The 128,483-nt window shown below is 50.3% G+C and overlaps 6 protein-coding genes and 1 pseudogene across 7 annotated transcripts; 3 read left to right on the top strand and 4 right to left on the bottom strand.

The window, feature by feature from the left end:
* Window positions 1-1,552: 1,552 nt before the first annotated feature.
* Window positions 1,553-2,476, top strand: LOC311198760 (olfactory receptor 14A16-like; the record flags this gene model as incomplete). Its single annotated transcript, XM_084272764.1, has 1 exon — window positions 1,553-2,476. One exon carries the CDS (start codon window positions 1,553-1,555, stop codon window positions 2,474-2,476), a length of 924 nt encoding a protein of 307 aa, XP_084128890.1.
* A 10,141-nt stretch (window positions 2,477-12,617) lies between these two features.
* Window positions 12,618-71,360, bottom strand: LOC311198574 (olfactory receptor 14A16-like; annotated as a pseudogene). The gene is made up of 2 exons: window positions 71,032-71,360; window positions 12,618-13,216 (listed from the first exon to the last, which is right to left on the bottom strand). The product of its transcript is annotated as an olfactory receptor 14A16-like (transcript).
* On the bottom strand, window positions 30,432-31,355 carry LOC311198704 (olfactory receptor 14J1-like; the record flags this gene model as incomplete). The annotated part of the gene is made up of 1 exon (XM_084272708.1): window positions 30,432-31,355. The coding sequence occupies one exon, from the start codon at window positions 31,353-31,355 to the stop codon at window positions 30,432-30,434; it is 924 nt and encodes a 307-aa protein (XP_084128834.1).
* On the top strand, window positions 40,058-40,981 carry LOC311198703 (olfactory receptor 14A16-like; the record flags this gene model as incomplete). Its single annotated transcript, XM_084272707.1, has 1 exon — window positions 40,058-40,981. The coding sequence occupies one exon, from the start codon at window positions 40,058-40,060 to the stop codon at window positions 40,979-40,981; it is 924 nt and encodes a 307-aa protein (XP_084128833.1).
* A 14,782-nt stretch (window positions 71,361-86,142) lies between the features above and the next one.
* On the bottom strand, window positions 86,143-87,123 carry LOC311198759 (olfactory receptor 14A16-like; the record flags this gene model as incomplete). The annotated part of the gene is made up of 1 exon (XM_084272763.1): window positions 86,143-87,123. One exon carries the CDS (start codon window positions 87,121-87,123, stop codon window positions 86,143-86,145), a length of 981 nt encoding a protein of 326 aa, XP_084128889.1.
* A 24,637-nt stretch (window positions 87,124-111,760) lies between these two features.
* LOC311198758 (olfactory receptor 14A16-like) lies at window positions 111,761-112,720 on the top strand (the record flags this gene model as incomplete). The annotated part of the gene is made up of 1 exon (XM_084272762.1): window positions 111,761-112,720. The coding sequence occupies one exon, from the start codon at window positions 111,761-111,763 to the stop codon at window positions 112,718-112,720; it is 960 nt and encodes a 319-aa protein (XP_084128888.1).
* A 7,284-nt stretch (window positions 112,721-120,004) lies between these two features.
* Window positions 120,005-120,928, bottom strand: LOC311198439 (olfactory receptor 14A16-like; the record flags this gene model as incomplete). The annotated part of the gene is made up of 1 exon (XM_084272388.1): window positions 120,005-120,928. The coding sequence occupies one exon, from the start codon at window positions 120,926-120,928 to the stop codon at window positions 120,005-120,007; it is 924 nt and encodes a 307-aa protein (XP_084128514.1).
* Window positions 120,929-128,483: the final 7,555 nt, after the last annotated feature.

Raw genomic sequence — 128,483 nt, 5'->3', positions numbered from 1 at the left:
GGAGGCACTGAGGGGAGACCTGTGAGGCTGAGAGAGCTGATGGATGCTGAGAGATCACTGGAGGAGAAATCTCTACCTGGTATGTCTGTAGGTGCAGGGCAATGCAGGTTGTATTCCTGGAGGGTCCCCTAAAGCTGGGACATGGGGCAGTGTGTGGGGTCTGTCAGGAGGACAGGTTCTCTGTAGGACCAGGAAGTGCTGCCTGGAAGGGATGCCTTTCTGCCCCATCAGAGGGACAGGGCAGGTCAGCTCTCTTCTCCTGGGCATGGTTGCAGAGATGTGAAGCAGAGTGTGCACCCAGGGGTGCCCAGGGCTGTCCTTGCAAGCAGGGTCAGCACTCAACCTGGCTAGTGTGTTTTCCAGAGAATTACAGACAGCACCTGTGGGTTGGAGGAGTGACATGGAAGGGCAGCATAAGGTCCTTCTGCTGTACGAATGCGCTGTAAGGGTCAGCTTTGCTCCCAGCTCCAGCTGATTCTTGGGTAATTCCAAAGGGACTTGGTAGAATAACATCAAGGAAGCTTTTTCCTGATGCTTTCCTGATTTTCCTGAGTCTTTGCTTTTACTTTTACTCTCTTTTGGGCTGTGCTGACTGTGGTAGATGAGAACTTCGCCCCTCAAAAATGTGCAATGAAAACTCGATTTTCATTAAGACTTTGGGGTGTCTCCTGAGCCCTGCACACACAGAGGTTACCAGGGCAGAGCGCTGACACCAGGAGGGGTCTGCAGAGCAGAGCTGAGTGCAGGGCAGGTTGGATGAGATATGTTAGCTCAGAGCAGGAGATGACATGGGCAGAGAGAAGCAGCTGCAGGGACAGTTCCAAGCAGCAGAGACATTGTTAGGGAGGGAGAAGAAGCTGCTCCCAGAAATGCCCTGGCAGTGGGGATTTGGTACCTCCCTGACATCCCCCACGGTGCTGACACTTTCCCACAGTGACACCCTGGTTTCTGCCACACAGCAGAGCCTACACTATGAGTTCCAGGGTTTCATGATGAGTCTTCTCCATGGCAGCCCAACTCCCAGTGAGGAGAAACCCCTGAGTGCCTGTCTGTCTCTCCTGTCCTTCCAGGCTTGTCTGGAGCATTTCTCACTGTTTCCCCTCCTATCCTTGCTGCCTTTGTTCCACTGTTACCTGGGGCTTTGGACACACCCATAGGTGAAGCTGTCACTGAGCTGACCCTCACTTCAGGACCCCCACCTGTAGGGATGGGGGTCCTGAAGAAAGCTCTGTACAGCCCTTGGGTGAAATTGGAGTGACAGTGCTGAAAAGCTCATTCCTATCCACAGAGGATTTAGTCTGAGATCACACCATCCTTCTATTTACTGACTGCTGCCAGGCAGGACTGAGTTCTGGAAATTCAACAGCTGACCCACTCAAGCCAGCACAAAGCAGAGCTCCCAAAAGAGACCTGCAAAAGCCATACTCAATACAGAGAGCCAATCTGAGGGTATTCCATGAGAATTGGAAGAGATTTTCCTCAAAGAAGAGCTCCCTAAATTCTCACTGTACCTTTTCCTCCTTGGACAGGTCTCCACACTTGATGGCAGCAGATGTCCAACAGCAGCTCCATCAGCCACTTCCTCCTCCTGCCCTTTGCAGACACACGGGAGCTACAGCTCCTGCACTTCTGCCTCTTCCTGGGCATCTACCTGGCTGCTCTCCTGGGCAATGGCCTCATCATCACAACCATAGCCTGTGACCACCACCTCCACACTCCCATGTACTTCTTCCTCCTCAACCTCTCTCTTACTGACCTTGGCTGCATCTCCACCACTGTTCCCAAATCCATGGCCAATTCCCTGTGGGACACCAGGGCCATTTCCTACACAGGATGTCTGGCTCAACTCTTTTTCTTTGTATTTTTGTTCTCAACAGAGTACTTTATTCTCACTGTCATGGCCTATGACCGCTACGTTGCCATCTGCCACCCCCTGCACTACGGGACCCTCCTGGGCAGCAGAGCTTGTGTCCACATGGCAGCAGCTGCCTGGGCCAGTGGGTTTCTCTATTCTCTGCTGCACACAGTCAATACATTTTTACCCCATCTCTGCCATGGCAATGCTGTTGACCAGTTCTTCTGTGAAATCCCCCAGATCCTCAAGCTCTCCTGCTCAGATGCCTACCTCAGGGAAATTGGACTCATTGTGGTCAGTGCCTGCTTATTTTTTGATTGTTTTGTGTTCATTGTGGTGTCCTATGTGCAGATCTTCAGGGCTGTGCTGAGGATTCCCTCGGAGCAGGGACGGCACAAAGCCTTTTCCACCTGCCTCCCTCACCTGGCCGTGGTCTCCTTGTTCCTCAGCACTGCCACATTTGCCTACCTGAAGCCTCCATCCATTTCCTCCCTTTTTTTGGACTTGGTAGTGGCATTTCTTTACTTGGTGTTTCCACCAGCAGCGAACCCCCTCATCTACAGCATGAGGAACCTGGAGCTCAAGGACGCTGTATGGAAACTGTTGACAGGAGCTTTCTAAGCAGCAATAAACTGCTCATCTTCTGCCTATCACTGGCCATGTAACACATTTTAGGACCATTCTGATTTAGTAGGGATTTTAGTTGTTGGTTTCTTTTTCATTACGTTCTGTCTAAGCTATAGTAACATTATCCACATTCATCCCATTCCAAATTGAATGTCTCCTGGTCTTGTGTGACACTGACACTGTGTAATGATGAGCTGTGCTCTCACATCTTCCAGGAAAGGGTTTTTTATTTTTTTTTTACTACAAGTCTGCCAGAGCACTGGAGAATTTTCAGATTGCATCTGCTGAATCACTTGACTATTTGGGAATGTCCAGGATTGGTACTGATAGTAGCAGAAGAAATACTCTCCTTCCCCTGTACCATTTTTGATGTTAGTCTGCCTCCTTCATCTGCCTCATCATTAAGGGATTTCCACTTCTCCTGATGATACGGCCATGACTAAGAACATCTTTTCCACAGATGAAATAGGTGTATACACTTTGGTCACTGGTTTCCATCTCTTTGGTCTTTCTAGATCCGCATCAACTCTCCAGTTTCTTCTATGTGCTACAGAGTGTTGGAAAACATCCCATCTTTCAGAAGTCTAATGAACTGTTCTGTCAGAAGGTCAGTGTGTTGAGAATTGACCTTTCTATGTATCTGATTCAAACTGTTCTGGGAGAGAATCTCCTCTGAAAGCTGACCCCTTCACATGCTGCTTGGCTGTAGCAGGCAGCTGAGGGAAGAGATTTCATGGGTATTAAACTGTGTCATGTGTAACTGCTGTTTGTTGTCAGAGAAATCTCTCCATGCCTGTGAGCACAGGTGATGCCAGGAAAAGTGTTGGGAGTCACAGGAGGCCAGTGAGGGAACTGCTGGGCTTGGGGAAGAGCAAGGTTCTCCATGCAGGGTTGGATCTCCAGAGACTGCTTTTCCTGCCTGTCCACATCTCCTTAGGAGACCGATACCCATCCCAGAATGCTGCTGTCACTTATTCTATCAACTGAGCCATGACAGAAAATACCCATGAGTGAAAAAAGGTCCTTCAGGGAAATTCCTTTGAAATCTTCATCACTAAGGACCTAACTGAAATCCCAGTACTTGTAGAAGTCTTGAGTTCTTTAATGAAAGTGACTTGAAGAGCCATGGTTGTAAGGGCTTTGTGGATGTTAATGAGCCCCATGGTGTCTTTTCTTCTGAGTCCACAGACCTCAGATACCAAGAGGAGAGTGATGAAACCTCTCAAGAAGTTTAGTCAGGAGTAATGCCCAAAGCACCCTGAAGCATTAACAGGCCCAACTGAGAGCCATTACTGACAAAGCCTCACCATGGACTCGTTACAGCAGATAACTGGAGGCCATGAGGACAAACACAGGCAAAGAGCAGGCAGCTCTGAGGCTGAGGAGACCTTGGCTTTGTCTGATGAATCAGAAATCACAGAATCACAGAATTGTAAAGGGTTGGAAGGGACCTCGAGAGGTCATCAGGTCCAACCCCTCTGCTAGAGCAGCTCCCCAGCTCATATTGCACAGTTAGGTGTCCAGACACGTCTATCTCCAGGGATAAAGAGTCTACCACCCCCCTGGGCAGCCTGTCCCAGGGCTCTGTCATCCTCACTGTGAAAAAGTCCAGGTGTCTGGATGGCAGCGCAGTGTTTCTGCCTGTCAGCCACTCCTCCCAGCTTTGTATCATCGGGTACTTTCTGAGGGTGGATGCTGTTCCCTCATCAAGGTTGTCAATGAAGATATTAAACAGGACTGGTCCCAACACCAAGCCCTGGGGAACTAGTCACAGGTCTCCAGTCAGACTCTGCTCCACTGATCACCACCCTCTGGGCTCGGTCCGACAGCCAGTTCTCACCCCACCTCACTGTCCACTCATCTATCCCATGCTCTTTCAGCTTTGTTATCAGGATGTCATTGGAGACAGTATCAAAGGCCCTGCTGAAGTCAAGGTAGATGACATCCACTGCTCTCCCTCCATCTACCCAGCCTGTTATGAGATCATAGAAGGCTATGAGACTGGTCAAGCACGATCTCCCCTTGGTGAATCCATGCTGACTACTCCTCATGACCTTCTTCTCTTCCAGTTGCTTGGAGATGGCATCCAGAACAAGCTGTTCCATCACCTTTCTGGGGACAGAGGTGAGGCTTGACTGGCCTATAGTTGCCAGTCAGCAAGGATCCTCCTTCTTGCCCTTTTTAAAGACCAGAGCGACATTGGTTATCCTCCAGTCTTCAGGCACTTCTCCTGTTCTCAAAGACCTATCAAAGATGATAGAGAGCGGCTCAGCAATCACTTCTGCCAGCTCCCTCAGGACACGTGGATGCATCCCATCCAGGCCCATGGATTTGTGTACATTAGTCCCTTTGAGATGCTCCTGGACCGCCCCTCCCTCAACCAGAGGGAAATTCTTCATTTCCCAAACACTCCAACTTTCATCCAGTGTCTGTGGTTCCTGGGGGGCCTTTGAAGTGAAGACCAAAGCGAAGGCAGCGTTCAGTATCTCCACCTTCTCAGCATCCCCCGTTACCAGGACACCCTCCTCATTCAGCAAGGGACCCACATTATCCCTGGTCATCCTCTTACTATTCACATATCTAAAAAAAACCCCTTTTTATTATCCTTTACGTCCCTTGCCAGTTTCAATTCCAAGTGGGCTTTAGCCTTCCTAGTCGCATCCCTACAGGCCCTGACAACATCCCTATATTCTTCCCTTTTTCCAGAGCTCATAGACCTTCTGCTTCCCTTTGAGTTTACTCATCAGTTCCCTACTCATCCACGCAGGTCTTCTGCCTCTCTTTCCTGATTTCTTGCTCAAAGGGATGCACGTATCCTGTGCTAAGAAGAAGTGCTGTTTGAATGCTAGCCAGCTCACACAGGCTCCCTCACCTTCTAACAATGTAGCCCATGGGACTGCTCCTATTAGGTTGCAGAGGAGATCAAAGTTAGCTCTTCCAAAATTCAGGGTTGCTATCATACTTTTTGGCTTGCTTCTTTCACTCAGGATCTTCAACTCAACCATTTCATGATCACTTTGTCCCAAGCTGCCCCCGACCTTCACTTCCCAAACGAGTCCCTCCTTGTTGGTAAAAACAAGGTCCAGTACCCACTCTCCCCTTGTAGGTTCCTGCACCATCTGTAGCAGGAAACTGTCTTCTACACACTGCAGAAATTATCTGGACTGCATAAGACTGGCTGTGTTGCTTGCCCAGCAAATATCTGGGTAATTGAAGTCCCCCATAAGGACCAGCGCCTGGGATCTCGAGGCTACTTCTAACTGCTTATAGAATGCGCTATCAACCTGCTCCTCTTGATCAGGGGGCCTGTAGTACATACCCACAACAGTGTCACTCATACTAGCCTGCCCCTTGATTCTTACCCACAAGCAATCAACTGATGGATCATCCTTCCCCAGGTGGAGCTCAATACATTCCAGCTGCTCTCTCACATAAAGAGCAACTCCTCTGCCTCGCCACTCTAGCCTGTCTTTCCTAAGAAGCACACAGCCATCCATGAGAGCTTGCCAGTCACCCAGGCTGCCCCATCACGTCTCTCTGATTGCCATTAATGAGATTGTGGCCCTGTGACCGCACAAAGATCTCTGACTCTTCCTGTTTATGACCCGTGCTACGCGCATTCGTATAGAGGCACTTTAGGGGGGCAGCAGATGCAGGTATCCTCAACAGGTCACAGGGAGATTTCCGACAGGGGATGGGCAATGGTGGCTCCACTGAGGAGTCCTCAGGGCAATCCACAAAATTTTCCCTACTGTCACCAACACAATTCTGTTAATATCATTGCTGTTCTCCAGAAGCCTTCTGGATGGGTTGAGCCCTCCTATGTTGACCCTCAGGCAGCTACCAGAGTGGTTCTGTTCCAAGATGAGGAGGAGCAGGCTGTGAGGAAATGAGGCTTCTTCCAGTGGTCTACTCCAACATAATTTAGAAAGTATTTCTTCATTTTATTTCTTATTTCACACGTGCTTTAACACCTATTGCTATCATTTTGTTAGAGGCACCTCAAGTTAGGAGAGCTATCAGCCAACACATGTGAACCAGTAATAAAATGGAGCTTCCCCTAAAACAGAAGTTGAGAAACTCTGGGATTTGATGAACAGAAAGATCAGGAGGGTTTCCAACCAGAAGACATCTTCTCCTCCTGACCTTATTTTGGATGGGGTGGAATTAATTTTCCTGTCGGTGTCCCCTGTAGTTCAGTGGTTTGGATTTGTAAGCAAAAACATCTAACTAAACATGTTTGTTCCTTGCTGAGAATTGCTTGCACAGCATCAAGGCCTTTTGTCTAACTCTGCCCCAGAAATGATTGAACTGTGTGTGAACAAGTAGCTGGAAGGGGACAGAACAGGCCCAGCTGACCATAACTGACCTACAGGAATACCCATATTGTATAAATACAGGAGTGAGCCCACTGTTGTGTTGCACTTGTTGTCTGCAAAGGTGGCCTGGTTTCAGCCAGGATAGAGTGAATTTTATTTTCTGGCTCTACCAGCATCCACCTTCAAAAATGCTAAACATCCAGCAATATATCCCAAACAAAAGCTGTGAGGGATGAAAGATGTTCCTGGCCTGAAACCTCCACAGAAAAAGGTGGCAGCCCCATTTCTTCCAAGGAAACGGTTCTAATTGTACCAAGGATAATTTTCCGGATCTAAAAGCATCCAACTTTGGAAATGGTAAATGTCCAGTAACAGCTCTAAACCAAACATGTAAGGGCTGAAAACAGGATGCAAAGTGAGCACAGCTCATCATTATGCAGTGTCTGGGTCACAAAAGACCTAGAGATATTTCATTAGGAATGGAATAATTGTTGACCATGTTACCATAGCTTACATAAATTGGAAGGAAAAGAAAGCCAACAACCAAAAAGCTACTAAATAGAGATTGGATCTAATGTGACTTCCATGGCCAGTGATTTGCAAACAATAAGCAGTTTATTGCTGCATAGAAACTACCAGTCATTAGTTTCCACACGGCATCCTTGAGCTCCTGGTTCCTCATGCTGTAGATGAGGGGGTTCACTGCTGGTGGAAACACAGAATAAAGGAATGACACTGCAATGTCCAAAAATAGGGAGGAGATGGAGGGGAGCTTCAGGTGGTCAAACAAACCAGTGCTGACAAACAGGAAGTCCACGGCCAGGTGAGGGAGGCAGGTGGAAAAGGCTTTGTGCCGTCCCTGCTGCGAGGGGATCCTCAGCACAGCCCGGAAGATCTGCACATAGGACACCACGATGAACAGAAAACACCCAAAAACTAAACAGGAAATGACCACAATTAGTCCAATTTCCCTGAGGTAGGCATCTGAGCAGGAGAGCTTGAGGATCTGGGGGATTTCACAGAAGAACCGGTCAACAGCATTGCCATGGCAGAGGGCAAGTGAAAATGTATTGGCCATGTGCAGTACAGAATAGAGAAACGGCTCTCAGCAGAGGAGCAGGTGAAGTCCCCTCTGGGCTGCACCCTGGAGCTCCAGGGAACCTAATTGGAAAGACACTGAAGTTCTCACTGATGTTTCCTGCCTTGGCTGGGGAGAAATCCTTCTGTCCAGCAGAGTCTGTTCTCCTGATCAAACCAGAGCTGGGCTGGACAATCACCTTTCCTTGTCTCTGTATGAGACAGGAGCCCCAGGCAGGGACAGTCAGGGGTCTCTGACCCCCTGCAGAGGTTAAGGGCTATGGCTGCCTGGGAGCTGCCAGTCCCAGTGCCAATGGGAATTACTGAGGGTGGAGGCGAGGAAAGAGTTACTCACACACCAACCCCTGTTGTCACCTGAAGGGCCAGTGGTGAATCCTTGCCAAATCAAAACTCCCAGAGACTCTAGAGGGGGATAAAGTCCCTGTAGTGTGCATTAAATACAGCTGGCAAAACTTGACCAGGTTATTCCTGCTACAGGCAAAGACAAACCTATTTGTGGGATTGCTTGAACTCAGAGACCTGGGTGCACTTGGTAGGTGATCAGAAAGGATGGGGAAGTCCAGTGTGCACACTGAGGGGTTTTAGTTCTAGGTGAGGATAGCCCCTAAATTTTTGGTGTATAACAAAATCGGTCCAAGGCAGATGGTCTAAATAATGGATAAATGATGTTATGAATGTTCTTAATACTCTGAAAAAGTGAGATCCAGGCACGATGTAGATGGTGTGGAAACAGAGGTGGATAATATCCTGGTTATGGCCAGGCCAGAGCTCACCTCCCCAAGAAGCCAGCACAGGTGAGCTGAGTTTGCCTGGGCTGTTTTCCACACCACCTGACATCACTTCCGCATCAAAGGAAATTCGGCTGGTCGGGGAGGCGTGCTCGTGGCGTGATGCAGCACTCTGTTATTGTTGGGTTTGTAAGGTACTCTGTGCTGTCACTGGGTGGGAGTGCAATTGGGGCTCTTATTGGTCCCCTTTTATGGTGCTTTTGTCAGTAAACTGTCCTTATCCCAGCCCACAGAGGCTCTGTCTGTTTCTCCTCTGGGAGTAAGCGAGCAGCATGTGCTGCTCAGCCATTGCTTGGGGCTGAACCACCACAGTTTCCAAGGCACAAGCAGTGAGCTTCTCTAGGAGAAGGTGGTGGGAAACTGTGTCCAAGGCCTTGTTAAAGTCAATGTAGACAACATGCACATCCCTTCCCTTGTCCAAGAAGCAGGTCACCCTGTCATAGAGGGAGATCCTGTTGATCAAACCCGACCTGCCCTTATGAATCCAAGCTGACTGGGCCTGATCACCTGGGGTTTTTTCATGAACTGCATAATGCTACTCAGGATGATCTGCTCCATCACCTTCTCTGGGACTGAAGTCAAACTATCAGACCTGTAATTTCCCTGATCATCCTTCTGTCCTTTCTTATATAGGGGATTACACTGACTGATCCAGTCAGCCAGGACTGATGGGAAGTGGCTTGGTGAACCCTCTTTGCCAGCTCTTTCAGCACCCTTGGCTGCATCCCTTTCAGGCACACAGATCTTTGCAGCAGGACCATGTCTTCCTGGATAGAGGGGAGGTCATTCCGCTCCCTGTCCCTGTCTCCTAGCTCAGGGAATTGGATTCTCTCTGTACAACTTCTCCTATTACTAAAGACAGTGACAAACATTTCATTAAGTACCTCAGCCTTGTCCTCATCTTTCCACAATGTTTCCTCCTGAATCTGATAGGGGATGGAGGATCTCCCTGGTCTTTCTTTTGTTTAAATGGAGGACAGATGAATTTCTAGTTGGGCTTTGGACCGACAACGAGGAGAAACTTTCATCCTGTTGTTCTTCCCTCAGCATTACACACCCCATCCTGTCCCAGGAAGAGCCTGAGCAATGCCTGAGGGACAGGACCTGTCTTCCCTGGGCCTGGGGGTCAGGGCTTGGCCTTTCTGCTTCATCAAACCAACCCAGGGCTTGCTCAGGTCTGTCTCTTTGTCATCTGGGAGTGAGCCAGTGGTGTGTGGTGCTGAGACAGTTTGGGGCTGAACCACCACAAGCATTTAAATTACTCTCTCCTCTTTTTATTTATTTTCTATCATGTCCTTTAATGCCTCTTGCTGAGGCACCACAAGTCACCTGAGGCTTCTAAGCGCACGCATTAACCACTGACACATTGGAGCTTCACTTCCAGCAGACCCTGGCAAAAACCTCTGTGGTTTTACAAAGAGAAACTTCAAGAACTTTTCCAACCAGAGCTGATCTGCTCCTTCTGATCTTGTGATGTTCTGCATCAGGGGATAACAACAACAGGGGGTAGAACCAACACATCGTCCTCTTTTGTGACCAATCCAGCACTGGTGACACATGATAATTTATTCATTGCTGCCCAGTGCTTGCACAGCATCAAGGCCCTTCCTGATTCACATGCTGCTCCACCAGAAAGTAAGCTCAGGGAGCACTGGTTGTTGTGAGGGAGGACTGCCAGGGCAGCCGACGCCAGCTGCCCAAAAGAATCTCCCATGCATGATGACATCATCAGTGAGCAGGGTTAAACTTCAACACCCGCACATCAAGGGAATTCAGACATGACTGGTGGAGCAGCAGTGTCAAGGAGGAGGCTTTGGGCATTCTGAGGGATGCCATGGCAGCCAGGGCTGCTACACAGGAATCTGGCCATGAGCACATTGGGCAGCACTGGGAGCAGTACGGCCACCCAGGCAAAGGCACTCACTGTCAGTTTGACTCAGCACTGGTGGACACCAGCAGAGAGTCCAGGAGTAGGCGGTCCCCAGTCAGGACGAATGTGGAGGAACTGTTACGAGGTTGAGAGAAATTCTGCCAAGATAGGGTTAGGGGTCTTGTGTGGAGAGGCTGTGAGACCCGGGCTTCTTTAGCCTGTTGAAGGGGAGTCTGAGCAGAGTATAGGGGTAGCTCCAGAGAGCTTGAAATTTCCTTTTCAAATGAATGGCAATTAAAAATAGAGGTGCAGATGGGTTATGAGCATAAAGAAATGCCATTCTGAGGGTAGTGCTGTGGTGCTTGGAGTTACTTAGTAGAAGTGTGGATGAGCTGGTGGCTTTGTGTTTCTGGGAACAGCTGGTGAGGAGGAAGAGACAGCAGTACAGGCAGGGACATCGTGGGGTGAGAAAAAGTTTAGGAAGGTCATTGGGTGCCTGCAGCCATCAGGGAAACAGGCCCAGTTGTGGGACAGTGTGGGATGGCCTGTGGTGCAGATGGCCAAGGGTGCTGGCCAGGCTAAAAGGCCCTCATAGAAAAGAGGTCTTTGCCCCCTTGGCTATGGCTGATGTCCCTGCAGAGGCCTCAGAGGAGACACATTGTCCTCACGGCCATGGAACATCATTGCCTCCTTGAACTCAACCTAGGGAGGCATCCATGTGTCCCACCCCTATCCTACCCTTGGAATCACACTCCCCACATCCCATGTAAGAGCCCTGAGACACAGGTGAGGCTCAGGATCTCCCTGCCCAGGGGCTGGGGTTTAGTGCTTGGCATTTCTGCTTCATCAGACCAAGCCAGGGTGTCCTCAGCATCAGAGCTGCCTGCGCTTTGCCTGTGTTTGTCCTCATGGCCTCCACTTGTGAGGTGTAAGATGTCCATGGGGGGCTTTGTCAGTATTGGTTCACAGTAGGGCCCATGAATGCTTCCAGGTACTTTGGGCATTAGGTCTGACTTTGACATTTTGAGAGGTTTCTTCACTCTCCTCTTGGTATCTGAGGTCTGTGGACTCAGAAGCAAATATACTGTGGGGCTCATGAAAATACAAAAAGCCTTAAAAAGCACATCTCTTTAAGTGCTTTTCAAAAAAAATCCAGACCTCTACCAATAACTGGATTACAGTAAGGTATTTAATGATGAACAGTTCAAAGAAATATTACAACAGAGGATATTTTCCCTTCACCAGTATTTCCTGCCATGGCTCAGTTTACAGAAGGAGTGACAGCAGCATTCTGCGATTGATATCGGTCTCCTAAGGAGATCTGGACAGGCAGGAAGAGCAGTCTCTTGAGATCCAACCCGGTCTGGAAAATTTTGCTATTCCCCAAGAGAAGCAGTTCCCTCACTGACCTCCTGGGACTCCCAACACTTTTCCTGGTATCATCTCTGCTCACAGGCACAGACAGATTTCTCTGACAACAAACAGCAGTTAAATATGACACAGTTTAATAACCATGAAATCTCCCTCCTCAGCTGCCTGTTACGGCCAAGCAGCGTGTGAAGGGGGTCAGCTTTCAGAGGAGATTCTCTTCCAGAACAGTTTTAACCAGATACATAGAAAGGTCACTTATCAACTCTCTGGAGCTCAAAGCAGAAACCAGAGAGATGAGCGGCATTTGAATGACCAAAGAGCAAGTGAAGGTGGAATCCTGTGATCAAAGTAAAGTGCAGACATCCAGCCAGTCTGCTGAAAAGATGTCCTTAGGCATGGCTGTGACATCAGGAGAGGTGGAAACACCTGAATGATGAGGGAGATGAAAGAGACACACTGGTGGTGATGGAAGTACAGGGGAAGGGGAGTGTTTCTTCTGCTGCCATGTCTGAATCAATCAAGACCAGGAGATACTGCATGAGGAATGGGATGAACGTGTTATTACATCAGAGACAAAATAGAAGGAGAAAGCCCCACAGCACCTAAAAGTCCCTACTAAATACTGACTGGTCCTAATGTGAGTTACATGACCAGCGATATACAGAAGAAGATGAACAGTTTGTTGCTGCTTAGAAACATCCAGTCATCAGTTTCCACATGGCATCTTTGAGCTCCTGGTTCCTCATGCTGTAGATGAGGGGGTTCACTGCCGATGGAACCACTGTGTAAAGTAAAGCCAATACCAGGTCCAAAAAAAGGGAGGAGATGGAGGGGGGCTTCACATAGGCAAACACGGCAGTGCTGACAAACAGGGAGACCACGGCCAGGTGAGGGAGGCAGGTGGAAAAGGCTTTGTGCCGACCCTGCTCCGAGGGGATCCTCAGCACAGCCCTGAAGATCTGCACATAGGACACCACAATGAACACAAAACACCCAATACCTAAAAAGACAATGACCACAATGGCTCCAATTTCCTTGAGGTAGGCATGTGAGCAGGAGAGCTTGAGGATCTGGGGGATTTCACAGAAGAACTGGTCAACAGCATTGCCATGGCAGAGGGGAAGGGAAAATGTATTGGCTGTGTGCAGCACAGCATTGAGAAACCCACTGCCCCAGGCAGCTGCTGCCATGTGGACACAAGCTCTGCTGCCCAGGAGGGTCCCGTAGTGCAGGGGGTGGCAGATGGCAACGTAGCGGTCATAGGCCATGACAGTGAGAAGACAGTACTCTGCAACGATCAAAAATGAAAAGAAAAAGAGTTGAGCCACACATCCTGTGTAGGAAATGGCCCTGGTGTCCCACAAGGAATTGTCCATGGATTTGGGAACAGTGGTGGAGATGCAGCCAAGGTCAAGAACAGAGAGGTTGAGGAGGAAGAAGTACATGGGGGTGTGGAGATGGTGGTCACAGGCTATGGTGATGATGATGAGGCCATTGCCCAGGAGAGCAGCCAGGTAGATGCCCAGGAAGAGCCAGAAGTGGACAAGCTGCAGCTCCCGTGTGTCTGCAAAGGGCAGGAGGAGGAAGTGGCTGATGGAGCTGCTGTTGGACATCTGCTGCCATCAAGTGTATTGACCTGTCCAAGGAGGAAAAGGCACTCTTCTTTGAGGAAAACCTCTTCCAATTCACATTGACTCTCTCTATTGAGGAAGACTTTTGGGAGGTCCCTTTTGGGAGATCTGCTTTGTGCTGACTTGAGTGTGTCACTGCTGGGAGGAGGGTCAGCTGTGAGCTACTGAGTAAGTCCTGCCTGGCAGCAGTCAGTAAATAGAAGGATGGTGTGATCTCAGACTAAATCCCCTGTGGATAGGAATGAGCTTTTCAGCACTGTCACTCCAATTTCACCCAAGGCCAGAGCAGAGCTTTGAAGCTTTGGTTTTCTCCTGCCTGTACCTGAGACAGTTTGTTCTGTCAGAACTGCCTGACATTGCTGCTGCAGTGCCAGTGAAACCTTCCCCTGAGTGCAGAGTGGGGAGAGCTGCTCTGTCCATCAGCCCTGGTCTCAGCTGCCCTGTGCTGGACGCTCTGTGATCACACCCTGATGTTCCTGTAGAATATCAGTGTCTGCACTGCAGTGGATATCAGGGATGTCCCAAATCCCCACTGCCAGGGCATTTCTGGGACTAGCTCCTTCTTTCTCTTTCCTAGCCAACGTCTCCGCTGCCTGGTGCTGTCCCTGGAGCTGCTTCTCTTTGCCCATGTCACCTCCTGCTCTGTGCTCACAGACCACATCCAACCTGTGCTGTGCTCAGCTCTGCTCTGCAGACCCCTCCTGGCATCAGGGCACTGCCCTGGGAACCTCTGTGTGTGCAGGGATCAGGAAATCCTCTGATGTGGACATTCTTGAGGGGAGAAATTAGTTCTAATAAACATCACTCAGCAGAGCCCACAGGAGAGGAAAATTCAAAGCAAAGATTCTGCCTGTCAGGAAATAGTTTCCTTGATGTTGTTCTTCAAATTCCTTTTTTAATATCTCAAGGATCATCTCGAGCTGGGAGCAAAGCTGACCCAGACAGCACTGTCTTACTGCAGAAGGACCTTACGCTGCTCTTCTCTGGGTCACTCCTTCAACCCAGAGGTCCTTCTCTATCCCTGTGGAAAGCTCCCCAGGCAGGCTGAGTGCTGACCCTGGCAGCAGCAGAGTCCCTGCCCCAGCACACAGCCCCTGGTGTGCAGGGACCCTGCTCACAAGGACAGCCTTGGGCACGTCTGGGTGCACACGATGCTTCACATTTCTGCAACCATGCCCAGGAGAAGACAGCTGTCCTGCCCTGTCCCTCTGATGGGGCAGAAGGGCATCCCTTCCAGGCAACACTGTCTTGTCCTGTAGAGAACCTGTCCTCCTGACAGACCCCACACACTGTCCCCATGTCCCAGCTTGAGGAGATCCCTCCAGGAACAGAACCTGCATTGCCCTGCACCCACAGACATACCAGGCAGAGTGATGTGGAGATTTCTCCTCCAGTGAGCTCTCAGCATCCATCAGCTCTCTCAGCCTCACAGATCTCCCCTCGGTGCCTAAAGGCAGTGTCCCCAGCCCTGTGTGCTTGGCAGAGGAGCTGCTCCTGGGCAGAGCTGTCTCTCTGCAGCGCTGCAGTATTTCTTGAGCTCCTACTGTCCATCCCAGGAGCTCAGCCCAGATCACAGCAGAGGAGCAGGTGAAGACATCCCCTCTGGGCTCCTCCCTGGAGCTCCAGGGAACCTAATTGGAAAGACACTAAGTCTTCACTGACTTTCCCTCTCTTGGTTGGGGAGAAATCCTTCTGTCCATCAGAGTCCGTTCTCCTGATCAAACCAGAGAAGGGAAGGACAATCCCCTTTTCTTGTCTCCCCATGAGACAGGAGCCCCAGGAATGGACAGGCAGGGGTCTCTGACCCCCTGCAAAGGTTAAGGAGCATGGCTGCCTGGGAGCTGCCAGTCCCAGTGCCCATGGGAATTACTGAGGGTGAAGCCCAGGAGAGAGTTGCTCAGACACCAACTCCTTTTGTCACCTGAACGGCCAGAGGTATTCCAAGAGACATGGGTGGGGTTAAGGTCCAATAGAGCACTGCTGCCTGGGAGCAGCATTTTTGAGCCTGGTGGGGAATTCCTTTGGCCAAATAACATGACAGTGAATGATCACTGTCTGCACCAGCGCAGAGTACAGAGGTTGTGCCTAGGGTTCCCGGTTTCTTCTGTGTCCATACATTTGGACCATGGTGTCTACCAGGCGGAGACCTTCCCTCTCTAAATCTGGGGCAACCCCAATGGGGGATGTGCCTAGGGACGCCTCGGTCCAGGTCACTGGCTGCAGGGAATGTCTGAGTCTCTTGCTGCCAGGGGAAAGAGGCAAGGGCCTCACCTGTGTGAGGTGTGAGCAGGTGGATGACCTCCTCTGCTTAGTTGCCAATCTAGGGGAAGAGCTCAAAAGGCTGAAAGCCACCCGGGAAAGGGAGCGGGAAGAGCTCGTAAGGCTGAAAGCCACCCGGGAAAGGGAGCGGGAAGAGCTCGAAAGGCTGAAAGCCACCCGGGAAAGGGAGCGGGAAGAGCTCGAAAGGCTGAAAGCCACCCGGGAAAAGGAGCGGGAAGAGCTCGAAAGGCTGAAAGCCATTCGGGAATGCGAGATGGAGATTGATTGGTGGTGTAGCTCCCTGGCATCCAAGAGGGAAGAGTGCCAGGTAGATTCCACACTACTGAAGGCGGTCCCCCTGCCCAGCCCTAGCCAGGTAAATGGGAGTGACCCAAACCCTTTGGAGGTCTGGAAGGCAGTCCCTACTCGCTGCTGTAGGCACTCCCCCTGCCTACCTACCCCGCTCCCCCAGGTCCCCATATGCAACAGGTTTGGAGCCCTGGAAGTTGAAGAGGAGGTATGTGAGGAGATGAATACAGTCCCTCTACCTCAGAGGAAGCGAAAGCCCAGAGCGAGGCGAGTATCTGCACGCCTTGTGACTGCCTCAGCAAAGCAAGAAGAAAGAAGGGTAGTTGTGGTTGGGGATTCCCTCCTCAGTGGGACGGAGGGCCCCATATGTAGACCAGACCCTACACGTAGGGAGGTGTGCTGCCTTCCTGGAGCCAGGGTCAGGGATATTACCAGAAGGCTCCCAGGGCTGGTGAGTCACTCTGATTATTACCCATTGTTGATAGTTCAAGCAGGCAGGGATGCAATCACAAAGTGTAGCCTGCGCACTATCAAGAGTGAATTTCGTGACCTAGGGCGCTTTGTTGGGGGGACGGGTGCCCAAATAATATTTTCTTCTATCCCCACTTGTGGGAGGTGGGGTTCAGAGTGGGTCAGGAGAACACATGAATTGAATCAGTGGTTGAAAGGCTGGTGCCTGCACAAGAAGTTTGGGTTTTTTGACCAGGGGATGGTGTACTCTGCTCCGGACATGAGTACTGCTAATGGGGCTCGCCTGTCCCATAGAGGAAAGTGGATCCTAGCTCAGGAGATGGCAGGGCTCATTGATAGGGCTTTAAACTAGTTAGGAAGGGGGAAAGGGATATTACAAAGGCCGCTGGGGTAAGGCAGGTGCTTTGGGAGTCACAGCACGAGTTGATGGAGGAAATAGATAAATGCCAACAACACAATGGCAGACTTGGGGATGTTGCTCCACATGAGAGTAGGGATAAATCTGTGGATTACCCCGTGAACTCCTCAGTGGAGCCGCTTTTGCCCATCCCCTATCGAAAAACTCGCTGTGAGCTATTGGGGATATCTGCATCTGCTGCCCCACTAAAATGCCTTTATACAAACGCACGTAGCATGGGGAACAAACAAGAAGAATTGGAGATCTTTGTGCAGTCACAGGGCCACGATCTCATTGCAATCACTGAGACGTGGTGGGACAGCCTGGATGACTGGCATGCTACCATGGATGGCTACGTGCTTTTTAGGAAAGATAGGCTAGGGAGACGAGGTGGAGGAGTTGCTCTTTATGTTAGAGAGCACCTAGAGTGTATTGACCTCCAGCTGGGTAGGGACGAACCACTTGTCGAGAGCTTGTGGGTAAGAATTAAAAGGCAGGCCAGTATGTGTGATGTAGTCGTGGGCGTGTACTACAGGCCCCCTGATCAAGAGGAGTGGGTTGACAGTGCATTTTTCAAGCAATTGGAAGTAGCCTCAAGATCGCAGGCGCTGGTCATTATGGGGGATTTCAATTACCCAGATATTTGCTGGGCAAGCAATACGGCCAGTCGTATGCAGTCCAGGCAATTTCTGCGGCATATGGAAGACAACTTCCTGATACAGATGGTGCAGGAACCTACGAGGAGAGGGCGGGTGCTGGACCTTGTTTTCACTAACAAGGATGGGCTCGTTAGGGAGGTGAAGGTCGGGGGCAGCTTAGGACAAAGTGACCATGAAATGATCGAGTTCAAGATCCTGAGTGGAAGAGGCAAGCCAAAAAGTAGGACAGCTACCCTGAATTTTGGAAGAGCTAACTTTGATCTCCTCCGAAATCAAATAGGGGCTATCCCTTGGGCTGCTCTGTTTGAAGGAATGGGAGCCTGCGAGAGCTGGCTAACATTCAAACAGCACTTCTTCCAAGCACAGTATAGGTGCATCCCTTTGAGTAAGAAATCGGGAAGGAGAGGTAGAAGACCTGCGTGGATAAGCAGGGAGCTTTTAAGTAAACTCAAAGGGAAGCAGAAGACCTATAAACTGTGGAAACAGGGTCTGGGATCATGGGATGAATATAAGGATGTTGCCAGGGCCTGCAGGGATGCAACTAGGAGGGCTAAAGCCTGCTTAGAAATTAAGCTGGCAAGGGACATAGAAGATAATAAAAAGAGTTTTTTCAGGTATGTGAATAGTAAAAGGATAACCAGGGATAATGTAGGTCCCTTGTTAAATGAGTCGGGTATCTTGGTAACGGGAGATGATGAGAAGGTGGAGATACTGAATGCCTTCTTTGCCTCGGTCTTTACTCCGAAAGCTTCTCGGGACCCACAGATACCAGACGAAAGTAGCAGTGGTTGGGGAATGAACGGCTCACCTCTAGTTGAGGTAGGGGTAGTCCAGGAGCGACTCAAAGGATTGGATGCACACAAATCCATGGGTCCAGATGGGATACACCCACGGGTGCTGAGAGAACTGGCGGAGGTGATTGCGGAGCCACTCTCTATCATCTTCAATAGGTCCTGGACTACAGGAGAAGTGCCTGAAGATTGGAGAATAGCCAATGTGACTCCAGTCTTTAAAAAAGGCAAGAAGGAGGATCCCAGTAACTACAGGCCAGTCAGCCTCACTTCTGTCCCTGGAAAGGTGATGGAACAGTTTGGTTTGGATGCCATCTCCAAACAACTGGAAGAGAAGAAGGTTATGAGGAGTAGTCAGCATGGATTCACCAAGGGGAAATTGTGCTCGACCAATCTCATAGCCTTCTATGATGTCATCACCAACTGGGTGGATGGAGGGAGAGCAGTGGATGTCGTCTACCTTGACTTTAGCAAAGCTTTCGATACTGTCTCCCACGACATCCTGATAGAGAAGCTGAGGGAACAAGGGTTAGATGAGTGGACAGTGAGGTGGGTCGAGAACTGGCTGTCGGACCGGGCTCAGAGGGTCGTGATTAGTGGAGTAGAATCTGAATGGAGGCCTGTGACTAGCGGTGTTCCCCAGGGCTCGGTGTTGGGTCCAGTCCTGTTTAATATCTTCATTGACGATCTTGATGAGGGTATAGCATCCACCCTCAGCAAGTACGCCGATGATACAAAGCTGGGAGGATTGGCTGACACGCAGGAACACTGCGCTGCCATCCAGCGAGACCTTGACAGGCTGGAGAGCTGGGCTGGGAGAAACCAGATGAGGTTCAACAAGAGCAAGTGTAAAGTCTTGCACCTGGGGAGGAACAACCGACTGTATCAGTACAGGCTGGGGGATGACCTGCTGGAAAGGAGCTCTGTGGAGAAGGACCTGGGGGTCCTGGTTGATGACAGGTTGGCTATGAGCCAGCAGTGCGCACTGGTGGCAAAGAGAGCCAATGGGATCCTGGGATGCATCAGGAAGAGTATGTCCAGCAGGTCGAAGGAAGTGATCCTCCCCCTCTACTCTGCGTTGGTCAGGCCCCACCTGGAGTACTGTGTCCAGTTCTGGGCTCCATGGTATAAAAAAGACAGGGATCTCCTGGAGAGAGTCCAGAGAAGGGCCACGAAGATGATTAGGGGCCTGGAACATCTCCCTTATGAGGAAAGGCTGAGTAAGCTGGGTCTGTTCAGCCTTGAGAAAAGAAGGCTTAGGGGAGACCTAATTAGTGTTTATAAATATCTTAGACTTGGGACGCAGGGGGATTTGGCCAGCCCCTTTTCAGTGGTCTGTGGGGACAGGACTAGGGGCAATGGCTGTAAGCTGGAGCATAGGAAGTTCCGCACCAACATGCGGAAGAACTTTTTCACAGTGAGGGTGACGGAGCAGTGGAATAGGCTGCCCAGGGAGGTGGTTGAGTCTCCTTCTCTGGAGATACTCAAGTCTCGTCTGGATGCCTATCTGTGTAATATGAGATAGGGAGCCTTCTTTGGCAGGGGGGTTGGACCCGATGATCTCTTGAGGTCCCTTCCAACCCCTAAGATTCTGTGATTCTGTGATTCTGTGATCACAGTTAGGACCATCCATACCCAGAGCACCACATGTCCAATAGCAGCTCCACCTGCTGCTTCCTCCTACTGGCCTTTGCAGACACAGGGGAGCTGCAGCTCTTGCACTATTGGCTCTTCCTGGAAATCTTCCTGGCTGCTCCTCCGGGCAACAATTTAACAATTATTGTTACAGTTGTTCCAACATTTTCCCCTCCCTCAGTAGCCAGTGCCTTGTTGGCAGGGTTTGTGGAAGGATTTTGGAAGGTCATAGGGCAGTTATCACCTCCTACAGCCTGTGACTTTATAGTTGCACAGGCAAACGACCCTGGCAAACTGACATGCCACCTGGTCGATGGGTGCCTTGACTACATCATCCCAATCCCATCCCCTCCCCATCCCAATCCCATCCCATCTGTCCTGGATATTTCCAGGGCAGAATTAACCTCCCCAGGCAGGCAGCACAGGTGAGCTGAGTTAGCCCAGGCTGTTTTCCACACCACTTGACACCACTCCCCTGTAAAAAGGGCTTGTTGGGGAGGGGCACTCCTGGTGCCTCCTGGGCAGTCCAAGTGCAGCCAAGTCATTGGGTTGGTCATCGTGTTGTGCAGCTATTGAGTCATAACTGGGTATAAGTGAAATTCACTGTGGGCTGTTTTTGTTCTCCTTTCATGGTGATTTGGTCAGTAAACTGTCCTTAGGCCAGAAGTTCTGTCTGTTTCTCCTTTAAGAGTGAGTGAGTGAGCGGCATGTGCTGCTCAGCCACTGGCTGGAGCTGAAGCACCACAGCCCTTTTTGGAGCCCAAGGTGGGGCCTGAAGGTTTGTGATAACGGTAGAGGATGAGGTGAGGGGTGCTTTCTCCTCCCATTTTCCCTTTAGGCTTCTTACAGCATTTGTTGAGAATGTTGACTATCCCTGGGATGTTCAGACCAGCATATGTGTCTTGCTCTCTCTCCTCAATGTCTGTCTAGACCTATGTGTTACCAACAACTGTTCCAAGAATATTGCCAAGAGGTTATCCCTGGGCTGAAGGGTCATGGTTAGCATGGGGTGTTGGAGGGCATGAAAAAATACCTAGACAAGAAAAACAGATCCAGAGGCACTGTGGCTGCCCAAGCCTCAGAAACCAACACCACAGCTGAGCCACAAAGAACCCTTCCAACAGGCACTGGAGCTACCCAGGCCTCAGAGACTGCAGCTCCTCCAGTCTCCCCAACAAGCACCATGGGTACTCAAACCTCAGAGGCCAACCCCAGAGCTGATCCAGACAGCCAACCAGTAGACTGTCAGTCACCTCTATACAGAAGAAGAAATACATGGAGAAATCAGTCCTCATCGTGAAAGATGATGATGAACTGGGACCATTGCAAGGACCTGAAGAGGCAGTACCAGAGGTTATAACCTGATCCCTGTCCTTGAGCTGAGAGACATGAGAAAAGACTTCAGCCGCCTTCCAGGGGAGTGTATCATCACCTGGCTACTCTGATGCTGGGACAATGGGGCACGCAGCAGGGAGAAGGCAGGGAGGCCAAGCAGCTGGGATCCCTGTCCAGAGAAGGAGGCAGTAACAAGGCAATTGGAAGGAAGTCTCAAGCTCTCAGCCTCTGGAAGTGACTTCGATCAAGTGTAAGGGCATGGTACCAGTTCATTGAAGATGTTGTGTATTGGCCAGACCAGTGGATGACCATGGAGAGAGATATCCATTATTTGAGGGGATTAGCCATGTGAGAGATGATTTAGTATGATCCTGATGATCTTCAGCTCTGTGCATCCTGTGCATAGACTTCCTCTGGAGAGGACACTTCAAAGACCCAAAAGGGTACCAGAGGGCTTTTGGAATAGCTGCCTCAGAGATAGAAGATGTTGAACAAGTGTCTCTTCTGCCTGGACTGTAATAAGACCCTGCTGTTGTGGGGTACTAAAGATTGAAGAACAGCAAGTACCATTTGCTACCATGATGGTGCACAGGCAACAGTACCACACCCAACAGAGACTCCCTGATTCCCATTCATAAACTGATCATCAACTGGAGAGTCAGGGAGTGATTGGTAGAACCTGCTCACCCTTCAACAGTGCAATCTGGCCAGTGCAAAAGTCCAATGGAGAGTGGATGCTGAGGCTGGACTATCGTGCCCTGAATGAGGTCATGCTGCCTATGAGTGCTGCAGTGCTGGACATGCTGGAACTCCTGTGTGAACTGGAGTCAGATGCAGCCTAATGCTACGCCACAATGGACATTGCAAATGCTTTTTTCTTGATTCCTTCGGTGGCAGAGTGCAGGCCAGACTTTGCTTTCACTTGGAAGGGAATCCAGTACACCTGGGATTGACTGCCCCAGGGCTGGAAACACAGCCCCGCCATCTGCCATGGACTGATCCAGTCTGCATTAGAGCTGGGTGAAGCCACAGAGCACCTACAGTATACTGATGATGTCATGGCATGGGACAACACAGCAGAGGAATTTTTTGAGAAAGGGAAGAAAATGATCCAAATTCTGCTACAAGCTGGTTTTGCCATCAAACAAAGTAAGGGCAAAAGACCTGCTCCAGAAATCCACATTTAAGGACTAAAATAGCAGGATGGGTGTCATCAGATCCTACTGGATGTTATCAATACAACAGCAGCTATGTCTCCACCAACCAACACAAAGGAGACACAAGCTTTCCTAGGCACTGTGGGTTTCTGGAGAATGCATATCCCCAGCTATAGTCTCATTGTCAGCCCTCTCTACTGTGTAACCTGGTAAGAGAACAATATCCAATGGGGCCCTGACCAGCGAGAAGCCTTTGAAGAGATCAAACAGGAGATAGTCCATGCAGTAGCCCTTGGGCCCATCCAGACTGGGCCAGACGTAAAAAATGTGTTCTACAGGTCAGCCTGGGAGAATGTTCCTACCTGGAGACTCTGGCAGAAAGCACCAGGGGAGGCTCAAGGTCAGTCTCAGGGGTTTTGGAGTCGGGACTACAGAGGATCCAGACACTCTAACAGAAAAGGAAATACTGGCAGCACAGGAAGGGGTTTGAGCCACTTAAGAAGTGATTGGGACTGAAGCCCAGCTCCTCCTGGCACCCTGATGGCTGGTGCTGGGCTGGATGTTCAAAGGGAAGGCCCCTTGTAAGCACCATGTCACTCATGCTATGTGGAACAAGTGGGTCTCACTTATCCCACAGCAGGCTTGAATAGGAAACCCCAATCACCCAGTAATCCTGGGAGTGATCACAGACTGGCCAGAAGGCAAAGATTGTGGAATATCACCAGAGGAACAGGTGACACGTGCTGAAGAGACGTCACTGTACAGTGACCTGCCAGAAAATGCCCTGTTCACCGATGGGTCCTGTTGCATTGCTGGTAAACATCAGAGGTGGAAGGCTGCTGTGTGGAGTCCCACACGCCAGTTTGCAGAAGCTGCATATGGAGAAGGCAAATCCAGCCAGTTTGCAGAGGTGAAAGCCATCCAGCTGGCTTTAAACACTGGCAAACGAGAAAAGTGGCCACATATGTAGCTCTATACTGATGCCTGGTCTTCCCCTCAAAGGGGCTGGTTGGGGAGGGGTGATCCTGGCATGGTGCAGAACTCTGTTGTTGGGGTTGTAAGGTACTCTGTGCTGTCACTGGGTGTGACTGCAATTGGGGGCTGTTATTGGTCCCCTTTTATGGTGCTTTTGTCAGTAAACTGTCCTTATCCCAGCCCACAGAGGCTCTGTCTTTTTCTCCTCCGGGAGTGAGCGAGCAGCATGTGCTGCTCAGACATTGCTTGGGGCTGAACCACCACAGTTTCCAAGCCATAAGCAGTGAGCTTCTCTAGGAGAAGATTGTGGGAAACTGTGTCCTAGGCCTGTCATAGAGGGAGATTCAGTGGGTCAAACAGGACCTGCCCTTATGAACCCAAGCTGGCTGTGCCTGATCACCTGAGGGTTCTTCATGAACTGCATAATGCTACTCAGGATGATCTGCTCCATCACCTACTCTGGGACTGAAGTCAAACTATGAGGCCTGTAATTTCCCTGGTCATCCTTCTGTCCCTTCTTATACAGGGAATATTGATTGATTTCCAATCTTCTGGTACCTCTCCAGTCAGCCAGGACTGATGGAAAGTGGCTTGGTGAACCCCCCTTGCCAGCTCTTTCAGCACCCTTGGATGCATCCCATTCAGGCCCACAGATCTCTGCACATCTCTGTGGTGCAGCAGGACCATCTCCTCCTGGATAGAGATGGGCTCATTCTGCTCCCTGTCCCTGTCTCCTAGTTCAGGGAATTGGATTCTCTCTGTATAACTGCCCCTATTACTAAAGACTGTGGCAAACATTTCATTAAGCACCTCAGCCTTGTCCTCATCTTTCAACAATGTTTCCTCCTGAATCTGATAGAGGATGGAGGGTCTCCCTGCTCTTTCTCTTTTTTTAAATGGAGAACAGATGAATTTCTAGTTGGGCTTTGGACCAACAATGAGGAGAAACTTTCATCCTGTTGTTCTTCCCTCAGCATTACACATCCCATGCTGCCCCAGGAAGAGCCTGAGCAATGCCTGAGGGGCAGGACCTGTCTTCCCTGGGCTGGGGGGTCAGGGCTTGGCCTTTCTGCTTCATCAAACCAACCCAGGGCTTTCTTCAGCATCTCAGCTGCTTGTACATTGCCTTTGCCTACCAGCCAACATGGCCTCCAATTACCTGTTCTAACGAGTCCCTGGGGAGGCTCAGCCAGCAATGGCTCTCTGTGGGACCCATTAATACTTCAGGGTACTTTGGCTTCTACTTTTGACATGGAGTTTTTTGTGTAATTTCCTCTCAGTACCTGAGCTTCAAGGACTCAGCACCAAATGCACCCCAGGGCTCATTAAAAGTAAAAAGCAAGCCCTAACGAGCTATGTCTCTTCAAGTAATTATTTTCAAGTCTTCAAGACATGTACAGATCACTGAAGCTGTTTCAAAGGGAGATCAGAGTAAAATTGATTTATTTTTAAGGGTGTAGGTTATTATTTTCACTTTAGAGGAGAGGTGATAACCTCTGACTGAGATTGATCCAGGGTGCCTCCTAAGGAGGTCTGAAAAAGTGTCCCTTGAGGCAGTGGGGACAACCTTGCTGCACATCTCCACAAGCCCACCATGACTCTCACCAGCCAACTGGGACTTGCATCCCTTGTCCTTACATCAGGTCTCTCTGCTGCACTCCACAGTGGGGCATTACAGCCCCTCTGTACCAGCTCCCCTGCTTTCCTTAGAGAACTGGCTGCACACAGGCAGCACAGAGGGAGTTATTTTCCCACCAACACAAGAAACCTGACAAGATTCATCATTAAATTCAACACTCCTCACTCTATGCCAAGTGCAATCTGCCACCCATGAGGTTCACCTACCTCAAAGCTTAACCATGTGAGAAATGTTCTAGTGAGGAAAGAGACTGTGAACTTTCAAGGACACTTTGTAGGGTCTCATTGGTCGGCAGACCCCGCCATGGGCAAAGTGCTGTCCTTTTTTGCTCCCCCCACTGAGTCTTGCATTTCCGTGGCCGTGGAACACAGAATGTACTAAGCCATGGACCAGCCTCTCACACACTGTCTCTGCCAGAATTGGAGACCCTGTTAACACCTGCACTGCAGCGGCAGCCACCTGGTGTTCAGCCTGTGTTGCTTTTAAAGTGTTAACCACCACACGCCAGGTCGGTCCGAGAGATCGGAGCAGTTTCTCTTCTTTACCTCCCGTAATAAGGGCATCCCACACATGATCCCCGATCTCTGGCCATTCGGAGACGCTAAATATTAGTGCCACCTCTGTCAAATGTCCGGAGCAACGAGCCCATTTTATCAGCTCTGCTATGCCTTTTGGAGACACTTGCTCATCTCTCTTAGAGAGAATACTAAGGAGCAGTTTCTCCGCAGCTTCCCACTCCATCGTGGATGCAGAGGACGGGGAGCGACCCCGCTTTTCCAGCTACCGCAACACTTACTCTTTCAGCGGCACCAGCCCATCTGCTGCAGCCTCTCTCTGAAGCTCCTCTTGCTCCGGCCTGGCTGCTGCAACCGGCTCCATAACCTTCTTCCCGGACCCTGGTCGTTCCCGGTCTTCGTCCGTCCGGGTCCCTTGTTCAGGCACCAATTGTTGCGAGTTCCCGCGTCCAAAATCCAGATCTTGGGAAATAATTTATATCCAGAGGCTTTGGAAGTGCTGAGAGGCACTAGGAACAGATTGCACACCAATATGGTTAGAAGAAATCAGTTCACTTTATTCAAGCTGGTAGCTGCCAAAATACATCTGAGGGTTACATAACCAGGGGCCAGGATAGAGGGGGGAAAGGCCATCAGCACCATACCAGGTTTCTCTCACCACAATGGAATTTGCAAGTACCAGGAGCTCTTGATACAATTTCATGTTCCCATGCTTCCAGCCTCTTGTTAGTGAGTTCTCAAGGCTGTTTTGCAAGCAGGACTGCGGAGATATGTAGCTGTGCCCTTGATCAGCCAGCCAGGTTCCCACACTGGGCAATTTCCTGTTCTGGGGAATCCCCTCCTAATGCTTCTGCCCTCGGGAATTTTCCCCTCTGGGCAAGAGTGGCCACCCATTGGCAACGTGACAAAACCCCAGACATAGCTCCCAAACCAAAGGAGCCAGGGCACAAAGACATACCCGACCCAATACCTCCCCACAAAGACTGCAGGAAGCCCTTCTGACCGTGGGGCTCAGGGCTTTCCTCTTATGTGGAACCCCCTCCTAATCCTACACCCGGAGGGATGCTTCCCCTCAGAACACAGGTGGGCATCCATTGGCAATGTGCCAATCACCCAGCTGTAGCTCCCAAACCAAAGGAGCCAGGGCTGAAAGACATACCCGGCCTATCGTGGTTTTGCCCCAGCTGAGAGATGAGCACCATGCAGTCACTTATTTCTTTAAAAGGAAGGGAGGGGGGAAGCTCTTGGGGGGGAAGTTAAAGGAAAAGAAAAAGACAAGCCAAGAAACCAAAACCCAGTGGTCTGGGATAAGGTTAATTTACTAGAATAGCAGAAAAATAGAGATAACAATGATAAGAGGACTTCAGAGCAAAATATATGATACTGGTGATACACAATGCAGTTTCTCACTGAACCACACAACTCAGGCCGTGCAGCCCAGAGCCGTCCTGAGAAACTGGACTGTCCCCAAAAAACGCCTGTCCTGGAGCCACCTGCTCCTCCTCCCACCAGCGCCCCTTTTATACTGAGCATGACATAATTGGCATGGAATACCCCCTTTGGCCAGTTCGGATCACCTGTCCTGGCTGCATCCCCTCCTTTCTCATTAGTAGGGAAAAATGAACATCTGAAAAACTCCTTGACTGCTTGGCAACAACTAGAAATATCAGGTGTTCTCAGCATTGCTCTCATCCTAATTCCTAAACATGGCATTCTATCCACTCCATCCTAGCTGACTCCCTAAAAAAAGGTCCTAAAAGTACTTGCTGTCATTTTCTACCTCTACCAGCGTCCAACTTCACAAATGCTAAACGTTCAGTAATAGATCCCAAGCAACAGCTGAGAGGGCTGAAAGATATTCCTGGCCTGAAAACTCCCCAGGTAGCCCAAAAGATGCCCCAGTAACACTGGGGCTCAGGGCTTTTATAGACGATGGAATGGTGATAACAATGCAAGACATCAGTATTTCGCTCTACCAGCTTCTAGTTTTGAATCATCTAATTGTCCAGCAAAAGCTCCCAAACAGAAGTTGGGAGTGCCTAGTAATCCTCCTGGCCTGAAACCTGACGAGGTAGCCCCCTAGAAGGCCCAGTGATCTTGGTGCTCAGGGCTGTCATAGACAATGGAATCATCCTAACTGTGCCTGATGTCATTTTCCGGCTCTACCAGCGAACTTGCTAAAGGTACAGGGATTCATCCAACACAAAAGGTGTGAGCAATGAAAGATGTTCATGGCCTTAAACCTCTCCAGTTATTCCATCCCCATTAATTTGGGGGTCAGGACTTTCATAGCCAAGGGAGTGTGGTGCTCGGCTCTCAAATGGGTTGAAACCATGACCACAGGTTCCATCACAACACCTGCACATCAAGGCAGCTCAGACAGGACTGGTGCAGAACCAACAGCAAGGAGAGGAACTTGGGATTTCCAGGAGATGCCGTAGCAGTCTGAGGTGCTGAACAGGAATCTGGCCATGGACACATTGGGCTGCTCTGGCAGGAGTGTGACCACACAGACAAGGGCCCTTCTGGTCCGTCTGGTAAAGGCCACCTCTGGAGCAGTCAGTCCCAGTGTGGGGTTCCCCAGTCTGATGGAATGGGGAGAAAATACTGCATGGTCAGAGAAAGTCTGAAAGATACAGTTAGGGGTCTTGTGTGGACAAGCTGAGGGACTGAGGCTTCTGTAGCCTGGGGAAGGGGAAGCTGAGGGAAGCCCTCTCTGTGCTACATTGAAAAAACTTAAGAAAGGAAGTCCACAAGAAACTGCAGTTTTGAAGGTCAAAGTGGACATGAGGATAAAGAAATGTCATTCTGAGTGTGTTGCTATGGTGTAAAATGTTATTTGCAAGAAGTGTGGATGAGCTGTTGGCTTTGTGTTTGTGGAAAGAGCTGGTGAGGAGGGAGAGGCAGCAGTACAGGCAGAGGCAATGTGGGGTGAGAACAAAGTAGGGAAGGGCATTGGGTGCCTACAGCCTGCAGGGGAACAGGCACAGGCGTGGGGCAGTGTGGCACGGGCTGTGGTGCAGATGGCCAAGGGTGCTGGCCAGGCTGAAAGGGCCTGATAGAAACAAGGTCTTTTCCCCTTGGCTATGGCTGATGTCCCTGCCAGAGACCTCAGAGAAATACATTATCCTCATGGCCATGGAGCATTGTTGCCTCCTTGCACCCACCCCAGTGTAGGACACCATGTTTCATACCCCTCTCCTTCCCTTGGCCTTACACTGCCCACATCCCATGGAAGAGCTCTGAGACACAGGTGAGGGTCAGGGTCTCCCTGCCCAGGGGCTGGGGGTCGGGTCAGTGCTTGGCATTTCTGCTTCATCAGACCAAGCCAGGGTGTCCTTAGCATCAGAGCTGCCTGTGCTTTGCCTGTGTTTGTCTTCATGGACTCCAGTTGTCTGCTCTAAGGAGCCCATGGGGAGGTTTTGTCAGCAATGGCTCCCAGGGGCCTGTTAATGCTCCAAGGTGCTTTGGGCATTGTTCCTGACTTGGACTTCTTGAGAGGTCTCTTCACTTTCCTCTTGGTATCTTGTGGTCTCTGGACTCAGAAGAGAATGTACCATGGGTCACATAAACATCCAGAAATCCCTTACAAACATGTCTCTCCACATAACTGTCTTTGAAAAAAGTAAGACTTGTTTAACTAATTGGAGAGGTTTTATTTGAGTGATGCAAATTGCAAAGGAATTTCACAATTCAGGATTTTTTCATAGGAAAAAAAGTTTCTGTCATATCTCAGATCATGGAAGAATGTTTAGCAGCATGCTGCAATGGATGTTGGTCCAGACTGGACTCAGATCTCTAAGGAGATCTGGACAGGCAGGAAAAGCAGCCAACTCTGTCAGGAGAACCTTGCTCTTCCTCTAGCCCAGCAGTTCCCTCGCGGGCGTCCTGGGACTCCCAACACTTTTCCTCACATCATCTGTGCTCACAGGCACAGACAGATTTCTCTGACAACAAACAGCAGTTAAATATGACACAGTTTAATAACCATGAAATCTCTCTTCTCAGCTGCCTGCTATGGGCAAGCAGCGTGTGAAGGGGGTCAGCTTTCAGAGGAGATTCTCTCCAGGAAAGGTGACTTATCAACACAGTGACCTTCTAACAGAACAGTTCATTAGACATCTGAAGCTCAAAGGAGACACTGGAGAGCTGAGCAGCATCTGATAGACGAAAGAGCAAGCTGAGGTGGAATCCTGTGAGGATACATCCATCTACTCTGCTGAAAAGATGTCCTTAGGCATGGCCATATCATCAGGAGAGGTGGAAACACCTGAATGATGAGGGAGAAGAAAGAGACAGACTGGCGGTAATGCAGATACAGGAGAAGGTGAGTATTTATTCTGCTGCCATGGTACCTACCCTGGAAATTCCCATTCTGTCACAGTGAGAAAGCATTGCCATTTCAGACAAGTAGTCGAGTGATTGAGCTGAGGAAAATGTGCTTGGAAATTATTTAAATATATACATTAAAAAAAAAAAGTGGCTATTTTTAGGCAGACCTGAAGGAAAGACAGCACAGCTCATCGTTACGCAGTGTCTCAGTCACACAAGACCAGGAGATACTGCATTAGCAATGGGATGAACATAACCCATGTTATTATACTTTAGGTAAAACAGAAAAAAAAAACCCAAAACAAAAGAAAACAACTATGAAAACTATTAAATACAGACTGGTCCTAGCATGAGTGACAGGGACAATGATATGCAGAAGATGAGCAGTTTATTGCAGCTTACAAACATCTACTTCTCAGTCTCCACACAGCATCCTTGAGCTCCTGGTTCCTCATGCTGTAGATGAGGGGGTTCATTGCTGGTGGAACCAGCGTGTAAAGACATGCCACTACCAGGTCCAGAAATAGGGAGGAGATGGAGGGGGGCTTCACGTTGGCAAAAACAGCACTGATGAGAAACAGGGAGACCACAGCCAGGTGAGGGAGGCAGGTGGAAAAGGCTTTGTGCCGTCCCTGCTGCGAGGGGATCCTCAGCACAGCTCTGAAGATCTGCACATAGGACACCACAATGAACACAAAACACCCAAAAGCTAAAGAGTCACTGAACATAATGACTCCAGTTTCCCTGAGGTAGGTATCTGAGCAGGAGAGCTTGAGGATCTGGGGGATTTCACAGAAGAACTGGTCAACAGCATTGCCATGGCAGAGGGGAAGGGAAAATGTGTTGGCTGTGTGCAGCAGAGAATTGAGAAACCCACTGCCCCAGGCAGCTGCTGCCATGTGGACACAAGCTCTGCTGCCCAGGAGGGTCCCGTAGTGCAGGGGGTGGCAGATGGCAACGTAGTGGTCATAGGCCATGACAGTGAGAAGACAGAACTCTGTTGAGAACAAAAATGTAAAGAAAAAGAGTTGAGCCACACATCCTGTGTAGGAAATGGCCCTGGTGTCCCACATGGAATTGGCCATGGATTTGGGAACAGTGGTGGAGATGCAGCCAAAGTCAAGAACAGAGAGGTTGAGGAGGAAGAAGTACATGGGGGTGTGGAGGTGGTGGTCACAGGCTATGGTGATGATGATGAGGCCATTGCCCAGGAGGGCAGTCAGGTAGATGCCCAGGAAGATGCAGAAGTGCAGGAGCTGCAGCTCCCGTGTGTCTGCAAAGGCCAGGAGGACGAACTGGCTGAAGGAGCTGCTGTTGGACATCTGCTGCCATCAAGTGTGGAGACCTGTCCAAGGAGGAAAAGGCACAGTTAGAAGTCAGGGTACTCGTCTTTGAGAGAAACCTCTTCCAATTCACATTGACTCTGGATTCAGGAAGACTTTTGGCAGGTCCCTTTTAGGAGGTCTGTTTTTTGCGGCTTGAGTGTGCCACTGCATTTCAGTGAGCTTTTCAGCACTGTCACTCCAGTTTCACCCGAGGGCAGAGCAGAGCTTTGGAGCTTTGGTTTTCTTCTGACTGTACCTGAGGAGTGTTTCTTCTCCCAGAACTCCCTGACATTGCTGCTGCAGTGCCAGTGAAACCTTCCCCTGAGCGCAAAGTGGGGAGAGCTGCTCTGTCCATCAGCCCTGGTCTCAGCTGCCCTGTGCTGGGTGCTCTGTGTTGTACGCTGGCTGTAGAAAATAAGTGTCTGCACTGCGGGGGATGTCAGGGAGGTACCAAATCCCCACTGCCAGGGCATTTCTAGGAGCAGCTTCTTCTCCCTCCCTGTCAATGTCTCCTGCCTGCAGCTGTCCCCTGAGCTGCTTCTCTTTGCCCATGTCACCTCCTGCTCTGTGCTTACAGACCTCATCCAACCTGTCCTGTGCTCACCTCTGCTCTGCAGACCCCTCCTGGCATCAGGGCACTTCCTCAGGGAGCCTCTGTGTGTGCAGGGCTCAGGACACACTCTGACAAGTTTTAATGACAAATGAGTTTGCACTGCCTTCATCAAAGTTATCAAGAAAAGCTCAGCTCCCTCCTCACACCCAGTGCAGAAGAAAAAAATGTGAATCAAAGTCTCTTTCCCTGAAGTGGAAAATGCATCCTTGGTGTTCTTGAAAAGACCCCGGGTAGTTTCCAGGGATCACCTGGAACTGGGAGCAAACTTGGTCTATGCAGCACATTTTGAGAGCAAAAGGACCCTATGCTCTCCTTCCTTGGGTCACAATTTCCAGCAACATTTACTGTCTTTATCCCTGTGGAAAGCACAGAAACCAGGCTGAGTGCTGACCCTGGCAGCAGCAGAGTCCCCAACCCAGCACACAGGGACCCTGCTTGCAAGGACAACTCTTGGCACCCCTGGGTGCACACACTGCTTCATATCTCCGCAACCATGCAGCTGTCCTGCCCTGTCCCTCTGATGGGGCAGAAGGGCATCCCTTCCAGGCAGCACTTTCTGGTCCTATAGAGAACCTGTCCCCCTGACAGACCCCACACACTGCCCCATGTCCCAGCTTTAGGAGATCCCTCCAGGAACAGAACCTGCATTGCCCTGCACCCACAGACATACCAGGCAGAGTGCTGTGGAGATTTCTCCTCCAGTGAGCTCTCAGCATCCATCAGCTCTCTCAGCCTCACAAGTCTCCCCTCGGTACCTACAGGCAGTGTCCCCAGCCCTGTGTGCTTGGCAGAGGAGCTGCTCCTGGCCAGAGCTGTCTCTTTGCAGCGCTGTAACGTTTCATGAGCTCCCACTGTCCCAGGAGGCCAGCCCAGGTCACAGCAGAGGAGAAGGTGAAGGCGTCACACACTCCATCCCTTCTGGGCTCCTTTGAGGTTTCCCTGGAGGTTCAGGGAACCTACTTGGAAAGACACTGAAGTCCTCACTGATGTCCCCTCACTCGTCTGGGGAGTAATCCTTGTGTCCAGCAGAGTCCTTTCTCCTGATCAAACCAGAGCTGGGCAGGAGAATCTCCTTTCCATATCTCCCCATGAGACTGGCTGCCAAACAAATGTCCAGCAGCAGTTCCATCAGCCATCTCCCATTCTCTCTTACGACTGAGTGGCACATGGGGACAGGGAATGGGGGTTGGGGTCAATTCAGCACACATTGTCTCAGCCGCTCCTTCCTCCTCCTCAGTGGAAGGACTCCTCACAGTCTCCCCGTTCTCCGGCACTGGGTACCAGCCACAGGAGACAGTCCTCCATGAACCCCTCCAATGTGAGTCCTTCCCACATGGCTTCAGATCATCACCAACTGCTCCAGGGTGGGTCACTTTAATTTGGCACCATCCTTCAGCATCAGCGTGGGACATCTACAGCCCTGCCATGAAACCTGATCCAGCACAGGCTTCCTATGAGGTCACAGCCTCCTTCTGGTGTCTCAACCTGCCTAAAGCATGGGGACATCTAAAAGCTACAGGTAGAATCACAGCTCCACATCACCCTGCACTGGCTGTGGGGAAACAGCCTCATTCACCATGGTCTTCTCCACGGGCTGCAGAAAAATCTCTGCTACGGGGCTTCGAGGACCTTCTCCTCCTCCTTCACTGACCTTGTCTTCAAAGTTCCTTACACTTTCTCCTCCTTTTCTCTGATGGCAAAAAGCAGCTGATAAGTTTTATTTTTCTTCTTACAAATATTGTCTCAGAGTTTCTATTCACAATGCTCTGCTCCACACAACCAATACACTGTCACTGCCCCTCTGCAAAGGCAATGCCTGTGACCAGTTCTTATGTGAAACCCCCCAGACCCTCAAGCTCTCTTGCTCACTGTCCTACCTCAGTGAAATTGTGGTCTGAGCTTGTTTAGCTTTTGGGTGGTTTGTTTTCATCACAGTGTCCTATGTGCAGAGCTTCAGGGCCGTGATGAGGATCCCCTCAGAGCAGCGGTGGCAGAACGCCTATTCCACGTGCCTGGGAGTGGTCTCCTTCTTTGTCAGCACTGCCATGTTTGCCTACCTGAAGCACCCCTCAATCTCCTCACTATTTACAGACTCACAGATTCAGAGAATTGTAGGTGTAGGGACCTTGAGAGATCATTGGGTCCAACCCCCCTGCCAAAGCAGGTTCCCCAGGGCAGGTGTCAAAGGTCGGAGTCCAGACGGGTTCTGAATATCTCCAGAGAAGGAGACTCCAGAATGCCCCTGGGCAGCCTGTCCCAGTGCTCCATCACCCTTACTGTGAATAAGTCGCCCACATAATGCTGTGGAGCTTCCTGTGCTCCAACTTGAGGCCATTGGCCCTTGTCCAGTGTCCACAGAGAACTGAACCTGGTCGTGGCATTCCTTTACTTAGTTTTTCCACCAGCAGTGAAGCCCCTCACTTACAGCCTGATGAACCAGTAGCTCAAGGATGCTGTGTGGAACCTGAGGACTGGATGTTTATAAGCTGCAATAGACTGCTCATCATCTGCATGTCGCTGGCCCTGTCACTCACGTTAGGACCAGTCTGTATTTAGTGGGTTTTATAGTTGTTTGGAGGGTTTTTTTCCTTCTATTTTGTCTAAGCTGTAATAACAGAGTCCACATTCATCCCACTCCTAATGCAGTATCTTGGGTGTTCTGTGATGCAGACGCTAAATAATGACCAGCTGTGCTCTCTTTGCATCATGTCTGCCTGGAAAGTTGCACAACTTTTTCTTTCTTTTATTTTCTCCTGGCAATTTAAAAAAAAATTACAAGCATATTTTCATCAGCTGAACCATTCAACTACTTGTCTGAAATGGCAATGCTTTCCCACCATGAGAGAACAGGAATTTCCTGGAAGTGTACCATAGCATCATAGAACCACTTAGGATGGAAGAGGCCTTTAAGATCATAGAGTTCAACCACAGCCTAACCCTGTCTGCTCTAGGCCATGTTCTCCAGCACAACATCTACACACCTTTTAAATACCTCAACAGATGGTGGTTCCACCACCTGGGCAGCCAGTTCCAATACTCGATGATCCTTTCAGGAAAGAAATTCTTGATATCTAACCTAAATCTCACCTGGTGCAATTTCAAGCCATTCCCTCTCGCTTGTTATCTGAGATAAGACACCAACCTCCACCCCTCTACACCCTCCTTGCAGGTAGTTGTAGACATGCTTCAGCATCTCTACCTCTTATAGTGAGGGGCCAAAATCTGGACACACTCAAAGTGCAGCCTCACCAGAGCTGAGTATAACAGAACTGTCACTTCCCTACTCCAGCTGGTCACACTGTTTCTGATACAGGCCAGGATGCCGTTGGCCTTCTTGGCCACCTGGGCACAGTGCTGGCTCATGTTCAGCTTCCTGTCCACTAACACCCCCAGATCCTTTTCCTCCAGGGAGCTCTGCAGCCACTCTGACCCAGGCTTGTAACACTACCTGCCTTATTGTGACCAAAGTGCAGGACCAGGAACCCTTGTTGAACCCCATACAGTTGGCTTCTGCCCATCGCTCCAGCCTTCCTGCCTTCCAGAAGATAGACACTCCCACACAACATTTTGTTGCCTGCCAACTAACTTGCTGAGGGTGCAATCCATCCCCTCCTCCAGATCATTAATAAATATGGTAAAGAGGACGGGCCCCAGCACTGAGCCCTGGGGAACACCACTTGTGACCTGCTGCCAGCTCGATTTAACCCCACTCACCACAGCTTTTTGGGCCCAGCCACCCAGCCAGTTTCTAACACAGCAAAGAGTATAGCTATCTAATCCATAGGTGGCTAGTTTCTCAGCAAGATGCTGTGTGAGAGAGTGTGGAAGAGATTACTGAAGTCCAGATAGACCACAACCACAGCCTTCCCCTTGTCCACTAAGCAGGTCACCTTGTCATAGAAGGGGGTCTGGATGGCCTGTAGATCCCTGGGTCCTCCCTCTGGCCATTCTTGTAGATGGATGTCACATGTGCCAGCTTCCAGTCAGGCAGAAACACCCTGGTCAGCCAGGACTGCTGGTAAATAAGGAAAAGTGGCTTGGCAAGCACTTTTGCCAGCTGCCTCAGTACCCTCAGGAGCTATCAACTTGTGCTGATCAAAGAGGCTGAGCAGGTCAGTTACCAATTAACCTAGGATTGTGGGGGCTTCCATCTACTTCCCCTCCCCACCCTTCCACTCAGGGGTCTGGGTGTCAGGAGACATGTGGTCATATTACAAAAGACTGAGGCAAAAAAGGCATTAAGAACATCAGCCTTTTCTTCATCCTCTGTCACCATGGTTCCCCCCACATCCAATAAAGGTGGGAGATTCTCCCTGTCACTCCTTTTGTTCTTAATTCTATAAATACATTAATAACAAAAGAAGGGCCAGGGAGAATCTCCCACCTTTATTGTTGGTTGCAAACAAAAGGTGCCAGGGCGGAAAAAGCTTCCTGGCCAGAAACGTCCCCAGGTAGCCCATTGGCATCCATGGTAACCTTGGGGCAAAGGGCATTCCTAGCCCAGGGAACCCTCTTAATGACACAGACATCATTTTCAGGCTCTACCAATGTTCACATTCAAAAATGTTAAATATCCAGCAACAGCACCCAATCACAATTGGTGAGAGACAAAGGATCTTACTGTCCTGAAACCTCCCCAGGTTGTGCACTGGGAGCACCAGTAACCTTGGGGCTCGGGGCATTCCTAGCCAAAGGATTGGTCATAACATTGTCTGATGTCACTTTCAAGCTCTACTAGCACCCAGCAATAGCTCCCTAACAAAAGATGTGAGGGCTAAAAGATGTTCCTTAACAGAAAATTAAGCTGGTACCTCACAACCAGCCCCAGTATCCTTGGGGGTCAAAGATTTTAATGCAAAGGGAATGGTCCTTACACTGCCTGATGTAATTTTTAGTGTCCATCTTCAAAACTGCTAAATGTCCTGCAATAACTCCCTAAAGAAATGTGGAAGAGATAAAAGATGGTCCTGGCAAGAAACATCCCCAGGTAGCCCATGAACAGCCCTAGTAACCTTAGGATCTGGGTATTCCTAGTCATGGGAATGGTCCTAACCATGCCTGGCATCATTTTCATGCTCTACCAGTGTCCAGCAATGGAACTCTTGAATGTACACTAATATTTCCCAAACAAAAACTGGGAGATATGAAAGATATTCCTCACCTAAAACCTCCCCAGGCAGCTCAGTAGCAGCAGCAGTAACCTTGAAGCTCAGGTTTTTCCTTTCCAAGGGAACAGTCTTGCAGTGCCTGACATAATTTTCAGGTGATGCCAGCTTCCAGCTTCCAAAACAATAAACGTCCAGCAATAGTTCCAAACAAACTCTCAAGGGCTGAAAGATGTTATTGGTCTGAACCCTCACATGGTATCGCACTAGCAGACCAGGTTCCCTTTGGGCTCAGGGCATTCCTAGCCATGGAAATGTTCCTAAAATTGACTGAGAAGTGTTTCTGGCTCTACCAGCACCCACCTTCAAAACTGATAATTGCCCAGCACTAGATATAAAACACATGGGGTTCAGGGGGCCAAAAGATGTTCCCAGCCTTAAACCTCCGTAGGTATCACACAAAACACCCCAAAACTAAACAGGAACTAAGTACAAGAAGATCATTCTCCCTGGGGTATGCAACTGGGAATGAGAGGCTGAGGATCTGGGGGATTTCAGAGAAGAACTGGTCAATAGCAGTGCCCTTGCAGAGGGGTAGGGAAAATGTATTGGTTGTGTGCAGCACAGCACTCAGAAACTCACTGCAGCTCCCATGTGTCTGCAAAGGAGTGAGCTCTTCAGGGGTCAGTGTGTCCTTGCAGCAGAAAGTCTGTCTCTTTTGATATGTATGACCATTTCTGGAGTGTGGTCCCCACTTCACTGAACAGCAGAGCAGAGTTTTGTGGATTTGTTTTTCCTGATTTTGTTTTTGTGAAGCAGCAAGAAATCCCCAAATGTTCACCTAAATCCCTTCCTTTCACAGGGGGAAAGAGTCCCTTCCCTGGACTGGGGGTCCTTTCTCATGCAGAGACAAGGAATGGTGATTCTCCTTCCCAGATCTGGTTGTATCAGGAGAATTGACTCTACTGGACACAAGGATTTCTCCCCAGATGAGGGAGGGAATGTCAGAGATGAGATCATCGAGAGATCCCCATGAGGCCTGAGACACCAGGAGGGAGCCTACAAGAACTGGTCTTCTCCTGCTGAGCTTGGCCAGGCTCCTGGGATGGAGGGAGCTCATGGCCAACCAGCAGTGCTGCAGAGAGACAGCTCTGCCCAGGAGCAGCTCCTCTGCCAAGCACACAGGGCTGGGGACACTGCCTGTAGGCACCGAGGGGAGACCTGTGAGGCTGAGAGAGCTGATGGATGCTGAGAGCTCACTGGAGGAGAAATCTCCACAGCACTCTGTCTGGTATGTCTGTGGGTGCAGGGCAATGCAGGTTCTGTTCCTGGAGGGATCTATGAGACATAGGACAGTGTGTAGGGTCTGTCAGGGGGACAGGTTCTCTCTAGGACCAGAAAGTGCTGCCTGGAAGGGATGCCCTTCTGCCCCATCAGAGGGACAGGGCAGGACAGCTGTCTTCTTCTGGGCATGGCTGCAGAGGTGGGAAGCAGCATGTGCACCCAGGTTTGCACAGGGCTGTCTTTGAGACAAGGGTCCATGTTTCCTGGGGGTCTGTGTGCTGCTGCCAGGGACTCTGCTGCTACCACGGTCAGATCTCAGCCTGCCTGGTGAGTTTGCATCGTTGCCTCACTGTGGGTGGAATGTGTGACCCATGGAAGGACAGTGTAGGGTCCTTCTGCTGTAACAAAGGGTGCTGCTCAGCCCCAAATTGCTCCCAGCTCCAGCAGATCCACGTTAACTTCCAGGGACTTTTCAAGAACACCAAGGATGCATTTTCTACTCCAGGGAAATGGGGAATTTGCTTTGAATTTTCTGCTCTTGTAGACTGGGTGGTGAGTGAGAGCTGAGCTTTTCTTGATAACTTTGAGGGCAGTGCAAACTCATTGGTCATTAGGACTTGTCAGAGCATCTCCTGACCCCTTCACACACAGAACTTCCCTCGGGCAGTGCCCTGATGCCAGGAGGGGTCTGCAGAGCTGAGCTGAGCACAGGGCAGGTTGGATGAGGTCTGTGTGCACAGAGCATGAGGTGACATGGGCAAAGGGAAGCAGCTTCAGTGACAGCTCCAGGCAGCAGAGACATTGTCAGGGAAGGAGAAGGAGCTGTTCCCAGAAATGCCATGGCAGTTGGTACCTCCCTGACATCCTCAGCAGTGCAAAGAGAGACCCCCTAGTTTCTGCCACCCAGCACAGACGCTGCACCCAACAGTCCAGGGTTTCAGACTGAGTCTTCTCCTTGGCAGCCCAACCAACGTTAAGGACAAATCCCTGGGTGCCTGTCTGTCCATCCCTGTCCTTCCAGGCTTGGTTGGAGAATTTCTCCCTCTTTCCCATCCTGTCCTTGCTGCCTTTGTCCCCCCGTTAGCTGGGGTTCTGGGCATGTCAGTTGGTGGGGCTGGCACTGAGCTGACCCTCTCTTCAGGACCCCCATCTGTAGGACGGAGGAATGGATTCCTCAGCTATTTGTGGGGTCCAGTTTCTTCTATGGGGAATGCCAGGGGATGATCTCAGAGGATCCAGCACAAGGCAGCTGAGAGCAGGGCTGATGGACAGAGCAGCTCTCCCCACTCTGCACTCAGGAGAAGGTTTCACTGGCACTGCAGCAGCAATGTCAGGCAGTTCTGACAGAAGAAACACTCCTCAGGTACAGGTAGAAGAAAACCAAAGCTCTAAAGCTCTGCTCTGCCCTCAGGTGAAACTGGAGTGACAGTGCTGAAAAGCTCATTCCTATCCACAGAGGATTTAGTCTGAGATCACACCATCCTTCTATTTACTGAACTGCTGCCAGGCAGGACTGAGTTCTCCAGAACCACAGCTGACCCTCCTCCCAGCAGTGACACACTCAAGCCAGCACAAAACAGAGCTCACAAAAGGGACATAGAAAATTCTTCCAAAATACAGTTTTTCCTCAGAGAAGAGTTCCCTAAATTCTCACTGCCTTTTCCTATTTGCACAGGTCCACATGCCAGAAAAAACATATGTCCAACAGCAGCTCCATCAGCCAGTTCCTCCTCCTGCCCTTTGCAGACACACGGGAACTGCAGCTCCTGCACTTCTGCCTCTTCCTGGGCATCTACCTGGCTGCTCTCCTGGGCAATGGCCTCATCATCATCACCATAGCCTGTGACCACCACCTCCACACCCCCATGTACTTCTTCCTCCTCAACCTCTCTGTACTTGACTTCAGCTGCATCTCCACCACTGTTCCCAAATCCATGGCCAATTCCATGTGGGACACCAGAGCCATTTCCTACACAGGATGTGTGGCTCAACTCTTTTTCTTTGTATTTTTGATCTCAACAGAGTTCTGTCTTCTCACTGTCATGGCCTATGACCGCTACGTTGCCATCTGCCACCCCCTGCACTACGGGACCCTCCTGGGCAGCAGAGCTTGTGTCCACATGGCAGCAGCTGCCTGGGGCAGTGGTTTTCTCCATGCTGTGCTGCACACAGCCAATACATTTTCCCTTCCCCTCTGCCATGGCAATGCTGTTGACCAGTTCTTCTGTGAAATCCCCCAGATCCTCAAGCTCTCCTGCTCAGATGCCTACCTCAGGGAAACTGGACTCATTGTGGTCAGTATCTGCTTATTTTTTGGTTGTTTTGTGTTCATTGTGGTGTCCTATGTGCAGATCTTCAGGGCTGTGCTGAGGATCCCCTCGCAGCAGGGAAGGCACAAAGCCTTTTCCACCTGCATTCCTCACCTGGCCGTGGTGTCCCTGTTTGTCAGCACTGCCGTGTTTGCCTACCTGAAGCCACCCTCCTTCTCCTCATTATTTCTGGACCTGCTAGTGGCATTTCTTTACTCCGTGTTTCCACCAGCAGTGAACCCCCTCATCTACAGCATGAGGAACCAGGAGCTCAAGGATGCTGTGTGGAAACTGATGACTGGATATTTCTAAAAATAAACTGCTCATATCACAGATCATGTAACTGACATCACGACCACTCCCTATTTAGAAAGATTTTATAGCTGGGGGAGGGGAAGGATTTGGTTTCTTTTTTTGCCTTCGAGTCTGTCTAAGCCATAATATCATGATCCATGTTCATTTCATTCCTAATGAAGTATCTCCCGGTCCTCTGTGACCCAGACACTGTGCTCTCTTTGCATCATGTCTGCTTTCAAATGCCATTTTTCCTTTCTTTTTTATTTTTTCCTTATATTTAGAAATAAATTACAAGCACATTTTCATCAGCTGAATCACTCGACTACTTTTTTGAAATGGCAATGCTTTCCCACTGTGACAGAATGGGAATTTCCAGGATTGGTACCCATGGCAGCAGAAGAAATACTCACCTTCCCCTTTACCTGCATTACCGCTCGTCTGTGTCTTTCATCTCCCTCATCAGTCAGGTGTTTCCACCTCTCCTGATGATTTGGCCATGCCTAAGGACATCCTTTTCCGCAGACTAGATGGACGTTTGCACTCCACTTTGATCACTGGTTTTCACCTCCACCTGCTCTCTGGACTATCAGATGCCACTCAGCTCTCTGGTTTCTGCTTTGAGCTTCAGAGAGTTGGAAAATGTCCCATCTTTCAGAATTACTATGAACTGTTCTGTCAGAAGTTCAGTGTGTTGATCAGTGACCTTTCTATGTATCTGATTAAAACTGTTCTGGGAGAGAATCTCCTCTGAAAGCTGACCCCCTTCACACGCTGCTTGGCTGTAGCAGGCAGCTGAGGAGAGAGATTTCATGGTTATTAAACTGTGTCATGTTTAAACTGCTAAACTATTTAAATGGCTAAACTGTTCAAACCCAAGTAAAATCCAAGTAGTTGTGGAAGTCTTGAGTTCTTTCATTAAAATTACTTGAAGTGACATGCTTGTAATGGCTTTCTGGGTGCTAATGAGCCCCACGGTACATTTTCTTCTGAGTCCACAGACCTCACGTACCAAGAGGAGAGTGATGAAACCTCTCAAGAATTTAAGTCAGGAATAATGCCCAAAGTACCTTGAAACATTTGCAGGCTCCCCATGGGCTTGTTAGATCAGACAACTGGAGGCCATGTGGACAAACACAGCCAAAACACAGGCAGCTCTGATGCTGAGGACACCCTGGCTTTGTCTGATGAAGCAGAAATGCCAAGCACTGACTTCCAGCCCCTGGGCAGGGAGATCTTGACCCTCACATGTGTCACCCTCCTTAGGTGTGTGATGCCAAGGGAAGGACAGGGCTATGACACATGTGGCCTCCCCTGCAGTGGGTGCAAGGAGGCAATGATGCTCCATGCCTGTGAGGACAATATGGCTCCTCTGAAGCCTTTGTGTCAGGGACATCAGCCATAACCAATGGGGCAAAGACCTGATTTCTATCAGGGCATTTCAAACTGACCAGCACCCTTGGCCATCTTCACCACAGCCCATCCCACCCTGCCCCACACCTGTGCCTGTTTCCCTGCAGGCTGTAGGAACCCAATGCACTTCCCCACCTCATTCTCAGCCCACCATGTCCCTGCCTGTACTGCTGTCTCTCCCTCCTCGCCAGCTGTTCTCACAAACACAAAGCCACCAGCTCAGCCAGGCTTCCCTCAAGGGATTTGTAGCACCACAGCACTACCAGAAGGTCAGAATGACATTTCTTTATCCTCATGTCCACTCTCCGACCTCCAAAGCTGTGGTTTCACGTGGACTTCCTTTCTTATACTGTTTCTATGTAGCACAAAGTTTGCTTCCCTCAGCTCTCCACCGGCCCCTACAAAGAAAATGAACTTCATCTTGGCCAAAACCAGGCCACCTTTGCAGACAACAAGTGCAACACAACGGTGGGCTCACTCCTGCAGTCATACAGTATGCATAATCCTGTTGGTCAGTTATGGTCAGCTGGGCCTGTTCTGTCCCCTGCCAGGTACTTGTGCACTCCCAGCTGACTCATTTCTGGAGCAGAATTACAAAAAAGGCCTTGATGCTGTGCAAGCCCTGCTCAGCAAGGAACTAACATGTTTAGTTAGACTTTATGATTACAAATCCCAACCACAGAACTCCGGGGGCTGCCAGCACGAGAATTCATTCCAGTCCATCCAAAATATGGTCAGGAGGAGATCTCTCCTGGTTTAAAATATTCTTCATATTCCTGTTCATCAAATTCCCAGAGTTTGTCAAGGTCTGTTTGAAGTGAAGTGCCATTTTCTTAACAGTACACATCTCCTTGCAGATGGCTCTTCAAAGTTGTGGTGCATTAAAATAAATGACAGCAAGAGGTGTCAAAGAACCTGGGACTCTATTGCTGGATGTTTAGCATCTTCAAATGTTGATTATGGTAGAGCCTGAAAATGACATCAGGCATTGTTAGGACCACTCCCACGGCTGGGAATGCCCTGAGCTCCAAGGTTTACGGTGCTTCTAGTGTGGTAACTGGTGAGGTTTCTGGCCCAGAACACCTTTCATCCCTCCCACCTTTTGTTTGGGAAATACTGCTGGACCATTAGCATGCTTGAAGGTGGACACTGGTAGATCCCAAAAATGACGTCATGCAGTGTTAGGACAGTTCCCTTGGAAAGGACAGTCCTGATCCACAAGGTTACTGGGGCTTCTTGTCTGCTCCCTGAGGTGGTTTCAGGCCAGGAACATCTTTCATCCCTCACACCTTTTCTTTGTGTGCTATTACTCTACATTTTGCATGTTCAAAGTTGGACACTGGTAAGTCTGAAAATGACATCAGGTACTTTTAGAACTGACCCTTGGAAAGGAAAGCCATGAGGCCCAAAGTTACTGGGGCTGCCAGTGTGCTACCTGGGGAGGTTTCAGACCAGGAACATCTGTCATCCCTCTCACCTTTCACTTGGAATGTACTGCTCTATGGTTAACAGGTTGAAAGGTGGGTGCTGGTATAGCTGGAAAGTATAGCACCATATTACTCCCATAATTTTCCTCTTCCCCCACCCAGATCCCCTCATATCCGCCCCAGGAACCCTCCTTCAAAATCCCCATGTCCCCTCCCACCACCTGTGGTTGCCCACCCACCCACACCTTAAACCCTACCTCAGCCCACCCTTAACCCTCTGTGGTGGTTTGGCCCTGGCTGAAGGCCAAATGGCCACCAAGCCGCTCTGTCACTCCCCTTTTCAGCCAAAAAGGGGAGAAAATATCTATCAGGAGGCTTAGGACTTGAGATAAGGACAGAGGGATCACTTTCCAATTAGAACAACAGGCAAAAGAGACTCAACACAGAATAGAAGAAAGGAAGAAAAGTGATTTATTACTAAGTACTACAACTACACACTGAGTGAACTAGAGTCAGGTAATGAGAAGCACAGCCAGGTCTGAAAGCACCTTCCCCCTGCCCTTGCTTCTTAGCAGAGTTAAACTCCATCATGATTTTACTCCCTTCTTCCCACACCCAACATGGCGTGGGGAGGAGCAGGGAATGGGGAGTGGGGTTCTGGAGGTTCCTCACAAGCTGCTTTCCTTGCCCAGATCTTCACACTTCATCTTCCCCCACCCCCCCCCCTTCTTCACACACTTGACTTTAAGCATCAATTCACTCCCTTCTTTCCCCCATGGCAGCACAGGGAGGGGCAGGGAATGGGGAATGGGGATTTGCAGTCTGTTCCTCACAAGTTCTCTTCCATCTTAGCTCAGGGGGGCATTCCACACACCCCCTTCCCCTGCTGCACCGTGGGGTCCCTCCCACGCAAGTCATATCCACAAACTTCTGCAGTGTGAGTCCTCTTTACCAGGGAGTCATCTCCTCACCACGGGCCTCTCAGCAGGACTCCCTTCCATGGGGTGCTGACCTTCGGGCCCAGACTCCCCTGGCCTGGTCCCCCCCAGAGTCACAAGTCCCCTGGCAAACCTGCTGCAGGGTGGGTCAGTCTCTGCACAGGCTGTAGATGGTCTCTGCTCCCCGTCCTTATCCATGGGCTGTGAGGGGACACCCACTCCACCATGGTCCTTCCCACAGGCTGCAGGGGAATCTCTCTAACTGGCACCCATGGGTGGGGATAAGGACAGTTTACTGCCAAAAATCACCATGAATGTGGAACAATAATGGTTAGTTACACTCACACCCAGTGCTAACACAGAGTACCAGAGTACCTTATTGACCCAGCGATAACAGAAGGCTGCCCAACAGCAAGGACAGACCAACAGACCCACCATCCCAGCCACACTCAGACTGTCCTGGAAGCATCCAGCCAGCTCCTCCCCAACCAGCTGCTTTTATGGGGAAGGTGGTGTGGAAAACAGCCTAGGCCAACTCAGCTCACCTGGGCTAAATCAGATCAACTGTGATGCCTGATTGGGGAGGTTAACCCTGGCCTGGCCAGAACCAGGACAGTTGAACAATTAATGGGACGACACCCAGGGAAGATACAAGGATTTCCACACCTGAAGGTCCAGTCACACACACTGTGACCCACAAAACCTCCATTGCTGTCATTCCGATTCAGACAATATTCTCCCTTTTCTGGAACTGGGGTTTTCCATGGATTTGTTTCCTCATTCCAATGGAATGAATCATTACCAATGGTTATATCACTTAGATCACTCAGGAGCCAGTTAGGGGATATTGTTTCAACGTCCATGGCCAGTCTTTAAATCCTGAAGGGCTCCCACATCCCCAACCATTTGTCAGGTTAAAAGTGTTTGGCACCTGCTGGCCTAAAGTTATAAATCCATTTTGCCACCCCAGGCTGAAGAGGGGGCACAAACATTTCCCCAGATATTAAAGGTGGTGAGAATGGTCAATCAAAACAATGTTTGTGATAGTCTGCTAAACGTCCTATAAATATTAACAAAGCAGTTATTAACTAAACTATACAGACAATTAACAGCTTCATCTATTCCTTCAAGCAGGTGTCAGAGATTCCATCTGGAAAAGAGAAGAAACCCAGACTCAGTTTGTATTAAGGAACTGGTCGTAGATTGTTATTAGAAGGATGGAATAATCCACCTTGTATTGACTTTGTGTTCCTTCCCATGGGCATCTTTTGTTTTCCAAGCGTGTTTGTTGAGGGGCTCAGCCAGTACGAGGGGAATGGTCCCAATGGTCGGCATTTCTACCAAGACTGGCAGACCAGGAGAGAAAACTGGATTTCTGGGGTGCTGGGAGTGTTCAGGTTTGGGGATTAAAGTTGGGGTTGGGACAAAAGGCATTTAGTTGGGACATCCAATTATTCCCCATCAATCACTGACTCGGGGAACTGCATCCCAGAGATGTTCTGCCCAGTGTGGCTTGTGAGGTTTTAAAAACCCTTTCAAAAGCCCATTAGTTCCCCCCACTATCCCATTAGCTTGGGGGTAACATGGGGTGTGAAATCCCCTCCTGACTCCTCCTTCCTTGGCCCACTCCTGCCCCTTGGCAGCAGTGACATGACTGCCCTGGTCTGACTGAACAGACTGGGGGTGGCAGAAAGCGAAACCAGTTTGTCAGGGCCCGCCCTGGATGTTCTCCTGCTGCTCCTGGAAATGCCTGGGCTTGGACTAGGCCAGAAATGATTTCCACTCCCACTAATGATATTGTCTCCCCTCTGCCTTTCCAAGGGCTCCAGTAGAGTCGATGTGCCAGGCCTCCCAAAGGGTCTTTTTCTCTCTCAGCTGCAGGGGGGTCTCTTCCATGGGGTGCCGCTCTAGCCGCAGGCAGCATTGTTCACAGGCCCAGAGCCAGGTGGGGCAAGCTTCCCAGTGACAGGCCACCCCCTGGCATGTGCCTCCCTGTGTGAATCCTTGGATCCTGCCTGGCCACGTTTCACATGCAGCCATTCCAGGAGCCTGTCCCAATGTCCTCTGAGCTGGTCCTTTTTCTGCAGAGGGGCAATGCTGGCCAGTTCCTCTGAGCTGAGGGAGCTGGGCCTCGTTAGCTTGGAGAAGAGGAGACTGAGGGGTGGCCTTATTCAGGTTGAGAAATAAGCAAAGGGCAATGGGTGCAAGCTGGAGCAGAGTTCCATGTGAATAACAGGAGAGACTTTCTCAGTGTGAGGGTGACAGAGCACTTGGACAGGCTGCCCAGAGAGGTTGGGGAATCTCCTTCTCTGGAGACGTTCAAACCCACCTGATTGTGTTCCTGTGCGGCTTAGTCTGGGTGATCCTGCTCTGGCAGGGAATATTGGGCTAGATGATCTTTTGAGGTTGCTTCCAGCTCCTAACATTCTGTGATTCTTGGACCTTGGATCCCCCTGCCCGTCTCGGACCAACTCTGGCCCCTCAGATTTCACCAGGTGTTGGTGTTTGAACACCTCCTTCTTGGCCTCCACCCCATTAATTCCCATGGCAGCTGGGACCAGCAGCTCCCAGGAAGCAGGTGCCTGTTTTGTGCCCATTGGAATTGGGGCAAGAGTACTCCCAGCTTCAGTGAGTTTGAGGCAGCCATGGGCCAGAGCTGCATCCCTTTCCAGCCCAAGTGCTGCAAAACAAGGATGAGGTGCCTTGAGTTACTTGTCATACTCCTTCGCCTCCCCAAGGGGAAAGAGTCCCCTTCCTCTCCTTGCCTGGGTGTCCTGTCTCATGGGGAGACAAGGAAGGGTGATTCTTCTGCCCAGCTCTGGTTTGATCAGAAGAAAGGACTCTGCTGGACACAAGGATTTCTCCCCAGCCATGAGAGAAAATGGCAGGGAGGACATGTCTTTCCAAGTTGGATCCCTGGAGCTTCAGGGATAGCACAGAGGAGCCCAGGAGTATGTGACGCATTCGCCTGCTCCTCTCCAGTGAGCTGGGCTGGGCTCCTGGGACAGTGGGAGCTCATGAAACATTGCAGCTCTGCAGAGAGACAGCTCTGCCCAGGAGCAGCTCCTCTGCCAAGCACACAGAGCTGGGGACACTGCCTGTAGGCACTGAGGCTGAGAGAGCTGAAAGATGCTGAGAGCTCACTGGAGGAGGAATCTCCTCAACTTCTCCCTGGTATGTCTGTGGGTGCAGGGCAATGCAGGTTCTGTTCCTGAAAGGATCTCTGGGACATTGGGCAGTGTGTGGGTACTGTCAGGAGGACAGTTTCTCTGTAGGACAAGAAAGTGCTGCAAGAAAGGGATGCCCTTCTGCCCCATCAGAGGGAGAGGGCAGGACAGCTGTCTTCTCCTGGGCATGGCTGCAGAGGTGTGAAGCAGCGTGTGCACCCAGGGGTGCCCAGGGCTGTCCTTGTGTGCAGGGTCCCTTCGCCTCAGGGTCTGCATGCTGGGGCAGGGACTCTGCTGCTGCCAGAGTCAGTACTCAGCCTGGCTCAAGGGCTTCCGACATTAGTATACACAGCACCTCTGGGTTGAAGAAGTGACCCTGGGAAGGGCAGTGTAAGGTCTTCCAACTGTAAGAAAGTCCTGCATGAGTCAGCTTTGATCCCAGCTCCAGCTGATCTTCGAGAACATCCAGAGATTTTTTTTCCAAAGTCTGCTTTGTTTTTCCTCTCCTGTGGGCTGTGCTGACTGGGGTAGATGAGAACTTATTTCTCCCCTTGAGAATAGGCAGTGAAAACTTGATTCTCATTAAGATGTTGGAGCCTGGCCTGAGCCCTGCACAGACAGACGTTCCCCGGGGCAGTGCCCTGATGCCAGGAGGGGTCTGCAGAGCAGAGGGCAGGTTGGATGAGGTCTGTGAGCACAGAGCAGGAGGTGACATGGGCAAAGAGAAGCTGCTCCAGAGACAGCTCTAGGCAGCAGAGACATTGTCAGGGAGGAAGAAGAAGCTGCTCCCAGAAATGCCCTGGCAGTGGGGATTTGGTACCTCCCTGACATCCCCCATGGTGCAGACACTGTCCCACGGTAAACCCCTGGTTTCTACCACCCAGCACAGACTCTGCACTGAGAGTTCCAGGGTTTCAGGCTGTCTTTTCCTTGGCAGCCCAACCCCCAGTGAGGAGAAATCCCTGAGTGCGTCTCTGTCTGTCCCTGTCCTTCCAGCCTTGGCTGGAGCATTTCTTGCTGTTTCCCCTCCTGTTCTTCCTGCCTTTGTTTCACTGTTACCTGGGGCTCTGGGCATGTCTATTGGTGGGGCTGGCACTGAGATGACCCTGACTTCAGCACCCTCATCTGTTGGACTGAGGAATTCCAGGGGTCTCCTGCTGGGCTACAGGTTGCCACCCACAATGGCACCATTCTCCTAGGCACTCTGGTGACCCAGAGAGGAGCCCCATGCAGAAGAAAACTCAGCACTGAGGCCATGGCAATGCTGCTCATCACCTGTGTGTGGGCAGCTGCACTGAGCCCTGTGTGTCCCTGGCTGGGAGCGGGGAGCTGAGATCCTCCTTTTGGTAGGATGAGACTGCAGGAGGGCTTTGGAACTCTGTCCTGGGACACTGGATTCCTCAGGTTTCTGTGGGGTTCAGTTCACCAGGGTGTGATCACAGAGCATCCAGCACAGGGCAGCTGAGACCAGGGATGATGGACAGAGCAGCTCTCCCCACTCTGCATCAGGGGAAGGTTTCACTGGCACTGCAGCAGCAATGTCAGGGAGTTCTGACAGAGGAAACATTCCTCAGGTACAGTGAGGAGAAAACCAAAGCTCCAAAGCACTGAGTTCTTGAGAACGCACAGCAAATCCTCCTCCCAGCACTGGCACACAGAAGCTGAGACAAAACACACCTCCCAGAAGGGACCTGCCAAAAGTTCTCCTGAATACAGAGAGTCAATCTAAGGATATTCCCTAAGAGTTGGAAGAGGTTTTCCTGAAAGAGGAGTTCTTTAAATTCTCACTGCTTTATTCTCCTTTGACAGGTCTCCACACTTGATGGCAGCAGATGTCCAACAGCAGCTCCATCAGCCAGTTCCTCCTCCTGCCCTTTGCAGACACATGGGAGCTGCAGCTCCTGCACTTCTAGCTCTTTCTGGGCATCTACCTGGCTGCCCTCCTGGGCAATGGCCTCATCATCATCACCATAGCCCATGACCACCACCTCCACACACCCATGTACTTCTTCCTCCTCAACCTCTCTCTTACTGACCTTGGCTGCATCTCCACCACTGTTCCCAAATCCATGGCCAATTCCTTGTGGGACACCAGGGCCATTTCCTACACAGGATGTGTTGCTCAACTCTTTTTCTTTGTATTTTTGATGTCAACAGAGTACTATATTCTCACTGTCATGGCCTACGACCGCTACGTTGCCATCTGCCATCCCCTGCATTATTGGACCCTCCTGGGCAGCACAGCTTGTGTCCACATGGCAGCAGCTGCCTGGGGCAGTGGGTTTCTCAATGCTGTACTGTACTCTTCCAATACATTTTCACTTCCCCTCTGCCATGGCAATGCTGTTGACCAGTTCTTCTGTGAACTCCCCCAGATCCTCAAGCTCTCCTGCTCACATGCCTACCTCAGGGAAAATGGAGTCATTGTAGTTGGTATCTGTTTTGCTTTTGGTTGTTTTGTGTTCATTGTGGTGTCCTATGTGCAGATCTTCAGGGCTGTGCTGAGGATCCCCTCACAGCAGGGACGGCACAAAGCGTTTTCCATGTGCCTCCCTCACCTGGCTGTTGTCTCCCTGTTTGTCAGTACTGGAATGTTTGCCAACCTGAAACCACCCTCCATCTCCACCCTGTTTTTGGATTTGGTAGTGTCATTCCTTTATTCTGTGTTTCCACCAGCAGTGAACCCCCTCATCTACAGCATGAGGAACCAGGAGCTCAAGGATCCCATGTGGAAACTGAGGACTGGATGTTTCTAAGCAGCAATAAACTGCTCATATCACTAACCATGTAACTGATGTTATGAGCACTCCCTAATCTGTACGTTTTTTAGTTTGGGGTTTGGGGGTTTTTCCTTCTAGTTTCTCTAAGCTATAAGAACTCACTCCATGTTCATCTCTTTTCTAACGCAATGTCTCCAGTTCTTGTGTGACCCAGACACTGGATAATGACGAGCTGTGCTCTCTTTGCATTAGGTCTACTTTCCAAGACCATTTTTTTCTTTCTTTTTGCTTTTTTCCTTACATTTCTAAAAAAATTTAAAAGCCCATTTTTATCATATGAATCTCTTGACTACTTGTCTGAAATGGCAATGATTTCCCACCATGATAGGATGGGAATTTTCACGTTTGGTACTGACGGCAGCTCACTAGGAATAAACAGAGTGCTGCTGTGGCAAACAACTCTGTGGTGCATCAGCATGGGGGTCACCAGCAGACACAAAGTGTCACTATCCCACTTTAGCAGCACTTGTCAGGCCACGCCTGGAATACTGGGTGCAGTTTTGGTCACTGCTCTAGAAAAAAAAGTTATGTCCAGTCTGGAGAAGGTCCAGAGAAGGGCCACAGGGGCCTGGGAAGCCTGTCATATGAAGAAAGGATTAGGGAGCTGGTTTTGTTCAGCCTTCAGAATAAAAGGCTTAGGAAATATACCACCAACAGGTCCCAGTACTGAAAGACTGTCTACAAAGAAGGGAGAGACTCCTGTTTCTAGGAGGAATCACACGGAAGAGCTGAGGAATAATGGGTGCAAGTTCCTCCTGGAGACATTCTCAGCTGTTTATAAGATTCAGTGGGATAGGGTGTGGGGACAGCTGCTCTATGTGGTGCTTTTCTTGAGACTGCACACTTGTCGAAAATGATTGGACCAAAGAATCCTTGAGTTCCTTTCAACCATGTAGTCCATGACTGTATGAGTCTTTTAATATTATTGCTGTCCTCCAAAAGCATTCTTGATGAGTTGAGCCATCCTATATTGACCCTCAGGCATCTACAAGAGTGGTTCTGTTCCAAGACAATGGGGAGCAGGCTGTGAGAAGATGAGGTTTCTTCCAGTGGCCCAGTGCAATGTCATTTAGAAAGGATCTCTTGTTTTATTTCTCATTTCTCACCTTCTTTAACACCTATTGCTGTCATTTTGTTAGAAGCACCACAAGTTGGAGAGCCATCAGCAAACACACATGAACTGTTAACATAATGGAGCTTCCCTTCAAACAGACCTTGAGAAACTCTGGGATTTGATGCACAGGAACATCAAGAAGGTTTCCAACCAGAAGAGATCTTCTCTTCCTGACTCTATTTTGGCAGGGCTGGAATTAATTTTCACGTTGGCAGCCCCCATAGTTCTGTGGTTGGGATTTGTAAGCAAAAAAAGTTGAACTAAACACTTTTGTTCCTTGCTGAGCAGGGCTTGCACAGCATCAAGGGCTTTTGTCTAATTCTGCTCCAGAAATGAGTCAACTGGGAGTGCACAAGTACCTGGAAAGATACAGAACAGGCCCAGCTGACCATAACTGACCAAAGGGATTATCCACACTGTATGACTGCAGGAGTGAGCCCACTGTTGTGTTGCGCTTGACTACAGAAGGTGGCCTGGTTTTGGGAAGAATATAGTTGTTTTTCTTTCTAACAGGGGGAATGCCCTGTTTGGGAGTTGGGATGAGAGCAGTGCTGAGAACACAGGGATGGTTTAGTTGTGTCCAAGCAGTCAGGAACTTTTCAGTTGTTCATGTTGCTCTGCTAATGAGACAGCAGGGGGCACCCAGGGAGATGTGAGGAGACACAGCCAGGACAGGTGACCCAAACTGGCCGTAGAGCATATTCCATGCCAATTACATCATGCTAAGCAGATGATGAGAGGCTGGTGGGAGAAGGAGGGTACCACTCCAGGACACGCGGTTTTAGGCACTGTCCAGGTTCAGGACAGCTCTGAGCTGTAGGGTCTGAGCTGTGTGGGTTGGTGAGAACCTGCATTGTGCATCACCAGTTCTGTATATTTTACTACAAAGTCCTATTGTTGTTGTTTCTCTCTCTCTCCTGTCCCAGTAAACGGTCCTTATCCCAATTCAAGACGTTAGGGGGGTTTTTTTGTTTCCTTTTCCCTTCCTTCCCCCTACCACAATTTCCAACCACATCCTCAGAGAGGGAGCAGCTGTGTGGTGCTCGGCTCTGGGCTGAGGAGAAACCACAACAGGTTCCAGCACAACAGCAAATCTGCAACTTTGAAGGTCAGAGGCTGGGAGACCCAGGGCGTCTTTAGCCTGGGGAATGGAGGCTGAGGGAAAGCCCACCTTGTGCTATGTGGAAAGAACATAAGAAATTCCATGTGAAACTGTGACTTTGAAGGTCAGAGTGGACGTGAGGATGAAGAAATGTCATTCTGGGGTAGTGCTGTTCTGCTAAAAGTCACTCAGAGGAGGTGTGGATATGCTGGTGGCTTTGTGTTTCCAGGATCAGCTGGTGAGGAGGGACAGACAGCAGTACAGACAGGGACATTAGGGAGTGATATGAAAGTGGGGAACGGGGTTTGGTTGCCTGCAGTCTGTAGGGAAACTAGACAAAGCAGGGGGTAGTGTGGGATGGGCTGTGGTGCAGATGGCCATGGGTGCCGGCCAGGCTGAAAGGGCCTGATAGGAATGAGGTCTTAACCCCTGGACTATGGCTGATGTCCCTGCCACAAAGGTTTCAGAGGACACACATTGTCCTCATGGCCATGGAGCATCATTGCCTCATTGCAGCCACCCCAGGGAAAGCCTCCATGTGTCATACCCCTGTCCTTCCCTTGGCCTCACACTCCCCACATCCCAAAGAAGAGCCCTGAGACACAGCTGAGGGTCAGGATCTCCCTGCCCAGGGGCTGGGGGTCAGTGTTTGGCATTTCTGCTTCATCAGACCAAGCCAGGGTGTCCTCAGCATCAGAGCTACCTGTGCTTTGCCTGTGTTTGTCTATAGTTGTCTATTCTAATGAGCCCATGGGGAGGTTTTGTCAGCAATGGCTCCTACTGGGGCCTCTTAATGCTTCAGGGTACTTTGGGCATTACTCCTGACTTGAACTTCTGGAGACATTCCTTCACTCTCCTCTTGGTATCTGAGGTCTGTGGACTCATAAGAAAAGACACCATGGGGTTCATTAATATCCAGAAGGCCCTTACAAACATGTCTCTTCAAGTAACATTCATTATAAAACTCCACTTCTACAACTACTTGGATTTTAGTTGGGTCCTTAGTGATTCCTTGGATTTCAAAGGAATTTCCCAATGGAGGACATTTTTTCAGCCTGTCCAAGTCACCCTGCAGAGCCTTCCTGCCTTCCAGCAGATCAACACTCACACACTTTGGTGTCATCTGCAAATTTACTGAGGGTCCAAGTGATCCACTCAGCCAGATCATTAATGAAGATATTAAAGAGAACTGGCCCCAGCACTTACCCCTGGGGAACACCATGTGTTACCTGCTGCCAACTGGATTTAACTCCCTTCAGCACAACTGTTTGGGTCTGGCTGTACAGCCAGTTTCTAACCCAGCAAAGAGTATACCCATCTGATCCATGGGCAGCTAGTTTTTCCAGCAGGATGCTGTGGGAGACAGTGATGAAGGTGTCACTGAAGTCCAGGTAGATCACATCCACAGCCTTCCCCACATCCAAAGAGCAGGTCACCTTGTAACAGAAAAACATCAGTTTGGTCAAGCACGATCTGCCTTTCCTAAACCCAGTCTGACTGAGCCTGATCCCCTGGGTGCCTGCATGTGCTGCATGATGGCACTCAAGATGATTTGTTCCATCACCTTCCCCAGCACCAACGTCAGCCTGACAGGCATTTTGTTCCCTGGGAACCTCCTACTGGCCCTTCTTGTAGATGGGTGTCACATGTGCCAGCCTCCAGTCAGGCAGAACCACTCTGGTCAGCCAGGACTTCTGGTAAAGAAGGGAAAGTGGCTTGGTGAGCACTTTTGCCATCTCCCTCAGTACCCTCAGGTGTGTCCTATCCAGACCCATTGACTTGTACAGATCTAAGTGGCTGAGCAGGTCACTTACCAATTCCCCTGGGACTCTGGGAGCTTCGGTCCGATTCACATCTCCATTTCTCCACACAGGGGTCTGGGTATCAGGGCAGAACAGGTCTTACTGCTAAAGACTGAGGCAAAAAAGGCACTAAGTTCCTCAGCCTTTTCTTCACCCTCTATTACATTGGTCCCCCTGAGTCAAATAAACATTGGAGATTGTCCCTGTCACTCCTTTTGTCATGAATATATTTATATAATTATTATTAATTATCAATAGCATGAAATATTAATATTACTCTTAATATTACTTAATATTTAAAGAACTATTATTTATACCAGTAACTATGTAATGAATGTATTTATAGAAATATTAAGAAAAGGAGGGACAGGGAGAATCCAAAACCTTTACTGTAGGTCAAAAAAAAAAATAATTGCAAGGGCTGAAAAAGTCTCCTCACCAGAAACCCTCCTAGGTAGCCCACTAGCAGCCCCAGTAACCTTGGGGGTCAGGGCTTTCCTAACCACTGGAATGGTCTGAAGAGTCCCTGGTGTCATTTTGTGGCTCTACTAGTGTCCCCCTTTAAAAATTCTAAACATACAGCAATAGCTCCCAAATAAATCTATGAAGGATGAATGATGTTCCTGGGCTGGAACCTCCCCAGGTAGCCCACACGCTGCTCTGGTAGCCTTGGGGCAAAGACCATTCCTAGCCAAGACAATTGTCCTATAATATCAGACATCATTTTCTGTCTCTACCCATGTCCACAGTCAAAAATGCCAAATGTCCAGCAATAGCTCCCAAACAAAAGGGTTGAGAGCCTGAAAGTTCCCTGGGTAGCCCAAAAGCAGCCCCAGTAACTTTGGGGCTCAGAGCTTTCGTAGCTGAGGGAACAGTCCTAAGGGTCCCTGATGTAATTTTCAGGCTCTACCAGAGTCCAACTTTGAAAGTTCTAAATGTCCAGTAATAGCTCCCAAACAATATGTGTGTGGGCTGAGAGATGTTTCTGGCATGAAACCTCCCCAGGTAGCCCACTAGCAGCTCAGGTAACCTTAGGGCTCAGGGCTTTGCTAGGAGAGGGAGCAGTCCTAAGATTGCCTGACTTCATTTTCCAGCTCTACAAGCGTCCACCTTTGAAACTGAGAAATGTCCAGTAACAGCTCCCAAACAGATTGGTGACAGGGCTGAAAAAGGTTTGTGGCCTGAAACCTCCCCAGGTAGTAGAGTAGCAGTACAGCAAACCTTGAGGCTCAGGGCATTCCTAGCCAAGGCAACGGTCCTTAGAGTGCCTGATGTCATTTTTCCATCTACCAGCAATCACCTTTGAAAGTGCTAAACCTCCAGCAACAGGTCTCTAACAAGAGGAGCGAGGGCTGAAAGACTTTCCTGGCATGAACCCTCATCAGTGTTCAGATGTGAAGCACAAGGAACCTTGGTGCTCAGGCCGTTCCTTGCCAGGGGAACTCTCCTAACATTGCCTGACGCCTCCTCAGGCTCTACCAGCATCCAACTTCGAAACTTCTAACCTTTCAGCAACAGCTCCCAAACAAAAGAGGAAGAGTTTAAAGATAATATTGACCTGAATACTCCTCAGGGAGTGGACAAGCAGCCCCAGTAACCTTTAGGATCAGGGCATTCCTAGCCAAGGGAGGGGTCCTAAGATTGCCTGATGTTGTTTTTGGGTTCCACCAGCATCCACAGTTGAAACTCCTAAATGTCCAGCAATAGCTCCTAAGGAAAAGGGGTGAGGGCTGAAAGATGTTCCTGGCTTGAAATCTCCCTGGTTAGCCCACTAGCAGCCCGAGAAATCTTGGGGCTCAGGTCTCTCCTTACCAAGACAATGTTCTAACAGTGCCTGACGTCATTTTCAGGCTCTCCCAGCGTCCAACTTTGAAAGATCTGTACATCTAGAAATGGTTCCCCAAAAAAAGGGGTGAGGACAAAACACAATCCTGGCCTGAAATCTCCATAAATAACCTACTAGCACCATGAGTAACCTTAAGGCTCAGAACATTAGTACCCAAAGAAATGACCCTAAAATTGCCAGACATCATTGTACAGCTGTACAGACCTCCACATTCAAAACTGGTAAAATGCACCAGTAAATCCAAAACAAAAGGTGCGAGGGATGAGATATATTCCTGGCCTGAAACCTCCCCAGGCATCCCACAAAACACCCCAAAAACCAAACAGGTACTGAATACAAAAAGACCAGTCTCCCTGGGGTAGGCATCTGAGCATGCAAGGCTGAGGGTCTAGGGGATTTCACAGAACTGGTCAACAGCATTGCCCTTGCAGAGGGGGAGGGAACATGTCTTGGCCATGTGCAGCACAGCACTGAGAAACCCACTGCAGCTCCCGTGTGTCTGCAAAGGGCAGGAGGAGGAAGTGGGGAATGAAGCTGCCCTTGGACATTCTCTGCCTCTTTGCATGAAGCCCTGTGCAAGCAGAAAAGGGCAGTGAGTACTTGGGGCACTCTTCACTGAGCAAAACGTTCTCATTGCAGACCCAAGAACTGCCTCTCCCTGTTTTCTTAGACATTGGAAAGGTCCTTTTTGGGAGGTGCATTTCCTGCTGGCTGAGGGTACCATTGACTGTCTGGGGCTCTGAAGGGAGCTCTCCAGGTGTCAGTTTGTTCTGGCAGCAGAAGGTCTGTCTTTTTTGATCTATATGATCTTTTCTGGGTGGTGGTTTCCACTTCCCCCAACTGCAGAGCAGAGCTTTGTAGATTTGTTTTTCCTGATTTTGTTCCTGTGAAACACAGAGAAATGCCCAAATGCTCACCTAAACCCCTTCCTTTCAGAAGGGTAAAGAGTCCCCTCCCTGTCCCAGCTTTGGGGGTCCTGTCTCATGGGGAGACAAGGAAAGTTAATTCATCCTGCCCAGCTCTGGTTTGATCAGGACAAAAGACTCTGCTGGACACAAGGATTTCTCCCCAGCCGAGGGAGGGAACATCAGAGATGAGATCATAGAGCAATGCCCATGAGGCCTGAGACACCAGGAGGGAGCCTAGAAGAACTGGTCTCCTCCTGTTGAGTTGGGCCAGGCTCCTGGGAGGGAGGGAGCTCATGGCAACCCAGCAGCACTGACAAGAAACAATTCTGCCCAGGAGCAGCTCCTCTGACAAGCACACAGGGCTGGGGACGCTGCCTGTAGGCACCAAGGGGAGACCTGTGAGGCTGAGAGAGCTGATGGATGCTGAGAGCTCACTGGAAGAGAGAGGTAGAAGACAGTGCTTTGAATTTTCTGCTCTTGTGGAGTCGGAGGGAAGTGGGAGCTGAGGTTTTATTGATAATTTGAAGAAGGCAGTGCAAACTCTTGTCATTAGGACTTATCAGAGCTTCTCCTGAGCCCTGCACACACAGACGTTCCCCGGGGCAGTACCCTGATGCCAGGAGGGGTCTGCAGAGCAGAGCTGAGCACAAGGAAGATGAGCACAAGGATGAGGTCTGTGAGCAAAGAGTGTGAGGTGACATGGGCAAGAGGAGCAGCTTCATGGACAGCTGCAGGCAGCAGAGACATTGTCAGGGATGGAGAAGGAGCTGCTCCCAGAAATGTCATGATAGTGGGGATTTGGTGACTCCCTGACATCCCCTGCAGTGCAGACCATTTCCCACAGTGACCCCCTGATTTCTGCCACCCAGCACAGACTCTGACCACAGAGTTCCAGGGTTTCAGGATGAGCCCTTGCCCTTGTAGCCAGAACCCTAGTGAAGAGAACCCCCTGAGTGCCTGTCTGTCTCTCCATGTCCTATCAGCCTTGGCTGCAGCATTTTTTGCATTTTCACCTCCTGTCCTTGCTGCCTTTGTCTCACCATTACCTGGGTCTCTGGGCACAACCATTGATGGGGCTGGCACTGAGCTGACCCTCACTGCAGGGGTCCCATCTGCAGGATTGAGGACTTACCGGGGGATCCTGCTGGGCTGCAGACTGCCTCCCACAATGGGGAGCCCCATGCAGGAGTCATCTCAGCGCTGAGGCCATGGCAATGCAGCTCATCACCTGTGTGTGGGCAGCTGCAACGAGCCCTGTGTGTCCCTGGCTGGGAGTGGGGAGCTGAGATTCTCCTTGGGTAGGAGGACACCACAGAAGGGCTTTGGAGCTCTGTCCTGGGACACTCGATTCCTCAGCTCTCTGTGGGGTCCAGTTTCTTTTACAGGGAACACCAGGCTGTGATCACAGAGCATCCAACACAGGGCAGCTGAGACCAGGGCTGATGGACACAGCAGCTCTCCCCACTCTGCACTCAGGGGAAGGTTTCACTGGCACTGCAGCAGCAATGTCAGGGAGTTCTGACAGAAGAAACACTCCTCAGGAACAGGCAGGAGAAAACCAAAGCTCCAAAGCTCTGCTCTGCCCACAGGTGGAATTGGAGTGACAGTGCTGAAAAGCTCATTCCTCTACGCAGAGGATTTAGTCTGAGATCACACCATCCTTCTATTTACTGACTGCTGCCAGGCAGGACTGAGTTCTCCAGAGCCACAGCCAACCCTCCTCCCAGCAGTGGCACGCTCTAGCCAGCACAAAGCAGACCTCCCAAAAGGGACCTGCCAAAAGTCTTCCTGAATCCAGAGTGTCAATCTGACGGTATTCCCTAAGAATTGTAAAAGGTTTTACTCAAAAAGTTCCCCAACTTCTTCCTATGTTTTTTCCTCCTCTGACAGGTCTCCACACATGATGGCAGCAGATGTCCAACAGCAGCTCCATCAGCCAGTTCCTCCTCCTGCCCTTTGCAGACACACGGGAGCTGCAGCTCCTGCACTTCTGCCTCTTCCTGAGCATCTACCTGGCTGCTCTCCTGGGCAATGGCCTCATCATCATCACCATAGCCTGTGACCACCACCTCCACACCCCCATGTACTTCTTCCTCCTCAACCTCTCTGTTACTGACCTTGGCTGCATCTCTACCACTGTTCCCAAATCCATGGCCAATTCCTTGTGGGACACCAGGGCCATTTCCTACACAGGATGTGTGGCTCAAATCTTTTTCTTTGTATTTTTGTTGTCAACAGAGCTCTGTCTTCTGACTGTCATGGCCTATGACCGCTACGTTGCCATCTGCCACCCCCTGCACTACGGGACCCTCCTGGGCAGCAGAGCTTGTGTCCACATGGCAGCAGCTGCCTGGGCCAGTGGGTTTCTCAATTCTGTGCTGCACACAGCCAGTACATTTTCCCTTCCCCTCTGCCATGGCAATGCTGTTGACCAGTTCTTCTGTGAAATCCCCCAGATCCTCAAGCTCTCCTGCTCAGATGCCTACCTCAGGGAAAATGGAGTCATTGTGTTCAATGTCTGTTTAGGTTTTGGGTGTTTTGTGTTCATTGTGGTGTCCTATGTGCAGATCTTCAGGGCTGTGCTGAGGATCCCCTCATAGCAGGGACGGCACAAAGCCTTTTCCATGTGCCTCCCCCACCTGGCTGTGCTCTCCCTGCTTATCAGCACTGGCATTTTTGCCAACCTGAAACCCCCCTCCGTCTCCTCCCTATTTCTGGACCTGGTAGTGTCATTTCTTTACTCCGTGTTTCCACCAGCAGTGAACCCCCTCATCTACAGCATGAGGAACCAGGAGCTCAAGGATGCTGTGTGGAAACTTGTGAATGTTTGGTTTTAGTTTAGTCACCGACTGATCGTTTCCTTCTGTGTATCACTGGCCCTTTCATTCACATTAGCACCTGTCTGTATTTAGTAGGTGTTTTAGTTGTTGGTTGTTGGTTTTGGTTTTTTTCCTTTTATTTTTCTAAGCTATAGTAACACGTTGCACGTTCATCCCATTCCTAATGCAGTATCTCCTGCTCTTGTGAGACTGTGCAATAACGAGCTGTGGTCTTTTTCCATCAGGTCTGACTGGAATGGTGCACAATTGTTTCTTTTTTTTTTTGTTTCATCAGCTGAATTACTTGACTGTTGGTCTGAAATGGCAATGCTTCCCCACCAAGACACAATGGGAATTACCTGGAAGTGTATCACAGAATAGTAGAATAATTTTGCTTGGAAAAGACCATTAAAATCATCGAGTCCAACCACAGCCTCACCGTGCCTAGTCCACCTCTACAGCATGTCCTCAAGCACAACATCTACACACCTTTTAAATACCACCAGGGATGGTGACTCCACCACTTCCCTGGGCATCCTGTTCCAATACCTGACTACCCTTTCAGTAAAGATATTCTTCCTTATATCTAACCTAAATCTCACCTGGTGCAGTTTCAAGCCATTCCCTCTTGTCCTTTCCATTGTTATCTGAGGTAACAGACTGACCCCCATGTCTCTACATCCTCCTTGCAGGTAGGTTGTAGAGAGCGATGAGGTCTTCCCTTTAAGGCCTCCTTTTCTTAAGACTAAAAAGCCCCAGTTCCCTCAGCGACTCCTCACAGGACATGTGCTCCAAACCCTTCACCAGATTCATTGCCCTTCTCTGGACATGCTCCAATATCTCAACATCTTCTTGTAGTGAGGGGGTCAAAACTGGTTCCAGTACTCGAGGTGCTGCCTCACCAGAGCTGGGTATAATGGAACTATCACTCCCCTGCTCCTGCTGGTCACACTATTCTGGATACAGGCCAGGATGCTGTTGGCTTTTTTGGCCCCCTGGGCACGCTGCAAGCTCATGTTCAGATAGCTGTCCACTAACACCCCCAAGATCCTTTTCTTCCAGGGACTTCTCCAGCCACTCTGACCCAGGCCTGTAAGACTGCCTGGGTTTATTGTGACCAAAGTGCAGGACCAGGCACTTGGCCTTGTTGAACCCCATACAGTTGGCTTCTGCCTTTCAATCCAGCCTGTCCAGGTTGCTCTGCAGAGCCTTCCTGCTTTCCAGCAGATCCACACTCCCACACAATTTGATGTCATCTGCCAACTTACTGAGGGTGCACTCGATCCCCTTGTCCAGATCATTAATAAACATGTTAGAGAGGACGGGCCCCAGCACTGAGCCCTGGGGAACACCAGTCGTGACCTGCCACCAGTTGAAATTAAAGCACTTCACCACAAGTCTTTGGGCCTGGCCATCCAGCCAGTTCCTAACCCAGCAAAGAGTATACCCATTTAATCCATGAGCAGCTAGTTTCTCCAGCAGGATGCTGTGGGAGACAGTGTTGAAGGGATTAATGAAGTCCAGGTAAACCACATCCACAGCATTCCCCTTACCCACTGTCATGGTTTCACCCCGGCTGAGAGCCAAGATCCACGCAGCTGCCTGCTCCTTAAAGGAAAAGAGCAGGGAAAAGGGAAGGGGGGGGGGAGGGGTGTGAGAGGTAAGGGAAGGGAAAAGGAAGGGGCAAATAACCCCAGAACCAAAAAATTAAGAGGCCCGTGGGTTGGGATAAGGTTAGTTTACTAAGATAACAGAAAGATACAATATAACAATGTTAACAGGACTTTAGAGCAAAAATATATGAAGCTGTTGATACACAATACAGTTTCTCACCGAACCCACAACTCAGGCCGTGCCACCCAGAGCCATCCCAGAACCCGACCATCCCCCAAGAACCGCGCGTCCCGGAGCTGCCCTCGGCCTTCCTCCTGTCAGCCCCCAGATATCCTGGGCAGGACATAATTGGCGTGGAATACTCTCTTTGGTCAGTTGGGTCACCTGTCCTGGCTTCGCCCCTCCTTTCTCATGAAGAGCTGAGAAAGTCCTTGACTGTCTGACAGCAATTAACAACATCAGGGTGTTATCAGCACTGCTCCCATTTTAACTCCTAAACACAGCATTCCATCCGCTGCTACAAATGAAATTAACTCCATCCTGACCAAAACCAGGACAGCTCCCAAGGGTGTTTCCCCGTCAAGATTTCATACAGGGGATTCATGATTTCCGGAGGGATCAGGACAATATTGCGGAGCCATTGCAAAGATCCCACCAACTGTTGCATGTCATGGAGGGTTTTGATGTTCCTGTGGATTTTTATTAGAGGCGGGGTTATGTAAGAACTTGTTATCCCCACCTCCAAGAAACTTACACACACCCTCTCTTGATTTTTGCGCTCGTGATTTCGAACCCGTTCAATTTCAGAGTCTCAGAGACCATTATTACCAGCTGCTCCACTTGACTCCCTGTTGGCGCGGTGATCAAGATGTCATCCATATACTGAATGATGGTTGCAGTCGGGTCACTGCGTCGTACCAGTGCCAGTGCTCGATCCACTGTAATCTGGCAGATAGTGGGTGAATTGATCATTCCTTGAGGCAGCACCTTCCACTGGAAGCGTAGGTTAGGGCTTTGGCTGTTTGGGAATACAACAGAAAAAGCAAACCGCTCATTGTCTTCCTCATGTAAAGATATAGAGAAAAAACAGTCTTTAATGTCAAGAACGGCGCAAGGTTGCCCTTTTGGTATCATAGAGTTCATGGGCAACAAAATTTGGACAGGACCCATAGGTTGAATTCTCTTATTTACTTCCAGCAAGTCATGTAGGAGGCGAAACCCCTCACTGGTTCGTTTGGGTATTACAAAAACTGGGGTGTTCCATGGGCTAGTAGATGGTTCTATATGACCTCATTGTAGTTCGTGGTCAACTGTCTCAAGAAGAGCATCCATTTGAGGCTGCGACAGGGGCCACTGCTCGACCCACACTGGGTTGGACGACTTCCACGTCAGTTTAATTGGTGGAAGTGGGTATGCGGCAGTGGCCCTTACAGTAAATTTGTTACCCTGGCTTTCAATAGGGCCAAAGCATCCCTTCCTAGCAGGGGTGGGACTCCTGACATGACATATGGGAAGAGGGAGATTGTTTTCTCTGGTCCCCTTTCAGTATGGAGTGTGATTGCTATTAATTGAGCACTCTTTCGGGCTCGGGTCACTCCCCTAACTCCACCCACCATGGGGACATCTTCCAGTTTCCAATGTGGGGGCCAGCTTGTTTCAGTGATAACTGTAACATCTACTCCAGTATCAATCAAAAATGGGACACTGATAGTGGTGTCATTTAAAACATTATAAAGGGAGCAGACCCCCCACACCACTGGCGGGTCATCACACTTTACGGCCAGGGCCACCCTGGGGTGCCGTCCCCATGGGGTGGTTTTTGCTGTTCCTGAGGCAAAGTCAAGTTTGCTTGAACTGTCAGAGGCAAAGTCAGGTTTGCTTGAAGTGTCGGTTGGGCCATATAGTTGGTCACTTCTCGAGGGGGCAATGAGTTCGAGAGTGCCCTGCCCCATCTGGGGTTGATATAATTGGGCCGCTTCATATCCCAGGTGGGAGAAGGCTGTGTGCGGCCTGGGTGCCCTCTCCCCCTCCTGTTTTCCTGGGTTTTACACCTGCAATCCTTGGCAAAATGCCCCTTTTTACTGCAGGCCCAACACGGTCCCCTGGACCGGTTTTGACGCAGGGGGAATGCCGCTGATGAGTTCCCAAAGCAGGTGCAATATGCTCCTTCGTGGCCAGTCTGACCACATTTAAGACACACCACCGTGTTAGCTATTGCAGTGCGAACAGCTGTCTGGAGTGGAACTAGCTGTTCTTCCCACGCAACATGCTTAATCATGTCCGCAATGCTTGACCCTGTTGGCAATGAGCGCAGAATTTCTCTGGTTGCCGAATTACACTGCTGACATAAGCATTCTGCCATGACCGGGCCTTTTGCTTCCGGAGGCAGTGCCGAGTCAACTGCTGCTTGGAGACGATCCACAAATTGTGTGAAACTTTCACTTTCACTCTGCTTTATTGTGGCCCATGGCGATGGTCTGGCAATGGTTCTAGAGGCTGTGTGAATAGCTTCTCTGGCTGCACGAGTAGTTGCCATAACTTCAGGGGCTCTCAGGCCTTGAGCCTGTGCTTGGGGGGTGAGCATTGTCGGATCTGTACCCATTAGTCGCTGCAAGCTGGAGCTGTCTAAAGGATGATTATTCCCAGTTGCTTGCGCCAGGAACCTTGCACAGTTCTCCTCCCATTCTTGTTTAAAAACGATCATCCCTGTCCCATCAAAGATCATTCTACAAGTTTGCTTTATGTCAAATGGGAGCAGGTCATCTCCCCCAAGAACCCCATCTATTAGGGTGGAGACCATGGCAGAATTGAGCCCCTTATCAGCGATTGCCTTAACAATCGCTTGTACATACTTAGGATTTATTGGCTAGTAAACTCTGTCCCCCATCCACCACCCGGACCAGGAATGCTAGCGCAGCTGATGGCACCCAGTTGGCGCATGCACTCTGTATTTTCCTCCAATCTGTGAGAGGAAGTCCTCCCCCTCGCGGCCCCTTTTTACCTTTGATGGAAAGAATTAGGCTTTTAATTTGATCTATCCCCAGTTCCTCCTCCTCTGAGCTGGAATCAGTTGTGAGCCACTCGCCTTGGCTAGTATCTGATTCGGAGCTGGAACTCAACTGACAAGACACTTCCGGGTTCTTACTCCTTTTTGTCAGGCTTCAGCCCCGCCCACAACATTTGTGATTGGATCGTTGTTGTTTCCTTCCCCTCAACCCGACCCGCCTTCTAGTCAGCGGGTTCTGATTGGTTCTCCACCTGTCACTCCTGTTCTTTTCCCCTTCCTGTTCACATGAGCTACCTGGCTGCGGTATTTTCTCCCTGTTCCTGCAGGAGGCATCTCGGCCCCGCCCCTCTCCTTCACTCTCGGAGCCATCTTGGAATGCACACGGTAGTGGAGGCCAAACTTCCTGAGATTCTGAGGTCTCAGCAGCACCTCTTGCTTCCTCAACTAGCTCACCCAATAAAGGTCTTGCTCGCTCTTGTCCCTCCGTAAGTTGGTCGAGGTTCAGGGATTGAGGAGGCATGTTACCCTCTAATGAACCTTTAGGCTCAGTAGACCCCTTAAGGTCTGGGAGCTGCAAAGTTTGTGTGGCGGCCCTGACTCCTAATTTCGGGGTGGACAACAAACATTCCCTCACCGCTCTCCAGGTTTCTTGCTCTTGTAAGGCCTTTTGCAAAGCTCGTACAACTTTTCCCCACGACGTAAGGTTTTTCCCTGTACCTGAAGACATAGTCTCCTCTGCCAGAGCTTTAGTGCACTTATCCCACACTGCAGGGTGGAGAATATCCACCGGCTGCTCAGTAACCCCAATATGTAAAAGCCTCGCAACAGCAAGAGTAAAGTCTTTAGGCTTACAACCAATACCCCATTGCTCATGTAATTGTAATACGACCTTCACAAGGGCTTCCATCTTCCTTCTTGGTCCAGGAGCGTCCTCCCCGCCAGGCTGGTCTTGCCACTCTGGCCACCGTTCCCCGAATTCAGGCGAGTTTCCTGGGTTTCGGCAACACTTGTTGCCTTTCGAGGCATGGTAACCTGGTTCAGGAACAGCGCTGCAACCACCCCCAGGCAGCTCGGGCCATCAGCACACAGACACCAATGTGATGGACGGCAAATGGCGTTTAATGGTGACTGCAACAGCATTATATAGCTTAGATTTATGACATCACTTCCACCCGCTTACATCACAGGCTAAACACTATTGGCTACCTGGAGGGGGTCTTACCTTTCCGTACAGCATGACATTTTCCGAACGCCTGGCCTTAACTACCTACATCTGTCATCCCTCACAGCTTTTGTTAAGGATCTCTTGATTTTCGTTTAGCAGTTGAAAGGTACATTCTGGTCGAGCCCAGATGTGTCACCAAGCATTGTTAGGACCGTTCCCTTTCTCAGGAAAGCCTTGACTAGGGCTGCTAGTGAGCTACCTAGGCAGATTTAAGGCCAGGAACATCTTTCACACCTCAAGCTTTTTCTTTGGGACCTATACCTGGATTTTTACCATTTTCAAAACTAAACAGTGTTGAAGCTGGAAAAAGACATCAGGCAATTTTTAGACCATTCCGTTGTCTATGAAAGCCCTCAGCCCAAAGGTTACTGGGGCTCCTAGCAGCCTACTGGGGAGGTTTCAGGCAAGGACCATCTTTGAACACACAAACCTTTCATTTTGGAGCTGTAGCTGGGCATTTAGAAGTTTCTAAAGTGGATGCTTGTAGAGCCTGAAAATGAAGTCAGAGGCTTTTAGGATCGTTCCCTTGGGTAGGGCACCAATAACCTCCTGAATCCAGAAATTTTAGGAATGCCAAGGCCCTCCTCAGGCTCAGCCTGGAAATTTATTCTAGACATAAAGAACATAAGTAAAGGCTTTGAAAATGATGCCATGTCCTGGTTTTGGTCAGGATGGAGTTAACTTCATTTGTAGCAGTGGATGGAATGCTGTGTTTGAGAGTTAAAATGGGAGTAGTGCTGATAACACCCTGGTGTTTCTAGTTGCTGTCAGACAGTCAAGGACTTTCTCAGCTCTTCATGAGAACGGAGGGGCGAAGCCAGGACAGGTGACCGAGCTGACCAAAGAGAGTATTCCACGCCAGTTACGTCCTGCCCAGGATATCTGGGGGCTGACGGGAGGAAGGCTGAGGGCGGCTCCAGGACGCGCGGTTCTTGGGGGACGGTCGGGTTCTGGGACGGCTCTGGTTGGCACGGCCTGAGTTGTGTGGTTTGGTGAGAAACTGTATTGTGTATCAACAGCTTCATATACTTTTGCTCTAAAGTCCTGTTAGCATTGTTATATTGTATCTTTCCGTTATCTTAGTAAACTATCCTTATCCCAACCTACGGGCCTCTTAGTTTCTTGGTTTTGGGGTTATTTGCCCCTTCCTTTTCCTTTCTCTTGCCTCTCACACACACACACACACCCCTTCCCTCTTTCCCCGCTCTTTTCCTTTAAGGAGCAGGCAGCTGCGTGGATCTCGGCTCTCAGCCGAGATAGAACCACGACAGTCTTTTTGGCGCCCAATGTGGGGCACGAAAGGTTGGGATAATGGTAGATCTGACCCTGACCTGATTGTAATTAAGTCAAACTTGTGATAAGCACTTTGATTTAAGCAGTCTCTGGTCACGATGCTCTGGTATTTAGTGATATTAATGATCATGAACTTGTGCTGGTACTTGTATGAGATTTTGCTGCTCTGTCTATTCTTTGGACAGGGAGGAGTTAATAAAGGCAGCTGGTATGGTGGGAGTACAGAAAGAAATATATATGCTGCTTTCTCTTCCTTTGGGCTAAATACAACGGCTCTGGTAACAGTGTTTGAAAATTTCCAATATCCCTGGGATATTCAAAGTACCATTGTGCTGGTTTTAGGTTTGGTGCAGATGGTTCAGCTTTTGTTAAATATTAAGCAAAGGTTTATGAATACCACTCAAGAGTTTTCTGCAAGGCCAGATAATCACGAGTGGCAGGGTATGTGGCAGAGTATGGGCAACTACCTAGGCACTTTCTCACGGCCGATGTTTTGGAGTTTCACCCCTGAACAGTTACAGGACCCTAATAAAGTGACTGCATATCTGAAAAGAAATTGCTATAAGTTTCCCAGAGATGCACAGCTTACTGCACTGTGCTGGGCCCTGTCCACTATTTACCAAACACTGCTTGATAGCAGTCAGCACTGCCAGTACTGTCAGCACTGTCAGAGGGAAAGGAAGGAAAACAGACCAGCAGAGACTGCAGCTACTGTAACCACTGTGACTAGCACTGAGGCCACTGTAACTTCTGTGATTAGCACTGTGGCTACTGCAACCCCTGTGACAGGAAATGTGGCTACTGCAACCTGCCCAACCGATGCTGCAGCTACTGCCACCCCTACAGCAGATACTGCTGATAAAACAAAAAGTCAGCCCACGCCAGTGTCTGTTGCTCCCGTACGAAAGAGGAAACACACAAAGAAAGTTGTTCCTGTAGTGAAGGTGGATTAGGATGAAGATGAATCGGGGCCATCTGATGAATGTCAGGATTAGGTAAAGCCCTCTCAACCATCTCAGGATGGGGCAGAACCAGAGGTTGTTGTCACACGATCCCTGACCCTGAGTGAGCTGCATGAGATTCAAAAAGATTTCAGCCGCCACCCAAGTGAGCACATCATCACTTGGTTGCTCCAATGCTGGGATCACAGGGCCAGTAGTCTGGAATTAGATGGCAGGGGGGCCAAGCAGTTGGGATCCCTAGCTATAGAAGGAGGCATTGATAGGGCAATTGGGGAAAAGCCTAAAATCCTCAGCCTCTGGAGGCGACTACTGTCAAGTGTGAGGGAAAGGTATCCCATAAAGGAATACATCACATGTCAATCACCCAAGTGTAACAACATTGAGGCAGTTACCCAACAACTGAGAGAATTAGCTGTACAGGAGATCATTTATTATCATCTGGACAACTCACAGCTTCCCTCTGATCCTGATGAAGTCCTATGCACCCCAGATATGTGGTGTAAGGTTGTACGAAGTGCACCAGCAGGGCACACCAATTCATTGGCAACAATGGACTGGAATGATGCATATCCACCAACCATACATGAGCTGTCCTGCCAACTCTGGAAATATCAAGACAATGTTTCCCTCTCCGTCATCGCAGCGGTAGAGAAACTGGTCAAATGACTTGACAACAATGTGTCCAACTCCCAACGCATATGGAGCGATGTTGCAGCTATTGGCAGAAAGTGTCCATCGTCCCAAAAGGGAGGATACAGAAGGTACACACCTCCAGAATCCAGAAATTTTAGGAATGCCAAGGCCCTCCTCAGGCTCAGCCTGCAAATTTATTCTGGACATAAAGAACATCAGTAAAGGCTTTGACAATGATGCCATGTCCTGGTTTTGGTCAGAATGGAGTTAACTTCATTTGTAGCAGTGCATGGAATGCTGAACTTCATTTGTAGCAGCGGATGGAATGCTGTGTTTGGGAGTTAAAATGGGAGTAGTGCTGATAACACCCTGGTGTTTCTAGTTGCTGTCAGACAGTCAAGGACTTTCTCAGCTCTTCATGAGAAAGGAGGGGCGAAGCCAGGACAGGTGACCGAGCTGACCAAAGAGAGTATTCCACACCAATTAAGTCCTGCCCAGGATATTGGAGGCTGACGGGAGGAAGGCCTGGGGTGGCTCCGGGACGCGCGGTTCTTGGGGGACGGTCAGGTTCCGGGACGGCTCTGGGTGGCAATGCCTGAGTTGTGGGTTCAGTGAGAAACTGTATTGTGTATCAACAGCTTCATATATTTTTGCTCTAAAGTCCTGTCAACATTGTTATATTGTATCTTTCTGTTATCTTAGTAAACTATCCTTATCCCAACCCACGGGCCTCTTAGTTTCTTGGTTTGGGGGTTATTTGCCCATTCCTTTTCCCTTCCTCTACCTCTCACCCCCCCTTCTCTCTTCCCCTGTGCATTTCCTTTAAGAAGCAGGCAACTGCGTGGATCTCGACTCTCAGCCTGGGTAAAACCATGACAATGCTGCAATGGATGCTGGTCCAGAGGTCTCCTAAGGAGATCTGGACAGGCAGGAAGAGCAGTCTCTTGAGATCCAACCCTGCCTGGAGAACTTTGCTCTTCTCCAAGCCCAGCAGCTCCCTCACTGGACTCCTGGGACTCCCAGCACTTTTCCTGGCATCATCTGTGCTCACAGGCACTGAAAGATTTCTCTGACAACAAAAAGCATTTAAACATGATCCAGTTTAATACACATGAAATCTCTCTCCTCAGCTGCCTGCTACGGCCAAGCAGCATGTGAAGGGGGTCAGCTTTCAGAGGAGATTCTCTCTCAGAACAGTTTCAGTCAGATACATAGAAAGGTCATTTATCAACACACTGAACCTCTGACAGAGCAGTTCATTAGACTTCTGAGAGATGGGATATTTCAAACTCTCTGAAGCTCAAAGCAGAAATGGGTGAGATGAGTGGAGGTGAATAATCAAAGAGCAAGTAGAAGTGGAATCCTGTGATCAAAGTGAAGGACAGTGGTATACAGAAGAAGATGAGCAGTTGGTTGCTACTTAGAAACATCCATTCATCAGTTTCAACATGGAATCTTTGAGCTCCTGGTTCCTCATGCTGTAGATGAGGGGGTTCACTGCTGGTGGAAACACCGAGTACAGAAATGCCACTACCAGGTCCAGAAATATGGAGGAGATGGAGGGGGGCTTCAGGTAGGCAAACACGGCAGTGATGAGAAACAGGGAGACCATGGCCAGGTGAGGGAGGCAGGTGGAAAAGGCTTTGTGCCGTCCCTGCTGCGAGGGGATCCTCAGCACAGCCCTGAAGATCTGCACATAGGACACCACAATGAACACAAAACAGCCAAAAGCTAAACAGACACTGACAGCAAGGACTCCAGATTCCCTGAGGTAGGCATCTGAGCAGGAGAGCTTGAGGATCTGGGGGATTTCACAAAAGAACTGGTCAACAGCATTGCCATGACACAGGGGCAGTGAAAATGTATTGGCAGTGTGCATCACAGCATGGAGAAACCCACTGGCCCAGGCAGCTGCTGCCATGTGGACACAAGCTCTGCTGCCCAGGAGGGTCCCGTAGTGCAGGGGGTGGCAGATGGCAACGTAGCGGTCATAGGCCATGACAGTGAGAATAAAGTACTCTGTGACAATCAAAAATAGGAAGAAAAATATTTGAGCCACACATCCTGTGTAGGAAATGGCCCTGGTGTCCCACAAGGAATTGACCATGGATTTGGGAACAGTGGTGGAGATGCAGCCAAGGTCAGTAAGAGAGAGGTTGAGGAGGAAGAAGTACATGGGGGTGTGGAGGTGGTGGTCACAGGCTATGGTGATGATGATGAGGCCATTGCCCAGGAGGGCAGCCAGGTAGATGCCCAGGAAGAGGCAGAAGTGCAGGAGCTGCAGCTCCCATGTGTCTGCAAAGGCCAGGAGGAGGAACTGGCTGATGGAGCTGCTGCTGTTGGACATCTGCTGCCATCAAGTGTGGAGACCTGCCAAAGGATAAAAAGGCAGTGAGAATTTAGGGAACGATTCTTTGAGGAAAACAGTTTCCAATTCACATTGACTCCCTGTATTCTGGAAGCCCTTTGTCAGGTCCCTTTTGGGAGCTCTGCTTTGTGCTCGCTTGAGTGTGTCACTGCTGGGAGGAAGGTTGGCTGTGAGCTCTTGAGAACTCAGTCCTGCTTGGCAGCAGTCAGTAAATAGAAGGATGATGTGATCTCAGACTAAATCCCCTGTGGATATCTGTGGAGGATTCAGTGCAGACTTGGTTGTTGGAGAAGGGACACAGCTGCACAGACCTGCTCGAGATGGCATAAGTAGGGTAAAGGTTGGTTCAAAGTCAGTGTGCCCTTGGGACCAGCTGCAGGCAGTCCTGTTGTCTTAGAAAGAGGTCTTTCTCATAACAAAATGCAAAAGAATGTAAGCAAATGTGTAGTAGAATGTAAGCTAGGGCAGGACTGCAATCGATTAGCTGGACCAATGATGAGCTCAGCTTTGAAATATTCAATGAGCTAATTAACTACTATATTTAAGCTATGCTTGTGTGATTAAAGTTTGAGACAGCCTGACGAACCACTTGGTGTCTGTGTCTTCCTTCTCCGACACCCCTTTCCCTCTGATGGGGCAGAAGGGCATCCCTTCCAGGCAGCACTTTCTGCTCCTAGAGAGAACCTGTCCTCCTGACAGACCACATACACACTATCCCATGTCTCATAGATCCCTCCAGGAGCAGAACCTGCATTGCCCTGCACCCACAGACATACCAGGGAGAGTGCTGTGGAGATTTCTTCTCCAGTGAGCTCTCAGCATCCGTCAGCTCTCTCAGCCTCACAGGTCTCCCCTCGGTGCCTACAGGCAGTGTCCCCAGCCCTGTGTGCTTGGCAGAGGAGCTGCTCCTGGCCAGAGCTGTGTCTCTGCAGCACTGCAATGTTTCATGAGCTCCCAGTGTCCCAGGAGCCCAGCTCACAGGAGAGGAACAGGTGACGACATCACATACTCCATCCGTTTTGGTCTCTTTCAAGGTGTCCCAGGATCTGTGGGCAACCTACTTGGAAAGACATGTGCTCCCTGAAATTACCTCTCTTGGCTGCGGAGAAATCCTTCTGTCCAGCAGAGTTGTTTCTCCTGATCAAACCAGAACTGGGCAGCAGAATCACCTTTCCCTGTCTCCCCATGAGACAGGACCCCCAGGCAGGGACAGGGAGGCACTATTTCCCCCTGTGGAGGCGAAGGAGTATGACAAGTCACTCAAGGCACCTCATCCTTGCGTTGCAGCCCTGGGGCTGGAAAGGGAAGCAGCTCTGGCCCATGGCTACCTGAAACCCACCGAAGCTGGGATTCCTCTTGCCCCAGTTCCAGTGGGCACAAAACAGGCATCTGCTTCCTGGGAGTGTCTGGCCCCAGTTCCCACGGGAATTAGTGGGGGGAGGCCAGGAAGGAGGAGTTCAGAAATCAACACCCGGTGAAACCTGAGGGGCCAGAGGTTGTCCAAGAGACGTGCAGGGAGATTCAAGGTCACAGAATCACAGAACCACAGAATGTCAGGAGTTGGAAGGGACCTTGAAAGACCATCCTGTCCAACCCCCTGCCAGAGTGGGATCACCTAGACTAAACTGCACAGGAATGCATCCAGGTGGGTTTGAATGTCTCTGGAGAAGGAGATTCCACAAATTCTCTGGAAGTCTCTTCCAGTGACTGTCTCTTCCAGTGCTCTGTCACACTCGCAGTGAAAGAGATTCTCCTGACATTCACATGGAACTTCCTCTGCTCCAGCTTGCACCCTCTACCCCTTGTCATATCGCTGGCCATCACTGAGAATCATAGATGATTCTATGGAAAGGCTGGAAAGATGGGCCCGGGGGAACCTAATGAGGTTCAACACTGCCAAGGGTCAGGTGCTGCACTTGGGCCGGAACAATCCCAGACACAGATACAGACTGGGAGAAGAGCTCCTGGAGAGCAGCCCTGCTGAGAAGGACTTAGGGATTGTGGTAGATAAGAAATTTAACATAAGCCAGCAGTGGCTTTTGCAGCTCGCAAGGCCAGTGGTATCCTGGGCTCCATCAGCAGAGGGGTGGCAGCAGGGACAGGGAGGGGATTGTCCCTCTCTGCTCTGCCCTCATGAGGCCCCATCTGGAGTCCTGTGTCCAGAGCTGGGTCCCCCAATACAAGAAAGATGAGGAACTGTTGGAGAGGGGTCAGAGGAGCCACGAAGATGATCAGAGGTCTGGAGCAGCTCCCCTACGAAGAGCGGCTGGGGAAGCTGGGCTTGTTCAGCCTGGAGAAGAGAAGGCTGTGGGGGGACCTCATTGCAGCCTCCCAGTCCCTGAAGGGAGCTTATAAGCAGGAGGGGATTCAACTTTTTAAAAGGATAGACAATGGCAGGACCAGGGGGAATGGATTAAAACTAAAGGAAGGAAGGTTTAGATTAGATATTAGGGGGAAGTTTTTTACAGAAAGAGTGGTGATGTGCTGGAACAGGCTGCCCAGAGAGGTGGTGGATGCCCCATCCCTGGCGGTGTTCAAGGCCAGGTTGGATGGGGCCCTGGGCAACCTTGTGTAGATCCAGGACTGAGGTTGGTGTCCCTGCCTGTGGCAGGGGAGTTGGAGCTCTATGATCCTTGGGGTCCCTTCCAACCCATGCCATTCTATGATTCTATGAACCAGGCTCTTCTCAGTGATGGCCAGTAACAGAAAAAGGGGCAATGTGTGCAAGTTGGAGCATAGGACCTTCCAGGTGAATGTAAGGAGAAACATTTTCCCTGTGAAGGTGATGAAGCATTGGGACAGACTGCCCAGAGAGTTTGGAAAGTCTCCTGCTCTGGAGACATTCAAACTGGCCAGGATGCGTTCCTGTGTGGTTTAGTCTGGGTGATCCTGCTCTGGCAGTGTGGTTGGACTAGATGATCTTTTGAGATCTCATCCAACTCCTAACATTCTGTGAATATGTGATTCTGTGATACTGCTTTCTTCATCTCCTTGCAAAGTCTCCATTACCTTCAGATGTGCTATTCACATTTCTTTGCTTTATCGGGGGGGCTGGGGCTGGTGTTGGGCTAATTACAGTGAAGGACAAAGGCATTATCTCCTCATCCCCTTTCCTGTGTGTGGCTGCTATTCCAAACACACCTGCTTTATTTCTGTCCACGCCAGTACCTTCCCTGTCTGCAGATAAACAGGCTCAGGACCAACAGCTCATTCCCAGGAGCAAAACAAGTCAGTGGAAGAAGGATGAGGCAAAGCAAGGTGGCTGATATGAGACTGAACATGGCTGATCCCAGCACTGGCTTAAAACAGACCTTTCTCCTGCCAAGCACTTACTTGCATATCCCCTCAGCACCATATTTCCCCCCTTGTTACAGTGGGTTTGGAGAGGTTAATATGGTCCTGTGCAGTATAAATTGTGCTGGGGGGGGGCACATTAAGAATAATCTGGGGAGGGAGGGTAGCAGCTATGGTAGCTAATAAGGGCGGGGGTGGTGGTATAGGGGGTGCTCTGGGGGAGATATGGTGGGATTTGGAGGGTAAAGGCAGAGGTTTGGGGGAGTAATATGGGGCTTGGGTCTATAGAGGGTGCTAGGGGTTAAGGATTTTCTGAGGGGGGCTTATGTGGTGGTGGGAGAATCCATTGTTTTTGGGAGGGGTGTATGGGGGCACTGGAGGAATTTGAAGAGCTTTAGGGGTGAAAAGCAAGTGTTGGGAGTTAATAAGGGTGCTGGAGGGCACCAGTGGTGCTGAGAGGTGGCATGGGGATGTTGTAGAGGGGTGTGTGGGGTTATATTGGGGGATTTGAATGGGAAAGAAGAGGTTTAGAGGAGTAATTAGCAGCTGAGGGAGCTGGGGGTGTTCAGCCTGGAGAAGAGGAGGCTGAGGGGAGACCTTATCACTGCCCAAAACTACCTGAAGTGAGGATGTAGAGAGGTGGGTGATGATATCTTCAGCCAAGTAACAGGAGATAGGACAAGGGGAAATGGCCTCAAGCTGTGCCAGGACAGGGGCAGATTAGATATTAGAAAAAAAAAAAAATTACTGAAAGAGTTGTTGGGGCCTGGAACAGGCTGCCCAGGGACGGGGCTGAGTCACCTTCCCTGGGTGTGTTTAAAAGACAGGTAGATGAGGTACTTAGGGATATAGTTTAGCATAGGACAGGAACGGTTGGACTTGATGATCTTAAAGGTCTTTTCCAACCTTGTGGCTGTGACTGTAATATAGTGCTGTACTTTCTGGTTATACCAGTGTCCACCTTTCAACATGTTAAATGAATAGGTGGGGAAGGGTGTTGGGTGCCTGCAGCTTGAAAAGAAACAGGCACAGGCATGAGAAGTTAGGCACAACACTAACTTCTCACTGCATTTTCCTCCTTGGACAGGTCTCCACACTTGATAGCAGCAGATGTCCAACAGCAGCTCCATCAGCCAGTTCCTCCTCCTGCCCTTTGCAGACACACGGGAGCTGCAGTTCCTGCACTTCTGCCTCTTCCTGGGCATCTACCTGGCTGCTCTCCTGGGCAATGGCCTCATCATCACAACCATAGCCTGTGACCACCACCTCCACACCCCCATGTACTTCTTCCTCCTCAACCTCTCTCTTACTGACCTTGGCTGCATCTCCACCACTGTTCCCAAATCCATGGTCAATTCCTTGTGGGACACCAGGGCCATTTCCTACACAGGATGTCTGGCTCAACTCTTTTTCTTTGTATTTTTGCTCTCAACAGAGTACTTTATTCTCACTGTCATGGCCTATGACCGCTACGTTGCCATCTGCCACCCCCTGCACTACGGGACCCTCCTGGGCAGCAGAGCTTGTGTCCACATGGCAACAGCTGCCTGGGGCAGTGGGTTTCTCTATTCTCTGCTGCACACAGTCAATACATTTTTACCCCATCTCTGCCATGGCAATGCCCTTGACCAGTTCTTCTGTGAAATCCCCCAGATCCTCAAGCTCTCCTGCTCAGATGCCTACCTCAGGGAAATTGGACTCATTCTGGTCAGTGTCTGCTTATTTTTTGATTGTTTTGTGTTCATTGTGGTGTCCTATGTGCAGATCTTCAGGGCTGTGCTGAGGATCCCCTCGGAGCAGGGACGGCACAAAGCCCTTTCCACCTGCCTCCCTCACCTGGCCGTGGTCTCCTTGTTTCTCAGCACTGCTACATTTGCCTACCTGAAGCCTCCATCCATTTCCTCCCTTTTTTTGGACTTGGTAGTGGCATTTCTGTACTCGGTGTTTCCACCAGCAGTGAACCCCCTCATCTACAGCATGAGGAACCAGGAGCTCAAGGACGCCATGTGGAAACTGTTGACAGGAGCTTTCTAAGCAGCAATAAACTGCTCATCTTCTGCCTATCACTGGCCATGTAACACATTTTAGGACCATTCTGATTTAGTAGGGATTTTAGTTGTTGGTTTCTTTTTCATTACGTTCTGTCTAAGCTATAGTAACATGGTCCACATTCATCCCATTCCAAATTGAATGTCTCCTGGTCTTGTGTGACACTGACACTGTGTAATGATGAGCTGTGCTCTCACATCTTCCAGGAAAGGGTTTTTTATTTTTTTTTTACTACAAGTCTGCCAGAGCACTGGAGAATTTTCAGATTGCATCTGCTGAATCACTTGACTATTTGGGAATGTCCAGGATTGGTACTGATAGTAGCAGAAGAAATACTCTCCTTCCCCTGTACCATTTTTGATGTTAGTCTGCCTCCTTCATCTGCCTCATCATTAAGGGGTTTCCACTTCTCCTGATGATACGGCCATGACTAAGCACATCTTTTCCAGAGATGAAATAGGTGTATACACTTTGGTCACTGGTTTCCATCTCTTTGGTCTTTCTAGATCCGCATCAACTCTCCAGTTTCTTCTATGTGCTACAGACTGTTGGAAAACATCCCATCTTTCAGAAGTCTAATGAACTGTTCTGTCAGAAGGTCAGTGTGTTGAGAAGTGACCTTTCTATGTATCTGATTGAAACTGTTCTGGGAGAGAATCTCCTCTGAAAGCTGACCCCCTTCACACGCTGCTTGGCTGTAGCAGGCAGCTGAGGGAAGAGTTTTCATGGGTATTAAACTGTCATGTGTAACTGCTGTTTGTTGTCAGAGAAATCTGTCCGTGCCTGTGAGCACAGATGATGCCAGGAAAAGTGTTGGGAGTCCCAGGAGGCCAGTGAGGGAACTGCTGGTCTTGGGGAAGAGCAAGGTTCTCCATGCAGGGTTGGATCTCCAGAGACTGCTTTTCCTGCCTGTCCACATCTCCTTAGGAGACCGATACCCATCCCAGAATGCTGCTGTCACTTATTCTATCAACTGAGCCATGACAGAAAATACCCATGAGTGAAAAAAGGTCCTTCAGGGAAATTCCTTTGAAATCTTCATCACTAAGGACCTAACTGAAATCCCAGTACTTGTAGAAGTCTTGAGTTCTTTAATGAAAGTGACTTGAAGAGCCATGGTTGTAAGGGCTTTGTGGATGTTAATGAGCCCCATGGTGTCTTTTCTTCTGAGTCCACAGACCTCAGATACCAAGAGGAGAGTGATGAAACCTCTCAAGAAGTTTAGTCAGGAGTAATGCCCAAAGCACCCTGAAGCATTAACAGGCCCAACTGAGAGCCATTACTGACAAAGCCTCACCATGGACTCGTTACAGCAGATAACTGGAGGCCATGAGGACAAACACAGGCAAAAAGCAGGCAGCTCTGAGGCTGAGGAGACCTTGGCTTTGTCTGATGAATCAGAAATCACAGAATCACAGAATTGTAAAGGGTTGGAAGGGACCTCAAGAGGTCATCAGGTCCAACCTCTCTGCTAGAGCAGCTCCCCAGCTCATATTGCACAGATAGGTGTCCAGACACGTCTATCTCCAGGGATAAAGAGTCTACCACCCCCCTGGGCAGCCTGTCCCAGGGCTCTGTCATCCTCACTGTGAAAAAGTCCAGGTGTCTGGATGGCAGCGCAGTGTTTCTGCCTGTCAGCCACTCCTCCCAGCTTTGTATCATTGGGTACTTTCTGAGGGTGGATGCTGTTCCCTCATCAAGGTCGTCAATGAAGATATTAAACAGGACTGGTCCCAACACCAAGCCCTGGGGAACTAGTCACAGGTCTCCAGTCAGACTCTGCTCCACTGATCACCACCCTCTGGGCTCGGTCCAACAGCCAGTTCTCACACCACCTCCACTCATCTATCCCGTGCTCTTTCAGCTTTGTTATCAGGATGTCATTGGAGACAGTATCAAAGGCCCTGCTGAAGTCAAGGTAGATGACATCCACTGCTCTCCCTCCATCTACCCAGCCTGTTATGAGATCATAGAAGGCTATGAGATTGGTCAAGCACGATTTCCCCTTGGTGAACCCATGCTGACTACTCCTCATGACCTTCTTCTCTTCCAATTGCTTGGAGATGGCATCTAGAGCAAGCTGTTCCATTACCTTTCTGGGGACAGAGGTGAGGCTGACTGGCCTATAGTTGCCAGTCAGCAAGGATCCTCCTTCTTGCCCTTTTTAAAGACCAGAGTGACATTGGCTATCCTCCAGTCTTCAGGCACTTCTCCTGTTCTCAAAGACGTATCAAAGATGATAGAGAGTGGCTCAGCAATCACTTCCGCCAGCTCCCTCAGGACACGTGGATGCATCCCATCCAGGCCCATGGATCTGTGTACATTAGTCCCTTTGAGATGCTCCTGGACCTCCCCTCCCTCAACCAGAGGGAAATTCTTCATTTCCCAAACACTCCAACTTTCATCCAGTGTCTGTGGTTCCCGGGAGGCCTTTGAAGTGAAGACCGAAGCAAAGGCAGCATTCAGTATCTCCACCTTCTCAGCATCCCCCGTTACCAGGACACCCTCCTCATTCAGCAAGGGTCCTACATTATCCCTGGTCATCCTCTTACTATTCACATATCTAAAAAAACCCTTTTTATTATCCTTTATGTCCCTTGCCAGTTTCAATTCCAAGTGGGCTTTAGCCTTCCTAGTCACATCCCTACAGGCCCTGACAACATCCCTATATTCTTCCCAGGTGCTCAGACCCTTTTTCCACAGCTCATAGACCTTCTGCTTCCCTTTGAGTTTACTCATCAGTTCCCTACTCATCCACGCAGGTCTTCTGCCTCTCTTTCCTGATTTCTTGCTCAAAGGGATGCACCTATCTTGTGCTCAGAAGAAGCACTGTTTGAATACTAGCCAGCTCACACAGGCTCCCTCACCTTCTAACAGCGTAGCCCATGGGACAGCTCCTATTAGGTTGCAGAGGAGATCAAAGTTTTCTCTTCCAAAATTCAGGGTAGCTATCCTGCTTTTTGGCTTGCTTCTTTCACTCAGGATCTTCAACTCGACCATTTCATGATCACTTTGTCCCAAGCTGCCCCCGACCTTCACTTCCCAAACGAGTCCCTCCTTGTTGGTAAAAACAAGGTCCAGCACCCGCCCTCCCCTTGTAGGCTCCTGCACCATCTGTATCAGGAAACTGTCTTCTACACACTGCAGAAATTTTCTGGACTGCACACGACTGGCCGTGTTGCTTGCCCAGCAAATATCTGGGTAATTGAAGTCCCCCATAATGACCAGCACCTGGGATCTCGAGGCTACTTCTAACTGCTTATAGAAAGCACTCTCAGCCTCTCCTCTTGATCAGGGGGCCTGTAGTACATACCCACAACAGTGTCACTCATACTAGCCTGCCCCTTGATTCTTACCCACAAGTAATCAACTGATGGATCATCCTTCCCCAGGTGGAGCTCAATACATTCCAGCTGCTCTCTCACATAAAGAGCAACTCCCCCACCTCGCCACTCTAGCCTGTCTTTCCTAAAAAGCACACAGCCATCCATGAGAGCGTGCCAGTCACCCAGGCTGCCCCATCATGTCTCTCTGATTGCCATTAATGAGATTGTGGCCCTGTGACCGCACAAAGATCTCTGACTCTTCCTGTTTATGACCCGTGCTACGCGCATTCGTATAGAGGCACTTTAGGGGGGCAGCAGATGCAGGTATCCTCAACAGGTCACAGGGAGATTTCCGACAGGGGATGGGCAATGGTGGCTCCACTGAGGAGTCCTCAGGGCAATCCACAGAATTTTCCCTACTGTCACCAACACGATTCTGTTAATATCATTGCTGTTCTCCAGAAGCCTTCTGGATGGGTTGAGCCCTCCTGTGTTGACCCTCAGGCAGCTACCAGAGTGGTTCTGTTCCAAGATGAGGAGGAGCAGGCTGTGAGGAAATGAGGCTTCTTCCAGTGGTCTACTCCAACATAATTTAGAAAGTGTTTCTTCATTTTATTTCTTATTTCACATGTGCTTTAACACCTATTGCTATCATTTTGTTAGAGGCACCTCAAGTTAGGAGAGCTATCAGCCAACACATGTGAACCAGTAATAAAATGGAGCTTCCCCTAAAACAGAAGTTGAGAAACTCTGGGATTTGATGAACAGAAAGATCAGGAGGGTTTCCAACCAGAAGACATCTTCTCCTCCTGACCTTATTTTGGATGGGGTGGAATTAATTTTCCTGTCGGTGTCCCCTGTAGTTCAGTGGTTTGGATTTGTAAGCAAAAACATCTAACTAAACATGTTTGTTCCTTGCTGAGAATTGCTTGCACAGCATCAAGGCCTTTTGTCTAACTCTGCCCCAGAAATGATTGAACTGTGTGTGAACAAGTAGCTGGAAGGGGACAGAACAGGCCCAGCTGACCATAACTGACCTACAGGATTACCCATATTGTATAACTACAGGAGTGAGCCCACTGCTGTGTTGCACTTGTTGTCTGCAAAGGTGGCCTGGTTTCAGCCAGGATAGAGTGAATTTTATTTTCTGGCTCTACCAGCATCCACCTTCAAAAATGCTAAACATCCAGCAATATATCCCAAACAAAAGCTGTGAGGGATGAAAGATGTTCCTGGCCTGAAACCTCCACAGAAAAAGGTGGCAGCCCCATTTCTTCCAAGGAAACAGTCCTAATTGTACCAAGGATAATTTTCCGGATCTAAAAGCATCCAACTTTGGAAATGGTAAATGTCCAGTAACAGCTCTAAACCAAACATGTAAGGGCTGAAAACAGGATGCAAAGTGAGCACAGCTCATCATTATGCAGTGTCTGGGTCACAAAAGACCTAGAGATATTTCATTAGGAATGGGATAATTGTTGACCATGTTACCATAGCTTACATAAATTGGAAGGAAAAGAAAGCCAACAACCAAAAAGCTACTAAATAGAGATTGGATCTAATGTGACTTCCATGGCCAGTGATTTGCAAACGATAAGCAGTTTATTGCTGCATAGAAACTACCAGTCATTAGTTTCCACACGGCATCCTTGAGCTCCTGGTTCCTCATGCTGTAGATGAGGGGGTTCACTGCTGGTGGAAACACAGAATAAAGGAATGACACTGCAATGTCCAAAAATAGGGAGGAGATGGAGGGGGGCTTCAGGTGGTCAAAGAAACCAGTGCTGACAAACAGGAAGACCATGGCCAGGTGAGGGAGGCAGTTGGAAAAGGCTTTGTGTCGTCCCTGCTGCGAGGGGATCCTCAGCACAGCCCTGAAGATCTGCACATAGGACACCACAATGAACACAAAACACCCAAAAACTAAACAGGAAATGACCACAATTAGTCCAATTTCCCTGAGGTAGGCATCTGAGCAGGAGAGCTTGAGGATCTGGGGGATGTCACAGAAGAACTGGTCAACAGCATTGAAATGGCAGAGGGGCAGTGAAAATGTATTGGCCATGTGCAGTACAGAATAGAGAAACAGCTCTCAGCAGAGGAGCAGGTGAAGTCCCCTCTGGGCTGCACCCTGGAGCTCCAGGGAACCTAATTGGAAAGACACTGAAGTTCTCACTGATGTTTCCTGCCTTGGCTGGGGAGAAATCCTTCTGTCCAGCAGAGTCTGTTCTCCTGATCAAACCAGAGCTGGGCTGGACAATCACCTTTCCTTGTCTCTGTATGAGACAGGAGCCCCAGGCAGGGACAGGCAGGGGTCTCTGTCCCCCTGCAGAGGTTAAGGGCTATGGCTGCCTGGGAGCTGCTAGTCCCAGTGCCAATGGGAATTACTGAGGGTGGAGGCTAGGAGAGAGTTGCTCAGACACCAACCCCTGTTGTCACCTGAAGGGCCAGTGGTGAAGCCTTGCCCAATGAAAACTCCCAGAGACTCTAGAGGGTGATAAAGTCCCTGTAGTGTGCATTAAAACCAGTTGGCAAAACCTGACCAGGTTATTCCTGCTACAGGCAAAGACAAACCTATTTGTGGGATTGCTTGAACTCAGAGACCTGGGTGCACTTGCTGGGTGATGAGAAAGAATGGGGAAGTCCAGTGTGTACACTGAGGGGTTTTAGTTCTAGGTGAGGACAGCCACTAAATTGTTGGTGTATAACAAAATCGGTCCATGGCAGATGGTCTAAATAATGGATAAACGATGTTATGAACGTCCTCAATACTCTGAAAAAGTGAGATCCAGGCATGATGTAGATGGTGTGGAAACAGGGGTGGATAATGTCCTGGTTATGGCCAGGCCAGAGCTCACCTCCCCAAGCAGCCAGCACAGGTGAGCTGAGTTTGCCTGGGCTGTTTTCCACACCACCTGACATCACTTCCCCATCAAAGGAAATTTGGCTGGTCGGGGAGGAGTGCTCGTGGCATGGTGCAGCACTCTGTTATTGTTGGGTTTGTAAGGTACTCTGTGCTGTCACTGGGTGGGAGTGCAATTGGGGCTGATATTGGTCCCCTTTTATGGTGCTTTTGATAGTAAACTGTCCTTATCCCAACCCAAAGAGGCTCTGTCTGTTTCTCCTCTGGAGTGAGTGAGCAGCATGTGGTGCTCAGCCATTTTTTGGGGCCGAACCACCACAGTTTCCAAGGCACAAGCAGTGAGCTTCTCTAGGAGAAGGTGGTGGGAAACTGTGTCCAAGGCCTTGTTAAAGTCAATGTAGACAACATGCACATCCCTTCCCTTGTCCAAGAAGCAGGTCACCCTGTCATAGAGGGAGATCCTGTTAGTCAAACAGGACCTGCTCTTATGAATCCAAGCTGACTGGGCCTGATCACCTGGGGGTTCTTCATGAACTGGATAATGGTACTCAGGATGATCTGCTCCATCAGCTTCTCTTGGACTGAAGTCAAACTATCAGACCTGTAATTTCCCTGATCATCCTTCTGCCCCTTCTTATATAGGGGATTACACTGACTGATCCAGTCAGCCAGGACTGATGGGAAGTGGCTTGGTGAACCCCCTTTGCCAGCTCTTTCAGCACCTTTTTGGGTGCATCCCATTCAGACCCACAGATCTTTGCAGCAGGACCATGTCTTCCTGGATAGAGGGGAGGTCATTCTGCTCCCTGTCCCTGTCTCCTAGCTCAGGGAATTGGATTCTCTCTGGACAACTGCTCCTATTAATGAAGACAGTGGCAAACATTTCATTAAGCACCTCAGCCTTGTCCTTGTCTTTCAACGTTTCCTCTTGAATCTGATAGGGGATGGAGGGTCTCCCTGGTCTTTCTTTTGTTTAAATGGAAGACAGATGAATTTCTAGTTGGGCTTTGGACCGACAACGAGGAGAAACTTTCATCCTGTTGTTCTTCCCTCAGCATTACACACCCCATCCTGTCCCAGGAAGAGCTCTGAGCAATGCCTGAGGGACAGGACCTGTCTTCCCTGGGCCTGGGGGTCAGGGCTTGGCCTTTCTGCTTCATCAAACCAACCCAGGGCTTGCTCAGCTCTGTCTCTTTCTCATCTGGGAGTGAGCCAGTGGTGTGTGGTGCTGAGACACTGTTTGGGGCTGAACCACCACAAGCATTTAAATTACTCTCTCCTCTTATTTATTTTCTATCATGTCCTTTAATGCCTCTTGCTGAGGCACCACAAGTCACCTGAGGCTTCTACGCGCATGCATTAACCGCTGACACATTGGATCTTCACTTCCAGCAGACCCTGGCAAAAACCTCTGTGGTTTTACAAAGAGGAACCTCAAGAACTTTTCCAACCAGAGCTGATCTGCTCCTTCTGATCTTGTGATGTTCTGCATCAGGGGATAACCACAACAGGGGGTAGAGCCAAAACATCGTGCTCTTTTGTGACCAATCCAGCATTGGTGAGACATGATAATATATTCATTGCTGCCCAGTGCTTGCACAGCATCAAGGCCCTTCCTGATTCACCTACTGCTCCACCAGAAAGTACGGTCAGGGAGCACTGGTTGTTGTGAGGGAGGACTGCCAGGGCAGCTGACGCCAGCTGCCCAAAAGAATCTCCCATGCATGATGACATCATCAGTGAGCAGGGTTAAACCTCAACACCCGCACATCAAGGGAATTCAGACATGACTGGTGGAGCAGCAGTGTCAAGGAAGAGGCTTTGGGCATTCTGAGGGATGCCATGGCAGCCAGAGCTGTTACACAGGAATGTGGGCATGAGCACATTGGGCAGCACTGGGAGGAGTACGGCCACCCAGGCAAAGGCACTCACTGTCAGGTTGACTCAGCACTGGTGTGGACACCATCAGAGTGTCCAGCAGTGGGGGGTCCCCAATGAGGACGAATGTGGAGGAACTGTCACAAGGTTGAGAGAAATTCTGCCAAGATACAGTTAGGGGTTTTGTGTGGAGAGGCTGTGAGACCCAGGCTTCTTTAGCCTGGGGAAGGGGAGTCAGAGGAGAGTATAGGGGTAGCTCCAGAGAGATTGAAATTTCCTTTTCAAATAAATGGCAATTAAAAATAAAGGTGCAGATGGGTTATAAGCATGGAGAAATGCCATTCTGAGGGTAGTGCTGTGGTGTTTGGAGTTACTTGGACGAAGTGTGGATGAGCTGGTTGCTTGGTTTATCTGGGAACAGCTGGTGAGGATGGGGAGACAGCAGTACAGGCGAGGACATGGTGGGGTGAGAACAAAGTGGGGAAAGGGGTTGGGTGCCTGCAGAGAAACAGGCACAGGTGTGGAGCAGAGTGAGATGGGCTGTGGTGCAGAAGGTCAGGGGTGTTGGCCAGGCTGAAAGCAACTGATAGAAATGAGGTCTTTTCCCCCTTGGCCATTGCTGATGTCCCTGCCGAGGCCTCAGAGACACATTGTCTTCATGGACATGGAGCATCATTGCCTCCTTAAACCCATCCTGTGGAGGCCACAATGTGTCAATGTCATGGGACTAGCAGTAATGCAGGTAGAGAAAAATGCCAATATTTCCTCTGCTGCCATGGGTACCAATCCTGGAAATTGCCATTCTGTCAGGGTGGGAAAGCATTGCCAAGCAGTCAAGTGATTCAGCTGATGAAAATGTGCTGGTAATTTTTTTTAAATAAAGGGGGAATAAAATAAAGGGAAAATTGGGTATTGTTGTGTTAAGGGTAGTGATATGCCCGATTTGTCCTGATAAGTCTGGTCAAGTTCTATGCACTGAAGTATCATGATTCAGATTCACAAATAATGAATGACCCTTTCAGCTGAGTCACCTTCCTTGAACTACCACAGCCTGTTGAAAGGAGTTTGGTCATGTTCAAAGGGAACTAACATAGATGGCTCAAACAAAAAAGCATTTTATTTAAGCAACAGAAACAAATATTCTTTAGATGCTGGTGATAAATTCAGGAAGGAAAAAATTACAGGAAGACGTGATGGAAAGAGCACAGCTTGGCATTACATCTGAGTAACAAAAGATCAGGAGATACTACATTAGGAATTGGATGAATGTGGACCATGTTATTACAGCTTAGACAAAATTGAAGGAAAAAAAGAGGGCCAAACAAAAAATACTGCTAAAGGCAAACTGTTCCTAATGTGAGTTACATGGCAAGAGATGTACAGGAGAAGATGAGCAGTTTATTGCTGCATAGAAACATCCAGTCATCAGTTTCCACATGGCTTCCTTGACCTCCTGGTTCCTCATGCTGTAGATGAAGGTGTTCACTGCTGGTGGAACCACCGAGTAAAGAAATGACACTACCAAATCCAAAAATAAGGAGGAGATGGAGGGGGGCTTCAGGTGGGCAAACACACCAGTGCTGACAAACAGGGAGACCATGGCCAGGTGAGGGAGGCAGGTGGAAAAGGCTTTGTGCCTTCCCTGCTGCGAGGGGATCCTCAGCACAGCCCTGAAGATCTGCACATAGGAAACCACAATGAACACAAAACAACCAAAAAATAAGCAGATACTGACCACAATGAGTCCAGTTTCCCTGAAGTAGGCATCTGAGCAGGAGAGCTTGAGTATCGGGGGGATTTCACAGAAGAACTGGTCAACAGCATTGCCATGGCAGAGGGGCAGTGAAAATGTGTTGGCTGTGTGCAGCACAGAATAAAGAAACCCACTGGCCCAGGCAGCTGCTGCCATGTGGACACAAGCTCTGCTGCCCAGGAGGGTCCCGTAGTGCAGGGGGTGGCAGATGACAACATAGCGGTCATAGGCCATGACAGTCAGAAGACAGAACTCTGTGATGATCAAAAATACAAAGAAAAATGTTTGAGCCAGACATCCTGTGTAGGAAATGGCCCTGGTGTCCCATAAGGAATTGGCCATGGATTTGGGAACAGTGGTGGAGATGCAGCCAAGGTCAGTAAGAGAGAGGTTGAGGAGGAAGAAGTACATGGGGGTGTGGAGGTGGTGGTCACAGGCTATGGTGATGATGATGAGGCCATTTCCCAGGAGAGCAGCCAGGTAGATCCCCAGGATGAGACAGAAGTGCAGGAGCTGCATCTCCTGTGTGTCTGCAAAGGGCAGGAGGAGGAACTGGCGGATGGAGCTGCTGTTGGACATCTGCTGCCATCAAGTGTGGGGACCTGTCCTAGGAGGTAGAGGCAGTGAGATTTAAGGGAAATTTTCTTTGAGGAAAAATTCTTGATACTCTTAGGGAACACCCTGAGATTGAGTCTTTGCTTTGTGCTTTGGTCTTCTCCTCACAGTACCTGAGGAGCGTTTCTTCTGTCAGAACACCCTGACATTGCTGCTGCAGTGCCAGTGAAACCTTCCCCTGAGTGCAGAGTGGGGAGAGCTGCTCTGTCCATCAGCCCTGGTCTCAGCTGTCCTGTGCTGGACGCTCTCTGATCACAACCTGGTGTTCCCTTTTGAACATCAGTGTCTGCACTGTGGGGGATATCAGGGAGGTCCCAAATCCCGACTGCCAGGGCATTTCTGGGAGCAGCTCATTCTTTCTCTCTCCCTGCCAATGTCTCAGCTGCCTGGAGCTGTCCCTGCAGCTGCTTCTCTCTGCCCATGTCACCTCCTGCTCTGTCCTCACAGACCTCATCCAACCTGCCCTGCACTCAGCTCTGCTCTGCAGACCCCTCCTGGCATCAGAGTATTGCCCTGGGAACCTCTGTGTGTGCAGGGCTCAGGAGAAGCTCTGACAAGTCCTAATGACCAATGAGTTTGCACTGCCTGCTGCAAAGTTATCGAGAAAAGTTCAGCTCCCACTTCCCACCCAGTGCACTGGAGCAGAAAATTCGAAGCAAAGTCCCTTCACCTGGAGTGGAAAATGCATCCTTGGTGTTCTTGAAAAGTGTCTGGGAAGTTGCCAGGGATGCGCTAGAGCTGGGAGCAAACCTGTCCTACCCAGCACACTGACAGCAGAAGGACCCTACACTGTCCTTCCATGGGTCACACTTGCCACCCACAGCTTCTTTGTGCACCAACACGGATGGAAGCCCACCAGGCAGGCTGAGTGCTGACCCTGGTAGGAGCAGGGTCCCTACCCCAGCACACAGCCCTCGTGGTGCAGGGAAATCCCTGGACACCCCTGGGTGCACACGCTGCTTCACACCTCTGCAGCCATGCCCAGGAGAAGACAGCTGTCCTGCTCTGTCCCTCTGATGGGGCACAAGGGCATCCCTTCCAGGCAGCACTTTCTGGTCCTAGAGAGAACCTGTCCTCCTGACAGACCCCACACACTGCCCCATGTCCCAGCTTTAGGAGATCCCTCCAGGAACAGAACCTGCATTGCCCTGCACCCACAGACATACCAGGGAGAGGCTGTGGAGATTTCTCCTCCAGTGAGCTCTCAGCATCCATCAGCTCTCTCAGCCTCACAGGTCTCCCCTCGGTGCCTACAGGCAGTGTCCCCAGCCCTGTGTGCTTGGCAGAGGAGCTGCTCCTGGCCAGAGCTGTCTCTTGTCAGTGCTGCCAGGTTGCAGTGAGCTCCCACTGTCCCAGGAGCCCAGCCCAGCTCACAGCAGAGGAGCAGGCGAATACGTCACATACTCCATTCCCCAGAGTCTCCTGTGAGGTGTCCCTGGAGCTCCAAGGAAACTACTTGGAAAGACATTAAGTCTTTACTGACTTTCTCTTCCTTGGGTGGAGAGAAACCCTTGTGTCCAGCAGAGTCGTTTCTCCTGATCAAACCAGAGCTGGGCAGCACAATCAACTTTCCTTGTTCTCATATAAGACAGGACCCCCAGGTACTGACTCTTCCCCCCTGTGAGAGTCATTCCAGACCCCTGATCCTTGATTTGCAGCCCTGGGGCTGGAAGGAGAAACAGCTGTGACCTATGGCTGCCACAAACCCACCATGCTGGTATTCCTCTTTCCACAGTTCTAGTGGCACAAGTAGGCTCTTTCTGTCTGTGAGCTGCAGGTCCCAGCTCCCATGTGAAGTTGTCATTAGCTCTTCTCCATGAGAGTGAGCCTCATCTGATGGAAACTGTGTGTCACCCCCATTTGTCTGTACCCATAACTGAAGACCAACTGAATTCTTTGGGAGCCCATGGGAGAGGCTTCTGCTCCTCATACACACCTGGGACAAATCAAGATTGTAGTTTTCCTTGTTATAAATCTCTCCTACCTCCTGTCTTTTACTTCTGAAAACACTTTTCCATACCCAGAGTCAGCAGATGTCCAACAGCAGCTCCATCAGCCAGTTCCTCCTCCTGCCCTTTGCAGACACACGGGAGCTGCAGCTCCTGCACTTCTGCCTCTTCCTGGGCATCTACCTGGTGCTCTCCTGGGCAAGAGTTTAACGATCATTATTGTAGCCTACGACCATTGACTCCACATGCCCATGTACTTCTTCCTCTTCAAACTGTTGTTGAAGTGTGTTGACCCAGCTGCTCACCAAAGCTGCTCTATCGCTCCCCTTCCTCTGCTGCATAAGAGAAAGAAGATATAACAAAAGGTCAACATAAGGACGGGGAGAGATCACGCAGAGTTCTCTCTCCTGAATTTCTCTCAATAAATCAATATAATTCATTACCCAATCAAAGAGAGCAGAGGAATGAGAAAGAAAAACAAATTAAAACACCCACCCACATCCCTCCCTGTTTATCCCAGGGTCCCCTTCAATCTCTAATTCTCTCCTTCCTCTAACTGAGCAGCACAGGAGGATGGGGCATGGGCATTGGGGTCAGTTCATCACACATTGTCTCGGCCGCTCCTTCCCCCTCAGGGGAGGAGTCCTCACAGTCTCCCCGTGCTCCAGCATTGGGTCCCACCACAGGACACGGTCTGCAAAGTTCCTTATAGATTCTCTCTCCTTTCTCTGACAGCAAAAAGCAGCAGATAATTCCAATTTCCTTAAATATATTGTCACAGTGAATATATTTTCCCTCCCCTTCCGCCATGGCAATGCTGCTGACCAGTTCTTCTGTGAAACCACCCAGATCCTCAAGGTTTCTTGCTCATGGGCCACGCTTAGAGAAATTGTGGCCAGAGCTTGTTTACATTTTGGGTGTTTTGTGTTCATTGTGGTGTCCTATGTGCAGATCTTCAGGGCTTTGCTGAGGATCCCATCGCAGCAGGGATGGCACAAAGCCTTTTCCTTGTGCCTTCCTTATCTGGGAGTGGACTCCTTGTTTGTCAGCACTGACATGTTTGCCTACCTGAAGCCCCTCTCAATCTCCTTCCTATTTAGAGATTCACTGATTCTCAGAATTGGAGTTTGAAGGGATCTCCAGAGACCATCCAGTCCAACCCCGCTGCCAAATCTGGTTCTGCAGGACAGATCACACAGGTCAGCATCAAGACAGGTCTTTAATATCTCCGGAGAAGGAGATTCCACAACTCCACTCGTCAGCCTGTCCCAGGGCTCTGTCACCCTCACTGTGAATATTTCTTCTACATTTTGGTGTTGAACGTCCTATTCTGCAACTTGAATCCATTGCCCCTTGTCCAGTCTCCACAGAACACTTTACCTGGTAGAGGTATTTCTTGAATCAGTGGTTCCACCAGCAGTGAACCCCCTCATCTACAGCATGAGGAACCAGGAGCTCAAGGATGCCATGTGGAAACTGAGGACTGGATGTTTCTAAGCAGCAATCAACTGATGATCTTCATTGTATTGCTGGCCTTGTCGATTCAATGAAATGTAATCATGCTGAATAGATTGATGGAGATGTAGCTTAAGAGAAAATTAATACAACTTTAATATCAGAAATTTCATGTTTTTAGGAATAGATTTGTTTTGGATTTTAGTAGATGTGGTTTTGCCCCAGCTGAGAGCCGAGCACCACACAGTTGCTTGCTCTTTAAAAGAGAGTGTGGGTGGAGAAATTAAGAGGGGGGAGGGAGAGGGAAGGGAAAGGGAAAAAAGCAAAATAAAAGGAAACAAAACCCCACGGATTGGGTCAAGAAAGTTTACTAGATTAACAGAAAGAGAGATCTAACAATGATAACAGGACTTTGTAGCAAAATACATGAAACTGGTGATATACAATGCAGTTTGTCACTGAACCACACAACTCAGGCCGTGCTGTCCCGAAAACGGGACCATCCTCCAAAAACTGCACATCCTGGAGCTGCATCCTCCTCCACCAACCAGCCCCCCCTTTTATGCTGAGCATGATGTAAGTGATATGGAATAGCCCCTTTGGCCAGTTCGGGTCACCTGTCCTGGCTGTGTCCCCTTACTTCTCCTTAGTAGGGAACTAGGAACAACTGAAAAGTCCTTGGTTGCTTGGCAACAATTAGAAACATCAGGGTGTTATCAGCACTGCTTTCATCCCAACTCACAAACACAACATTTCATCTGCTATTAGAAAAGAAATTAACTCCATACCAGTGATAACCAGGACACTGACATAATTTCCCTGTCAAAGGGACTGGTTGGGGAGGGGTGGTCCTGGCATGATGTGCAGCACTCTGTTATTGCTGGGTTTGTAAGGTACTCTCTGTGCTGTCACTGGGTGCGAGTGCAATTGGGGCTGATACTGTTCCCCTTTTATGGTGCTTTTGTCAGTAAACTGTCCTTATCCCAGCCCACAGAGGCTCTGTCTCTTTCTCCTCCGGGAGTGAGCAAGCAGCATGTGCTGCTCAGCCATTGTTTGGGGCTGAACCACCACAGTTTCCAAGCCACAAGCAGCCAGCTACTCTAGGAGAAAGTTCTGGAAAACTGTATCGAAGACCTTGCTAAAGTCAAGGTAGACAACATCCAGAGCCCTTCCCTTGTCCAAGAAGCAGGTCACCCTGTCATAGAGGGAGATTCTGTGGGTCAAACAGGACCTGCCCTTATGAACCCAAGCTGACTGGGCCTGATCACTTGGGGGCTTTTCATGAACTGGATAATGCTACTCAGGTTGATCTGCTCCATAAGCTTCTCTGGGACTGAAGTCAAACTATCAGGCCTGTAATTTCCCTGATCATCCTTCTCTCCCTTCTTATACAGGGGGTTACGTTGACTGATTTCCAGTCTGCTGGTACCTCTCGAGTCAGCCAGGAATGATGGAAAGTGTCTTGGTGAACCCCCCTTGCCAGCTCTTCCAGCACCCTTGGCTGCATCCCATTCAGCCCCACAGATCTCTGCACATCTCTGTGGTGCAGCAAGACCACCTCCTCCTGGATTGAGTTGGGCTCATTCTGCTCCCTGTCTCTGTCTCCCAGCTCAGAGAATTGGATTCTCTCTGTACAACTGCTCCTATTACTAAAGACAGTGGCAAAGATTTCATTAAGCACCTCAGCCTTGTCCTCATCTCTCAACAATGTTTCCTCCTGAATCTGATAGGGGACGGAGGGTCTCCCTGCTCTTTCTTTTATTTAAATGGAGGCCAGATGAATTTCTAGCTGGGCTTTGGACCAACAATGAGGAGAAACTCTCATCCTGTTGTTCTTCCCTCAGTGTTACACACCCCACACTGCCCCAGGAAGAGTCTGAGCAATGCCTGAGTGGCAGGACCTGTCTTCCCTTGGCTGGGGGTCAGGGCTTGGCCTTTCTGCTTCATCAAACCAACCCAGGGCTTTCTTCTGCATCTCAGCTGCTTGTACATTGCCTTTGCCTACCAGCCAACATGGCCTCCAATTACCTGTGCTAACGAGTCCCTGGGGAGGCTCAGCCAGCAATGGCTCTCAGCGGGACTCATTAATACTTCAGGATACTTTGGCTTCTACTTTTGACATGGAGTTTTTTGTGTAATTTCCGCTCAGTACCTGAGCTTCAAGGACTCAGCACCAAATGCACCCCAGGGCTCATTAAAAAGAAAAAGCAAGCCATAACAAGCTATGTCTCTTGATGTAATTATCTTCAAGTCTTCAAGAGATGTACAGATCATTGAAGCTGTTTCAAAGGGAGCTCAGAGTAAAATTGATTTATTTTTAAGGGTGTAGGTTATTATTTTCACTGTAGAGGAGAGGTGACAACCTCTGACTGAGATTGATCCAGGGTGCCTCCTAAGGAGGTCTGGACTGGTCTGAAAAAGGGTCCCTTGAGGCAGTGGGGACAATCTTGCTGCACATCACAAGCCCACCATGACTCTCGCCAGCCAACTGGGACTTGCATCCCTTGCCCTTACATCAGGTCTCTCTCTGCACTCCACAGTGGGGCATTACAGCCCCTCTGTACCAGCTCCCCTGCTTTCCTTAGAGAACTGGCTGCACACAGGCAGCACAGAGGGAGTTATTTTCCCAACAACAGAAGAAACCTGACAAGATTCACCATTAAATCAAACACTCCTCACTCTGTGCCAAGTGCGATCTGCCACCAGTGAGGTTCACCTGCCGCAAAGCTTAACCCTGTGAGAAATGTTCTAGTGAGGAAGGAGACTGTGAAATCACCACAACTCAAGAGCTGGCTAAAGACAGAATGAGTCAGACAACTGCCAGAAAGGCAAGGGTTTAACTCCCTGAAACTCAGAGCAGCAGCTGGATGGTTGAGAGGTGTCTGAATGGTCCAAGGGGAAGGGAAATCTAGAAAGCAACCACAAGTGCTGGTGTGCAGATCCACTGCCAAGTGGTGATTTCAGACATGGTCATAGAATCATAGACTCTCCTGAGTTGGAAGGGACCCATAAGGATCATCAAGTCCGACTCCTGGCTCCACACAGGGCCAGCCAAGCCAGATCACGGGACTGAGCGCATCATCCAGATGCTTCTTGAACTTGGTCAAGTTCAGTGCTGTGACCCCTTCCCTGGGCAGCCTGTTCCAGGGCCTGACCACCCTCTCAGTACAGAACCTCTCCTGACTATCTAGCCTAAACCTCCCCTGTCACAGCTTCATGCTGTTCCCTCAGATTCTATCACTGGCTACCAAAGAGTGATCAGTGCCTGCCCCTTCTCTCCCCCTCCTCAGGATGCCACAGGCAGCAATGAGGTCTCTCCTCAGCCTCCTTTTCTTCAGGTTGAAGAAACCAAGGGACTTCAGCCTCTCCCCATAAGACTTCCCCTCCAGACTCTTCACCATCCTCATTGTCCTCCTCTGGACATTTTCCAATATTTTCATGTCCCACTTGTACTGTGGTGCCCGAAACTGCACCCAGCACTTAACTTGAGGCTGCACCAGCACAGTGTAGAGCGGGACAATCCCCTCCCTGGACTGGCTGGCAATGCTGTGCTTGATGCACCCCAGGATACGCTTGACCCTCCTGGCTGCCTGGGCACACTGCTGGCTCATGTTTAACTTGCTGTCGACCAAGACCCCCAAATCCCTCCAGCATCTGACCCCCCAGTCTGTATGTGCAGCCAGGGCTGCCCCTTCCCAGGTGCAGGATATGGTTCTTGCACTTGTTAAACTTCATGGTGTTGGTGACTGCCCAGCTCTCTGATCTTTCCAGGTCTCTGCAAGGCTTCTCCATGCTCAGCAGAGTCAACAGCTCCTCCCAATCTCGTGTCATATGCAAATGTACATAACACACCCTCTAGTCCAGTTGTCTGGTCATTTATGGAAACATTAAAAAGAATCAGAGAATGACAAGTTTGGAAAAGACCTTTAAGATCATCGAGTCCAACTGTTCCCATCCTAAGCTAAACAATATCCCTGAGTATCTCATCTACCCCTTTTTTTGAACACATCCATGGAAGGTGACTCAACCCCCTCCCTGGGCAGCCTATTCCAGGCCCTGACAACCCCTTCAGTAAAAAATTTCTTCCTAACATCTGATCTGACCCTTCCCTTGTGCAGCTTGTGGCCATTTCCCCTTGTCCCATCTCCTGTCCCATGGCTGAAGAGTCCATCGCCCACCTCTCTCCACCCTTCTGTCAGGGCAGTGATAAGGTCTCCCCTCAGCCTCCTTTTCTCCAGGCTGAACACCCCCAACTCCCTCAGCCGCTCCTCACAGGATTTGCCCTCCAGCCCCTTCCCCAGCCTGGTTGCCCTTCTCTGGACTCACTCCAGGACCTCAATGTCCTTCTTATGGTGAGGAGCCCAGAACTGCACACAGCACTCAAGTGCAGCCTCATCAGTGCCCAGTATATGAGCAAAATCACCTCCCCAGACCTACTGGCCACACTGTTTTTGATACAAGCCAAGATGCCATTGGCCTTTCTGGCCATGTTCAGTTGACAGTCACCAAACAGCCCCAGGCCCTTCTCTGCCTGACAGCTCTCCAGCCAGTCTCCCCCCAGTCTGTAGTGCTGCTTGGGGTTGTTGTGTCCCATGTGCAGCACTCTGCACTTGGCCTTGTTAAACCTCATCCCGTTGGTCTCAGCCCATCGGTCCAGTCTGTTCAGATCCCTCTGAAGAGCCTCCCTACCCTCAGGCAGATCAACACTTCCTCCTAGTTTAGTGTCATGTCCAAACTTACTGAGGGAACATTCAATCCCTTCATCCAGGTCATTGATCAAGATGTTGAACAAGACTGGACCCAGGACTGAGCCCTGGGGGTGCCACTCGTGACCAGCAACCAGCTGGATTTGGTTCCATTCACCACCATCCTTTGGGCCCGGCCATCCAACCAGTTTCTAACCCAGCTGAGGGTCCACCTGTCCAGGCCAGTGGCAGCCAGTTTCTCAGTCAGAAAGCTGTGAGAAACCATGTCAAAGGCTTTCCTGAAGTCCAGGTAGACACATCCACAGCCTTCCCCGCGTCCATTAAGCGGCTAAACGGATGAGGGGAAGGCTCTCTTGATCAGGCAGCCTGTAATAGACACCCACAACGGTATCACTTATGTTTGCCTGTCCTTTAATTCTCACCTACAAACTCTCAACTCGTTCCTTAGCTGCCCCTGGACAGAACTCAAGACATCCCAGTTGTTCTTTCACAGGAAGATAAACTCTCACCTCTTTTCCTTGTAGGCCGTTGGCCTGTCTTTCCTAAAAAACACTTAGCCATCAGTGGCCACACTCCAGTCATGTGAGTTGTCCCACCAAGTCTCTGTAATTGCAACTAGAACATCACCCCTTGAGCACACACAGATTTCCAGCTCCTCCTGTTTATTCCCCATAGTGCATGCATTGCTGTACAGGCGTTTCAGGGAGCAAGCCTAGAACCCTATTCCCCCTGATGATAAGCTCTTCCCACACACCCCTGTCAGGCCTGGTATGTAATAAATCAGCCATGACCAAAGAAGCCAGAACCCTGCCTGTAGCACCAGTCTCTGAGACATGTATTTACAGACATGATCCTTCTATTACATCCCATGTATTCTCCCAGAACATGAAGGAGGGAAGAGAAAATAACTTGCACCCCAGAGTCTTCCACCAACCATCCCAAGGCCTTGAAGTCTCTTTTCAATCCCTTCAGGCTACAGGATGCAGCTTCCTTCCCCCCTGCCTGGAAGACGAGCAGCGGGTCATAGTCTGATGATCGCTCCAGGCTGGGGAGTTTCTCAGTAACAGCCCTGATCCGAGCTCCAGGAAGACTACAGACCTCCCTGTGATGAGGCTCAGCCCGGCAGATTGGGCCCTCTGTTCCCTTTAGAAGGGAGTCTCCACACTATGAGACTTTCCTGTTTGCATTTGAAAACACGGAGGGGAAAAAGCACCCAACACCCATTTCAGTTCCAAAGTTTATTCCAACTAAACTGCCTGAGCTGGGGGGTCCAGGAGCATCTGGTTCGTTCCCACGAGCAAGAAGGTCACTGAAAACAGCATTCATCTCGGTCCATCCTGCCCCTCAGTGATCACGTGGGACACCCTGACCACAGCTGGGAGCCACACAGAGCTCTGGAGGTCGTTCCTGAGCAGTGCTGACAAATCCCCTCTGCTCTCTCTCATGCACTTTGCTTAGGACTGGCTCTAATTGGTTATAAAAGAAGGATCAGCATGTGGAAAGCAGTTAAATCTACTTCGGCTGCTGTTGCACTTGTATCTCTATACACAGTCAGTACATTTCTAAGGAAAGGCAGGGGTATGCAAATTGCTTCCAGGAATCCATTTACATTAACTCCTCCCAGATAGAGCATGCTCAGTGACACTCAGGGGGTCTTCTGGTGGTCTTCAGGGGTGAAGGCTGGATGTCTTCTCTCTCAGCATGTGCTCTTTGCAGTTTTCTCCATAGTTTCTAAAACACAGGTACAGCCATATCCTACTGAAATCCAAAACAAATCTACTCTCAAAACACACAAATTCTTTCTATTCTTAAAACATGCAAATTCTTCTTATATTAAAGTTATATTATTTGTCACTTAAGCTAAATCTATATCAATTGACTCACCATTATTATGTTTCATTGAATCAATGGGGACATGTCAGTGGTAGATGCTGTGACATCACCTTTGCCTGAGGGGTGGTTAGGCCAGGAGTGCAACATTACTTATGTATGACTTTGTGATTTCATTGGTGCTGGAGGAGCTGTGATGCCAAGAGAAGGCATATGGCTTTTGTGGGCCCTTCTGATGTCATCAAAAGCAGAGTTAGGCCTCCCAAATATGGCTTTTTGGAAGAACCATCATCACCAGAAGCCTGCACACAGCACACACACCCGTGGGACACAGTGACTCACGAGTGAGGTCACCATCACTTGAACTGAGGTGCAGAGAGCGGTGGCAGCAGGAGGGTGTCAGGTCACATCACCGAGGGCAGCCCGTGGCCATGGGCTCGATGCAGAGCAGCCCTGTGCATCAGAGGGGCATCACAGGCCCGGGAGCTGCCCAGCCCTGTGCATCAGGGAGGCATCACAGGGCTCAGGAGCTGTAGACCTGGCTGGAGCAGTGGGGCTGGGGGTGTCTCAGGGCACTGCAGGGATGTGCCTGGGCACGGTGCCAGCAGGAAACCACAGGCTGCTGCCCGGGGGGAGCAGGGCGAGCGCTGCGAGGCCACGTGGGCTGTGGTTTGTGCACCTGCAGGCTCCAGCTCCCGCTCTGCCCGGGGGGAATAACGGCCCCTGGGTGACACACTGAGAGCCAGGGACACTGCTGAGCCCCTGGGCTGCGTGTCTGCTGCCAGGGCAGGGACATGGCCCAGCCCGGGCTCCTGCGAGGGACCCGCCGTGGGGCTCTGTGGGGAGGAACGGGCCAGCCAACACTCCTGGGGTGGAGCTCTGCCCCTGGCCAAGGGCTTTTCCCAGCTGCTGCTCCCAGAACAGCGGGGCTGGAGCAGGAGCAGGGGCTGTTTCCTTTCCAGCCTGACACAGACCCGCAGCAGTCCCAGCTCCATGGCTCCCACGGCTTGGCGGTGCCTGGACATTCTTGCCTTGGGTTCTTGGATGAGCCCAGCAGAGGAGATGCTCATTGCTCCCAGTGCCCCCAGCAGGGACCAAGACAGGACATTTCTCCTCCACACCCAGCTTGTCCCATGATGATCCCTGCCACAATGACCGTGACATGCACATCGGGACCTCTGTGTCCCTCATATATGGTCATGAACGGAGCTGGAGGAGTTCATTGGAGGGCTGGGCTGTGTCGGAGGGGAGATACCTCCCAATAACATCTAAAAAGGTGCTGCTGCTTTGATTGGCTCCTCATGCAGCTGGGTCGGCATCTACAGAGATATATTACTCTTTCATCACTGTTGCCCCTGTGGGTCCCCAGGAGCTGTGACAGGGAGTGTGGTGCTGCAGGGCTGTTCCAGCAGGGCAGGAGGCTAAGGCTGGGGATGGAGGGACTCTTGTCTCCTCAGGTGCTGTGGCTGCTGCTCTGGGTACATCTGTGCAGGGGTAAGTACAGCACCCTTGTCCCACAGGCAGGGCCAGTGGGTGCCAGTGGAATCATGGTGATATCTCTGGGAATGGAGGATCTTTGGAGGTGCCACTGAGATGAGGGGCAGACATTTCTCAAGTCAACTTGTACCTCTCCCTGTGCCTCTCTGGGTGTAGAGGGAGCTGTGGGCCTGGAGGCATGGGGCCGTGCAGGGGTGTCTGGGCTGGTGAGGGGATGGTACCCTGTGCAGGACCAGGCACGGTATGCAGGTGGGCATTGGCAGGGACAGTTGATGTGGGAGAAGATGCCACATGCTTCTGGTTGTTAAATGGCTCAGGAGGGCCATAGCTGGCCACCTCTATCACTTTTCAGATTCTGGGGAGAAAAAGGACCCCCACACTGCCCTGAGGACTGTGTGGACTAGGCTTCCATGCTTGTTCCTGTGAATCAGCCTGAGCAGGAGGCATCTTCAGACATGTGGTCTGGGGCTCACTGCTCTACTGACTGGTCCTATGTTGGTGATTGAAGGGGCTGCAGAGGTGAGGCTGGAAAATGGTGGTGGACGCTGTGCTGGAAGAGTGGAGGTGAAACAACAGGAAAAGTGGGGGACTGTGTGTGGTGCGCTATGGGAGAAGGCTGATGCTGCAGTGGTTTGTAAGCAGCTGGGCTGTGGGTCTGCTGTTGAAGTCCACTGGTATGCACATTTTGGACAAGGATCTGGCCCGACTTGGATGTTTCAGTGTGATGGCACCGAGTCTGTCCTGTCTGAATACACAAACAGAGGCTCAGCTCAACAGTACTGTGATCACAGTCGGGATGCTGGAGTGACATGTCCAGGTAAGGGGCCCATCCAGTTCCTCACCTTTGTGGGGGAAGGACCTGGCTGTGCCCTCAGGGAAACAAAGGGGTACTGGAGAAGGGCTCCGTGTGGTTGGTCACACCGCTGAGCTGGGTCTGTCACTGCTGGTTTCCCTGGTCCCTGAGGAAAGCCCAGTGGGAACCTGCACTGCCTGCCCCCTGAGGTGGTGCTGTGTTCATCCCGCCCTCTGTGGGTACCTGGGGCAGGGAGATGGGTGCCCATCCTGGCCTGCAGTTTTGTTGGTTCCAAACTTTCTCCCTCTGTTCACACAGGAGCTGTCTGGCAGCCCTGAGACCTGGTTCCCCTATGCCAGGGCACTGAGAGCAGCTCACATAGCCACTCATAGCCCCAGGGAAGGGCCCAGAGTTGTCTGGGACCTTTTAAGTTGTGATTCCTGGAAGATAAGAGTGCCCCAAAGCAGAAGGGTTGCTCAGAAACGAGGAGCACTGGGCATAGGCAGAGGAACAGGCTGGCCTGTGGCTACTTCATGCCTCTTCAAGTGTCACCCCATGACAGCCAACCCACAGGCAAACAGGCCTGTGCAGGCAGCATTCTTCTTCTGCTCAACCACTCCTGCCTACCCCATCCCCTGGCTGTGCTGTGTCACGGGGCAGTAGCAAGAATTCGCTGGCACTCCTTGGTGCCTGAGCTGGCACTGGGAGCTTGTGTCCAGAGTGCCCATATATCACAGAGCCTGGCAGTGGCATCTCCATTCCACTCCATCCTCAGTGCCATTTCTCGGTGCCATCAGCCCCGTTTGCCATCTGCTGCCCTGAAGACTGTCAGGTCCCCCCAGCCCTCAGGGAAATATTCCCAGCAGGCAGCCCCACTGAGGACATGAAGTCAGAGAATCAGAGATTCAGTCACTGGGGTTGGAAAAGGCCCTTTCAGATCATCACAGGCAGTGGGCTGAGCCAACAGTTCCTGATGGAAAAGTCGGTGGTAATTCAGTGCCTGGAGAGGGGAAACCACGGCCAAGAGAGAATGAACACCAAGTCCCACACGTGGTAGGAAGAGGTCTGTGCAGCATCTGGAGCCCATGTTAGTTTGCCCTAATGTGCCCCTCTCTGGGGGCATGTGATGGGTGCAAGGGGATCTCCTTTACAGTGTCACTGCAGGTGTCTGGACTCCATCAGCCACTCTCTTCATGGTGGTGGTGAAGACAGAAAGGACCCCAGAGTCCAGGATTTGCAGAGAAAATGGACATGGACATGGACACAGAGACACCCAGAGCACGGCTTTGCTGAAGGGGTTTATTGATTTTGATTGATTTGAGGGAAATGGCCCAGGGCTCCCAAGGGGTTGTGTGGGGTCATCCAGGAATGATCATCTCCTCATGCCTCTGGAGGGGCGGACAGGAAGGAACCACTCCCAGTCCTGAAAGACAGAGACCAAAATGTGATCCCCAGTGCTGGTAGGGACATGTGAGGGGCCTTGTCCCCACCATTTCTCTCTGCAGAGACATGGCAGGAGACAGGACTTGGAGATCACAATACACCTAGGACAGGACTAGGCTCTCCTGAGGTCCACGTGGCACCCAGAGCCCCTTGCCCAGTCTGACATTACCCCAGGATGCTTGAAATCTCTCAAGGCACAACCCAGCCCTGATGGTGATTCTGAGGGTTTCTCTGGCACCAGATGCCCTGCCTGGCCTGCACGGTGCCCCTCTGGGTCCGTACAGCCCTACTGGGTGCAAGGAAAGGCAGGGGGACAGGTGGGACCAGCTCATTCTGGATCACGGAATTCCATGTCCCTCTGTTTCCCTCTCCAGTCCCCCCATTCTGCCCACCCCAGAGGGCTCAGGGGTGCAGATGCCCTGGTGCTGCTCACCTAGACATCAAGAGATGCAGCCACGTGTTTCGCGTTCAGGTCTACAGGTGGGACCATGCGTTTGCTGAGCAAATGCCTCAGAGTCTCGGAGTCAAGCACGGGACGCTGGGAAGAAAGGGAGGTTAAGGACAGGCTTGGGGCACTGGGGTGGCAGGCAATGAGGTGCTTGGGGAAGATGGGGTCCATGAGTTGGTCTGGTGGTGCACACAAGGCAGTGGGGTCCTGGGGAAGGGGCCAGCCATGGTGTACGGTTGGGTACTGGGGCATCCTGTGGTCTTCTGGGTTTCAATGGGATGGATGGGAATTCAGTGGGGCCCTGGGGAAGGGGATGGAAAACCACTGGTGTGCAGGGGTGTCTTCTGGCCTTGCAGTGGGGTAAAGTGTGGTTTACTGGCACACACTGGGATGCCCTGGAGTTTTTTAGCCATGGAGGGGAGAGTCTGGGGCCAACAGAACTCCTGGTACCCACTTCAGCCCTCTTCATTCACCTGTCTTTGATTAACCCCACTTGTAGAGGGAATGAGACCTCACTGATCTCTGTGATATCCCTGGTCCCAGCAAGGGATGGGAGGATCAAAGTGCTCTAGAGTTCCTCAGGCTGGATGCCTTCCAAGTCTACCCCACTACTTACATCATCTTCACTTCCTTCCAAGAGTCCCTAGGGAAGAAGAGAGAAGTGCTGGTCTGAATTGGACCTTGGTGGGGCTGTAGTTGAGACACAAAAGTGTCCTGTGCCCCACGGCCATGGCTTCCCCCTGGTCTGAGGGGGAGAATTCACTTTGCTCCCCACCAGCCCCATTCCTCCACGTTTCACGTGGGATACCTGTTCATGAAGGGACCAGTGGATGGGATGGAGACAAGGGTAATGTGAGGAATGCAGGGTGTCCAAAGAGGATGGATGGGAGCGTTGGGGGGACATAAAGAGAGGACTCTGGTGTGAATTTACAGACCAGCAGGGACTGGGATGAAGGTCTTGATTGGACAGGTCTGTGTGGGATGCAAGGGAGAGGTAAAGGAGATGAACTGGAGAGGATATAAAGACATGAAACAAGGTGCATGTTGGGGACTGAGGAAGAGGAAAGTAGACAGAAACCAGGGGATTGGGAGAGTGCTTGGAAGGGGGGGTTCAAGGAAAGGGACCTGGGGACACTGCTGCAGTGGACAGCGTGAAAAGTAAAGGACTGAGGGAAAGGACAGAAGAAAGAGATTGGGAACGATGACAGGGAGGCCATGCTGAGACCCTAAATAGGATACAGAGGAGATCCCACAGAGAAGTCTGGTGGGGCCAAAAGGATGGGATGGGGAAACTGAAAAAGGGACATGTAGGGGCACCAAGAAAAAACATAACACCCTCTCAGGTGATGGCTGTGGACCTTGCCATGGAGGGGCAGGTCCCACCATTCAGCAGTGAACTGCAGGGAAGGAGGGGAACAGGCAGAACTGTGGGAGGGAGAGAGCTGCATTGCCCAGGGCTGGAGGTGCAGGGGAACCTGGAGGAGCTCCTTGCTTGGGAAAGGCCAAGTCAAGGGGTTTCATGCTCACCACTCAATTTCATTCTACAGGAGAGTTGCTGTGCTGCAGCAATAGAATCACAGTCATAGAACAGGCTGGGTTGGAAGGGACCCCAAGGATCACAGAGTTCCAACCCCCCTGACACAGGCAGGACCACCAACCTCCAGGCTGATCTAGACCCAATCCCAGCCTCAAGCCCCTCCCCGTAGCATTGGGGACTCACCTGGGCATCTGCTGGGGTGCACAGCAGGATGGTGAAGAGTATGGCCACGCTGAGCACTGCGACCTTCATCTTCCTCTGCAGTGTGGTGAGTCCTGGGTGATTCTGGAGAAGGTGAAGGGCAGATTTATCTGTCCCCAGACTCCTTCTTGCCCCTCCCACACCTGATAGCCCCAGGGCAAAGCCAGGCTTGGCAGAGACACCAGCCCTGGCAGCCAGCCCAGCACTAAGTCACTCCTGCTTCCAGTGATGACCCAACCACCATCCCCAGCATCAGCCCAGCTTCCTGCATGGGGCAGCTGCCCAGGGAAGGGGCCAGGAATCTGCACATTGCAAGGGGGATGGGCATTTCACCTCTGACAGCCAGACACTCTACAGAGATGACCCACTGCTCCAACACAAGACCATCTTCTCACAGCCCCCCAGTGCCAGATCCCCCTCTACCTCCCTGCACTGCCATCTCCCAGTGCCCCTCACCTCCCAGGACAATCTTTCTCTCTGGGACTCTCCCAGAGATGATGCCAACCTCAAAGCAAAGTTCTCTGAGCAGAATTGTCTCTGACCCCTCTCCAGCCCCTCAGACTGAGCCCTCTTCTTGGTGCACCATGGACCCAAGGCTTAGGAAAGACTGGGAGGTGAGCGGAGAGTTGGGTCATGGGCAGTGAGAACAGCCAGGTGACTGTAATCTTCAGTCACTGGAGGCAGTGGGCAGCACTGCTGGATGCTGGGCATGGGGAGAAAATGGCTCAGCTTGGGGGCAGTGCTGTGGTGGTTGCAGTGCCCAGCTCCAGCCCCCCCCATTTCCCTTGCACAGCAGCCCCCAAACTGGTCCAGTCCCCAGCCACAGGCTTCCCAGAGCAAAGGACAGAGGGGAATATCCCCAGCCCTGGCTCTCACCCTGCCACTGCTGGGACCACCATGCCCTCCCAGATAATATGGGTCCTAATCTGCAGCGCTGCCCCCAAACAGTGGGTCCCAGTGACCCCGTCCCCAGCAAGACTCTGGCTCCAGCCCTGTCCCTGGCTGGGGCTTGTCCACAGCTCACCACAGGCTCATGTCCCCGTGAAGTGTCCCCTCAATGCCCTTGTACTCAGCCTAGGCCAGCATTTTCCCTGAGCAGGATGTGGCTGTCCAGGGGGACACAATGAAGTGGGCGACTGTCCCCAGGCAGCCACTCAGAGATAATTGTGGGGAAAGAATTCCCCTGGCAAGGGAAGGTGTGTTTGTCTCCACAGCCTCTCTGATAAGCTGTGTTTGCCCTGGGCCTGTGGCACAAGGAACCCTTTCAGCAAGCTTGGTGCTTCTTGAGAATGCCCCGTGTTGGGCATTAAACCCTGAGGGGATGAAGCAGCCTGGTTGTCTGGGCTCCCTCGAGCCCTGGAACGGGAAGAGCCCGAGGATGAGGACAGTGATGGGGGGACTGGGGAGGAGCAGGTCCCCAGGCAGCAAGCACCCCTGGGACTCCCTTACTCCCCTGGGGACAGGCTGGGGCCCAGAGGTGGGGGCAGTCCCAGGGGAGCAGCATGACAGCCAGAGTGTTGCTGTCCTTGGGGAAAACCTGGTGGCAAGGGAGACCTGTGGGAGTGGAGCTCAGAGCAGCTGAACCGATGGAGCTGTGTCCCAGGGTCACTGTGTCCCTTGCCCTGTGACCCCCTGCCTGCCCTGCAGCTAAGCCAGGCTTTCAGGGGGGGTTCCTTCACAGCAGGGATAGGGTTAGGGTTAGGCTCACGGTCAGGGTTAGGGTTAGGTTAGGGTCAGGGTCAGGGTCAGAGTTAGGGTTAGAGTTAGGGCTAGGCTCAGGTTCAGGATCAGGGTTAGGGTCAGGGTCAGGGTCAGTGTCAGGGTTAGAGTCAGGTATAGGGTTAGGTCCAAACATCACCAGCCTGGGGGATTGGGGTGCATCTTTTAGCAGTGTTGGGTAAGGGCAGTGTGAGATCGTGTGCCAGTGGAACACTCACACCAGCTGCCATCACTGCTTTCTCCAAGGATCACAGAATTGTAGGGGTTGGAAGGGACCTCAAGAGATCATCGAGTCCAACCCCCAAGGATGCAAGTGCCCCAAGGAAAGGAGGGAACAGCCAGTAACTCTGTGAACAAGGACATGCTCACAATGGCAGTGGGCATATTCCGGATCAGGAAGCTCAGGCACCCCTGGTTTGCCTCCCCGTAGATGCCCACAGCTATCAGAAGAGACAGCTACCAGGACATGTCTGTGCTTAGTTATTTCCACCTCTCGAGGAGACCAGCATGTTTACTGGTGGTGTGAGAGAGCCCTGGGAGGAGGTGGGAACAGGAGGGTCTCAGTCAGGAGATGCAGCACACACTGACGTGTCTCTTTCGGTAGCTGAGGATCAGAAGTGACCACACGTAGTGACCAGCCTGTGTCTCCGGGGCTGTGAGGAGAGTTGGTTTCTATGAGACCTGAGCTGGGAATCACAGGCTGGTGGCAAAAATCCGGTTTGGGGTTTGAAGTCAGTGGGAGGTTCGCTGGAGTTTCAGTGAAACCAAGGAGTCACTGGTCTTGTTCCCATGATGATACGGGCTGCTGTGATGGCTTCCCAGAAATAAAAATACACTGCTAAGTGGGGCATGAGAACTGAGCCTGGCTGGGACTCCTCACTGACATTATTTGTGTTTTTAAGGATTATGGATCTATCTTCACGGGCCACTAGCTATGAACAAGAGATCTGCTGTGGATCAGTTGGGAGAAGATTGAAGGCAGCTGACGTGAATATTCGCTTGGCAATTGTCCAAAGCCACTTGGAAGATTTTCCTTTTGAACTGCTCAGCTTAGTGTGTGGTTAATTAGACAGCAAAGTGACACAGTGTTAAGGATCCTATTTGCATATGCTGTGAGGATGTTTGTATTCCACTTGCCTGGGTCGCCTGATTGACAGGCAGTGATTGACAAGCCTTTGAGTGTAGAATGTTTCCCTATTCTCTTCTCTAAACCTTCCCTGGTGCAACTTGAGGCCATTTCCTCTTGTCCTACAGCTTGTTCCTTGGGAGAAGAGCCCGACCCCCATCTGGCTGCAGCCTCCTTTCAGGTGGCTGTGGAGAGCGAGAGGGTCTCCTCTCAACCTTCTTTCCTTCAGTTCCCTCCACTGCTCCTCAGCAGACCTGTTCTCTGGAGCTTTCACCAGCTCTGTTGCTCTTCTTTGGATTCACCTCAGCACTTCAATGTTTTTCTTGTAGTGAGGGGCCCAAAACAGAGCACAGAACTCAGGATGTGGCCTCACCAGTGCTGAGCACAGGAGGACCATCACTGCCCTAGTCCTGTTGGCCACACTGCTTCTGATACAAGCCACAATGCTCTTGGCCTTCTTGGCCACCTTGGAACATTGCTGGCTCATATTGAGATGGCCATTGACCAAAGCACCCAGGTCCCTTTTCCTCTGGGATGCTCTCCAGCCACACTTCCCCAGGCCTGGAGTGTTGCAGGGGGTTGTTTAGCCAAAAAGTGGGACCTGGCACTGAGCCCTGTTGAACCTCAGAGAGTTGGCCTTGGCCCATGTCGCCGTTCACGGCGTGGCGACCTGGTTCAGGAACGGCAACGGCGCCACACTCTGGCCGCACGGTCCATTCAGCTCACAGACACCAATGTGGTGGACGGCAAATGGCGTTTATTAGAGAAGGGCGTGGGGCTTTATACCCCAGGCATCAGATGTCACTTCCGTCCGCTTACCTCACCGGCTACCTACTATTGGTTACCTAAAGAGAGGGGGGGGTCCTACCTTTCCGTACAGCCCGAAATCTTCCGACCGCCAGGCCCTATCTACCGACAGGCCCATCAATCCAGCCTGATCAGATACTTTTGTAGAGCCTCCCTGCCTCCAGTCAGACTAACACTCCTGACCAACTTGGTGTCATCTGCAACCTTACTAAGAATGCACTCGATTGCCCTCCAGACCATTGATAAAGATGTTAAAGAGAACTGGCCCTAGTACTGAGCTCTGGGGAAGCCCACTTGAGACCGGCCACCAGCTGAATCTGTGGCTCAGCCACAAACAACTCCAGCCAGGTTTCCTCTCAGGAAAGAGTATATCCATCTCAGCCATGAGCAGCCACTTTCTCCAGAAGAATGCTGTGGGAAACAGGGTCAAAAGCTTTGCTAAAGGTTAGGTAGACATTAGCCACAGCCTTTACCTCATCCACTGGGCAGGTACAGTTGTCACAGAAGGGAATCAGGTGAATCAAGCAGGGTCTCCCTTTCATAAATCCATGCTGAGGGGGCCAGATCACGAGGTTTTCCTGTACAGGCCACCTGATGGCACTCAAGATGATCTGCCCCATTACCTTCCTTGGCACCAAGGTCAAACTGAGAGAAGTGTCACTCTCCAGATCCTCCTTCCAGCTCTTCCTGGAGACAGACATCCCACTGGCTAACCTCCAGGAAAGTGTCTTGGTGAGCAATTTTTCCAGCTCACTCAGTACCCTTGGGTGGATGCCATCAGACCCACAGACTCGTGTGTGTCTTAGTGGTTTAGCAGGGCACTAGCCATTTCCCCTTGGATTATGGGGGCTTCATTCTTCTCCTCATTCCTGTCTTCTAGCTTAGGGGACTCGATACCCAGAGACCAACTGGCCTTACTGCTAAAGACTGAGCCAAAGCAGGCATGAAGCACCTCAGGCTTTTCCTCAGCCTTTCTCACTATGTTTTCCCCTGCATCCAAGAAAGGATGGAGATTCCCCTCAGTCCTCCTGTTAATGTATTTATAGAAATATTTTATTGTCCTAACAATTGTCCCAGCATTTAAAAGAAAATGTCTTCCTCTCTCATACGAACCAACGCTTCACCTATTAATAGTTGGCCTTTCTCTGCTCAGTGGAGTGTTGGAGGCTGAGGAAAAGCCAACAGGGAAAGAGTGACAGAAGCATGTTACTGTGACAAGTCCAGCAGCACCCTTGTCATAGGCCACCTCTCAAGAGTGTACACGAAAGACCCAAAAGGGCACTGATAGGCTTTTGGTGTAGCTGCCTTGAGCAAGGAGAAGATGATTAGTGGTGAGCTTGCCAGGTCCCTAGGTAGATCCTTCTATTGTGGGGTTGCTGTGGGTTCAACAACAGCAGGTGCCATTTGAGACCATGACAGTACACTGGTGACAACATTGCACCAAGGGAGGTCTCTGGGTTTCCATCCAAAAGCTGATTCAGCATTTGGAGAGGCAGGGAGTGATCAGCAGAACTCACTCCCCCTTTAACAGTCCCATATGGCCAGTGTGAAGATGTAACGGGAAGTAGGGGAAACCGTGGACTAACGTGGTCTGGACAAAGTCATGCTGCTGCTGTGTGCTGCCATGCTGGACATGCCAGGCCTCCAATCCCAACTGGAGTCAAAGGTAGAGCTGGAGAGGTGTCCGGTACACCTGGAACAGACTGCCCAGGGGTGGAAAGAGAGTCTTGCCATTGGCCTCGGTCTGATCCAGACTGCGCTGGTACAGGCTGAGGCTCCTGAACACCTACAGCATATTGATCATTGTCTAGGGCACCACAGAAGAGGAAGAGTTTGAGAAAGGGAGAAGAATCATCTAGATTCTCCTAAAAGCTTTTTTACCATGAAATAAAAGACAAGCAAAGGACTTGTACAGGAGATCCACTTTCTAAGAATAAAATATTGAGATGGACATTGTTACAGCCCAATGGATGTGATCAGATCAATAAACTAACAGATTTGACAACACCAACTCATGAACCAGAAGCACGAGCTTTCCAAAGTCTAGTGGGGTTTTGGAGAATGCCCATTCCAGGTCTGATCATAAGGCCTTTTTCTCAAGTGACCCAGAAAAATGGCTTTGAATGGGGCTATGAGCAGCAACAAGCTGACAGTTTTAGCAGCAGCATTCAGGCCAGTCTAGGCAGGAGAAGATGTGGAAAACACGCTTGGACCGCGGGTTCTTTCAGAAGGACTCTGACAGTTCCTCCAGTGTAGGGAAGGACATGTTCCTGAGCAGGGATTCCCTTGGAATGTCACCAGAGGAGGAGATGATGAATGCTGAAGAGGCCCCATTGTGTAAGAAACTACCAGCCACTAAGAAGCAATAGACCCTGTTTACAGCTGCACCCCCTCCTGTGAGGGAAACAACGGAGGTGGAGGGCTGCTCTATAGAGGCCTCAATGACAAGTCACAGAAACTGCCAAAGGAGAAGTTGAATGAAGACAGTTGGCAGAGGTGAAACCATCCTGCTGGCTTCAGCTCTTGCTGAGGGAGAAGAATGGTCATTCCTTTAAACTGACTGGATGGTGTGCACGCTGAGCTTGGACAAGAGCAATCCCACCATCCTGTAGGTGCATAGGGTGTTTGGGAAGAGCTGAATCCCACTCCCATCTCCAGACTACTCACTGGAGAGGAGATACCTGATGGACACCACTGAATCCCTGTCACTGCTGCACTGCCCTACCTGGCAATGGGACAGGGAGAGGGATTAAGGGAGTTAAGAGAGGGGAACATTTGAACCTCTCAGAGGCTGCCATGCCATGGTTGGACAAGTCCTGCTTCTAAAATCCAACTCTGCAGTGCTCAGAGAGGGACAGTCAGTGTTTACTTGAGTCTGCATCAACCTACAGTCCCCAGGAGAGACCGCGATGCCTTTGAGAATCTTCAGCCCTGGAGCACTGGGACAGCTCCAGGGAGTGTGGGAGGGCAGAGAAGGGGCTGCCATGAGTTTGTCCTTTGCTGCTAAGCTGGGCTGGGATCCTGGGTTGGAAAGAGTTCATGGAGAGCAGGCAGCACTGCAGAAAGTCAGTTCTGTACAGCAGCAGCTCCTCTGCAAAGCACAGAAGAGCTGAGGGCACTACCTGCAGGTTTCCAGGGTTGAGGAGCAGGGAGAAGGGATTTTAAAGGCAGTCTGGGGTGAGAGGATGCTGAGCACAGAATCAAAGAGAATTCTTCACAGCCTCCTGCATGGTAAGTGTGTGTCTGCAGGGAAAAGCAGCTGTGGGTCCTGGAGGGTTCTCTGAAAGCCAGGGCATCCCACAGCCTGTGGGATCTGCTGAGAGGATTGTGTGCAGGAGGAAAATGTGCTGCCCTGTTTGAGGCAGAGAGGGGTTAAAGGCAGTCTTTTGGGCGGGAGGGTGCTGAAAGCTCACCGGAGGAGGAGAAATCTTCAAAGCCCTCTACACAGTATGGCTGTGGATGCAGGACAATGCAGGTGAGGGTCCGTGAGGGATCTCCTAAAGCTCATACATCCCACCACCTGCAGGTTCTATCCTGAGGACTCTGACAGTATCTCCACTGTAGGGAAGGACATGCTCCTGGGCAGGGACTGTGTGGCACTCCATCAGAGGGACAGGCATGAGGGCTCCTTCTGCAGGGGGTGGCTGCAGGGCTGTGAAGGCAGCATTTACCTAAAAGTGAGGAGTCTGTGCTTTGGGACGTCTCCTCTTCGTTACTGGGGAGGGCAGTGGGGGATGGGGGTTATTTTTCTGCTCTGGAGAAGGCACTGAGAGCCCAGTTCTCATTAGGACTTGTCTGATGTGCCCCTCAGCCCCTGCACCCAGAGGTGCCCCTGGGCAGTGTCCTGCTGCCAGGAGGTGTCTGTAGCACACAGCTGCTAGGACGGATCTGTGAGTACAGGCAGGGAGGAGAGCTGAGGACAGAGGAGCTGCTCCTGGCAGGGACAGCTCCATGCAGCAAATCCAGAGGCATGGACAGGAAAGGAGATGGAGCTGTCCCCACAGATGCTTTGGAAGGGGGATTGGGACACCTCCCTGCCATCCCCTGCAGTGCAGACACCTTCCCTGCAGCCACCCCCTGGTCTCCTCTCCCACCCAGCAGAGCCTCTGCCAAGGGATCAGCTTCTCAGCAGCTTGACCCTGCAAGAGTGGGAATTCCATAACACCGAGTGCTTCTACTGGCACAGCAGCATTCCTCTGTTTCCCCTCCAGTCTCTTGCTCCCCTTGATCCTGTCACCAGCTTTGATGGGATGGGCGGGTGGGATTCAGATGCAGCTCAGAGACGCCAGCCCTGTGGGTCTTGTCATGCAGATGTTTCCATGGGAATGAAGTGTCCAAGTCACCTGGGCTCCAGGTGAGGATACAAATGACCCGATTCTGCCTTCAGGACATCCCATCTAAGGTCATTTACATCTTTCCCTAAGGGTTCTTAGGGATGCAGGCTTCCCTCCCCCAGAGCACAGCTCTCCTGCAGCATCGCTGTGATTTCCAGGAGCCTCACAGTGAAGGCACCTCAGTGATGCTCAGGTCATGGAAATGCTGCTGGGTGGCTGCATGCAGACAGTTGCAGGGAGTGTTCAGTGTTCCTGGCTGGGAGGGGAGGGCTGAGATCTTTCTCAGGTACAGTGGGACAGGCTACAGGGGTTGGAGATGTGCACTTGGGAAATGGATTCCATTGCTCAAAGCAGTTTCCAGTTGCTTTTGGGGGGAGTGTATGAAAAGCTCTTTGATATCAGGAGGGGATTTAGCCCTAGACCAGGGCTGTGTTTCAACTGACATATTGCTGTAGGATAGGGCTGGCTCCTCTCCAGCAGAGCCCCCCCACTCCCTGGGGAAGCCTCAGTCAGCCCCAGCAAGAGCATGACAAATCGGACATTAGAAACGTCTTCTTGAAGGGGAGAGGCAGTTTGGAGGATCTATGGGATATGGAGTCCGTTGATAGATTTGGGGAATGAGCTGACCTGTTCCTCTTTCCGCTCAGGAAACGGGGAATGCTGTGGGAAATGGCAAGGGCTCTTCCTCATAGAAGTCTCTCTGAGCTTATAACTGGCGCCTTCTCTTTGGACAGGTCCTATTCCCAGAGGAAGCAAATGCCCAACAGCAGCTCCATCAGCCAGTTCCTCCTCCTGAATTTCACAGACAAGCGGGAGCTGCAGCTCCTGCACTTCTGGCTCTTCCTGGGCATCTACCTGGCTGCCCTCCTGGGCAATGGCCTCATCATCACAGCCACAGTTTTCAACCACCACCTCCACACCCCCATGTACATCTTCCTACTCAACCTCTCCGTCTTCGACCTGGGATCCATCTCCACCACTGTTCCCAAATCTATGGCCAATTCCTTGTGGGATGCCAGGGCCATTTCCTACACAGGATGTGTTGCCCAAGTCTTCTTACTTATCTTCTTTAGCTTATCTGAGTATTCTCTCCTCACCATCATGGCCTATGACCGCTACGTTGCCATCTGCCACCCCCTGCACTACGGGACCCTCCTGGGCAGCAGAGCTTGTGTCCACATGGCAGCAGCTGCCTGGGGCAGTGGGTTTCTCTATTCTGTGCTGCACACAGCCAATACGTTTTCACTGCCCCTCTGCCATGGCAATGCAGTTGACCAGTTCTTCTGTGAAATCCCCCAGATCCTCAAGCTCTCCTGCCCACACTCCTACCTCAGGGAATTTGGGACTCTTGTGTTTGGTCTCTGTTTAGCACTTGGCTGTTTTGTGTTCATTGTGGTGTCCTATGTGCAGATCTTCAGGGTCGTGCTGAGGATCCCCTCGGAGCAGGGTCGGCACAAAGCCTTTTCCACCTGCCTCCCTCACCTGGCCATGGTCTCCCTGTTTCTCAGCACCGGCACATTTGCTTATTTTAAGCCTCCCTCCATCTCCTCCCCATCCCTGGACTTGGTGATGGCTGTTTTGTACTCATTGGTACCCCCAGCAGCAAACCCCCTCATCTACAGCATGAGGAACCAGGAGCTCAAGAAAGCCCTGAGGGAAGGTTTCCATTGGATGTTTCTCAGACTTTTTAAAAATCTCATGTTTCTTCAGAAGTGACTCCCAGGGTATCTAACAGTGGTTGTTTGATTCTTTATAGTCATTATTGTCTTTTGGGGTGTTTATTATGTACTTAAATAACTGTACTTAAATAAACTTAATTCTGACCTCTTCTAAGGAACAAACTTGTTTTTTTCAGCTGTCTACTGATGCTCTGGTTCAATATCACTGGGAGGCAGCTGCTACCGCTTCTGTAAATTGGAAAGATTGTTTGATTTCTTTATCTTCATTGTCATTATCTTTTGGGATTTTTTGTTCTTTTGGTTCTGTCTGTTAGGTTCCTAAATATATGTTCCTAAATATAAATATATGTTATTCATTTGACCTCTTCTAAGGAATGACCTTGCTCTGTCTCAGCTGTGACCTGCAGCTTCCTGCAGACAGATATCTGTGGTTGACAGGGACTGGACCCATCCCAAGGTGACTGATTATCCCAGCTGGATTCACCCCAGGAGAAGGGCTAAATCTAGGTATCTACAAGGGAACACGGATGGACAGGGATAACCAGTCACTACTCGACCTCCCAGACCACACTTCCTCAGCCTGGCCACGAGGATGCTGTGGGAGACGGTGTCAAATGCTTTACTAAACTCAAGGTAGACCCCATCTACTGCCCTACCATCATCTATCCACCGGTTATATCCTCATAAAAGGTGATTAGATGAGTCAAACAGGACTTCCCCTTGGTAAAGCCATGTTGACTGCTCCTAACAACCCTCTTATCCTTGATGGGCCTTGAGACAGCACCAAGGATACATCCTGCCATCATCTTTCCAGGGATGGAAGTGAGGCTGACCAGTCTGCCTCCCTCCCTGACCCTGACAGGTCTTGGAAGATTCTGTCTTCTGACGTAGTCAGCATCCATAGAGAGCTGCATGTACTCTCTCTCCATCAGTGCAGCAGGAACTGGTTGCAGTCAAGATCTCTCTGCAAAGCGACAGGAATTATCTGCAGTGTCAGTAAGATAATGCAGCGTGCTGAACTCTGCTGCTGAGAGAAGAGGGTGCTGAGCACCTTGCTGGAGACACCTTAGTGGTGTGCTGAATGCAGGAGAGACAAATGGATATTCTTTGGAAAGAAAGGCACAAAACTTCTGGTCATTTGTAGAAGTTGAACATTGTTTAGGGATGTTCAGACTGAATAAGCCCTGGAAACATGGCTGAGGTATTGTCTTTGTAAATAAATGAATTTGTGGAAGCCTTTGGGCAGTTAATGGGTTCGACTGATGTTGTGTTAAGAGCAGCAATGCCGAATTCATTGACCCAAGTCCAGTCGATTCAGTGCACTGACCCATCACGATCACAGAGTCACGACTAACGCAGCAAACCTTGAGTCCAGTCGCGTTCTTTGAACTACCATGGCCACACTGAAAAGAGTTGAGTGAGAACTATCACCACTAGCTTAATGAAAGTGGGGTTTATTCAAGTCACTGATACACAGATTCTTTGGATTGCTGGGTATAAATTCACTGTCTGCAAAGCGCTTGTCAATACCAAGGGTCTGAACCACGAACCCATGGAAAGATCTATGGTGACTCTGTAGAGATTTAGAGCTTCCTGGGGAAGCACCAAGGGTCTGAATCTTACCCAGTGGTGTCCCGATGGAGGGGAAGAGAGGCTCAGCCTGTGGACTGATCCCAGGAGTCAGAATAGTGCCCAAAGCTATCTTCCCTAACAGCCTCTCTCCCTTAAGCTATTGTTATGCTGTTTCTCATCTCTAAGCTGGAGCTTGAGTGACTCTACTCATACATACCTTTATTGACACTGGTGTGAAATTCTCTCACTTTGTGTTTAAAGGTACAGGCTAACAAAATTCAGATGAGCCATCTGTAACCCCCTGCTTTTCAAATGCACTGTTAACTCATGAATCAAACTTTCAATGTCCAAGTTTTTTCCCACAACCAATATATCAACCATGTAATGATAAAAGATTAGATCAGGATGCAGTGTTTGTACTGGAGCAAGTGCCCAGGCTACATAAGTCTGGCACACAGTTGGTGAATTTTTCATGCCTTGAGGGAGCACTACACAACGATTCCTTTTCATGGGTTTATTTTTGTTTGTAGTAGGGACTGAAAAAGCAAATTTTTCATAATCATCAGGGTGTAAGGGAATAGTGAAAAAAACACTCCTTGAAAAATAGGCATATTCCATGGACTTGTGGAAGGCTTCATATGTCCCTTAGTCAGTTGCTCCTGTATTAAATGTTGTAGGTGGGCAAGTGGTTTTGTGAGTAAGCAGACATTAATTAACCCAAATGAGGATTTTTGTTTTCCAGCTTAATTTTAAAATAAGCTGCCCACTTTCAATGGTTGCCATCAAAATTCTTTTTGCTTAGTAGCCAGCCTTGCTCCTAGTTGGCTAAGCACATCCCTGAACCTGCATCACATATGGGCAAACACTGCAAACCGACCCCTCAGACAAACGACATTGCAAGATGCGAGTTGCCATATCCACTCTGGATGGATGGGGGATGAGGGGGGGAGGGGAGATGTGTCTCCCACTTCTGTGTCACTTTTGCCAAGGCACCCAGAACCTTGATTTCTCCTGTTCTGATGCCACCTTATGTGCCCAGGCTCCAACGAGCAGTCTCTGCAGAGTCTCTGGGTCATCAGGAGACAGTGGTGTGTTGCTGAGCTCGTCGGGAGGAGTGGGTAGTAGAGGTGGGTATAGAGACGAAGTGGATCCTTGATCCGATGGTTGGCAGGGCGGATTCTGCTCCGTCTCCATAGGATTCTTGTCTGTGTCCATAGGCTCCTTGTCAGTGTCCACAGGCTCCGGAGGTGTCATGGGGACAACACTGACCGGTGCTTTAGCTGGTGTCTCTTAGTATTTGTAGTCTTGAGGTGGGGGGAGCTGGTTGGTGCTGGGACTGGGGTCTCAAACACTTTCACAGCAAGGCATGCTGTTGCTGTGAGAGCTTTTATGTCCTCCAGAGTAGAAATCGCAACTCTCCAAGCAGTAGCAAGTCCCTTTGCCTCCTCATCTCCCCTACTGACCACATCCCATCATTTATCTCCACCCCTTGCAGGTGTTTATGCTGAGCACTAACTGCAGTTCAACTAAAACTCCACGATCATGACACCACCACAGCAGACACCCCACCGTTGGCTCATCGTATTTTATGTCTCTCTTTGAAAGGCGCTTTGCTAAAATCCTGGCTATGGCCCTTTCCTCACTAGGTAACTTACTCCCCACAGCCGCACCAGCTGCTCACCTTCTCAGGCATATTGCTGCAGAGCATTGTTTTCTCTTCTCTCCATTGCCCCTGAGCGCTGTCTGGTCGCTGCAGGGATTTTTTCCAGCTGCTCTTCTCCTCCAGAGTTTCACCAGTTTCTTCACTCCTGGTTTCAGGATCAGGTCGGTCTCAGCTTCAGGTCGTGGTTTCAGGATCACTTTGGGGTCACCATTTGCGGAGATCAGCGATGGGCAATGTGATAGATGAGCCTTTGTTCAGTAAACCACATGTACCTTGAAACAGGTCGTAACATTCTGATTTTGTAAGAATGATTGTGTAACGTATATTGTTAGTTGCTAACAGAGCATAGAACTGAGTTATAGGTAACTGAGAAGTAGAAACCATAGAAATTAAGTAGCCAATGAATGAGCTTGCTGTTAAAGATGACCAAATATGGGAGAGGGGTCAACTAAGGGACAAGTGAGGAAGAGGAGCAACTTCATCCCGTCGACCACCAGGAGGTGGAAGACGACCCCCTAACAACAACTGGCGCATGTGCTGAAGAAGCCTCAGTGAAACAATCGGGACCCATAACTTAAAGACTATAAAAACCTAAATTTGGACAGGGACCGTGCGCGCCGTTGGTAGAGCTGAGACTCTCCGGCCGCCCAGAGCTGCCCAAGCTTATTTGCCGCCTGCTAAATCAATAAAAATAAGTTTGTAACTGGTTTCCGACTGGTGATTGGGAAACCCACAATTACAGGCAACACACAAATCGATATGAATTAAGGTGAAGCCGTTTATTGGGTGAAATCACACAGATTCTAGACATTTGTTACTGCAAACGTGGCAAGCTAAAACACTGCTAATTGGCTACACACAGTGTTCACACCACACTGATTGGTTAGTGATTATAAGGAGTTCCCACAAGCATATCTTATAGCTAACCATTGTTAGTTTACCTTTGATGGCCATCTATTATGGCTGGTTCTTGACATGTTCACTTACTCCCAAATACCTTCCCAAAACTCCTTCTCAGTTTAGGGCAGTCTGTACCCCTGTCTTCAAGGCCACTGTGTTTTTGAGAATGTGATTACCAAAATCCTCTCAGCACGAGTAACTTTCCTGTCTCACAGGAACATGAGGATATTGTCAGGGCCTGTGTCTTCTGGGAGGAGAGTCAGGCTGCTGGCAGGCCTGCTGCCTTCCACCACAGCGCTGAGCTGTAGGTCCTGAGCTGTGTGGGTCAGTGAGAACCTGCATTGTGCATCACCAGTTCTGTATATTTCCCTACAAAGAACTATTGTTGTTGTTTCTCTCTCTCTGCTGTCCCAGTAACCTGTCCTTATCCCAAACTGTGAGGTTTGGGGCTTTTTGGTTTCCTTTTCTCTCCCTTCCACCCGGGAGGAGCGTGACAACGCAGACAAGGGCCCTTCTGGTCCATCTGGACTCATCACTGGTGAGGCCACCTCTAGAGCAGTCAGTCCCAGTGTGGAGCTCCCTGGTCTGGTAGAAGGGTGAAGAACACTCATGTGGTCAGAGAATGTCTGCCAAGATACAGTTAGGGGTATTTTGTGGGGAAGCTGAAAGAGCCAGGCTTCTTTAGCCGGGGGAACATGAGGCTGAGGGAAGCCCACTTTGTGCTATGTGGAAAGAGCATAAGAAAGTCCATGTGAAACTGCAGCTTTGAAAGTCAGAGTGGACGTGGAGATAAAGAAACAGCATTCTGAGGGTACTGCTGTGTTGCTGAAAGTCACTTGGAGGAAGAGTGGCTGAGCTGGTGGCTTTGTGTTTGTGGGAACAGCTGGTGAGGAGGGACAGACAGCAGTACAGGCAGGGACATCCTGGGGTGAGATCAAAGTGGGAACGGGCATTAGTTGCCTTCAGACTGCAGGGAAACAGGCACAGGTATGGGGCAGTGTGGGATGGGCTGTGGTGCAGATGGCCAAGGGTGCTGGCCAGGCTGAAAGGGCCTGATAGAAATGAGGTCTTTGCCCACTTGGCTATGGCTGATGTCCCTGCCACAGAGGCCTCAGAGGAGACACATTGTCCTCACAGCCATGGAGCATCATTGCCTCCTTGCACCCGACCGAGAGGTGGTCACCATGTGTATTACCCCTGTCCATCCCTTGGCGTCACACTCCTCACATCGCAAGGAAGAGCCCTGAGACACAGATGACACACTGCCCAGGGGCTGGGGGTCAGCACTTGGCATTTCTGCTTCATCAGACCAAGCCAGTGTGTCCTCAGCATCAGAGCTGCCTGTGCTTTGCCTGTGTTTGAACTCATGGTCTCCAGTTGTCTGCTCTAAGGAGCCCATGGGGAGGCTTTGTCAGGAATGGCTCCCAGTTGAGCCTGTTAATGCTTCAAGGTACTTTGGGCATTATTCTTGACTTTGACTTCTTGAGAGGTTTCTTCACTCTTCTCTTGGTATCTTGAGGTCTCCAGAGTCAGAAGAAAACACACCACGGGGCTCAGTAATCATACAGAAAGCCCTTACAAGCATGTATTTTCATGTAATTGTCTTTAAAATAAATAAGACTTTCATAACAAATTGGAGAGGTTTTATTTGAGTGACGAAATTTTCAAAGGAGTTTCACAATGCAGGATTTTTTCAAAGGAAAAAATGTTTCTGTCATATCTCAGATCATGGAAGAAAGTTCAGCAGCATGCTGCAATGGGGGCTGGTCCAGAGGTCGGGACAGGCAGCAAAAGCAGTCTCTTCAGATCCAACCCTGTCTGGAGAACCTTGCTCCTCCCCAAGCCCAGCAGTTCCCTCCCTGGCCTCCTGGCACTCCCAACACTTCCTCACATCATCTGTGCTCACAGGCACAGACAGATTTCTCTGACAACAAACAGCAGTTACACATGACACAGTATAATACCCATGAAATCTCTCTCCTCAGCTGCCTGTTACGGCCAAGCAGCGTGTGAAGGGGGTCAGCTTTCAGAGGAGATTCTCTCCCAGAACAGTGTCGTGGTTTCACCCGGCTGAGGGCCAAGATCCACGCAGCTGCCTGCTCCTTAAAGGAAAAGAGCAGGTTAAAGGGAAGGGGAGGGGGGGTGAGAAGTAAGGGAAGGGAAAAGGAAGAGAAAGGGGCAAATAACCCCAAAATCAAGAAATTAAGAGGCCCGTGGGTTGGGATAAGGATAGTTTACTAAGATAACAGAAAGATACAATGTAACAATACTAACAGGACTTCAAAGCAAAATATATGAAGCTGTTAATACACAAGGCAGTTTCTCACCAAACCATACAACTCAGGCCGTGCCACCCAGAGCCGTCCCAGAACCCGACCGTCCCCCAAGAACCGCGCGTCCCGGAGCCGCCCTAGGCCTTCCTCCCGTCAGCCCCCCGATATCCTGGGCAGGACGTAACTGGCATGGAATACTCTCTTTGGTCAGTTCGGTCACCTGTCCTGTCTTCGCCCCTCCTTTCTCATGAAGAGCTGAGAAAGTCCTTGACTGTCTGACAGCAACTAGAAACATCAGGGTGTTATCAGCACTACTCCCATCTTACTCTCAAACACAGCATTCATCTGCTGTTACAAATGAAATTAACTCCATCCTGACCAAAACCAGGACAAACAGTTTTAGTCAGATACATAGAAAGGTCATTTATCAACACACTGACATTCTGACACAACAGTTCATTGGACTGCTGAGAGATGGGATGTTTCCAACTCTCTGAAACACAAAGGAAGAACCAGAGAGCTGAGCGGCACCTGAATGTCCAAAAAACAAGCAGAGGTGGAAACCTGTGATCAAAGTGAAGTTCATACTTTTCAGTCCGCTGAAAAGATGCCTTTAGGCAGGAATGTGCCATCAGGAGAGGTGAAAACATCTGAATGACGAGGGAAATGAAAGAGGCAGACTGGTGGTGATGCAGGTACAGGGGAAGGGGAGTGTTTCTTCTGCTGCCATGACTGAGTCAAACAAGACCAGGAGATACTGCATGAGGAATGGGATGAACGTGTTTTTACATCAGAGACAAAATAGAAGGAGAAAACCCCACAGCACCTACAAGTCCCAACTAAATACTGACAGGTCCTAATGTGAGATACATGGCCAGCGATATACAGAAGAAGATGAGCAGTTTGTTGCTGCTTAGAAACATCCAGTCATCAGTTTCCACATGGCATCCTTGAGCTCCTGGTTCCTCATGCTGTAGATGAGGGGGTTCACTGCCGATGGAACCACTGTGTAAAGTAATGCCAATATCAGGTCCAGAAATAGGGAGGAGATGGAGGGGGGCTTCACATAGGCAAACACACCAGTGCTGACAAACAGGGAGACCACGGCCAGGTGAGGGAGGCAGGTGGAAAAGGCTTTATGCCGTCCCTGCTGCGAGGGGATCCTCAGCACAGCCCTGAAGATCTGCACATAGGACACCACAATGAACACAAAACAACCAAAACCTAAACAGGCACTGACCACAATGGCTCCAATTTCCCTGAGGTAGGCTTCTGAGCAGGAGAGCTTGAGGATCTGGGGGATTTCACAGAAGAACTGGTCAACAGCATTGCCATGGCACAGGGGAAGGGAAAATGTATTGGCCGTGTGCACCACAGCATTGAGAAACCCACTGGCCCAGGCAGCTGCTGCCATGTGGACACAAGCTCTGCTGCCCAGGAGGGTCCCGTAGTGCAGGGGGTGGCAGATGGCAACGTACCGGTCATAGGCCATGACAGTGAGAAGACAGAGCTCTGTGGAGATCAGAAAGAAAAAGAAAAAGATTTGACCCACGCATCCTGTGTAGGAAATGGCCCTGGTGTCCCACAAGGAATTGGCCATGGATTTGGGAACAGTGGTAGAGATGCAGCCAAGGTCAAGAACAGAGAGGTTGAGGAGGAAGAAGTACATGGGGGTGTGGAGATGGTGGTCACAGGCTATGGTGATGATGATGAGGCCATTGCCCAGGATTGCAGCCAGGTAGATGCCCATGAAGAGGCAGAAGTGCAGGAGCTGCAGCTCCCGTGTGTCTGCAAAGGGCAGGAGGAGGAAGTGGCTGATGGAGCTGCTGTTGGACATCTGCTGCTGTCAAGTGTGGAGACCTGTCCAAGGAGGAAAAGGCACTCTTCTTTGAGGAAAACCTCTTCCAATTCACATTGACTCTCTGTATTCTGGAAGACTTTTGTCAGGTCCCTTTTGGGAGCTCTGCTTTGTTCTGGCTCCAGCATGCCACTGCTAGGAGGAGGGTCAGCTGTGGGCTATCGAGTACTCAGTCCTGCCTGGCAGCAGTCAGTAAATAGAAGGATGGTGTGATCTCAGACTAAATCCCCTGTGGATAGCAATGAGCTTTTCAGCACTGTCACTCCAGTTTCACCCAAGGCCAGAGCAGAGCTTTGAAGCTTTGGTTTTCTCCTGCCTGTACCTGAGACAGTTTGTTCTGTCAGAACTCCCTGACATTGCTGCTGCAGTGCCAGTGAAACCTTTCCCTGAGTTCAGAGTGGAAAGAACTGCTCTGTCCATCAGCCCTGGTCTCAGCTGCCCTGTGCTGAACACTCTTTGATCACACCCTGATGTTCCTGTAGAATATCAGTGTCTGCACTGCAGAGGATATCAGGGAGGTCCCAAATCCCCACTGCCAGGGTATTTCTGGGACTAGCTTCTTCTTTCTCTTTCCTAGACAACGTCTCCACTGCCTGGAGCTGTCCCTGGAGCTGCTTCTCTTCGCCCATGTCACCTCCTGCTCTGTGCTCACAGACCTCATCCAACCTGTGCTTTGCTCAGCTCTGCTCTGCAGACCCCTCCTGGCATCAGGACACTGCCCTGGGAACCTCTGTGTGTGCAGGGATCAGGAAATCCTCTGATGTGGACATTCTTGAGGGGAGAAATTAGTTCTAATAAACTTCACTCAGCACAGCCCACAGGAGAGGAAAATTCAAGGCAAAGATTCTGCCTGTCAGGAAATAGCTTCCTTGATGTTGTTCTTCAAATTCCTTTTTTAATTTCTCAAGGATCATCTCAAGCTGGGAGCAAAGCTGACCCAGACAGCACTGTCTTACTGCAGAAGGACCTTATGCTGCTCTTGTCTGGGTCACTCCTTCAACCCAGAGGTCCTTCTCTATCCCTGTGGAAAGCTCCCCAGGCAGGCTGAGTGCTGACCCTGGCAGCAGCAGAGTCCCTGCCCCAGCACACAGCCCCTGGCGTGCAGGGACCCTGCTCACAAGGACAGCCCTGGGCACCCCTTGGTGCACAGGCTGCTTCACACCTCTGCAACCATGCCCAGGACAAGACAGCTGTCCTGCCCTTTCCCTCTGATGGGGCAGAAGGGCATCCCTTCCAGGCAGCACTTTCTGATCCTATGGAGAACCTGTCCTCCTGACAGACTCCACACACTGCCCCATGTCCCAGCTTGATCCCTCCAGGAACAGAACCTGCATTGCCCTGCACCCACAGACATACCAGGCAGAGTGCTGTGGAGATTTCTCCTCCAGTCAGCTCTCAGCATCCATCAGCTCTCTCAGCCTCACAGGTCTCCCCACAGTGCCTACAGGCAGTGTCCCCAGCCCTGTGTGCTTGGCAGAGGAGCTGCTCCTGGGCAGAGCTGTCTCGCTGCAGTGCTGCAATATTTCTTGAGCTCCTACTGTCTATCCCAGGAGCCCAGCCCAGATCGCAGCAGAGGAGCAGGTGAAGACATCCCCTCTGGGCTCCTCCCTGGAGCTCCAGGGAACCTAATTGGAAAGACACTAATTCTTTACTGAGTTTCCCTCCCTTGGCTGGGGAGAAATCCTTCTGTCCCTCAGAGTCCGTTCTCCTGATCAAACCAGATTTGGGCAGGACAACCACCTTTCATTGTCTCCCCATGAGACAGGACACCCAGGCAGGGACAGGCAGGGGTCTCTGACCCCCTGCAAAGGTTAAGGAGCATGGCTGCCAGGGACCTGCTGGTCCCAGTTCCCATCGGAATTACTGAGGGTGGAGACCAGGAGAGAGTTGCTCAGACACCAACCCCTTTTGTCCTCTGAAGGGCCTCTGAAGAGGTGTTCTTAGAGACATGGGTGAGTTCAAGGTCCAATAGAGCAATGCTGCCTGGGAGCAGCATTTTTGAGCCTGGTGGAGAATTCCTTTGGCCAAATAACATGACAGCGAATGATCACAGTTAGGACCATCCATACCCAGAGCACCACATGTCCAATAGCAGCTCTACCTGCTGCTTCCTCCTCCTGGCCTTTGCAGACACAGGGGAGCTGCAGCTCTTGCACTTCTGGCTCTTCCTGGAAATCTTCCTGGCTGCTCCTCTGGGCAACAATTTAACAATCATTGTTACAGTCTTTCCAACATTTTCCCCTCCCTCAGTAGCCAGTGCCTTGATGGCAGGGTTTGTGGAAGGATTTTGGCAGGTCATAGGGCAGTTATCACGTCCTACAGCTTGTGACTTTACAGTTGCACAGGCAAACGACCCTGGCAAACTGACATGCCACCTGATCAAAGGGTGCCTTGACTACATCATCCCAATCGCATCCCCTCCCCATCCCAATCCCATCCCATCTGTCCTGGATCTTGCCAGGGCAGAATTAACCTCCCCAGGCAGGCAGCACAGGTGAGCTGAGTTAGCCCAGGCTGTTTGCCACACCACTTGACACCACTCCCCCATAAAAAGGGCTTGTTGGGGAGGGGCACTCCTGGTGCCTCCTAGTCCAAGTGCAGCCAAGTCATCGGGTTGGTCATCGTGTTGTGCAGCTATTGAGTCATAACTGGGTATAAATGAAATTCACTGTGGGCTGTTTTTGTTCTCCTTTCATGGTGATTTGGTCAGTAAACTGTCCTTAGGCCAGAAATTCTGTCTCTTTCTCCTGTGGGAGTGAGTAAGCAGCATGTGCTGCTCAGCCACTGGCTGGAGCTGAAGCACCACAGCCCTTTTTGGAGCCCAAGGTGAGGCCTGAAGGTTTGTGATAACGGTAGAGGATGAGGTGAGGGGTGCTTTCTCCTCCCATTTTGCCTTTAGGCTTCTTACAGAATTTGTTGAGAATGTTGACTATCCCTGGGATGTTCAGACCAGCATATGTGTCTTGCTCTCTCTCCTGAATGTCTGTCTGGACCTATGTGTTACCAACAACTGTGCCAAGAATATTGCCAAGAGGTCTTCCCTGGGCTGAAGGATCAGGGGTGGCATGGGGTGTGGGAGGGCATGAAAAAATACCTAGACAAGAAAAACAGATCCAGAGGCACTGTGGCTGCCCAGGCCTCAGAAACCAACACCACAGCTGAGCCAGAAAGAACCCTTACAACAGGCACTGGAGCTACCCAGGCCTCAGAGAGTGCAGCTCCCGCAGTCTCCCCAACAAGCACCATGGGTACTCAAACCTCAGAGGCCAACCCCAGAGCTGATCCAGACAGCCAACCAGTACGACTGTCAGTCACCTCTATCCAAAAGAAGAAATACATGGAGAAATCAGTCCTCGTTGTGAGAGATGATGATGAACTGGGACCATTGCAAGGTCCTGAAGAGGCAATACCAGAGGTTATAACCCGATCCCTGTCCTTGAGTAAGCTGAGAGACATGACAAAAGACTTCAGCCACCTTCCAGGGGAGTGTATCATCACCTGGCTACTCTGATGCTGGGACAATGGGGCACGCAGCAGGGAGAAGGCAGGGAGGCCAAGCAGCTGGGATCCCTGTCCAGAGAAGGAGGCAGTAACAAGGCAATTGGAAGGAAGTCTCAAGCCCTCAGCCTCTGGAGGTGACTTCTATCAAGTGTAAGGGCATGGTGCCAGTTCATTGAAGATGTTGTGTATTGGCCAGACCAGTGGATGACCATGGAGAGAGATATCCATTATTTGAGGGGATTAGCCATGTGAAAGATGATTTAGTATGATCCTGATGATCTGCAGCTCCATGCATACTGGGCATAGACTTCCTCTGGAGAGGGCACTTCAAAGACCCAAAAGGGTACCAGAGGGCTTTTGGAATAGCTGTCTCAGAGACAGAATAAATTGAACAACTCTCTCTTCTGCCTGGACTGTCAGAAGACCCTTCTGTTGTGGGGCTGCAAAAGGTTGAAGAACAGCAAGTACCAGTTGCTTCCATGATGGTGCACAGGCAACAATACCACACTCAACAGAGACTCCCTGATTCCCATTCATAAACTGATCATCAACTGGAGAGTCAGGGAGTGATTGGTAGAACCCGCTCACCCTTCAACAGTACAATCTGGCCACTGCAAAATTCCAATGCAGAGTGGAGGCTGAGGCTGGACTATCGTGCCCTGAATGAGGTCATGCTGCCTCTGAGTGCTGCAGTGCCAGACATGCTGGAACTCCTGTATGAACTGGAGTCAAAAGCAGCCAAGTGCTACACCACAATGGACATCGCAAATGTTTTTTTCTTCATTCCTTTGGTGGCAGAATGCAGGCCAGACTTTGTTTTCACTTGTTTTGGGAATCCAGTACACCTGGGATCGACTGCCCCAGGGCTGGAAACACAGCCCCATCATCTCCCATGGACTATGCTGGGACATGGTAAAGCCTGATGAGTCCCATACAGTGATATCCCATGCATGGTTGTATGGGACAACACAGCAGAGAATTTTTTTGATAAAGGAAAACAATTATCCAAATTCTGCTACAAGCTGGTTTTGCCATCAAACGAAGTAAGGGCAAGGGACTTGCTTAAGAAATCCATTTTTTAGGAATAAAGTAGCAGGACAGGTGTAATCAGATCCCAGTGGATGTTATCAATATAATAGCAGCTATGTCTCCACCAATCAACACAAAGGAGACACAAGCTTTCCTAGGCACTGTGGGTTTCTGGTGAATGCATATCCCAAACCACAGTCTCATTCTCAGCCCTCTCTACTGTGTAACCTGGTAAGAGAATGATTTCCAATGGGGTCCTGACCAGTGAGAAGCCTTTGAAGAGATCAAACAGGAGGTAGTCCATGCAGTAGCCCTTGGGCCCGTCCAGACTGGGCCAGATGTAAAAAATGTGTTCTACAGGTCAGCCTGGGAGAATGGTCCTACCTGGAGTCTCTGGCAGAAAGCACCAGGGGAGGCTCAAGGTCAGTCTCTGGGGTTTTGGAGTCGGGACTACAGAGGATCTAGACACTCTAACAGAAAAGGAAATACTGGCAGCACATGAAGGGGTTTGAGCCACTTAAGAAGTGATTGGGACTGAATCCCAGCTCCTCCTGGCACCCTGATGGCTGGTGCTGGGCTGGATGTTCAACGGGAAGGCCCCTCCTACACAACATGCCACTCATGCTACGTGGAGCAAGTGGGTCGCATTTATCCCACAGCAGGCTTGAATAGGAAACCCCAATCACCCAGTAATCCTGGGAGTGATCACAGACTGGCCAGAAGGCAAAGATTTTGGAATATCACCACAGGAACAGGTGCCATGTGCTGAAGAGACCTCACTGTACAGTGAACTGCCAGGAAATGAGAAAAAATCTGCCCTGTTCACCGATGGGTCCTGTGGCACTGCTGGTAAACATCAGAGGTGGAAGGCTGCTGTGTGGAGTCCTACACAACAAGTTGCAGAAGCTACCTATGGAGAAGGCAAATCCAGCCAGTTTGCAGAGGTGAAAGCCATCCAGCTGGTTATAGACTTTGCCAAAGGAGAAAACAGGCCAAATAATACATATTTCTCTATACTATTTCCTGGATAGTGGTCCATGGCAGATGGTGTAAATAATAAATGATGTTATGAACCTCCCCAGGACTCTGAAAACATAAGATCTGGGCATGATGTAGATGGTGTGGAAACAGGGGTGGATAATGTCCTGGTTCTAGCTAGGCCAGAGCTCACCTCCCCAAGCAGCCAGCACAGCTGTGCTGAGTTCACCTGGGCTGTTTTCCACACCACCTGACATCACTTCCCCATCCAAGGGGCTGGTTGGGGAGGGGTGGTCCTGGCATGGTGCAGAACTCTGTTGTTGTTGGGGTTGTAAGGTACTCTGTGCTATCACTGGGTGTGACTGCAATTGGGGCTGTTATTGGTCCCCTTTTATGGTGCTTTTGTCAGTAAACTGTCCTTCTCCCAACCCACAGAGGCTCTGTCTGTTTCTCCTCCAGGAGTGAGAGAGCAGCATGTGGTGCTCAGCCATTGTTTGGGGCTGAACCACCACAGTTTCCAAGCCACAAGCAGCAAGATTCTTTAGGAGAATGTGGTGGGAATCTGTGTCCAAGGCCTTGCTAAAGTCAAGGTAGACAACACCCAGAGCCCTTCCCTTGTCCAAGAAGCAGGTCACCCTGTCATAGAGGGAGATCCAATTGGTCAAACAGGACCTGCCCTTATGAACCCAAGCTGACAGGGCCTGATCACCTGGGGCTTCTTCATGAACTGCATAATGCTACTCAGGATGATCTGCTCCATCAGCTTCTCTGGGACTGAAGTCAAACTATCAGGCCTGTAATTTCTCTGGTCATCGTTCTCTCCCTTCTTATATAGGGGGTTATGTTGACTGATCCAGTCAGCCAGGATTGATGGAAAGTGGCTTGGTGAAGCCCCCTTGCCAGCTCTTTTAGCACCCTTAGGTGCATCCCATTCAGCCCCACAGATCTCTGCACATCTCTGTGGTGCAGCAGGACCATCTCCTCCTGGACTGAGTTGGGCTCATTCTGCTCCCTGTCCCTGTCTCCTAGCTCAGGGAATTGGATTCTCTCTGGACAACTGCTCCTATTACTAAAGACAGTGGCAAACATTTCATTAAGCACCTCAGCCTTGTCCTTGTCTTTCAACATTGTTTTCTCCTGAATCTGATAGGGGATGGAGGGTCTCCCTGCTCTTTCTCTCTTTTTAAATGGAGGCCAGATGAATTTCTAGCTGGGCTTTGGACCAACAATGAGGAGAAACTCTCATCCTGTTGTTCTTCCCTCAGCATTACACATCCCATGCTGCCCCAAGATGAGCCTGAGCAATGCCTGAGGGGCAGGACCTGTCTTCCCTGGGCTGGGGGGTCAGGGCTTGGCCTTTCTGCTTCATCAAACCAACCCAGGGCTTTCTTCTGCATCTCAGCTGCTTGTACATTGCCTTTGCCTACCAGCCAACATGGCCTCCAATTACCTGTGCTAACGAGTCCCTGGGGAGGCTCAGCCAGCAATGGCTCTCAGCAGGACTCATTAATACTTCAGGGTACTTTGGCTTCTACTTTTGACATGGAGTTTTTTGTGTAATTTCCTTTCAGTACCTGAGCTTCAAGGACTCAGCACCAAATGCACCCCAGGGCTCATTAAAAGTAAAAACCAAGCCATAATGAGCTGTGTCTCTTCATGTAATTATCTTCAAGTCTTCTAGAGATGTACAGATCATTGAAGCTCTTTCAAAAGGAACTCAGAGTAAAATAGGGTTTTTTTCAAGTGTGTAGGTTATTTTCACTGTAGAGGAGAGGTGACAACCTCTGACTGAGATTGATCCATGATGCCTCCTAAGGAGGTCTGGACTGCTCCGAAAAATGGTCCCTTGAGGTCTGACACAGTGGGGACAACCTTGCTGCACATCTCCACAAGCCCACCATGACTCTCACCAGCCAACTGGGACTTGCATTCCTTGTCCTTACATCAGGTCTCTCTGCTGCACTCCACAGTGGGGCATTACAGCCCCTCTGTACCAGCTCCCCTGCTTTCCTTAGAGAACTGGCTG

This window comes from Gallinula chloropus, assembly GCF_964237585.1.
Source record: "Gallinula chloropus genome assembly, chromosome: 18".
Lineage (NCBI taxonomy): Eukaryota > Metazoa > Chordata > Aves > Gruiformes > Rallidae > Gallinula > Gallinula chloropus.
Note: the sequence above shows the minus strand (reverse complement) of the source record. Positions and strands in the feature narration are given on the sequence as shown.